The 144,179-nt window shown below is 38.1% G+C and overlaps 4 protein-coding genes, 1 long non-coding RNA gene and 1 pseudogene across 11 annotated transcripts in view; 2 read left to right on the forward strand and 4 right to left on the reverse strand.

The window, feature by feature from the left end:
* OSGIN2 (oxidative stress induced growth inhibitor family member 2) overlaps positions 1-15,015 on the forward strand; it is a 16,663-nt gene extending 1,648 nt beyond the window's left edge. The window contains exons 2-6 of the mRNA XM_024566523.3: positions 1,496-1,650; positions 7,690-7,826; positions 8,391-8,582; positions 11,319-11,410; positions 13,931-15,015. Of these exons, the coding sequence (XP_024422291.1) occupies positions 1,496-1,650; positions 7,690-7,826; positions 8,391-8,582; positions 11,319-11,410; positions 13,931-14,960 (1,606 nt within the window). The 3' untranslated portion in view covers positions 14,961-15,015. The remainder of the gene's footprint in view (positions 1-1,495; positions 1,651-7,689; positions 7,827-8,390; positions 8,583-11,318; positions 11,411-13,930) is intronic.
* A 2,791-nt stretch (positions 15,016-17,806) lies between these two features.
* LOC112310312 (tubulin alpha-1A chain-like) lies at positions 17,807-20,914 on the reverse strand (annotated as a pseudogene).
* Positions 20,915-34,801: 13,887 nt separating this feature from the next.
* NBN (nibrin) lies at positions 34,802-76,724 on the reverse strand. Of its 4 annotated transcripts, none has more exons than XM_024566522.4 (16): positions 76,583-76,724; positions 75,592-75,722; positions 74,740-74,888; positions 74,170-74,329; positions 71,685-71,788; positions 63,821-63,938; positions 63,054-63,244; positions 61,079-61,176; positions 57,517-57,646; positions 56,093-56,368; positions 53,998-54,439; positions 45,564-45,635; positions 43,994-44,149; positions 41,019-41,132; positions 36,318-36,367; positions 34,802-34,981 (listed from the first exon to the last, which is right to left on the reverse strand). In XM_024566522.4, the coding sequence occupies exons 1-16, from the start codon at positions 76,617-76,619 to the stop codon at positions 34,951-34,953; spliced, it is 2,259 nt and encodes a 752-aa protein (XP_024422290.1). In that variant the 5' UTR covers positions 76,620-76,724; the 3' UTR covers positions 34,802-34,950. The 4 variants fall into 4 exon arrangements, with proteins under 4 accessions (XP_024422290.1, XP_024422289.2, XP_045056395.1 ...); XM_024566521.4 differs by lacking the exon at positions 76,583-76,724 and adding an exon at positions 76,293-76,483; XM_045200460.2 differs by lacking the exon at positions 76,583-76,724 and adding an exon at positions 76,213-76,353.
* LOC139441121 (uncharacterized) lies at positions 64,662-71,678 on the reverse strand. Its single transcript, XR_011651535.1, has 2 exons — positions 69,490-71,678; positions 64,662-67,417 (listed from the first exon to the last, which is right to left on the reverse strand). It is a non-coding gene; the product is annotated as an uncharacterized lncRNA (long non-coding RNA).
* Positions 76,725-80,023: 3,299 nt separating the features above from the next.
* On the forward strand, positions 80,024-113,528 carry DECR1 (2,4-dienoyl-CoA reductase 1). Of its 3 annotated transcripts, XM_024566525.4 has the most exons (11): positions 80,149-80,262; positions 82,192-82,304; positions 99,167-99,369; positions 101,909-101,966; positions 102,086-102,172; positions 103,052-103,199; positions 106,617-106,716; positions 110,838-110,910; positions 112,650-112,796; positions 113,209-113,271; positions 113,370-113,528. In XM_024566525.4, exons 3-11 carry the CDS (start codon positions 99,248-99,250, stop codon positions 113,427-113,429), a joined length of 858 nt encoding a protein of 285 aa, XP_024422293.1. In that variant the 5' UTR covers positions 80,149-80,262; positions 82,192-82,304; positions 99,167-99,247; the 3' UTR covers positions 113,430-113,528. The 3 variants fall into 3 exon arrangements, with proteins under 3 accessions (XP_045056392.1, XP_053785966.1, XP_024422293.1); XM_045200457.2 differs by lacking the exon at positions 82,192-82,304 and having other exon boundaries at positions 80,024-80,262; XM_053929991.1 differs by lacking the exons at positions 82,192-82,304; positions 113,209-113,271 and having other exon boundaries at positions 80,111-80,262.
* Positions 113,529-125,127: 11,599 nt separating this feature from the next.
* CALB1 (calbindin 1) overlaps positions 125,128-144,179 on the reverse strand; it is a 19,258-nt gene continuing 206 nt past the window's right edge. The window contains exons 1-11 of one of the 2 annotated variants that reach the window (XM_024566529.3): positions 144,100-144,179; positions 143,616-143,692; positions 139,397-139,471; positions 132,388-132,471; positions 132,224-132,280; positions 129,232-129,309; positions 126,741-126,796; positions 126,612-126,651; positions 126,429-126,482; positions 125,552-125,623; positions 125,128-125,241 (exon numbers count right to left, since the gene is read on the reverse strand). The exon at positions 144,100-144,179 is cut by the window's right edge and continues 206 nt beyond it. In XM_024566529.3, the coding sequence (XP_024422297.1) occupies positions 125,128-125,241; positions 125,552-125,623; positions 126,429-126,482; positions 126,612-126,651; positions 126,741-126,796; positions 129,232-129,309; positions 132,224-132,280; positions 132,388-132,471; positions 139,397-139,471; positions 143,616-143,692; positions 144,100-144,178 (786 nt within the window). In that variant the 5' untranslated portion in view covers position 144,179. The remainder of the gene's footprint in view (positions 125,242-125,551; positions 125,624-126,428; positions 126,483-126,611; positions 126,652-126,740; positions 126,797-129,231; positions 129,310-132,223; positions 132,281-132,387; positions 132,472-139,396; positions 139,472-143,615; positions 143,693-144,099) is intronic. The other variant, XM_045200455.2, reaches the window with a different exon arrangement.

Here is a 144,179-nt window from a genome sequence, read left to right on the forward strand (position 1 = left end):
ATTCTTGTGTTATTATTTACTATTAATTTTATTATTTTCCATATGAACAACTGTAAGCCTACTTTTGCCCCAGCCTCTACTTTAGATGGCAGTATTTCTCAATTGATTTACAAAGTCAATGAAATCCTATCACAATCCTAGCTGCTTTTTTTTTTTTTTTTCAGAAAAGCATATAGAATTGCACAGAACCCAGAATAGCCAAGACAGTCTTGATAAACAAAAAGCTGGAGGATTTCAACTTCCAGATTTCAGATTTTACTACAAAGAAACAACAGTGTGGTGCTGGCATAAAGATAAACATATAATCAATGAAATACAATTGAGAGTCCAGAAATAAATCCTTACCCTTATGGTCACTCAGTTTTCCATGGTATTCTGAGACAAAGGAGAAATTACAGTATCTTCAACAACTGGTACCGGGACAAATATCCAGAGGTGAAATAATGAAATTTTATTCCTACCTCACACCACATACAAAAACTAACTCAAAATAAATGAAAAACCTAAATGTAAGAACTAGAACTATAAAACTTGTAAAAAAAAGCATTGGAGTAAATTTTTGTGACCTTGGATTAGGTATTAATATATCAGATATGACACCAAAAGCACAGCAAGAAAAGAAAAAATAAATTGGACTTGATCAAAATTTAAAACTCTTGGGATTAAAAAGACAACATAAAGTGAATAGGCAGCCCACAGAATGAAAGAAAATACTTGAAAATTGTATCTGAAAAGAGACTTGTATCCAGAATATATAAAGGATTTTTAAAGCTCAACAAATAAAAAGACAACCAATTTGAAAATGAGCAAAGAATTTGACTGTTTCTTCAAAGAAGGTATATAAATGGCCAATAAGCACGTGAAAAGATGTTTAACATTAGTCCATTTTTGTATGAGCGTGTCAGAATGCTAAAGCTAGTTTCTAGGAAGGCAATTGGGAAAGAAAGATTGGAAATCAACATTGAGATCTTTACATATTTCAGTATCTCTTTAAGAATTAATAAAATGTATAAATCTAATTTACCAAAATGAACAATTTATATTAGAGTAATTTAAGTACATTAAGTATTTAAGTACAATAACTTCCCCTTAAAGTATTATGTGCGACTTTTGTTTTAAATATACTGCCTCTAATGTATTTTCTATTAATGAGAGACAAGTAAAAGAGAAACTACCCATTCCTAGGAGATCTTAGAAAATTAAAAATTCCATACAGTACCGTGTCCTTGGTCATTAACGATAGCTTCTTATGTAGGACTTACCTTTAAAGTAGTAAAAAGACATTGGCCACTATTTAGGATTTCTGACATTCAAAGTGGTGTAGGTTAACAAGTAGCTTAGCTACTAATTTGAAAGCATGAATCAGGAGGATTTTCTTCTTTTATGAAACTTGAATATTTTTGGCCTAAATAAAATCTGACTAAAGATAGACTTTTATAAAGGCTATAATGACTATATATCTCATTTGTTTTCCATGTTTACTTTTTTAAAAAAGAAACTATGGTGACACTGAAACGGAAGGAGAAATTTATAATTCCTTAGTGCAATATTTTGGCGATAATTTGGGGCGAAAAGTTAAAGCAATGCCATTAGTTGAAGAAACTTCTTTACTTGAAGATTCATCAGTGACTTTGCCTGTGGTAGTAATTGGTGAGTTATTGCATTTTATCTCTTAAAATTATAGTTATGATCCTTGCTGCTACTCTAAACTTACAGTTACATAGAAAAAAGTTCTTAGGATTCTATTGAAAAGTATTATTAGGTTTGATATCCTAAGACAACCAATAGCCAAATCTTTCTCCAAAGATATTTATCTGATATTAGGTCCTGTGTTACAATGCAGCATTCATTCATTAAGGATTGATATTGCTCTATTTTAAAATACTATCACTTGTGTTGATTATATGACAGTGTCCTGTTAATGATGACAACCTTTATTTTGTTTCAAAATAAGTGGGAAGGAGAGAAAAGTCCTCTCCTCTGACTGGCATGTGGGAGATTAAGTAAAGGAATGAAGGAAAGGAAGAAAGCAAGATAGTTCTATACTAGATTCCCCTCTTAGGGAGAGGATAGAGAGGAGTTTTTACACTGGTTCTCATCCAGGATATCTTGGAGACCATACCTCATGTACCGTTTTCCAACATATGTCCACCCTAGTTTTTCGTCCTTGATATCTTAGAATAAATAAAGGAACCCTAATTTTGTGTTCTACCCTAGAGAGTCAGGAAAGCAAGAACCACCTCTGTCTTTACCTGTCCACTTCACTCCTCCCCGCCAATAGTCTATTCCTATTTGGCCTCAGCTAGCCAGTGAATGAAACTAATGTATACAGGGCCATTACTGTTGGCAGTAGTGCCACCAGCCTGAGCATAGATGAAGAGCTAATTTCCTTTATATATTGGTTTTATATAGTATGGATGTTTCACAATTTGTGTATCCATTCACTAATTGAATGACATCTTGATTGTTTCCAAGTTTTGACAGTTATGAGTAAAGTTGCTATAAATGTGCAGATTTTGGCATGGCCATTGTTTTTAACTCATTTGGGTAAATACCGAGGAATGTGATTGCTGAATCACCTGTTAAGACTATGTTTAGTTTTTTAATAAGTGTCAAACTGTCTTCCAAAGTGACTGTACCACTTTTGCTTCCTAGCAGGTATAAATGAGAGTTTCAGTTGTTCCACAGTCTTTTCAGCATTTGGTGGTGTCTGTATTGTGCATTTTAGTCATCTGATAGGTGTGTACTGGGCTCTTACTGTTTTAATTTGCAATTCCGTAATGATATATGATATTGAGTATCTTTTCGTGTGTTTATTTGCCATCTGTGAATCTTTGAGGTGTCTAGATCTTTTGCCTTTTTAATGGATTGGATTGTTAGTTTTCTTATGGTTGAGATTTAAGAGTTTTTTCAGATGCATGTTTTGCAAATATTTTCTCCCAGACTGTGATTTGTTTTTTCATTCTCTTACAATGTCTTTTGCAGAGCAGAAATATTTAAATTTTAATAAAGTCTTGCTTATCAGTTTTTTTCTTTCATGGATCCTTCTTTCAGTGTTCTAAAAATTCATTAGCAAACCAAAGATCACCTACATTTTCTCCTATGTTATCTTCTACAAGTTTTATAATTTTGTGTCTTATGTTTAGATCCATGACACATTTTGAGTTAATTTTTGTAAAAGCTGTAAGTTTGGTGTAAAGATTCATATTTTGGCATGTGGATGTACACTTATTCTAATACCATTTATTGAAAAGATTTAACTCCATTGGATTGCCTTTTTTTTTTTGCATTTTTTCAGTATATTTTATTGATTATGCTATTACAGTTTTCTCATTTCCCCCCCTTTATTCCCCCTCTGCCCTATACCGCCCCTCCAATCAGCATTGCCTGCCCCACCTTAGTTCATGTCCATGGGTCATACATAAAAGTTCTTTGGCTTCTACATTTCCTATACTATTCTTAACCTCCCCCTGTCTATTTTCTACCTACCATTTATGCTACTTAATCCATGTACCTTTTCTGCCATTTCCCGCCCCCCCCACCCTGCCCCGCTGATAACCCTTCATGTGATCTCCATTTCTGTAATTCTGTTCCTGTTCTAGTTTTTCACTTAGTTCGTTTTTGGTTTTGATTTTTTTAGGTTCAGTTGTTGCTAGTTGTAAGTTTGTTGACATTTTACAGTTCATATTTTTGATAATCTTCTTTTTCTTAGATAAGTCCCTTTAACATTTCATATCATAAGGGCTTGGTGGTGATGAGTTCCTTTAACTTGACCTTATCTGGGGAGCACTTTATCTGCCTTTCCATTCTAAATGACAGCTTTGCTGGATACAGTTATCTTGGATGTAGGTCTTTGCCTTTCATGACTTTGAATACTTCTTTCCAGCCCCTTCTTGCCTGCAAGGTCTCTTTTGAGAAATCAGCTGATAGTGTTATGGGAACTCCTTTGTAGATAACTGTCTCCTTTTCTCTTGGTGCTTTTAAGATTCTCTTCTCTTCAATTTTGGGTAAGGTAATTATGATGTGCCCTGTTGTGTGCTTCCTTGGGTCCAACTTCTTTGGGACTCTGAGCTTCCTGGACTTCCTGGAAGTCTGTTTCCTTTGCCAGATTAGGGAAGTTCTCCCTCATTATGTTTTCAGTAACTTTTCAATTTCTTGCTCTTCCTCTTCTCCTTCTGGCACCCCTGTGATTCTGATACTGGAATGTTTAAAGTTGTCCTGGAGGTTCCGAAGCCTCTCCTCATTTTTTTGAATTCTTGTTTCTTCGTTATGTTGTGGTCGAATGTTTATTTCTTACTTCTGGTCCAAACTGTTGATTTGAGTCCCGGTTTCCTTCCCTTCACTCTTCATTCCCTGTACATTTTCCTTTATTTCACTTTTCATGCCTTTACTTTTTCCTCTATTTTGTGACCATACTCAACCGTTTCTGTGAGCATCCTGTTTGCCAGTATTTTGAACTCTGCATCTGGTATGTTGGCTGTCTCTTCATCTCTTAATTGTATTTTTTCTGGAGCTTTGAGCAGTTCTTTCATTTGGGCTATATTTCTTTGTCTGGGTGAGCCTGTTATGTAGTGAGGGGCGGAGCCTTAGGTGTTCAATAGGGCAGGGCAACCCATGTTGCTACTTTATGATGCTGTATATGGGGGAGGGGTCAGAGAAGGAACAAGGCTGCTTGTTCAGCTGTCTGCTGGCTTTCAGTCACTTCCACTGCTACCCACAAGCAAATTGGGCCCTTCTGGTGCTGATTCCTGGGTGGGTACAGTCTACGACCCTGTGGATTTCTCCTGTAAGGCTGGGTGTTTCTCCTGCTACCACAACCCCCACAGATTTTTTCAGTCAGAGGTTTTGAGGCTTTATTTCCCTGCACTGGAACCCTGGGTTGCATGGTCTTTCTCATTCCCCAGTTGTTTCTCCTTGTTTATCTGCAGGCAAATGTGGGACGGCCTGGTCATTCAGCCACCGCCTTGCCATGAGTCCTGTCTGCCCCAGCTGCCTGTCTCCGCCCCTGCTACCAGTGTGGATGAATGTTTCTTCTTTAACTCCTTGGTTGTCAGGTTTCCATACAGTTCGATTTTCTGTCAGGTCTGGTTGTATTTGTTTTTAAATTTGTTATTGTCCTTCTTTTGGTTGTGCGAGGAGGCACAGTGTATATACCTATGCCTCCCTCTTGGCCAGAAGTGCCTTTGCTGCTTTTTTTTTTTTTTTTTTTGGTCAAAAATAAGTTGACTATACTTATGAGGATCTATCTCTGGGTTCTCTATTCTGTTACATTTGTTTGTCCTTTCATTATGTCCACAGTCTTATTGACTGTAGTTTTATAGTAAGACTTGAAGTTGGTTTCAATCTTGATTTTGTTCTATATTGTGTTGGTTATTCTGGTTCCAAGTTCCCATTTAAACTTTAGAATCAGTTTGCAAATATCCACAAAGTAACTTGCTGGGATTTTTATTTGGATGCATTAAATCTGTAAGTCAAGTTGGGAAAAACTGACATTTAACAAGATTGAGTCTTCCTATCCACAAACATGGAATGTCTTTCCATCTATTGACGTATGCCTTGAGTTCTTTTATCAGAGTTTTGTGGTTTTCCTTATACCAAAATGGTTTTCTTTTTTTGTGCACATACTATCAGTGTTGTGAATTGCATTTCAAGTTCCACTTATTCATTGCTGATATATAGGATAGCACTTGGCTTCTATATATTAACTTTGTATCTTGCAGCCTTGCCCTAATTGCCTGTTAGTACCAGGAGGTTGGCGGGGGGGTGTCAATTCTTTGGCATTTTCTACATAGATAATCATGGCACTGTGAACAAAGACAGTTTTATTTCTTCCTCCCCAATCAGTATACCTTATATTTCCTTTACTTACCCTAATAGGATTATCTTAGTGTTCCTTCAAGATGTCTGTTGAGTACGAATGGTATAAAGAGACATCCTTATTTTGTTCTTGATCTTAAAGGGAAAGCACCTAGTTTTTCTCCATTAAGATGATGTTAGTTGTAGGCTTTTTGTAGATACTCTTTTTCGAGCTGAGGCAGTTCCTCTCTATTTGTAGTTTGCTTAGAGTTTTTATCATGAATAGGTGTTGGATTTTTGTCAAATACTTTTTCTGTATCTGTTGATACTACGATTTTTCTTTAGTTTTGTCTTTTTTTGATTCAAGGACATTAGCTCTTTGCCTCATATCTTAACTCCCATTACTTACCATTAGTTGATAACTTTTATGAAGGCAAAAGGCTATTTTACTCTCTGTTTTTTATGGGGTTTTTTAAAGATTTTATTTATTTTTAGAGGGGAAGAGAGGGAGAAAGAGAAGGAGAAAAACATTGATAATGCAAGAGAAACATTAATCGGTTGCTTCTCACACGTTCCCAAGCAGGGACCTGGCCCAAAACCCCAGGCATGTGCCCTGCTCACAAATCAAACCAGTGACCTTTCAGTTTGTGGGATGGCACCCAACCCACTGAGGCATACCAGTCAGGGCTGCCTTTTGAGTTTATGTCATGCTCCAGCATTGTAAGTGTAAATCATATTACCCATTTTACTAACATTCTTATGATTTTACTTTTCATATTTATGTCTTTGAGCTTATTTGGGACAAAATATTAGGCAAAGGACAGGATTTTTTTTTCCCCGATGGCTAGCAGTTGTCCTAGTTGGATTAAATTTTTGATGGATGTAGATAATGGAGAATAGACAACCCAGACTAAAGGAACTGCAGAAATGGATGTAGCCCAATGAAAAATCTAGTTTGGTTTTAGTTAAAGCTTATAAAAATATAGGAAAGCAGTATTAAGAGATGGTTCTGTAAAGATGGTTGAGACTAGAACAGATAACACTGGGTAGTCAGAAACAAGCAGTTAAGGCCTTTAGAATAGAGGGGGTAACATGCTGAAGACCATGTGTTGCACAAACTCATCTGAATGTCAAATGATTTTGGAGCAGGTGAATCTAAGGATGAAAAATATGTCTTCTGAGTGAGAGTATAGGAGTGAGTATAGCAAAGACAATCGAATGGATATAGATGACAAAATAGGTTTAGAACCAGAACCTGATTAACTTAGAATTTTTTCAACTATCGTAGATTTTGTTTATTTATTTTTAGAGAGACGGAAGGGAGGAAGAAAGAAAGGGAGAGAAACACCAATGCATAGCTGCCCCTTGTGGGCTGCCCACTGGGGACCCAGCCCACAACCCAGGCATGTGCCCTCCCTGACTGGGAAATGAACAGGCGACCCCTTGGTTCACAGGCCAGTGCTCAGTCCATGAGCCATACCAGCCAGAGCTGATTAACTCAGGACTTTGCTAGTGCCATGTGTTGAGAAGGGATCTTGTTTAGAAGGAGAGGGTACCTAAATGAAGGAATACATGAATTTGCTTTTGAACACATTTTGATTAAGTTATTAGTGAGTCTATCCGGTGGAGTAAAATAGTAGCATATGGAAATGTAGGGTATATTTGAGGGAAGAGGTTGCCTAGAGATCTGATTTTGGGAGTCAGCATAAAGAGTTGAAGCTTTGAGTAGAAAGGACTCCCCAGAAAAACCAGGAGTAAAGACAAAAGTTACAATTCTTTTGAATGCTTGGTCTTCAGAGTTTAGAGAAGGCAGAATTGGTGAGGGAGGAAAGCCAAGGAATAGGAATATTGATGTGTGATACAGCCGCTTCACATTTTTCTTTTTTTAAATAGGAAATGGACCCTCAGGGATCTGCCTTTCTTATATGTTATCAGGCTACAGACCCTATTTATCATCAGAAGCAATACATCCAAATACAATCTTACATGGTAAATTACAAGAAGCAAGACATCTTTCCATTGTAGATCAGGTATTTTTTTTACATGTTTTTAATTTTTTATACTGCTTTAATTTTTTTTATACTGAACCAAGATTAGTTGTACTTATATAAGCATTGTGTTTCTTAATTGAAAATCTTTTCTTCTAATAACACTTTCTATCATTTTTATTTCAGATTTATAAATACATTCTGCTGAGTTACTTCTGTTTATTTTCCTGAATTGATAAGAGCAGAATTTCCCAAATGATTTCCTGATAAAGTTTTAATAGGTGCTCTGTGCTCAGATAAGTTTGGAAAGTGCTTTTATTTTGCAGTGTCACTATAGACATATTAAGGCATATTAGCATATTAAAGGCATCTTTAAATTTTGCAGTAAAATGATCTGATTAGATTTGTTGTAACCCAACCTTTTCCATGTTTATTTGATCAGAGAACCTGTTAAGATCTCCAGGAACATCAGTGTTTTATAGCACACTATCTGGGAAATGCTGGATTAGAGTAATGGCTTTCAATTTATGATAGCATTGGTTTGTATTTTTCTTTTTTCAAACTCTATCTGACTTTTTCTTTCTTTTTAAAAAAATTTCCATTCAGGACTTAGAATACTTGTCTGAGGGTCTTGAGGGCCGATCATCCAATCCAGTTGCAGTACTTTTTGACACACTTCTTCATCCAGATGCTGACTTTGGGTATGACTATCCATCCGTTTTGCATTGGAAATTAGAGCAACATCATTATATCCCTCACTTAGTGTTTGGTAAAGGTCCACCTGGTGGAGCTTGGCATGTGAGTATACTTTTCTTAGCATTCTAGTGTGTGTGAGTTATTATATATATCTTAATAAGACAATTTGGATTCTTAAACATGATATAATGTTATATATGATGTTCACTGAATTTTTTTCTGGAATTCTACTCCTGTTCAGTTAAATATGATTAGTTAAATTTGATTACTAATAGTCTTAGATTAAGCATTTCTGTATACTATTTTATAATTATATAGAAAATATTTTAATATTTCACATAGTAAATTTTTATTCATTTTAGAATAAAATTACAGTATTTCATATCTATCCATTATTCTTTTACATTTATTTTCAAGATCTTAAATGAAAACTGTATTGTAAAATAATGAAATTACATTAGTTGGCTTGGGCAGCTATAACAAACTACCATAGACCAAGTGGCTAAACAGCAGATACTTATTTCTCACAGTTTAGAAGCTGCAGTGTTCAGGATCAAGGTGCCAGTGTATTCAGTTCGTGGTGAGGGCTCTTTTCCGGTCTTGCAGACAGCCACTTTCTTGCTGTGTCCTCACATAGCAAAGAGAGCATGATCTCTGTCTTCCTACTTTTATAAAGCCACTAATCCTGTCATGAGGGCCCCACCCTCAAGAGACCTCATCTTGGGCCTAAAGACCTCCAAAGGACCCCACCTCCAGATACCATCACACTGGGAGTTAGGGTTTCCCCTAGAATTGGGAGGTGATACAGTTTAGTCCATAGCAGAAGTTTAACCAGAGTACTGATAACATTAAGATTCAGTGCATTTCTTCAGGAAGCAGCAACTAACAATTATTGTTCACTCTGTGTCTTTAGCAGTCAGTGTAGTATCTAGTGTGTAGAGAGTGCTCATTTGTTGTACAAATGTTTAAAAAATGTGCTATGTTGTAAAGTATATACTTAATAGAAATTTTAACATTGAATATCAAATTCCGAGTACAAACTTCAATTGGATATGACTATATTAGTGCAGAGCTATATGTCTAAAAACTGTTTACATTTCTTTATCACGTGACAGCCAATTAGGGATCCCCATCCATGCATTGGTGTCCAGGGATTTTCCGGGGACTCACCCCAGTCATAAAGGTCAGCAGCACCCATGTGACTGGCCTTTGTGACTGATCCCCGCTTCCCAGAGTAAATAGTCATGTTCACCATATCATACATGCATGGTCACACTGGTACAGCATGGCCCATGGCTTCTGGCATGCAGAAAAAACTCTTTATCAGGTAGAATATTCCAAGGATAGAGGGTGTCTCCTAGGAGGTGGCTAGGGGCCAGTTGTGAACACAGACCTTTCTTAGCAAAGTGCAGGGCTAACACTCCCTGAGTCTGTTAATACTTTTCTGCACAAGGCTAAACTTTTTATGAATGAACAGTCACATAACTTGTTTGTTCTGCCTCAAGTAGTCTCCCTTTCTAATATTGCACTTCTCAAAGTTCTTGTGTCCTTTAGAAAATACTCTCTTTCTCTATGCTTCTGTAATACTTCTCAGGTTTGCGTTTGCATCCCTTAATACACTGCATGTCCATGACAGCAGGTACTGAGAGCATATAGATTGTATTGGGAAAAAAAGAAAAGTCAATTGGGAGAAAAAATGAAGAGATCAAGGGACTAGGGCTCACAACCAACTGGAACAACTGGTGCAGTGGGTATAAAGTTTAGAGATTGTTGACAGAAAGTGGAATATTAATGCCTTAAGGGTTTTGAGTTCCAGATGAGATAATTATGTGGCTCCACATAATGTCTGACATATAATATTCTTAACAGCTCCTGTTCTGATGATCCCAGTTTTCCATCCTGCTTCTGATCCTAGTCCTAGGCCCAGCCTGCCTCAAAGCAGTGGCAGCTTGCTGCATTTGCTCTTTTTGGTGATCTGTGTTACAAATAATAATAGGCTTCATAAGGCCTGGCACATAGTAAGTGTTTGATAAATGTTGGCCAATAATAAGTCCCATTCCCAAAATGGGGCAGTGTAGACACAGGGCAAGAGAGTTAAGAGAAAAGAAGCCATAGCCGAAAGAGTTGGTTGAAAGAGACTGAAGCCATTGGGACAGGTTCTGTTGGCCCTTGGGCTTTTTTAGCTTTGTACTGAGCAAAGCAAAAGTAAGTAGGACATGCAAGCTTGAAGAGCTCATTTCCTTAAAGGTAGCATTAGCATTAACAATGAATCTGTTCTTAATCAGGCAACCACTGCTGCTTTTGCTAGTTCTAGAAAGAAATGCTGCTATATCCAAACCAGCTTAGACTTCACAATTAGAATTGATGGGGTGGTGAGGAGAGGGAGAAGGCTGTTGTATTGCCCATTTAAAAAAAATCTGTTAATAATATAAAATGAAAAGACATCTAAAGTGTGGAAATTAATGAACTCTTTTCCTTTTGTTTAAAAAGTGAAAATACTGATTTGTTTCTCCAATATGATATTCTATATCTGAATTATGTTGAATGTAAGCCAAAGCTATCAACATTGTATAATCATTGGGTAATTTTGTAAAAAATGTATAACTATAAGAAAGAAGGAATATAAATAACTACCAAGTGGTGAAAGTATTATTTGAAAGTTTATTGAAATAAACTTTGAGAGGTAATCTGTGTAGCCATTTAGGACTTATTTGAGTTCTCCTATCCAGACTCTTTCAGTAAATAGATGGCTTTAGTTTAAAAAAATGAACCAACAAACAAAAAAACCATGTTACTGCTTAAATGTGTTTTTGATTGTCCATTTTTTTCTTCAAATAGAGTATGGAAGGCTCCATGTTGACAATCAGCTTTGGAAATTGGATGGAACTACCTGGGCTTAAATTTAAAGATTGGGTAACCAGCAAACGAAGGTGAAGATCAAACTATTAAAATACTTTGGTGTACAATGGGAAGAGTGCGTCAGCAAACTTTAGAATATTTGTGATGCTGTCTTAGTTGAATAGTAAAAATATCTGTGTCTCTCAAGTAAAAATCCTGTTTGCAGCAGTGATGTGAGCTAGTTGCTACTTAGAGATGTTATAGACAGAGCACAGGGGTAAGAAATGGCTTATCTGTAGATTGGGTTCCTGACTTCTTTGCTAATCATGGATTTATCCAGTCCTGTTTAACCGCTGTGTTTAGTTACTTTCTAATTCACCCACATATCCTTTCCACACTTAGTTATTCTTATGAATGGATCTATAAATTCACATGTGCATATTTCATGTGTATATACCTACAGTGTTTGACTTGCAGACTAGAAGAGTGTGCACAACTATAAACTAGAATTGATGGTGTGATTGGCTACTTGGGTATAGAGTTAAATATTTAATAAGAAAGTCTGAATAACAGAAGAAATCTCAACTTGAAAGAATACAAGTTTATTTGGGGGAAGGAACCCAAAATTTAAAAAGATTTGAAAAGTTCTATGATTTTCAAGGATAGTAAACAATACATAGAAATTACTAATACGGAGGCTGTACTCTAATCTGACTTCTCACAAAACAGTAAATGAAAGCAGGAAGTTACTAAACCTTTGTTAGAACAGAGCTGTAACATTTGAGTGCTTAACTTCCTGCTAGACAGAAACCATTTTAATCCACAGAAATTATCCTTAATTTGACAAGATTTAAGGAGAGCAAATTTACACCAAGATGAGTAATAGAGATTAAACCTCTCAAATATTCCTTTTGGGGTTTTTAAAAAGGAATTGTATCTGGGTTTGAAATACAAAGTTGCAAATCAGGCAAGTTGTACAAGGTCTTGATTTTCCTAAGTCCACGAGTGAAACTGCTCAACTTTCTTCTCTTTATGATGTGGGTAAAAGAAAGGAAAGCTTCGTGGCTTATGTACAGAGTGTGTTTCCTTCTCAGGTTGGAGATCTTGTGTATAGAATAAATATGTGAGAATGAATCTTACGATAAATATCTTTAGTTCCTACCATTTCATCATGTTAAGAGAAGGAAGCCTCTTAGATCTCTAGAGATTGACTCAGTAACTTGTGTGACCCTGGTCACAAAACTTATACTAGCTGTCAATTTCCTAGTCTGTAAAATGGAGACAGAAGTAACTACTACATATGGTTTCTGTAAAAACTGAAAGTTAATACATTCTGCTATTATGGTCATTAAACTGGAAGTGATTTGGTTTGTTTTTCCTGCTACTTATCTCTGATTAGGGCACAATGTTTAGGGGTGTTAATGCCCATTGCTTTGGAAAATGAAAGATGTACTAATGTACTTTTTTTCATAAAGATATTTTATTTATCTATCTCTTTATGAGTAGGAAAACAGAAATGTCATAGTATTTACTTAGACATAAGATGATTTTGTTCCCAAAACACTGATCTGACTTACTTTTTGGTCATTAGGAAAATAGAAAGCAACTTACTAAAAATTGTTTCAGGGTGGTATATATTATCTTTATGAAGTATATATATTACAGTTAGATCTGGAATATCTCAACAATTGCAACCCAAATAATTTAGTCTATACACAGTAATTTTTAACCTTTTTCATCTAATGGCACACATAATTATTAAAATTTTGCAGCACACCAAAATATATTTTTTGCCACTCTGACAAAAAATAAGTATAATTTTAATTCATTCACACCAAATGGCTATTGTTGTGTTGGCTGTTTCCATTTTTGTATTTGACAGTCTAAGGAAGAAGAGGTCAGTTCCCCTGACTAAATAGTTAGGCACTGAATGTTTTAAGAATTCTTACAGCTCTGGTTGTTGTGGCTCAGTGGATTGAGCACCTGCCTGCAAGCCAAAAGGTTGCTGGTACGATTCCTATTTGGGGCACATGCCTGGGGTGTGGGCAAGGTCCCCAGTTGGGGGCATGCCAGGGGCAGCCGATTGATGTTTCTCTCACACACTGATGTTTCTCTCTCTCTCTCATTCTCCCTCCCTTCCCCTCTCTGAAAAAATAAATAATAAAATATTTTTTAAAAATTCTTACAGCACACTGGTTGAAAATCACTTACTTAAAAGTATAGACCATAGACTGAATAGGATAGTTATAGACTGAATTATTTAGATTACAGTTGTGACATAGACTGCAAAATAGTCTTATTTTCATATATCCACATTTTAATCCCTTCATTTATTTACTAAAAGTTTATTGATAAAGGCAGAATCCGAAAAAGCACTATGAAAGAAACTGGAGAAACAGACATGTATTAAATACAGTCTGTCCCCTCACAGAGCTTCCTCTTTTTAACTGAAAAGAAAAGGTTTTTTCCTAAGATATTAGGATAATTTATAGCTAAGTGCGTTCAGAGGAGTTAAAAAGATGGTATAGCTTACTAGATGGAGAAGTAATAATCATGGAAACTAAAAGTACTGTTCTCCTAGGATATTTTTCCTTTTCCTTTTCCTTTTCCAGAAACCTAAAAGAGGATCGAGTTATGCCAGAGGAAGTAGCTTGCTACTATAAGCACTATGTAAAAGTCATGGGTCTTGAGAAGAATTTCAGAGAGAATGCTTACATTACCTCTGTGTCAAGACTCTACAGAGATCAGGATGACAATGGTGGTCCCAACAGAGCTATTTCAGCACAGCATTTACAGATCGAGAACTCCAAGTTGATCAAGAGAAACTGGGAGGTCCGGGGTTATCAGCGAATAGCAGATGGTTCTCATGTTCCCTTCTGTCTATTTGCTGAGAATGTAGCTCTGGCAACTGGAACATTGGATTCTCCTGCCCATCTGGAGATTGAAGGGGAAGATTTTCCTTTTGTGTTTCATTCAGTGCCTGAATTTGGAGCAGCTGTAAGCAAAGGAAAGCTACATGGCAAAGAGGATCCAGTGTTAATTGTAGGTTCTGGACTTACTGCAGCTGATGCAGTACTGTGTGCTTACAACAACAACATCCCTGTGATTCATGTGTTTCGCAGACGAGTAACTGATCCAAGTTTAATTTTCAAACAGCTTCCTAAAAAGTTGTATCCAGAATACCATAAGGTCTATCATATGATGTGTACTCAGTCATATTCTGCAGCCTCAGATCTTCTATCTGATTATACCAGTTTTCCTGAGCACCATGTGCTCTCCTTTAAGTCAAATATGAAGTGTATCCTTCAAAGCATCTCAGGATTGAAGAAAATATTTAAACTTTCTGCAGCAGCAGTATTGATAGGTGCTCATCCCGATCTGTCTTTTCTGAAGGAGCAAGGCTGTTACCTGGGCCATAACTCAAGTCAGCCAATTACTTGTAAGGGTAATCCTGTGGAAATAGATGCATATACCTATGAATGTGTTAAAGAAGCCCATCTTTTTGCATTGGGTCCTTTAGTCGGAGATAATTTTGTTCGATTTTTAAAGGGAGGGGCCCTGGGTGTTACACGCTGCTTAGCAATAAGACAGAAGAAAAAGCAGCGTTTATTTGTTGAAAGAGGAGGAGATGGGATAGCTTAAAGCAGGTTTACGAGTAATTTATATGGACAGTTTATCATTAAAGTTTTTAACAGTGTTTTTGCAGTGTACTGGCTTGAATTTTCTGGACTTGAATTAACTGGAGGAGAGTCTCAAACTATAGTAATTATTTTTTAAAGTTACAAGAACTTGGTGTTCTGACATACTGTAATGAAGCAATTTTCAACCTTTTTCATCTCATGGCACATATAAACTGATTACTAAAATTCTGCAGCACACCAAAAATAGGTATTTTTTGCTGGTCTGACAAAAACTAGGTAAAACTTTGATTCATTTACAGAAAAAAAATAGTAGTCATTAACTACCCTTTTTGCTCCTAAGTGACATTTTAAATTACCAGGTGCCTTTTCTTGTATTTAAGAATTTCTGGTACTAAGAATTAACCAATCAGATGCAACCTTATTATGCAACGCGAACAATAAGATGCAACTGTTATATGACCTTAACATTTATGGTTCAAGACAGGGCATCCATACCAGACAACTATTGTTGCATTGGCTGTTGTCGGTTTTTTATTTGACAGTCTAAGGGGGAAAGATGCTCCTGACTTAGTCAGGTATTGCATGTTTTAAAAATTCTTGCTGCATACCAGTTGAAAATTGCTGCTGTAATATATCAAAGGTGTCACTGTCAGACAAATGGAAACACTGCCAATTTGGTATACTTTTAAGTTCTCACCTAACAAAATCATTCTTTTCTTCCAAGAAGTACTTTTTGTGATCATTTGGTTGCTATGATTGATTCCATAACATTACAGCCTGAATTTATAAAATCTTACAGTCATTAGGCCAAAAACTGCCCTCACTACATATTGGGTCATCTTGCTAATTAAAATGTAGTCCAAAACCCAGCGTCAGCTCCATCTGTAGCTTGTTAGAACTATAGACTTCAGATCCCATCACAGACAGCATCAAAAACTGCATCACAACGAGATCATCAAGGAATAAGTATGTTCATTAAAGGTTGAGACACAGTGGTCTAAAAGAAAATGGGATATGAGGTAGGTTGGGGATAGGTGGCATTTACAACTCAGGTTTTATTTCGAAATGACCAACTGTATAATTTATTAGCAAATATGCTAATCTTTTAAAAATATCTTTATTAAAAATTTGACATACTTAATATTAGCTTCTAATAATTTAAACAGTCCAATACTGTTGGCATACACTTAGACATCCAGCAACTTGCCAGATATATTTTTGGAGATTTATTCTCTACTTAACATATTCTGATTTGCAATTCAGTAAATTTTGAATGGAACTGTTTATCCCTGTGCAAACGATGGCTTAATTTGTTTACTTATACTATTTGGTATTGACAAAATTATTAAAGATTAAAGTTGAAAACAAGGTGAAATCTGTCTTCCATTCCCAAGATTACATTGAAGTTTTTTCACAGATGACGTGGTAGCTCATTTTATGGTTATTTATTGAGTTGTATGCTCCATCTTAATTTATATTTATTTAGGTGTGCTTAATGTTTGTATTTCCATACAAATCCCCACAATTTTAGTGTTAGACAAAAAAAGTCCTCTGAAGTTCTCCATGGCAAACTGAGCTGCTGTTTCTCTCTCTCCATAGAATTTATTTTATCTGGAATGTGTTTATTGGATGTCTAAATATTCTATTTTTTCTTAGTATTAAAAAAAACGGACTAAAGTGTCAGTATTTTTCTATCTCTTTGCAATGTTATGTATTCACAGGATCATAATTCACCTTAAAATACACTTGTGTAGAACAAACTTGCCTGTACAACTAGCTGTTTCAGATAAACTGGTAAACTATACTTTTGATAACTGTCATGTCTAATTAAGTGTAATAATTTTTAGAAATGATGTGATCCAGTTTAAGTTTATATAATGGTAACTATTTTCCAATTTAATTTCACCTCTATTGGATATATGATATATTATCCTCTGGCTGCACTTGACGGACTACTCTCTTGGTGGCCTTTTGAGCTCTGAATGAGCTGGATTGCATGTTTTTCTTAATGTCACTTCTAAATTGAAATGACATTGTTACAAAGATGGATTCTAGGGAAGGATAACTGTTGACATCCCCTTGTCTCAGTAGTTTACTCTTACCCATCCAGTAGTGCTTTTGTGATAAGATTATTCACAGTTTTTTCAGGGGAAAATAAGGCTTCCATGAGGCCCTAAATAAACCTGGTGAATAGTTTCATCTTTAGTTACCTCCCATTTCTCAATTCACACTCAGACCCAGCTGTCCTGTGTTGCATATAACATGAAAATTCTATGTACTTTGTGTTGTATTCTTATTTCTGTGATGTATTACACTCTTGTTCTCTTAGTTGATTGATTTTTGTCCCAGAATTATAATCTCCTTATTCTTCAGTATCATCTAGCTATTCAGGGAGAGGACACGGTACTAAATATTTGGTAAATCATTACCATTATGTGGGCATCTCTCCTTCATCCCTCAAAGTCTAGCTCTTGTTAGTGTTTAATACACAAAAATAAGATTATGTCACCTCTAAGTACTTTAGGCAGTCTGTATGAATTTCATTCAACAATTACTTTTTTGAAAATCTAAGAAGTTTTATCATGTGATAAGTTTCCATATAATCAAATTCTGGTTAACAGATTTTTAAAAATCAGACTGAAAGGTATTTTTAAATATTATGTAGTCAAAGGGAAATGGTGAAAAAATTATTCCAAATCCTGTTATTAAATAAAAGCACTTAAGTCCCTGCCTCTGTGACAGTTTGTGACACTTGAGACACAAAGAATGAAACAAAATTTAAACATTTTAAAAGTATAATTTGATTGCAGGGATGTTTACTGAATAAAGCGATTTTGATCAGATAAAATCAGTCTTTTAAACTATACTGTATACATTCCCAGAGGTGCAAAGGGGGCCAGGGTTGCTAAACCTAACCTGAAAAAGAGTATGTACAGTAAGGATTAGATACTTTGCTGATTTGGAATGCCCCCTGCCCCACTACCACCAGGCTAAGAAAAATGGTGTCTTTGGGAAAGCAGCAAGGCAAAAAATTAAACTGGTAAGGTGTTGGCTGGGTAGTTCATTTGGATAGAGCATCGTCCTGATACACCAAGGTTGTGAGTTTGATCCCCGGTCAGAGCACCTGTAAAGAACCAATGAATGCATAAATAAGTGGAACAACAAATTGATATTTCATTCCCTCTACCTCTAAAATCATTTTTTTTTCAAGTAGTGAACCATAAAAAGAACTAAAAGTAACCTTCAATACGAATTGGACTTGGTCTTTACTGTAATCAACTATTGCAAAGAAAAAAAACAAACATGGTTAGGAGCCCTGGACTGGATTTTTAAGAGAAGAAAGCGGGTGAGGTGTACAATCCAGACTCTGCCTGCAGCTAACTGCCGAACATTTGAAGGGCCGTGTCTAAGTTCCTGCTGGAATTTGATCAGCAGGGTGCCAGAGAGAAGAAGCTGTACCAAGTACCAAATTTATTTACAGAAATTTGCACTATTAATACCTTTCTTTAAATTCACTTATTTTTTAAATTAATTTTATTGATTATGCTATTACAGTTGTCCCAATTTTCCCCCTTTGCCCCACCTTCCACCTAGTTACCCCACTCCTTCAGTCAATCCTCACTCCATTATTCATGTTCATGCATCATGTGTAGGTTCTTGGGCTATTTCACTTCCTATACTGTATTTTACATCCCTGTGGCTATTCTGTGACCACCTATTTGTACTATTTTTTTTTTAAGACAGGGAATACTTTATTCAAACCCATCAGAAATGAACTGGTTGAGTCTGTAACAAAGCGTCATGTTTTAAAGCATAGGCCAGTAATTGTAATATGAGTATGCACCACTACATACAAATTAACTGACCAGACCACAGTTTTTCAATGTTTAAAACAAGTTTTCCTGTAAAAGCAACACAGTTGTGACATTTTAACTTAGTATTCCTCTTCTTCCTCATCCTCTCCTTCAACAGAATCCACACCAACCTCCTCATAATCCTCTAGGACAACCATGTCCTTACAGGCCTTAGAAAACTCTCCTTCCTCCATGCTCTCACCCACATACCAGTGGACAAAGGCACACTTGGTGTACATCAGGTCAAACTTGCCCAGGCGAGCCCAGGCTTCAGCAATAGCTGTGGTGTTGCTTAGCATGCACACAGCTCACTGTACTTTGGCCAGGTCTCCACCAGGCACCAAGGAGGAAGGCTGGTAATTAATGCCAACTTTGAAGCCAGTGGGGCACAGTCCACAAACTGGATGGTAAGTTTGGTCTTGGTGGCAATGGCAACACTGACATCTTCAGGAACCAAGTCACCACGGTACAACAGGCAGCAAGCCATATATTTACCATGGCAAGGGTCACATTTTGCCATCTGTTTTGTTGGCTCAAAGCATTCATTAGTGATCTCTGCTACAGAAAGCTGTTCATGGTAGGTTTTCTCAGCAGAGATGACAGGGGCATATGTGGCCAGAGGGAAGTGGATGTGGGGATAGGGCACCAGGTTGGTCTTGAATTCGGTCAAATCAGCATTCAGGGCTTTATCAAACCTGAGGGAAGCAGTGATGGAAGACACAATCTGGTCACAGATGGTCTCGCTGTCAACCATGAAGGCACAATCGGAGTGCTCCAGAGTGGTGGGTGGTGAGGATGGAGTTGTAGGGCTCCACTACAGCTATGGAAACCTGGGGGTGGGGTGGAGCTGGGTAAATGGAGAACTCCAGTTTGGACTTCCTGCCATAATCAACAGAGACTCCATCAGCAGGGAAGTGAACCCGGAACCAGTTCCCCCACCAGAGCTGTGGAAAACCAAGAAGCCCTGAAGACCTGTGCACTCTTCAGCCACTTTCCAAATTTGGTCCAGGATGAGGTCAATGATCTTGCCAGTAGTGTAGTATCCACAGGCATACTTATTGGCAGCATCTTCCTTTCCTGTGATCAGCTGCTCAGGGTGGAAGAGCTGGCAGTAGGTACCAGTTCGAACTTCATCAATGACTGTGGGTTCCAGGTCTACAAACACTGCCCTAGGCACATGCTTGCTAGAGGCTGTCTCACTGAAGGTGTTGAAGAAGTCATCTCCCCCTCCAATGGTCTTGTCACTTGGCATCTGGCTATCGAGCTGGATGCCATGTAACAGCAGGCATTTCCAATCTGGAAACATGTCCAACATGGATGGAGATACACTCATGTGTGGTTGCTGCTTTGAGCGGATGGCAGAGAGGAAGAAGGGAAGTTGTTGCTTCTTACAACCTGACTCAGTCAGTCAATGTAAGAGAACCTGCCCCTATTTGTATTTCTTAATCCCTTCACCTCTTCACCCATTCGCCGACAACCCCATCCCACTTGGCAACCATGAAAACACTCTTTATACATGATTCTCTCTGTTCTTGTTTTTATTATTATTCAATTGTTGGTCAATATGTATTTATTGCCATTTCATTGTTAATAGTTTGACCTATTAAATACATCCTTAAACATTTCATATAAGTGATTGGTGATGATGAACTCCTTTAGTTTTTTCATGTCTGGGAAGCTCTTTAACTGCTCTTCAATTCTAAATATCTTTGCTGAGTAGAGCAATCTTGACTGTAGGTCCTTGCTTTTCATCACTTTGAATATTTCTGGCCAATCCCTTCTAGCCTGCAAAGTTTCTTTTCAGAAATCAGCTGCCCCTTTCTTTAGCTCTGGCTGGTGTGGCTCAATGGATTGAGTACTGGCCTGCAAACCAAAGTGTCGCCAGCTTGATTCCCAGTCAGGGCACATGCCTGGGTTGCACGCCAGGTACCCCATAGGGGTTGCTCAAGCAGCAAGTACACACTGAGGTTTCCTTCCTTTCCCCTCTCTAAAAATAAATAAATTCTTTAAAAAAATGTTTTAAAGTAACTTTTTATTCCTACTTTGCTAAGTGCTTTTTAAATTTAAAAATTTTTTTCATCCAATTTTTTATTGTTGTTCAAGTAGAGTTGTCTCCATTTCCCCCCCATTCCCACCCACCCCAGCCATCTCCCTCCCCTGACCCCACCTCCTCATGGTTTTGTCCATGTGTCCTTTATACTTGTTCCTGCAAACCCTTCCCCTTTTTCCCACCATTATCCCCTTCCACTTCTCCTCTGGTTACTGTCAGTTTCTGCTTAATTTCAATGACTCTGGTTATATTTTCCTTGCTTGTTTGTTTTCTTGATTAGGTTCCACTTATAAATGAGGTCATATGATACTTGTCTTTTGCTGACTGAGTTATTTAACTTAGCATAATGCTCTCCAGTCCCATACATGCTGACATGAAGGGTAGGAGCTCCTTCTTTCTTTCTGCTGCATAGTATTCCATCGTGTAAAGGTACCATAGTTTTTTATCCACTCATTCACTGATGAGCATTTAGGTTGCTTCCAGCACTTGGCTATTATAAATTGTGCTTCTATGAACATTGGTGCATATGTGCATATGTTCTTTTGGACTGGTGTTTCAGGGCTCTTAGGATATAATCCTAGCAGTGGAACTGCCGGGCCAAAAGGCAGTTCCATTTTTAGTTTTCTGAGGAAATTCCATACTCTTTTCCACAGTGACTGACCAGTCTGCATTCCCACCAACAGTGAACTAGGTTTCCCTTTTCTCCACATCCTCTCCAACACTTGATGTTGATTTGTTTATGATGGCCAATCTGACCTGTGTGAACTGGTATCTCATTGTGGTTATAATTTGCATCTATGTGATGGCTACTGATACTGAGCATCCTTTCATATGTCTCTGAGCGCTCTGTATGTCCTCTATGGAGAAGTGTCTGTTCAAGTCCATTGCCCATTTCTTAATTGGATTATTTGTCTTCCTGGACTGGAGTCATGTGAGATATTTACATATTTTGGAGATCAAACTCTGAGGTATCATTAGCAAATATAATTTTCCATATGGTTGGTTCCCCTTTCGTTTTTCTGAGGTTTTCCTTAGTCATGCAGAAGCTTATTTTGATGAAGTCCCATTTATCTTATTCTTTCATTTATGTCCCTTGCTCTAGGGGACATATTGGTGAAAATATTCTGCATGGAGTATCTGAGGACTTTCCTATTTTCTCCTCTAGGACTTTTATGGTATCATGACTTATATTTATTTTATGCACCTTGAGCTTATTTCTGTGTATAGTTGGTGGTAGAGTTTCATATTTTGCATGTGGCTGTCCAGATCTCTCACCAGCACTTGTTGAACAGTATATTTTTTACTCTATTGTATACTTATGGTCCCCTTGTTGAATTGATCGTAGAACCTTGGGTTTACTTCTGGGCCCCCATTCTGTTTCATTGGTCTATACGTCTGTTCTGTTCTCACTCCAGTACCATACTGTTTTGATTACTCTGGCCTTGTAATATAGTTTGGTATCAGGTATTGTGATCCCTCCTACTTTGTTCCTCTCTTTCAAAATTGGTGTAGCTATTTGGGGTCGTTTATGGTCCCATATAAATTTTTGAAATGATTCTTCTGTATCTGTGAGATATGTCATTGGCATTTTAATTGGGATTGCACTGAATCTGTAAATTACATTGGGCAGTATGGACATTTTGATGATGTTAATTATTACAATCCATGCATGTGGTGTATGCTCCCATTTATTTGTGTCTTCCTTAATTTCTTTCTCCAGTGTTGTGTAGTTTTCTGAGTAAAGGTCTTTTGCCTCCTTGGTTAAGTTTATTTCTATATGCTTTATTTTTCTTCTTGCCATAGCAAATGGTTTTTTTTCTTTCCTGATTTCTGGTTCTGTTATTTAATTGTTGGTGTATAAAAAACCGTCAATTTCTGAATATTTAGCTTGTATCCCACTCTTTTGCTAAATTCACTTATTAGTTTTTTGGTGGAGTCTATAGTTTCCTATGTACACTATCATATCATCTACAAACAATGAGTTTTACTTCATCTTTTCCAAATTGGATGCCTTTTATTTTTCTTGTCTGATTGCTGTGGCTAGGACTTCCAATACTAAGTTTAATAGTAGTGGTGAAAGTGGACATCCTTGTGTAGTTCCTGATCTTAGTGGGAAAGCTTTTAGTTTTTGTTTCATGAGAATGATTTGGGCTGTAGGTGTCTCATATATGGCCTTTATTATGCTGAGGCCTTTATTATGCTGAGGTGTGCTCCCTCTACTCTCACTTCGCTGAGCATTTTTATCACAAATGGCTGCTGTACATTATCAAATGCTTTTTCTGCATCTATTGATATGATCATGTGATTTTTGTCTTTTTTTTGTTTATGTTATTTATTACATTTATTGACTTTTGATTGTTGTACCATCCTTGCATCCCTGGGATGACTCCTATTTGATCATAGTGTATGATCTTTTTGATATGTTTCTGAATGCTGTGTGCCAGCACTTTGTTGAGGATTTTAGCATTTATGTTCTTCAGCAAAATCAGCCTGTAGTTTTTTCTTTGTTCTGTCTTTATCTGCTTTGGGGATTAGTATGATGCTGGCTTCATAAAAAAGTGTCTGGGACTTTTCCCTTTTCTTGAATTTTTTTTGAATAGTCTTGAAGATAGGAGTTAGCTTTTTCTTAAATATTTTGTAAAATTCTCCTGTGAAACTGCTCGATCCAGGGCTTTTGTGTGCAGGGAGTTTGATTACCGCTTCGATTTCACTAGGTGTTATCGATTTGCTCAGGCTTTCTGCTTCTTCTTTATTCAATTTAGGAAGGTTGTTTATTTTCTAGAAATTTGGCCATTTCACCAAGGTTTTCAATTTCCTTGGCATATAGATTTTCATAGTAACTTCTTACAACCTTTGTATTTCTGTGGTACCAGTTGTAATCTTTCCTCTTTCATTTCTAATTTTGTTTATTTCCCCTTTTCTTGTTTTCTTGATGGGTCTGCTTAAAGGCTTGTTGATTTTATCTTTTCAAAGAAACAGCTCCTGGATTTACTGATCCTTAGAATTTTGCTTTTAGTCTCTATGTTGTTTAATTCTGCCGTGATCCTCCTTCCTTCTACTCGCTATGGACTTTGTTAGTTGTTCCTCCAGTTCTTGTAGATGTAGTGTTAGGTTGTTTACCTGAAATGTTTCTATCTTTTTGAGGTAGGCCTGTATCACTATGAACTTCCCTCAGGACTGCCTTTGCTGTGTCCCATGAATTTTGGACTGTTGTGTGCTCATTTGCATTTCCAGAAACTTTTTGATTCCTTCCTTGATCTCATTCTTAACCCATTCATTGTATAATGGCTTGCTACTCAATCTCCACGAATTTGAGTGGGTTTTTTTCCCTTGAGGTAGGTTTCTAGTTTCAGTCCCTTGTGGTTAGACAAAATGCTTGATAAGATTTCAATATTCTTGAATTTCTTGAGGCTTGTTTTGTGTCCTATCATGTGATCTTTCAAAATGTTCTGTATTTGAAAAGAATGTGTATTTTGCTTCTTTGGAGTGAAAGTTTGTGTGTATACACACATACATATATACATTCCATTTCATGTAGGGCATTGTTCAATGCCACAATATTTGTTAATATTTTGTTTGGCAGATATATCCATTTTTGACAGTGGGTTGTTAAAATCCCCTAGTATAAGTTTGTTTCTGTCTATATGATTACTTTTATGTCTTCTTGATGGATTCTTCCCTTGAGTGTTATGAAGTGTCCTTCTGGGTCTCTTTTTATGGCTGTTTGGAAGTCTGTTTTGTCTGATATAAGTATTGCTACACCAGCTTTTTTCTCCCTACCCATTTGCTTATATATTTTTTCAACCCTTTACTTTCAGTCTGTGTAGGTCTTTTGTTCTGAGGTGGGTCTCATGTAATCAGCGTATGTGCCTTATTTTCTTGTCCATTCAGCTACCCCATGTCTTTTGACTGGAGTACTTAATCCATTACATTTGATGTTATTATTGATAGGTACTTATTCATTCCTCCTGACTTTGTACCTGTGTTCCTCTCTCTCCCCCTCTCTTTCTTCCTCTTCTTAAAGGAGTTCCTTTAGCATATCTTGCAGTTCTGGTTTGGTGGAGTTATATTCTTCCAGCCTATTTCTGTCTGGGAAACTCCTTATTTCACCTTCCACTTTAATTCAGAGCCTTGATGGGGAGTCTTGGTTGCAGGCCTTTGCTTTTCATTACTTGTAATATTTCTTGCCATTCCCTTCTGGCTTGTAGTGTTTCTGTTGAGAAATCGGCTGCTGGCCTTATCTGAGTTCCCTTGTATATTATTGTTTCTCCCTTGCTGCTTTTAATATCCTCTTTGTCTTTATAATGTGGCATTTTAATTCTGATTTGTCTTGGAGTAGTCTTCTCTGTGGTCATCTTGATTGGGACCCTGTGTGCTTCCTGAACTTGCATGGCTTTTCCCTTCTCCAGGTTCTGGAAGTTTTCTGTCATTACTTTTTCAAACAGGGTTTCTGTCCCTTGTCCCTTTTCTTCTCCTTCTGCTAGTCCTATGATTCAAATGTTGCGTTTCATGTTGCCTTACAGTTCTCCTAAGCTATCCTGGTATTTTTTGTCTTTTTGTGCAGCTGCTCTATCTGGATGTTTATTCTTGTCTTCCAGCTCGCTAAATTGGTCCTCTGCTTCCTCCAGCCTGCTTGTGATTCCTTTTGGTGTATTTTTTAATTTCAGATGTTGTATTCTTTATTTCCTCCTGGTTCTTCATTAGAGTTTACATTTTCTTTTTCATACTGTTGTAGTTCCAACTCAGATCCTTGTAGTTTTCTGAGTTCCTTGAGCATCCTTATCACCATTCTTTTAATTCTATCTCTGATAGTCTGCTTGCCTCCATTTCATTTAGCTCTTTTTGGGGGAGGGATGTTCCATTTCTTTGGATTGTAAGTTGTCTCCCCATTTTAGGTGATTCTTTTTCTCTCTGCGATTCCTGATGCTCTGCTTTGCCAGCTGTCTTTGTAGGATGAACTCTGTGGTAGGAATTCTGTGGGACTCAGTGGTATGGGTCTCTTTGATCTCCTTGTCTGGGTGCTCCAGGGTTGCCCTTTCTCCTTTTGGGGGGGGGGCTCTCGTTGTACTTGGCCTTTACCTGTTGGTGGCTCCTTTGTTGGTGTGTTCCCTGTCCAGTGGGTTTACTGGTACTCACAAGTGCCACCTTGTCTTGTATGCGATCAGGGCCAGGACAAAGGCGAAATGGAGTAAGACAGCGAGAGAGTATTCTATGGGATTTAAAGTACTAACAAGTAGAGACAATATAGGAGGACTATTGGAGAAGTACAGCAATAACCATGATATTTCATCCAACCAACTAGCTACTCTTTATAAAAGGCAAAAAAATAGAGTTAAGACTCTTATTAGAAGGGAAAGAGAATATGAGCTGACTTTAGAAAGCAGAGTGCTTATGTGAGGTTAGATGGTGAGATATAGTGAGAGTAAAGGCTAGAAATTTGGTGTAGGAGTATAAAGTTAATCAGAACAGTAATAACCTCAAGAACAGTGATGCATTAGGACCAGGGTTGGGTGCTGTGTGGGATTTGGAATAACAAGAATATGATAAGAAATATATAATCTGAATTAAAAGACTAAAAAGTAAAAGATCGAGTGTGTTATTGAAAAACGAGTGAAGTGAAAGAAAAATTAAAATGCAATATGAAGGGGACAGTAAAGCAAACCAACCAACCAATGAAATCAAAGAAACAAAGAAAATCAAGAAAAAGCTAAATGGAAAGAGGAGAAATAAAATCAATCATAAAAATAATTTAAAAAATACAAGTTCTGAAGGATAACAAAGTGAAATTTAATTTTTTGTATTTTTTATTTATTTTACTATTAGTTTTTCCAATTTTTCCCTCTTTATCCCCCCTCCAACCCTCCAGCATTGCCCATTAGTTCATGTCCATGGGTTGTACATATAAGTTCTTTTGAGTCCTGTTTCCTATACCATTTTTTATCTTTCCCCATCAACTTTATGCCTACTGATTATGCTTCTTCTTCCCTGTACCTTTCCCCCCCATTCCTCCTTTCCCTCTCCCCACTGAAATCCCTCCATGTGATGTCCATTTCTCTGATTCTGTTCCTGTTCTGGTTGTTTGCTTGGTTTTTCTTTTCATTTTTTTTTTCTTTTAGGTTCATTTTCTGATAGTTATGAGTTTGTTGTCATTTTATTGTTCATATTTTTTATCTTTTTCTTAATAAATCCCTCTAATGTTCATATAGTAATGGCTTGGTGATGATGAACTCCTTGAACTTGACCTTATCTGGGAACACTTTATCTGCCCTTCTATTTTAAATGAAAGCGTTGCTGGATAGAGTAATCTTGGATGTTGGTCCTTGCCTTTCATGATATCAAATACTTCTTTCCAGCTATCTCCAGGGCGGGGCCTTGGGGACCATCCTGTCAGTCTACAAAATCTCCATACCATCTTCTTAAACACCTTTGTAACCTTTGCCTTCCCAACTTCTTAGCTGGAATTCTGTTGGCTGTTCACTCTGTTCCTCAGGACATAGGCTAGGTGTCTCAGTTGGGTGCAGAAGCAAATGGGTTTAGCTCCCACATACCTCATCGCCATTTTCTGCCCCCCCCAACCATTCTTTAAAACAGAATTGATAAAACTCTAGTTTAATGTGATCAAGAAAAACAGAACACAAATCTCTGAAAACAATAATAATAAAAGGGCTATCATCACTGCATATTATTCAGACATTAAAAGTTTTTAACACAGGAGTATTATGAACAACTTTATACCTACAGAATTTTTTTAAATCCTAAGGAACCTACAAAAAAATAATGTATACTCCACGAGTTTAGCATGTTCTTGCCTCTAAATTCAATATACAAAAAATAATCGCATTTCCATATACAAGCAATACCACCAGTGAAAGACAAAATTTTAAAAAGTACCACTTACAATAGTAGCAAAATATTAGATATTTTGAGATAAATTTCAAATAGCTGTGCCTCTATACTGAAACTATAAAATACTGAAGGAAATTAAACATAAAGAAATGAACAGGTGTGTTAGGCTCACAAATCAAAGGACTGAATATTTTTAAGATGTCCATTCTTCTCTAATCAAGTTCTAGATTTACTATATTCCAAGTAAAGTCCTAGCAGAGTTTTTAATAGAAATTCACATTCTTCAAGGTCTTACGGTATCTGATTTGAAGATGTACTCATCAACTTTATAAGTGTTAAGGATGGACAAACAGATTTATAACAAAGTCTAGAAAAAGACACACCTTCATATAAGTTAACTAATGTTTTTACAAAGTTGCCAAGGTAATTTATTGAAGAAACAACAGTTCTTTCAACAAATGGTGTTAGCCTGGTTACCCATAAGAATAAAAAATGAACCCTGACCCAGATTTCATACCATCTTAAAAAATTAATCCCCAATGAATCAGACATAAATATGAAAATATAGTTTATAGACTAAAACAGAGTATTTTTAAAATCTTGATATTCGAGCAAATATTTTAGGATACTAAAATATCAAGAAATGAAAAAACTGACAATTTCGACCTTATCAAAATTTAAAGTACCTGTTCATTCAAAGATATCATACTGAAAAAGTGAAATGTGAAAATTAAAAACATCAAGCTAGCAGGAATATTCCTAATACATATATATTACAAAAGAACTGCATTGTAGTATATAAATAACCTTTATAACTCAATTATAGTTATCAGGATAATGCAAATTAAACCAAAATGAGACATCACTACACACCCAATGGGTAAAAACGAAAACCTTTGACAATACCAATGTTTGCAGACTGGAGAAATCATACTGATGTAGGAAGGAAGGGGCTGTGGACATGATAGGGACCAATATTAATCTGTTCATTATATTTCTCACCTGAGAAAGAGAGAGCATATATTTAGTCCATCAGCTTTACTGGCTCATTATACAGCAAGACCCATTATGAGAGTCAAATGACTCCACTTCACCTATCAGTAAGTTGTGTCCATGTTCCCTCCAGTGTCACCACTACTGTCATAATATAAGTGTTTATAACCCTTTATACTATTTTATCAAATTTTCATTAATGATATTTTAATGTCTCAGTTTTGATGCCTATACTAGAAACTGTAGATTGTCTCATTCCCTTACTAGACAGGCTGAGAATCTTAAAAAACTGTGTTTTCTGACTCCTTTCAGCTACAGTCCCACCTGCCAGGTAGATGCATTCTACTGAGTGTTGGAACGTGAGGGTGAGGTCTACGCTAACTTCCCATTGAATCTGATGTTCCTGTTTACAAGAGAAGTCATAGGAAGATGTTTCCCCTGCACTACTGCTCCATTCCCCCCTCCAGACAACTGAGCAGCTGTGGAAGGTATTTCTTGACTGAATCTAGGAGGCACAGATGGATTCTTGAACACATGGCCCCCAGTGACCTGAAAGTTCTGCTTTAACTAGTCCTGGGAGTTTTCCTTAAAGGCCCAGATGAGAATCTGCTTCTAATCTAGGCATTTTAAGCATCTAATTCCCTGTATTAAATCCTTTCCCTTTTTTAAAAGACACATAGTATTCTATTGTGTAAGTGTACAACAGCTTTTTATACAGTCATCTACTGATGGGCACTTGGGCTCTTTCCAGATCTTTGCTGTTGTAAATACCGTTATTTTGCCATGTATAATGCATGCCCATGTTTTTGGCCCAAACTTTCAGGGAAAAAGTCTTTCATTTTAATTTTTTAATATTTAGATATTTATTTTTTGTATTACAAAGGTATTTTAACATTTATTTTTTACTTGATCTTAGCCAAAAGGCTGAGAAGTGATATATTTTTGAGCATATTATGGTACAAGAAATTTTATATAACAAATAATTACAAGACACAAGAACAGATAGATATAAGGTACAAGAAATTTTATGTACTGGTAATGAATTTACAATATTTATGCATCATAGAAGGCCAAGAACTCTGTCACTGTCAATATCAGAAATATCATCATCTTCAATTTCTACATTACCGGTGTCTTAAGAGTCATTTTCCTCATCCTGGTAAATTTCATCATTCTCAGTTCCATCCACAGCATTGCTGATGACGCATTTTTAAAATCATTTCACAATCACTTCCTTCTTGACACTGTTCCACGATCTTAGGATCCGTTCACAAACCTGAGTGATGGATGCTTTCTTGATCCTGCCTGTAGGTGTTAAATCATTACCAGCTGACTGCATCCATGATGTCCATTCTTTGGTCGTTAGGGCCTTAAAGGGCTTGTTTACGGACACATCAAGAGGTTGCAGTTGGCTGGTTAGCCTACCAGGTATCATAATAGCAAGTTGGGTTTTCAGGTCCGCTGTGATTGTTTTTGCACTTCATGTAACCAGAACTTGGAAGTGATCAAAAACAATCAATACTGGTTTTTAAAGTAATCCTCCAGACATTCATGACCAGACTTTGTTAAACCAAATTTTCATGCCTTCTTCATTCATCCATCCTTTTTCATGCACGTGGACAATAAATCCACTTGAAATCTCTTGTTTTGGAAACATTTTCCTTTTAAAGATGATCATAGGTGGTAGCTTTGTCCCATCTGCACAACAGGCTAGAACAACAGTGAAACGTGTTTTCTTATTGCCACTAGTTTTAACAGCCACAGTCTTTGCTCCTTGTGATGTCCACAGTTCTGTTAGATGGCACATCAAATGTGAGTGGGACCTCATCCATATTGGCAATTTGGGACAGTTCAAAGTTGTCTTTTGAAGAATGATAACATTAAGAATGAAATAGCAAAAACTTGATTATCATAGGTTGCTAGAAGCTTGGGAGCAAGCTCATTCATGTCCTCGTGCTCAAACTTTCTGTCTTCATAAAGTTAAAGCACCATTTAGGTGTCCCTGAGAAATAATCAATGTTTTTTTCTTGTGTAATCCTTTTACCTTCTTCTTCTATCACCTTGGTTGAAACAGAGACCCCAGTTTGATGGTGCTCCAGAATCCAGGCTTTATTTCCTGCTCCACCTCCAGCCACTTTGGAGGTTTCCCTTACATTGCCTTCTTCTGTCTTGGCATCTGAAGCAGCTTTTCTTCCTGCTGCCTCCACAATCTGATGATACTTGCTGTGAGAGGAGATTCAAAGTGTCTCTCGGCAGCTCTGTGCCATGCTTTTATTTAATAACTTAGCTTAAAGCTTGCAGTGTATACAAACTGTTTTGACATCTTACACGGGATTTTCCAAAAATTTATCCCTCCTAAAGTGTACAAAGATAATATGGTAATAAAGTCAGCATTACCTTTCTTATCAAGTGGATAACAATTGGTATCATCTATCTTACTCTGTGGATAAGAGTACATCATTCTTCATTTTATTTCACTGAATTGTTGGCTAAAACTTCTTTCATTGCAAGTTTGTTGTAAGTACAACAATACCAATTACTGTATTCCAGGGTATTATTTTGCATACAGATCATTACTGCTTTCTAGAGTTACACTAAAAACATTACACTAATTCTGTATGTATACATACAGAATTAGTACTACCCATGTATAATACACATCCTTACTTTTCTCTCAAAAATTTGGGCAAAGAAGTGCACATTATACATGGCAAATATGGTAACACTGCTATGAACATAGGGGAAGGAAATCTAACCTTTTGCAACAACATGGATGGACCCTAGAGATTATTATGCTAAGTGAAATAAGCCAGTCAGAGAAAAAACAAATACTGTATTTCACTTATATGTGAAATACAATGAACACAATAAACTGACAAACAAAACAGAAACAGAGGCATGGACACATGGAAGACCAACAGATGTCAGAAGGGAGCTGGAGAGTGGAGAGTGGAGACTGGGTGAAAGAAGGTAAAGAGATTAGCCAAGAACATATATATGGGACACACAGTCACAGACAATGGTCACAGTCACAGATGGCCAGAGGGAAGGGGAGATGGGAGCTGGTGGAGGTAGGCAAAGGGAAGGCAGGACTAGGGTCATCTATAACAGAGTCAACAATAAAAACAAAGTTAAAAAAATCCTTTCCTGTTTAAATCAAAGTGATTTCTGTTTACTTCAACTAGAGTTCAGTATGGAAATGTCAACTTGTTTGTTAATATAGCTTACACATAATTACCATGATGACTTAGAAGTCCCCATTCAAAAATTTTCCACAGCTTCCTCACTCCCTGATAAATAAAATCCAGCCCTCCCAGCCAACTTTTAACTTGCAATTTACTAATAAAACTGACTCCAGAAGTGTGCTCCTAGTTTGTGAGGGTAGCCTGTACAGTGACAAAGAGTGACATTCAATTCCATGGCTTGGAGCAGTAAAATGCCTTTCACTATGTCTTCTAGGACGTGGTGACTCAATAGTATTATTTTGCTTATAAACTCACAGTCGACAGCCTGACAAAAAGGGCGATAATGTTACACAGCAAGTTATACAGGCAACCATGTTACACTGGAGGGAGAATACTGCCCAAGGCTCATCTTGCTTTAATCTCTTAAGAAGGAATTTGGATCACCATTCAAGCAAGCAGATGGAGGTTCCCACTAGTGTGACCAACCAAGGCTTCAGTTACGAACTAGGACGAAGTCTAGAAAGAAGATATTCCTTTCCTGAGTACAGCTATGCTGAAAAAGGGAAGAGGGGTAGGGACTCCAAAAGTGCTTCTGGAGAATGGACGATTGTTCAGATTGTGGCCCAAGGATAGGCCACCTTCTCCCTACCATCAGGAAGCTGAGCTGAACCCACTTCCTAAAGCCCCAGGCTAGAAATGGAGGTACAGTTCCCATTCATCTAATGAAGAAAGGGAGGTGGTAACCTATACTCCTTTCTCCTAAAACACTTAAAAGACCTAGAAGAAAGTATCCTCAAGAGAGCCAGGGGAAAGGTGTACAGCTTCCCAAGCAGGGCTGGCTTGAGATGTGCAGGGCAGAGCTAACAGCCTTGGGAAACTGTTCAGCACTGCAGGGCCTATGCAAAGCAGTGGGAGACTCCTTCCATCTGTTTACAAATAATTCCTATGGTAAACAGCCTTAAATGAATTATAAAGACTGAGACTATCACTTCCCAGAGAGTAGAAACCACTGCTCAAGAATCCAAAGATTCAGTGTGTGGAGGGCATATTTTTCATATAATATGTATTTAATAAGTTTCCTAAACAAAAAACTTGAAGGGCTAACGAAACAAAGAAACAAGAAAAAGTTAAAACATTTAGAAACTATCTCCTGAAAGGAAATGATGTATGTTTAGAGGGCTGGTCTAGTTATCTTAGCCAGATACTTAAATGTGACTTCCCTTGACCCCCAATAGAGGAACACTGCATCTTCCAAGAAGACCCAGCAAGAGCACAAATTACATTATGTGCTATTTTTCATGCTATGCTCTAACAATCTACATAGGTAGTCTTGTCAGGGTAACAGAACCTATTTCACACCAGGAAGCTTTCAGTGAGTATAAAAATGTTGTTCTGCTTCCTAAGATATAATGTACCAGTCTTCAGAATGATAAAAAGACTATACCGTAATTCTAATGTACAGCTAAGTTGTTACATTACAAAACTTGAAAAAGACATCTTTTTCTTAACATCTCCTTTTAAGATGGAGAGAAGTCAATCTTGCTATTTGTACTTTACAGATACAAAACCTAGGTCTCTCAAAACAGAGGGACACTCAGCTCAGTAAGACCACCATAAAGTCATCCATATTATCTCTAGTTGAGGCAGGATATAGCACAGGAAGAACTCTGAGCACTGCTGTTGCTGGCCAGCGTCTATCATCCTGATTGCCAGGAAATGCCTTTTAGCACGTAGGATGAATAGTAAACCAAGGCAGGGAGTAGGAGGTAGACATGTCTCACCCACTAACTCAGCAATCCTGAGCCTGGTCCAATAATATCGCCAGGTGTTCCAACATCACAGGAAACACTATGTTAGCACGGGAGGAGGGAAGTCCTTGAAACTTTACATTCATCCCAAGGCCTAGAAGAGGGAAAAGGAGGGGGTCCAGATTACCCAAAGAAGCAGCCCATAAAACAACTTTGGCTAATTACCTACATCTGGTCATTATTTTACAAGGGAGTTCCTAATGCTTACAGAAAGAGCCCATAAATAACTTTGGGTAACTTCAATTAACTGCCTCCTGTCACTTGCCTATTTTACAACAAGATGACCAAATGCAGTCTGTAGCAAGCTAAGGATTCATGCTAACAGACCCCCACACATACCTAAGTTTGGATAGTCAAGGGACCCCAGGAAAGCTGACATCACCTTTACCAGTCAGTCAATATGTAACTTCTTCACCCCCATCCTGCCAACTATGTAAGTTCCTGATGCTCTTGCCACCCTTACACCTTGCCATGGTCTGACCCTATGCATTTCACCCTCACAGTAGCAAGACCCATTTCTCTTCCATGAAAATATATCACTAATAAACTCTGCTTGCATGCTAATAGACTTGCTGATCTGTAATTCTTTACTACATTGCCAAGAAGAACCAGGTTTTTCCTGTAACAGTTTCCAGTACCAGAATATGTGGTGACATCTTCAACACTGAAATCTATTTCATTCGGGTCATTTCAGGTCAGGGAAGACTACTTGCATAATGGAAAAGAAACAAAATTAAAAGAAAAAAATTATCTTCCAATCTATGCAGTGAAAAAGAACAAGGTGCAGAAATCTGTATATGTTATGCTATCATTTTGTAGGAAATTACTGAAAGACGATATTCACAGAAATTTGAATAAGCACTGAAAATCTTTGGAAAGATTCATAGAAATGAGTACCCATGGGTATTTTTCTGAAGACGGGCACCAACAGCTAAGACAGTAGTGGAAGGGAGACTTTTTAATCCTTACTCTTTTATACTTTTAGACTATATTAACTACTCACTAATAAATAAAAAACAAATTTAAAAATAAAAAGATTACCATAAGAGGTAAGATGACAAGGACTGAAAACAACAAACCATACTACTTGTCACACACAAAAGAAGTGGAGTTTTGTGCATTTTATTTAACAAATTCAGGCCACAGGATCTTTGTAACTTAAATCCTTTGTATCTACTATATGCATGTATCCCAAAGGAAACAGGATGCAATGCTTGACAGGAAACGTTTTTCCACAGCTTTATAAAATCCTCAGTTACCGTCTCCTTTTTCCATTAGGATTGTATCTGCAAAGCAGGAAATAGGTTAAATAATATCTAGGTAAATAATGGCATTTCTTTCACTTTTAAAGTTAAAGGGCTTTCAGCAAAAAGGGAAACAGACTCATGGACATGGACAACAGTGTGGTTGGTGATTGCTGAGGGGACAGGGGTATAAGGGGACTAAATAATAATGGGAAGAAATACAATAAAGTTTAAATTAAAAAAAAATAGCTAAAGGGCTTTCAAAGTATAGTCACACGTTAGCAAACAGAATGAGAATGCCAATTTTATCCTTAGCATCAGATATTAATCACTGACATTTTTACTTTCATCTATCCTTTTGATAAATATTTGAAAAAAATAAAGCATCGACAAAAAAATCTATAAAAGCATGAAAATAATTAACAACTTTTTTAAATTAAACATATGTTTATAACTTCTTCCAGCATGGCTTCAAACATTTTTCCACTCCCCTTCCCCCAAATTAAAGTATATTACTTGCACAAAACAGCAATAATGAACCTAAAATATAATTACCTCACAAATGTTCTCCTATAGCAATTAAACAAATGTAGCTGGGCAACCAGATTGTCTTATTTGAGTACTTATGAAAAATCAGCCCTGTTTGTCAACGTTTTGACCTTTGATTTATATGGTCAATAATGAAATTAAAGAATCAAATTGGCTGCAAAACAGACTCAAAAATCTATTACCATCTTTATTTTGCCTTTAAGTAAGTTTGGAAAAATGTTATTCTCCCCTAACCAGTATCTACCTATGATAGAATATTTTATGAGTATTTGAGAGTGAATTATTATAAGGTTTGTTGGGCCTGTAAGAATGCTGAAAATATGTTAAATCAGAATTAAATTATAATCACCCGTTATAACTCTGCTACCACAAGAACCTGCTTTGAAACTCTAATCCTGCCTCTTGTTTTTATACATGTGCAATTAAAACTCAACAAATGGTCTGGTATTTTACTTGTCTTAATTCAAAACCCATTCATTCATAGCTCTACTTAGAGTTGAAAATATCACAAATTTATCAGCCAAATTCACCTGGCTCAGGAACCTTTGTTACCTGAATGCCCCCATACAAATTTTACTGAATAAATTCCAAACTTCAAAGCTATATCCAGTAAACCCAACAAAGAGGTGCTCAAATAGTAAAAAGAAATACATATGTTAAAAACAAAACATTCTTTAGGTGAAGGGAGTAAGTCTTTATTTCTAAGAACAGAAGAAAAACAAGTATTTAATCTATATGAATAGAACTGAATTATATATATATATATATATATATATATATATATATATATATATAAAAAATTCATGAGAAAGATTAAACTCAACTTTACCTAAAGAGATCATCAGCAAGAGACTCTTCTTTTGCATGTTGATTTTGTACCTGTGAAAATTAACATACCTTCATTTACTTGATGACGCATGCAGAGTTAATGAATTGCTGTAATGGGAGGCCAGTCAGCTTTGAGATTTCCAAATCCAAGAAGGCGCCAGGTCTAGAGTCTTGACTTACATCCGTCTCAGTTAATAGATCTGTCCATTTTTGCTTCACGCCATGATTACTGCAAAGTCCTCTAATTAAATAACCTTTACCAACCAATCTCCTCACAAAGGCAACCAATGTGTATACAGCTAGCCTCTGAATTTTTAAACATTTTTTCCAACAGAACCATTTTACTCAATGAAAACTCAATGTTTTGAGGTCATACTACTGATGTAGGAGTTGAATGGGCAATATTTACCCCATCTTCAACCAGAGCAGCTCTCCAGGTGAAGTGGTTCCCCTTCCTCACCATCCCAAATCAGGACCCAGAAGCTGCTGCTGAATTACCTCACCCACAAGCAATTTCAAACTCAGACTCCCCAAACTACTAAAGCACATTCTAGGGTTAGGACTGGAAAAACCCTGTGCTGAGGTCATTTCCTTAAAGTCCAGCTATGACCCTATTTGGTGCTAACCAAAACCCTTCAATGCCTTCTTCCACTGAACAAAGAAAACACAAACTCTCCATAGGCTGGTTCTTTTCTACTTCTTTCTTTCCTTTTTATTGAATTTATTGGGGTGACACTGGTTAAAAAAATTATATAGGCTTCAGGTGCACAATTCTACAACCCATCATCTGTACACTGTATTGTGTTCACCACCCCAAGTCAAGTCTGTGTGCATCACCATTTCATGAACCATGTATGCCAGTCAAAACTGAATCACAAAAAAAGAAAAAAGACAATAACAAAACAAACAAAAAGCCAGACTCACCACCTAATAAATAACCTGTGACTCACTCTGCTTTTCTTCATGTTCCTCCCTCTGCCCTCAAAATTACTTCTTACTCTTCCCATATTTATCATGTTTCAAAGCTCATTCATTCATTATAAATGTCCTTCACCTCTTCATGACTTTGTGCCCCTCTTCATTTAAAAGTAACATCTACTGTGAGGAACTCCAATGGAACTTCAGCTGCACAGCTCCTAGATGCTCATCCATCTACACACATCTTCTCCAAAGACCGGAAGTTCCTTAAATGCACATACTGTTTACTATCACTGTGAAGAGTTTACATTTGTATATTTCCAGATACTATCTTAAAAGTCTTTTTAAAAAATCTCATTTCCTCTTCATATAACTTCATTACTATTTTTACACTATTATCCACATTTTAACCAATAAGGCAAAAGAAATGATCAAAGGCTGTCATCTCGAAGAGCTGAAACTTGACCACGTCCAGTAAACAAGAGTACCACCTCTCAATCAGGGTCTTATGCTGCTGCTGTCTTTGCAAAGGGCCTGCAGGATAACTTGTAGGGATTCAAACTTAAAGCATGATTTTCCGTTCATACACTGAAATGTTAAATGAAATTACACCATTTCTTTTCACATTCTCTCGCAAGTATAGCAGAACACATATGAGAAGACACATGATACTCACAAAGCATCTGTCAAAAAAGATGCTGTTATGATTACCCTAAATATTCTTATAGCCTTCCTAGCAGGAGATAGTAATTTTAAAGTTACAATATAGTAAAGAAAAATCAGATAAGAAAAATCAGCCTTATTTTATATATCTCATTAAAAACATTAAGTAAAATAGTATTAAGAAATAGAAATACTCCTATTTCTGGGTTTGGGAGAACTATATCTCACAATCTTTCAAAATTCAAATCAGGTTGGATAGAGTTCAAAGAATTACTATGTTTAGTGCACAGAATAAAATATACTAAATTCAAGAAAACTTCAGGAAGGGACTCACAACTAGCCTGCAGCAGTAGAGAAAGAAAAGCTGAAAAGAACAAGAGGCAGGGAATATGAAAGAGTAGCTGAACAAGCCCAGTGAGATGAGACATTACATATAGAAGTTGTAGCCACACAGGAGAAGAAAGTCAAGTCTAGTATCGTAAGAGTAAATCCTCCTAGCACACCCAAAACTCCTCTAGCAAAAACTAGGAGAGATTTGGTGAAATAAATGTAGAACACAGGCTCTCCCTCTTTCAATTCTAAAGAAATAAACAAAAAAAAAGAAAAAAGTCAGCAGCTGCACCATCATTCTTCCAACAGCCACAATCAGGCTTCTAGTTCGAATACACATTATCTACCTGGGTGATCCAAAAAAGTCACAGGAGAGATTAATGTGGTCTCATATTGGTAGAACAAGACTGGCAGACACAAACACATCTTCTCTGGAGGAAATAAGCCTGAACTCAGGACACAAGGAATTCCCACAGATCAAGTTTCAAGAAAAATAAGGGTGCACAATCAAACCACAAAAAATATACTGGGAAACAAGGCACCATGGGAGAGAACTAGCAGAAACAAAACACAAACACTTTAGGAACTGGTATCACCAGGCAAAGAATACAAAATACAGGAGCTTAAAAACAGTAGCAGGGAACAAAGAAGATTTAGAAATGAATGGAACAGACTCCCAGAAATGAAAAAATATAAATATGTTAAGTGAAAACATGACAAATGGATGAAATAAGGTAAATACCGTACTGTAAGACAATGTGAAGAAATTACCAAGAGAAAAAGTAAATATGCAACATTACAGAACTCTAAAGCAATTTCAAGTATCAAAATCATGCTACTGGTCCTACCTGTAGGGTTTAAAATAATATGAATTGATTATACAAGTATAAAGTACATAGAAGAGCATGTATTTGATCAGGAATCTGTATGCTTGCATTAAGCATATAAAAAATATGAGCAAGATGATAAAATGATTGGGATTTGCCTGAAAATACTCCAGAAAAAAAAGAAGTTTGGTTGCGGATCATTCATACATGTTCTTTGTCTAGTTCCTTCCTCTTCTTTCTACCATTGTCCTCCTACCCCCTCCCCTCTGGTCACTTTCAGTCTGGCTCTATGTTTCCATGCCTGTGGTTCTACTTTGCTCATTAGTTTATTTTGCTTATTAGATTCTGTGGGAATTGACTGTGGGAGTGGCAATGTGGGATGGGCGGAGGAGGGCAAAGGTGGGAAAATTGAGGCAACTGTAATTGAATAACAATAAAAATGATTAAAATAATACAAAAATTTAAAAAATTTAAAAAAAGTTTGGAAAGGGAGCAGATAAAGCAAGATGGGCACAGGGCTGATGTTGTTGAAGCTCTGTGCTGGGGGTGTGTTTTACTATTATCTTTACTTGGTGTATCTTTGAAAACTTTTCATAATAAAATGTTTAAGAACTTAAACTAAATACTACAAATCACTACTCCTCAACTATTAATATTATCTAACGATTTCTTTTACCTTTTCAAAAGTTAGAAATGAGTCTTTGGGGAAAAATGAGATAGATTACTGCCCATGGAAAAAGGTATTAAGGCAAGTTTCCCTCAGCAAGCAGCTGTCAACAGTATAACTGACTTTAAAGCCCTCCCCACCTTCAACATGCTGTGCTCAAGTATCATTAAACCAAAGTATAAAAGTGTAACAACAGAGAATGAAATTAGACCTGCCCTAACACTAAACATAAAAATTAACTCAAAATGGATCAAGGATCTCAATGTAAGAACTATAACTAAAAAACTCTTGTTAGAAAACACAGGAGGAAAGCTTCCTAACATTGGATTTGGCAATAATTGCTTGAATATAACACTAAAAACACAGGTAACAACAGAAAAAAAAGGTAAATTGGACTATATCAAAATTTAAGACTTCCATGTACCAAAGTACACAATGAACAGAGAAAAGGCAACCCAGATAAGAAGAAAGTATTTGCAAGTCATGTATCTGAAAAGGGGTGAATATTCAGAATATATAAAAAAAAACTCCTAGAATTTAGTAACAAAATATAAATAATAATCTGATTAAAAATGGGAAAGATTTGAATAGACATTTCTCAAAAGATGAGTACAAATGTCCAACAAGCGTACAAGAATATGCTCAACATCATTAATCCTTAGGGAAATGTATAATCAAATTAGATACTACCTCATACCCATTAAGAAGGTTACTAGCAAAAACCCAGAAAATAACAAGTGTTGAAGAGGATGTGCAGAAATTAGAACCCTTGTGCACTGTTGATGGGTATGTAAAATGCTACAGCCACTACTGAAAAGAGCAGGAAGATTCCTTTAAGAAACACAGAACAAAATCTACTATTAGAGAAAACAGGAAAAAGGTAGTATTCAAGAAAAGAGAAATTCTCAGAACTGCTAAAAGACAATTCATAGATTTAATAAGCCCAGTCCTTCCCACTATATTGATATATTTCTAATATCTATCCCTCCATATGACTATATGATCATTATTTTAATTGATATCCTTTAGTTTTCTTTTAAATTTTTGTGGGTTAAGTCTCTTTTCCTTTACATGAGAATATAAACTTAAGTCATTGTTTAGGTCTCATTTTCTGAACAAATAAATCTAGAAGTCCCTTAAAGCAGTTATAGAAAGTTATCAATTAATCTTAATGCTCAGTAAGTCAGGAATTTTCCTGAATAACCAACCTCAGTTTTAAGAATTTATTCTATCTAAGGAAACCAGAAAGGGTCAAAATGCAAATCAAACATTTTACCAGGCCTCACTTTCTACTAACCTCCATTTCCTGTCTTAACCACTCTTCTAATTCTGTATTCTTTCGAGCATGATGAGCTATTAGATCTGATCCTCCAATGATTTGTGGAAATTTTCCTGCTCCAGGAAATGTGACCTGTTAAATAGTAAGATTAAATACATTATCAAATTAAGACAATCATTTTTTAAAGGCTTAAAAAAAAGGATTGTAAATCATGTGTAACAATTTTAAATCATGCGTAAATCAAAGATGTATATATCCTATAAATGACAGTGCATGAAACATAGTGGTAACTGTGTTAGTCATATGTTTTTGCCCATTATTTTGACTATTATTATACTCAGATTCGGGTATGTAACTAGGATTTATGTACTAAGAGAATTTAAGATTTTGAATTTGGAGGTTTTATTCAAAAATGACCTTAGCTCACCTTCCACAAATTAAAGCAACCCAAGGTGAATACACACACTATAATTTGAAGTATTCTTTTTAAATTTATTTTTTGTTGTTCAATTAGTTGTCCCAGTATTATTCCCTGTTGCTCTCCCCTGCCCTGCCCACACCTCCACTCCTTTAGTCAATCCCCACTCTGTTCCCATTCCCATGGGTCCTTTATACATGTTCCTTGACTAGAACCTTCCCCTTCTTTCCCCCAGTTATCCTTCTCCCCTATTCCCTCTGGTCAGTGTCAGTTTGTTCCTATTTCCATTTCTCGGGTTCTATTTTGCTTGTTTGTTTTGTTCATTAGATTCCACTTACAGGTGAGATTATATAGTATTTCTCTTTTGCCAGTTGGCTTACTTCACTTAGCATAATGCTCTCCAGTTCCATCCATGCTGTTGTGAAAGATAGGAGTTCCTTCCTTCTTTGTGCTGCATACTATTCCACTGTGTAAATGTTCCAGTTTTTTGATCCACTCATTTACTGCTGAGCACCTAGGCTGTTTCCAGCACTTGGCTATTGTAAATAATGCTGCTATGTATACTGGGGTGCATAGGTCCTTCTGAGTTGGTGTTTCAGTATTCTTAGGGTATAATCCCAGCAGTGGGATCACTGGATCAAAAGGTGGTTCCATCTTTAGTTTTTGAGGAAATTCCATACTGTTTTCCAAAGTGGTTGCCCCAGTCTACTTTCCCACCAAGAGTATACTAGGGTTCCCTTTTCTCCACATCCTCGCCAGCACTTTTTGTTTGTTGTATTCTGTGTTCTAAAGGTATCAAAGCCTATGTTGTTTCTAGGACTTGTGAATAACAAAGTATCCAAACTTCCTAATTTATACATGCCTAGCAAGATATCTGAAATGTCAACAGTTTATACTTTTAATTGAAATTTCATTGCTTACAAATAAAAAAAGTGCTTAAAAATATGTGAAAATACATAATAAGCAAACTGGTAATATTGTATTTAGGGAGTAAGTAATGCATCCTTAATATTTGTGTAACACACTTTTAAAATAGAAACTGGACAGGGAATGTTAAATCTGTTTCATCATTAAGCAGTATTTTAAAAGTACAAATATAGCCATATCATTCATTTGGATATATACTAAAAAACTCAAATTCTTTCATTAGAGGTAATCAACCTTTTCCCTACAAATTTTGGGTTGAATTTCTTTTTTCCTTTCAAAAAAATTCCTTGTCATGATATTAATATTTTTAAGCGTTTTAAGCTTTTCCAAACCAGTTTACAGCAGTTTGTACTGCTTTATATCTCTTCACCACTCCTGTGCCAACAGTGAATATTTTTGTTTTACCTTTCGTAAATTAATAAAAAAGGTATGCATTTTGGATTTTGAGTTAACAATGAGATTTTGTAATAGGATACTGAACATGAAGTAATAAACATGAGATAAGAATGCCCCTGTGCTCTTCATGAGCCACAGCTGGGGGTGGGGAAGGGGAAGTGAACCATGTGATAGAGATACTTCCATCTTCTACTCTAGGTAGAAGAGCTTCTTCCTCTTAAATGGAGTTTAGAGCCTTGTAGAGCCTCTAGGTAGTAGTTTTCTGCCATAGTAGGTAGAAAACTAATTTAACTGAGAAATGTTAATAGTAGCTAACATTAAGAGAGAAAAAGCTCCAACACCTCATGGTTATAACAAGAATCATACAGATCATATTCTAGAGAAAAGCTGTGCCCACAGAAACTGCTTTCAAAAATATTACTACTGTGTTCTCATCAAATGCATAAGCAAAAGCTAAGTCAGTAATAGGTTTATAGAAGGAAGAATAGACAAAAGACATTTTGTCCGAGAATAGACAAAAGAATATAGACTAGGTCAGAAATATTCTTTTAAGAACAGTGATAAAATAATGATCTTATCAGTTCCTAAAGATGAGGGACTCTGGTCTGATGGTGGTACTCAGTGTACAAATTCATATTTTATTTCATATTATACAGGTAATAGTAAAATGCCTAGTTTTCTTATTGAATGTGCTCAGTTATTTTCAACAAATCTGTTATCTTTTCTTTTTTTTTTTTATTTTATTTATTCTTTCAGAGAGAGGGGAAGGGAGGGAGAGAGGGAGAGAAATATCAATGTGTGGTTGCCCCTCACGTGCCCCCAACTGGGTACCTGGCCCCCAACCCAGGCAATGTGCCCTGACTGGGAATCAAACCCGCAACCCTTTGTTTTGTACGTTCGTGCTGGATCCACTGAGATACACCAGCCAGGGCAACAAATCTTGTTATCTTCATAAAGTCCTGAGTTAAAGTGCCCCTTTAGGTAGTCACAGATCAATATTAGAACTCAGAAGACCCTATCAATATGCTGATTACAGTGGGAAAACCAGGTAAACACACACTAAAGAATTCAGTCTTAATGAAGTTTGTTTCATTCTAGGTGTTCCATATATTAACTGTTAGTTCATGTTTTAACTGTTTTAAGCAGAAGAAACAGCATCAGGTTTCAACATGAACTGTTTTTATTACTGGTTAGCATCAGTGGTATTTCAAACACTGCCTTTTTATGATATTTTAATTAAAGGAATACATACCTTTCTGAATTTTTTGAAATTCTTTAGTTGACCATAATCATCATTTACAATGGATACATTTCTGGAGGCAGAGTTACTAACCACCAGTGATCTAAATTCAGTCAGTAACATCTTCCTTGGAGGCATCTCATCCTCATTCTGAAGCCTGTCATTGTTCTTCATGGGGGTAAGATGGATGGGTAAGAAGAAATAAGAAGAAAAAGCAAAATTACTTGTCATTTAGGGGTCTACAGAAACAGAGTCAAGATATCTGAAAAATAAAGTTAAAAAGGTTTATTTTGGGCATCAGAACTTTGTATTTGGAATCAAATCATATCTATTTCAAAATCAGAAAAAATGTTTATGCAAGTACTCAATAACTTTAGAAACATTTACAATACACTAACCTATGACAGGCTAAAATCATATTAAATTATTTTTAATTTAGTAGATACTTTAATAAATATCTCAATAAAAAATTTATCTTCTTGTATATATTTTCTTGGCAAGAAATGTCAGAACTGTCTGCTTCTCATTAAAACTGTAGTCCAGCCCTGGCTGGGTAGCTCAGTTGGTTGGAGCATCATCACATACACCAAAAGGTTGTGAGTTTGATTTCCCGTCAGAGCACATACCTAGGTTGTAGGTTAGAACCCTGATGGGAGCACATACAGAAGACAACCTGATTGATGTTTCCCTTTCACATTGATATTTCTCTCTCTCTCCCTCCCTTCCTCGCTCTTTAAAAATCAGTAAACATATCCATGGGCAAGGATAAAAAAGTACTCCAAGATTATTATACAATTCATTCCACACATTCTTATATATAAGCTTTCTTGGATTTTAAATAATTTGTATTTTTAAATTATTTTTGACACCTCAGAAAAATCAGTAATTAATTCTGGACACACTAATTTTTTTACTGAAAGCTACATTTCATTCTGGATAGTTATTAAATCAGCCTGAAGATTCCTTTCTGTGACAGATTGAGATTCTTTGTATCATTTGTTATTAACTAACAGTTACACATCAACATTATTATAGCTGCTCAAGCTGATCAATCATCTTAGTTTTTCAAGTTGCTTTGGATGTTTTCAGAGGGACGTTGCTAACGGGACTAAGACAAAGACAGGGAGAGAAGAAAAAAGTCAAAAGAAAAGGTTCATCAGATAGTGACAGACTGTAATCGGAAATTCTAATAAAATTACAATGGCGTCATGCTTTTGTACTGTTTTAGAGTTTAGAAAATTTTCACATCCATTACTCTACTTGATAGAAACAACAACCGTGTTGGAAAAGTGTCAACTTTATTTTATAAACAAAAGACTTGAGGCTCATAAATGTGAAAATGACTTGTTCAAGGTCACTTATCTATGGAGTAGAAGGCAGGGAATTATACTTGGGCTTTTCACTCTATTCTTTTTGCTCTATCATGGTTATATGACCTATCCAATTCCAGAGAAAGCAAAATTATGAGACCAAAATATAGAAAGAGAAATAATTAATTCTCAGTAAGAACACTGACAGAAACTGACGAGATGATGGTTTATAACTCAAACCTTTATAAAAATTAAATAAAAAATTTCCTCACCAATGGTTCTTCTCTAGTTGACCACAGTAATTCTTTCTCAATCTCGTATTTCTTCCCAATTTCATTTTTTTCCTAAAGAAAAAATATCGTTCAAAGGAGTTATAAAATAGTAACTTTCTGAAAATCTCACAGATGTTCACGCTCTTGGTGAGTTATTTGATTTTCAAGTGTCTTTCCTAGAGGACTTCCAGTCAAGATGGAGGTGGAGGTGAACACGCTTCACCTCCTGGCAAAACTACAGAAAAAAAATTCAACTAGACCTCAAAACAAGTAACACCCAGAACCATCAGAAAATCAAGCTGTATAGAAGTCTAACAACCAAGGATTTAAAGAAGCCACATTCATTTACATGGGCAGGAGAGGCAGAGATGCAGAGAAGAAAGAAAGGCGTGGAGATGCAGTGTGGCACGGAGAGGAGGTGGAACGGGAGGTCCCACATTCATGTATGATGGATAAAAATTGGGAGGGATACCTCAGGAGAGAGGGATCCCAGTCCAGGTCAGATCACTCAGCCCAGTGTTCCAGTGACAGAAGATAAATCCCCATAACTTCTTACTATAAAAACCAGTGAGGGTTGGTGCCAGAAGAAACTACCGGATTTTCAGGAGATTGTGCTTAAAGGGCCTTCATAGACTTAGGACTTGAAACTTACACAGACCCACCCCCTGTGGGATTCAGCACTAGGGCAACAGCAAGAAGGGTCCAGTCACATACAGGGAATAAAATGAAGTGACTGGAAACAGGGCAGGTGCCAGGCAAACCTCCAGAAGCCAGGCAGCAGCACTGTCCCCTCTCTGAGCCATCCCCAACAGAGCCTCAAAGCGGTAAAGTGGGTTGCTCTGCACTGGCAATTACCTAAAGCTCCGTCCCACACAAGTTACAGGTGCCTTCTCCACAAGAGGCCACACTATCAAGACAGGGAGTCAAAGCAGCTTTACCTAATACACAGAAATAAATACAAAGAAGCTGCCAAATTGAGGAGTCAAAGAAATATGGCCCAAATGAAAGAACAGAACAAAACCCCAGAAAAATAACTAAACAAAATGGAGATAACCAACCTATCGGATGCAGAGTTCGAAACATTGGTTATTAGGATGCTCAAAGAACTCAATGGGTACAGCAACAGCATAAAAAAGATCCAGGCAGAAATGAAAGTTACATTAAGTGAAATAAAGAAAAATCTGCAGGAATCCAACAGTAGAGGGAATGAAGATGAGATTTAAATCAACAACCTGGAACATAAGGAAGAAATAGCATTCAACCAGAATAGCAAGAAAAAACAATTAAAAAAAATGAGAGTATAAGGAGCCTCTGGGACACCTCCAAACATATGAATATCTGAATCACAGGGATGCCAGAAAGAGAAGAGGAAGCAAGAAATTGAAAACTTATTTGAAAAAATAATGAAAGAAAACTTCCCTTATTTGGTGAAAGAAATAGACATACAAGTCCAGGAAGTACAGAGAGTCCCAAACAAGATGGACCCAAACAGGACCTCACCAAGACACACCAGAATTAATATGTCAAAGGTTAAAGATAAGAAGAGAATCTTAAAAGCAGTAAGAGAAAAGTAGATAGTTACCTACAAAGGAGTCCCCATAAGAGTAGCAGCTGATTTCTCAAAAGAAACTTTGCAGGCTAGAAGGGACTGGCAAGAATATTCAAAGTGATAAAAACCAAGGACCTACAACCTAGATTATTCTATATAGGAAAGCTATCATTTAGAAGGGAAGGGTAGATAAAGTGCTTCCCAGATAAAGTAAAGCCAAAGGAATTCACCATTACCAAACCGTTGTTATATGAAATGTTAAAGGGACTTATTTAAGAAAAAGAAGTAGATCAAAACTATGAACACTGAAATGGTAACCAATTCACAACTATTAACAACTGAATCTAAAAACCAAACTAAGCAAACAATGAGAGCAGGAACAGAATCATAGATATGGGCATCATTTGGAGGGTTATCAGCTGGGAGGAAGAAGGAGGAGAATGGGGGAAAACGTTCAGTGATTAAGAAGCATAAATGGCAGGTACCAAACAGAGGGATGTTAAGGGTAGTATAGAAAATAGAGAAGCCAAAGATTTAATATGCATGACCCATGTACATGAACTAATTAGAGGGGATTGCCGGAGGGAATGGGGGTATTGGGCAGAGGGGGGCAAAGGGGCAAAAATTGGGACAACTGTAATAGCATAATCAATAAAATATATTTTTAAAAAAGTATCTTTCCTGGAGAAACTGTAAGATGAGAATAGAAATATATGTAGAATATATACTGTAGTAAGAGTCCTAAGACCAAAGAGCTGGAAGCAATCTAAGTTCATGTAAGTTATATAAATAAGGAACATTTAATAGAAGAAATGATCATAAAATAAGTGCATAAAATGACTACAAAATTACATTAGCAATGGATTCCAAGTTTGCAAAATATGATTTAAAAAAGGAAACACCAAAATATTAACTACAGTTACCTACAGTCAGGAGGATTATCAACAAATTTTCACTGTCTTTTAATTTTCCATATTTCTCCATTATTATGCATTACTTTTACAATTAAATATAAAAACAAACACTTTTAAGGGATTCTATCTAAATTTACATTTAAAATAGCACTTTAAAGCACCCTGAATCCAAAAAGAGTTACCTTAATTATTTGTGATGTTTATCTGTAATAAACTGGAGACTGCCTATACATAATCATACTCTCCTTCACATTCACATATCCAGACCATGTTCTAGACAAAAGTGAACTACACAGATGGCTTTCTAATATTTTGGGTGAAAACTACAGTCCCTTTGGATACAATAGAGGGGCATATTATCTCATTGATTCAGTAATAAAAATACAAAAAAATTTTAGTAAGTTGGACAGAAAAGGGCAGAAAGACAAATGTACTTTGTGCTTGCTTAGGGACTAAAGTGTATAAATGTCTATCAATAGTGAGATTAAGATTTATATTCCAACCCTACCATGTGCCCTTTTCCTGAGTATTCTCACATGTATTTCCCATTGGAAACTGTTTTCATAAGCAGAACAAATCACTCCCCCACACCTTCTCCCCCATCCTGCCTCACTCCTTCAAATTTGCTCATTCTCTTAAACAAGTTTTTATTTCCTATCTCAGAGAATCATACTATATCCTACCCAGACACTTGTTATCCCAGCAGGGTAGAGCTGTGTTATATACCGTTATCAAAACCTAGCTAAATGTCCTTGGCAAGTTACTTAACACATCCTACTGTCAGTTTCCTAATCTCTTTAACGCACAGAGTGTGCTTCATTACAGGGCTGCTGTAAACAAATGATGGTGTCCAGTGAGTGGTAGCTATTGCACTGGGCTTTGGGCTATAGTTATTAGAGAGAAAAAAAGTTTAATTTAGAACTAGAGGTGGAATGAGGTTAAGGAGAGATGTGTAGACAGTAGGTGCTGTTAGGAGGAATAATGTTTACAAGGATGCCAAATCATGTTTGTGTTTTAAGGAGGCTGGAAGACTGAAAGTAAGGCCCAGACTCAGGCACAGCTACCACTTATTGCAGGATAAACTGTTAGCAGGAGTATCTGGCCAATAGCTTTCTAGTTCAGCTTACAGAAACTCAAACAGGCATGCTAGAATCTCTGTTTAAATCCCCAAATAGGAAAATGGCAGTTCTTCCATCAACATATTTTAGAAATTGTCTTTCTGAAATGTAACTAAAGAATCCAATGTCAATGAGAAGTATAACATTTTTTGCCTTCTTAAAACTGCAGTGTTTTTTAAATGAAAGGATTAATATATAATTTGTCTGATAATCACTTCTGTAGCTAGAAATATTAGGTGCAATTCCTTTAATCCATGAGCACTCACAAGGACTTTCGGACATTTTAAATTCTTGAAAATGACAAAAGTGAAAGAATTCAAAATGACTTCACATTGTCTGAGTAAGGTTGATGAATTGTAAACTGCATGATGTTACAGTTAAAGAAACAGGGTAAAAAGTATATGGGATCTCTGTATATAATCCTTTACAACGGCATATGTATAAACAACTACCTCAAAATAAAAAGCTTTTAAAAATTACAAAAGTATTTTTACTTTCAGTGTAAGGTAACAAAATTTTCACTAAAAAATTACACTGCTGCAATACAGTAATTTAACTTTTAGAATAGCCAAAGGTGTGGCTTAAATTGCTATTCACTCTCCAAAAGTCTATACAACCTATTTATTTTGTATTGTATTTTTATTCCGAATGTCATGAATTCTGAAATAGACAAGGGCAAAGGAAATTATGCTACAGAATCACAGAGCAAAATAAAATAATATCCCCTGATAACATTACATAGCATGTAAATCTCAGCATTTAGATGAAAGATCTTTTCAGGCCCACAAAAGCCTTGTCTAAGGGGCCCCGTATCACTGTGGTGTGGTGTGTACTTCTTGTCTCTCTAAGCCTGGGCTCTAATGCCCACTTCCTTAGTGACACGAGTCTTGGGACAATGTGCAGAGCAGATATTTAGGAAGATTAATTAGCAGCCACACAAGATGGACCAAAGAATTCTGTGACTAAAACCAGGACCATTTCCGGACAGAGCTGTGGCCACTGTGAGCAGTGGACCAATCTAGGAGAGAACTGAAGGAAAAGAAAAAAAAAAAAGGCTACTAAAAAAAGACTGACACATGCAATAGGACAAGATGATGAGAAAAAGAAAATAAAAACATACAAGAGAAAATCAGAAATAAATACAGGAGGAAAGGGTACCATGAGGCAAACACATTTTCAAATGTGTGGCCACATTAATGTAACTGGGGCCTAACTTTCTAAAGACCAAACACTTATTGACATTGAGCATCTTTTCATATGTCTACTGGCCATCAGTATGTCTTCTTTGAAGAACTGTCTATTCAGGTCCTTTGCCCATTTTTTAATTGGACTGCATTTTTTTTGGTGTTGAGTTTTATAAATTCTTTATAAATGTTAGAGATTAAACTCTTATCAGATGTATCTGTGAATATGTCCTCCCATTCAGCAGATTGTCTTTTTATTTTGTTGTTGGTTTCCTCTGCCATGCAAAAACTTTTAGTTTGTGTAGTCCCATTTGTTTATTTTTTCTTTTGTCTCCCTTGCCTGAGGAGATATGTCATAAAAAATATTGTTACGAGCAACGTCACTAAGAGAAATGCAAATTAAAACCACAATGAGATACCAACCCATCCTGGTCAGAAATGGCTATCATCAATAAATCAACAAACCATTGCTGGTGAGGATGTAGAGAAAGGGGAACCCTTTTGTACTGTTGGTGGGAATGCAGATCGGTGCAGTGGAAAGCAGTATGGAGATCAATCAAAAAATTAAAAATGGAACTGCCTTATGACTCTGTGATTCCACTTCTGGGAATTTATCCAAAGAAACCCGAAACACTAACTCAAAAGAATATAAGCACCCCTATGTTCATTGCAGCATTATTTACAGTCGCCAAGATATGGAAGCAGGCCAACTGTTAGTAGATGAGTGGCTCAAACAACTATGGGACATTTACACAATGGAATACTTCTTGGTCATAAAAAAGAAGAAAATTTTTACCCTTTGTAACAGCATGAATGTACCTGGAAAACATTATGCTAAGTGAAATAAGCCAGTCAGAGAAAGACAAACACCATATGATATCACTCATATGTAGAATCTAACTGAACTAACAAGCAAAATAGAGACAGACTCATAGTTAGAGAGCAGGCTGATAGCTTGGTTGGAGGGGTCAGTTAGGAGGTAGAGGGACTGAGCAAAAAGGCAAAAGGAATCATGGACATGGACAACAGTGTGGGCACAGGGACACAGTGTGGGGAATAAGGGGGATAAATGTTAATGAAAAACTACTATAAAAAAAAAATGACTGAACATTTACATTAAGAGGCCTGGACACAGGTTCTGGAACAGGCTGGAGCTAACATGACAATGTAAATTCACAACTGATATAGAGTAAGCATATCTTTATTATAGGAGAACGTTCTGCGTGTCGTGGGCCTACCTCCCACTCAGAAAGGCCAGTGGAAAGTGAGGTCTGGCACACAGGACCCATACACATGCATAGGTTCTCCTGTGGGGAATCAGGCCTGCATTGTACCTAGGCCTCTTTTAGACTTGCTTTTTGCTACAACTCCCTCACCCTGAGTTGAGGCAGCAAATGTTTACTGCATATCTTTAAAGTAACTTCCTAAAATCTGTGCTAAACCTTCCAAGGAGGACTATAACCAATTCAACCACTTTTCCCTTTACACTTGTAAATATCCTTCCTTTTTGATGTAATTAACAATGCCCTCTCCTTTGTTTTCTGTAAAAGGTAATCACCTAAAGCAAACCTGTGCATAGTAAATGAGGACCATGCTTAATGTAATGTGCCCAGAAAAGAAAGAAAAGCCTGCGAAGGCAAGGGTCCGTGTACTTTCCCTTTGAGAGATTGGCCGTGCTGTCCCTTTTCCTCCACAGGACTCAGTAGTCCATGTGAATTTGTCTGTCTCAGCCACAACGCCATGGACACTGCTTACAGATGACCGAGTCACTTTATGGAGATGTAATTTTATTAAACTTGGTTAGGTAATCATTCCCTGGATTTTAGCACACACCGCATTAAGCTAACTTACGTAGCTCTACACTGTAGTGGCATTTGCTCCACAAGTGACCTACAGATATTTAAACTACTTGGTTTAATTAGTTCCTTGGTAAACTGACACCTAATCTGCAATCTTTGATAATAAAAGAGCCCTCTGTCTCTGAAGTTCTCAATCCAACTATAGGGTATCATAGTATCCATTCTCTTTCTCCCTTACAATGATGAGTACATTAGGGACAGCAATGTGCCAAGCTTAAAGCATCTCCTAGGAGGAGAGTGGTACAGACCATGACTAAACTCCAGCCAATAAACCAAATGATCAAGTTGAGTTTCTGAGGAAGCTCCTTAGAAGGTGGGGAGAACCTCAAGTGGAAAGGCCTTCACCTTTCCTCTCTGCACCATGCTTTCCTCTGTGGAAAGTCACTGTGACACCGGAGGTGCCATCTCGCAGGGAAAGAAGGCAGACTGCCAGCAAATTAAAGGCATGGGACTGCCAAGCACCTTTGCTTACCTACTCTGGGCTTCTTTTATAGGAAAAAATTAACTATCTTATTTAAGCCACTGATTTTAGAATTTTAAAGATCACAAAGGAATTCTAATACAATAATACTTTTTCTAATACTAATTCTATAACTTTTTCTGGGAAGAAAACTGGGTGTATTGAGTCAGAATCTGTGCGGCTATAGTACACAAAGCCACATTTAGAAGCTCACCAGGTGAATCTGATCTACCCAAGGACATCTGGGATTTAATCCTAGGAAATACATAATGAGGACTGTCTCCCTCATGTGAAGATGCCAAAATATAGCCTAAATAGGACATACATTTTTCTTTCAATAGTAGTTATTCATTTTATAGCTCTTGATAAACACCAGGTTCTCAACAAGCACTGTACCTCACAATCACTAAATCCTTATCCTTTTATTAAGTCCTGTCCTTACCCAGCAGTGGTTTACAGGAGGGGATAACCACACATGACCATGAAGGAGAGCGGAACAGACCTAGGTGGGAGGCCAGATATTAAATTTTTATTTCATAAGGTCTGTGCTCTCACCTAATGAACTAAATTGTCTACAGATAGTAGGCTACTTACTGATGTATAAAATAGGAAGTAATATGAAGAGTTTCTTAGACCTAAGTGGGCAAACAATCATCAACATGCATGAAAATAAGATTGGACATTAAAGGTCAAAAGTGAAAAAACTTCCTGCTGGTGTTATACATGATTTATCCTAAAGATTTATTTAGTAGATACTTAGTTTCACTAACTTTCTCTATTTTTTGTGTCTTTATTTCCTCTATTAAGGCATCTCCTATACTTACATTTATGAACAAATGTGTGATAACAATAGTGCAGCCTGCAAATCTATTAAACAATCATGAATAACAGTTTTATTTCCTGTCATTTATTATATACTGTCAAGAATCATTTTATTTTTAACATTTACCTTATCGACCCACAAATTCTTATACTTAATATTGGGTGTTAAAGATACTAATTTTATTTCAAGGAAACAACAGATGCTCATACTGTCAGTACAAATATCTAAATACTTTTTAATCTTCTAAGTTTCTCTTGGCAATACTTTTCATTAAAAAATGTTACTTTACAGTCCTGGCTGGTAGGGCTCAGTGGACTGAGTGCTGGCTTGCAATCTGAAAGGTTGCCAGTTTGACTCCAGAGTCAGGGCACATGCCTGGGTTTCAGGGCAGGCCCCCAGTGTAGGGTGTGCGAGGGGCAATCAATAGATGTATCTCTCACACATCGATGTTTCTCTCCCTCTCTTTCTCCTTTCCTTCCCCTCTCTCTAAAAATAAATAAATAAAATCTTTAAAAAATGTTACTTACAGATATTTTGTTACTTTCTGGTATTGTTTCATCATTAAAAGAGCCATTTGTTTCTACGTCCAATCTTGGCATTTTTCTAATTTTGACATCTTCCTTTTGTTTTTGAGTTTTCACTTCAATTTCTAACTCTGATTTTGTATTCTTGAACACCTCTTCAAATACTTCATTTTCTACAGCTACATCATCAATTTTCCTTTTTTCTGATCTTCGTTTTTCTGTAGAAAGAGATTTATTGGCAGACTTTTTCACAGTGGATTTTGAATCCACATCTGTAAATAAGTTATCTGTTCTTTCCCCCACTGGCTCATTCTGAGATAGATGCTGCTCCTCATTTCTCCGCACTGAGGGTGTAGCAGGTTGTGTTTGTTCTAGAAGAGCACAAGACATTTCCATTTTTGCTGATTTAGATGGCATTTCTTTATTTTCTCCATCCTCCCTTTCCCTTAGACATAAAAAAGAAGAGGAAAAAACAAAAACAGACAATGAACACAGCTAAGTAATTTAATAGTTTGGCAATATTCACCCCTCTTACATTTAATTCACCATGTTCTTGGTTTTATTAATTAATAGTATCACTGGAAATTAAAAAAGACATCTGAAAACAGTACATAATTCATATATACTCTACTGTTTTGAGAGGACTGACCAGCTCTACAGCTCAAACAACATGGAGATGTCTATCTTTGCTGAAGTAGCAATAGTTGACAAATCAATGTGGAGAAAAATATAAAAAGACAAAGGACTTACTGCCAGGAAACAATAGCTTACTCTATAATGTAGGGAACTTGTGGGCAAGAATAAAACCTGATGGGTTAATGAGCTGGATTCAAAATAGTAAATCAGAGGGGCTAATCCAAAATAAACTACAGGCTACATATGGCAAGTGATGTGTGACTACAGAAAGTGACTAAGTGTTTTCTAGACAACACTGTGTTGCTCGTTCAATAAATAATGAACACTATTCATTTAAATTGTACTAAGGCCCACAGAGGAAACGAAAGCTCAGGTCTCTATTCTTCAGGAGTTAACTGGGTTCACATTGAACTAGAAGTCAGGTGACATTTTAATAATTCTAACCTAATTCAGGGTACTGGAAAGACTGATCAAGGGGTTTTTGTAGTAAGTGAGGTAGTCAGAGTCTGAACCAGAGGGGTAGTAACACAAACAGATGGAAAGGGAGGAATTTATAAGACACTCAAAATAAGAATAAAGCTGCTGGTTTTACTGGGGCGCAGAGAAGAAAGAGTAAAAGATTTTGACAAAGTGAACTCCTAACAAAAAAGAATTACTCATTCAGTCACAGGGGACAAAAAGTTTCAGGACTATCATTTGGAAAAAGAGCAGGAAATTCCTGTGGAAAAGTAAAGCTTGAAGGATGAGTTAGGGCCAAAGGTATTTTCCATCTGTAATAATGTCATGAAATCCTGCAGGTAGATTATACAGATAATAAAAAGGAGTGGTAGGAGGAAAGAAGCCTCAGAAAAGGAGCCAAGGGCCAGTCAGAGATGGAAAGAGCTGGGACAGACCACTGCCACACAACTGAGAAGGAATGTGAGGAGAATGCCTCAGGAGCTGCATGCCACCAACAGGCCACTCACATTGGCGATGTGTCAGTGGTTACTTTCAAGAGTGTCATGTCAAGACGAAATACTGATGGTTTAGAAATATCTCATACGGAAATGGGAGCACTAACTAATCATCTCCTTTTCTGAGAATTTTAACAGTGTTTGTAAAAGACAAAAGGCAGTAGCAATAGGAAAAAACTGAGCCAAGGGAGGGTTTTAGGAAATGAGATAAAGCTCTTGAATGTGGAAGAAGACCCAGAAGACGTTAACAGTTCTAGAAACTGAGAAACATTTATGCCGCAGGTCCTACCTCATGAAAGTGAAAGAAGTTGAAACAGGCAAGATGAAAGACAAGTGCAGCCAAGGAAACAACATATGAGCAAAGGCAGAGAAGGAAAAAATGAGTGTCCATTGAGTGACCATAGTGAGGGAGCAAGGTCAAAGGCCACAGCTTTCCACAGACTGAACACCATTCTACAATCACATAAACATTAGTTTCTCAGGGACATGGAGGTGCTGTGAAGATGTACCTTTTTTTGGTGGATGGCTGGAAGTAGCTTCGGATGGAGTTGGTCTGTGGCTGCTGGGAAGCTTGATCTCTACTTCTATTTACACCTGGGAGCTTCACTGGTGAGAGCTGATAGTTTGGAATTTTCATCCTCACTAGAGTATTTGATACTACAGTATTATGATCAGAGCTTATTTTGGGGGATTCCTTTACAGCGGATGTTTCTTGTGAAGACATTCTGAATTTTTGTTCCATTCTGGAGATTTTGATTTCTTTTGCTCTTTCACTCAAATCCATACTGTAGCAAAAGAAAAGAATGCAAGTCAACCAAGTGTACAGCAATTCTTATCCAAAACAAAATCCTTTCGGTAGTACAAATGTAATGTAGTTTTAGAACATAATTATACTTAGATGGTAATTCAGCAATGTGTTTTATTCCCCCAAGGAAGTAGCTGTTGTGTCATCGACACTCCCTGAGTATGAGTGACATCTTTCTTCTACACCCCTACAGCACATACTGTCAGACAGACTCTGCCAGGAAACACTGCCAAGCACACATGGAGTATCAACCTCATGTCCTATTATAAATTAAAGGAGGTGAGAATCCTAGGTAAATTTTGCTTGGTTTAAGATTACAAATTATTTCCATGCAAAAAATTAATTAAAAATGGGAACAACTCTAGACTGCCAGAAAAATATTTTAAGCACATGTACACACACACAGAGTTCTGCAATGCATGGTTGAATATATACGGCCTTTGCTACTCCTATTTCACAGAAAAACAAGTAAAGCTGTTGTTCAAGGGACTTTCAAAACATTAAAAGTTTCTCTTTAAAAAGTTGTATCTGGCCTCAATATAAAACATGGCACAGGAAAACTGAAATGTGGTCATATATAGTGATATCCCAAGTATCTTTCAATATGAACAGATCATTATGGATTATTTAAAATAAAATACACTCTGTTAATTATTCAGATTAGCCAGGTGGGCACATATAAAGTATCTCGAAAATTACAAGTAATGTTCAAATACAGGCAATATCATATAATACACACAAATTAATTTGAAACATTTCATTAATCACAAATAAAGCATGTAATTCTTAATAGTCTTCTGTGTACATTTGCAAGTAACAAAAAAAAGCTTTATCACAGGACAGGCTGGCAAATGACAGCTTGCCACATGTTCTGTACATTAAGTGTTTTGGAGCACAGCCATTCTCATTCATTCACATGTGGTTGTGGCTGCTCCTGTGGTATAATGGCAGAGTTCAGCAGCTGTGACAAGGCCAAAAATATTTAGTTTGGTCCTTTATAGAAAGTCTGCTGATCTCTGTCCTAAAATATTATTTTCTCTGGCAGCCCTCTCTCCCATGCTTCATCTCCCAAGACAATGACTTAATTTACAGAATTATAATGATAGTTTGTTAACAGTAAAACTTCACCATGTAGCTGCTTGCTCCGACTCTGTGTTGGCTACGTATGTCATAGTGTTCACTGGGGCAGTTGGCACGAGCTTCTCTTTGACTGACAAGCCTTGGGAAAAGTTTGGCCCTGGAGTCACTGTCCTGGATCCTGTAAATTGCACAAATGAGAGAAAGAACAAAACTGCTGGACACAAGAAGGACACTTGGTCACTCACCATTGTTAGACTGTTTCATGCTGAGGGAATTAACCAGGTAAGACAGCACATGATTGTCTCCATTCAGTGGCACCAACAAATACTTAACAAAATGGCCTATCAGAGCAGCCTGTTGGTATCTGTGATGAGCTTATCTGAACTAAATCATTTTATAGGAACATCAAATCCTTCACAGTATTGTCAACCTAAATAAAAATAATCAACTTAAACTCTAATTCAAATAATGCTTTAAGTCAATGGGCCAAAAAACTACATTTCTTCCCCATCGAAAGTATATCTACCCTACCATTTACATAAATCAAAATCAATGTTTTATTTTTTTTATTCCTTACCCGAGGATATGTTTATTGATTTTAGAGAGAGAGGAAAGGAGAAAAAGTGAGGGAAGAAGCGGGGGGGAGAAAAAGAGACACACACACACACACACACATGCACATAGCAATGTGAGAGAAAAACGCTGATCAGCTGCCCTCTGTATGCACCCCACCTGGGAATGAACCTGCAACCTAGGTATGTGCCCTGACCAGGAACCGAACCCGTAACTTTTTTGGTGTATGAGATGATACTCCAACCAAGTGAGCCACCTGGCCAGGGCAATGTAAGTTTTATTTTTAAAATGAATACATTATTTGAAAAAATACATAGATTTAGACATAAGTTTTTTGGCTAATATAGAAAACCATGATTGCTTCATAATTTTATTTACTAGTATAACAACTTAACTCAAGTGCCCCTTTCCTGGCATACTTTTGCTGAACACCCTGCACTGAAGCAGGTGCCTCTCATTTCAGCTCCTGTGCCACCCTGTACATCATTACTCTATTAACTTTAACATACTTATCTCCAGCTATGTGACCTGCATTATTTAACCCCTCTATGCCCTACTTTCCTTATTCATAAAATGGGTGACTTATCATACTTTTCCTCAAAAGTTGTTTTGAGGGCAAAATGAACTGACATACAGACAGCACTGAGAATAATGCTTGGATCGGTAAGCACTGTGCAATTGTGTGTGTTATCAGTGCCTCACTGTATAATGCACTGTTCACCTGTTACTCTCCCTTTTGACTGGGAGCGGCGACAGAGTCTGCTCATTTCTCAATCTCTAGTCCTTAAGCAATGGTTGGTATATAGTAAATGTAAGTACATTAATGGAATTAAATTGTTAACTGAAAAATGTTTTAAATTGGCATTTACTAAGTATGTAAACTAAATTATTACTGTTAGGTCCTCATGACATAGGATGTGTTTAATAAATGTTTAGTACTGATTCCAAATTCAAATATTTAAAGACTTCTGACTCTCTTCTTATGTGACCACCTTAGAAGCTCACTGGCATTTCCTTAAACACACATAACCCTAAAACTCATTTTTGCTTGCACAGACATTTGGAAAAAATATAATTATGGGTGCTTATACCATCACTAAAAGAAAAATTTATAAATGGAATCTAATAGTCCAGGATAAGTGATGTTTGTCAACAATAAGGTTATTTGCAATTATTATTGTTCTCCTTGCTAAAAATGCCAGAAGGCAGGTATTTGTTCTGATCTGCGTACCCCTTTATTCCAAGTGTTTAGAATAATTATAAGTATATAACAAATGTGCAATAAATACTTCGTAAATAAGTAAATGAATGAATACAAAAGAAAAGGAGCAAAGAATGTGGGCGGTAAGAGAGGGAAGGAAACATGCATATTCTGTAACATCAAAACTTCCTTCTAAAATTTTAAGTCAGATGTCTATGGCTTGGAACCCACACAGACCTATACCTATGAATAGGTACAAGAAGTAATACTACTAATTGCAATGTAGATTTTTACCAATTCCTTCTGACCTTGTTTCTACCTGAAATGATGGTTTAGAAATATCTCATACAGAAATGGGAGCACTAACTAATCATCTCCTTTTCTGAGAATTTTAACAGTGTTTGTAAAAGACAAAAGGCAGTAGCAATAGGAAGAAACTGAGCCAAGGGAGGGTTTTAAGAAATGAGATAGAGCTCTTGAATGTAGAAGAGGACCCAGAAGACATTAACAGTTCTAGAAATTTGCCTTCGAAGGGCCGAATGTAATTTCAACTCCTTAACAGTTGTTACATTTATACAGTCCTAAAATTATGTTGGCCCTCTGAAGGCAACTGCGAAGTTGATGTGGCCCCCGGTGAAAATGAGTTTGACACCCCTGCTGTAATGGCTCACTCCTTCCAAAATCTCGCTTAGCCAATTCCTAACCTGTCTGAGCCAGGTGGCAGAGTATAAGACACTCAGGAGGGACACTGTTCAACTCCACAGGTGGGCCACAATGTGAACAATACCCCTGGGTGCATGAAGAGGTAGTGCTGTCTCCTTTAGCCAAAGTCCAATAATTGCTAACAAGTAACTATAGAAAAATAAATGTATACAGCAATATAGAATGGATGTTCTCACAGGCAGGTAAAGAGGAGAAGAGAGAGTTCCTAGGGAGAAAAAACATAAAAATATCTAGGGTACAAAAGCAAGCAGAAAAGAATAAATCAATCATCATGATGACATCAGTTATTTTTAAAAGCAGGGTAATATATTTTAAATAACAAAGGGGCAAGTGCTGCTGCCTCCCAGTACACCACTGTGAGAGTCAACACTGAGCTGACTACAGTCTGAATCTCTCATCTCAGTAATAGCACCACCACCAACCACCAGTGACTTGTGCCAAAAACTACAAGCTGTTTCCAAAATATACCCTGAATCTGTTCTTCTGCTTCTCCACAGCTGCCACTGCAGTCTAACGCCCCTGGCTCTCCCACCATGAGAGCTTTCCACTCATATCCCCACTCCCATTCTGGATCCTGGAATCTATTCTCCACACAGGCGCCATTGTGATCAGGTCCTCCTCCCTGGTACTCTGTTCCCTAGATCCCCCCAGTGGCCTTTTCTCCTACGCAGAATGCCTGAGGTCCCAATGTTACATCCTCAGTAAGACCCTCCTGACCACCACCTACAACAGTCCGCTCCAAATCACTACCATCTCACCTCACCGTGTTTTAGCTTTATCTTTGTACTTGGCCCTAAAAGAACTTATCAGAAGTGTCTGTTTGCTTTCCTGTTAACTTTCTGAATCCTGACATTTAGAATATAAAGTTCACAATAAGAGGTAACCAGTTTACTTTGTTCGCTACTGTATCTTCAGGACTTAGAATAGTGCCCAGTATGCAGTAGACACAAATATTTATCAAATGAGTAAGCGACTGAATGGAAAAGTGAGTTTTAAAAGATGTTGAAAATGGTCACCCCCAGCAAGTATATAGTAATGTGCATACAGCCTATTTATCAATTTACATAATAAATAAAGTTGCTAAAGAATCAGTAAAATAATGCTTTAAATTACCTGTACTGGGCTGGCCCTGAGGATTACAGTAATTCTCTGTAGTCATGAAAATAACTGCCAATCCAATTTCTGCTTCAGGAATAGGTCTAAGACCTTGCCTAAAAGAATAAAATGCTTTAGGTATGATAATATACTCCAACTAACAAATTTATTAAGATGTCAAGCTGAATCTATCCCCCCCCCCACCTCCCCGACACTACTAAGAGGCACAATTTTATGGTATGGAGAGAATTTCAAATATAGATTAATGAGCAATGTTACACTGGGCAAGTCCACCATGTTTTACTAACTCAGTTATTTCATCTATGAAGGTCTAGAGTAAAGGCTACAGATCCTTCAGTTCTAAAATTCTGTAATTTTGTGAATAAAAAGGAAACAATAATACCCACATGAAGCAACAGATTTTTATAAGAAACCTATGATTACTAAAATCCTAAGAGAAAATTTAAAAGAGAGAAAGAAGAAGCCGGAAGAAGGAGGAGGGAAGGAAGTACAAAAAATATGTATAAGCTGAATCTGTATGTGTTATGATTTAAAGTTCAGTGATTATTTTACCATATTTACATGTGTTAAGGAATCTTATGGTGAATCTATCTTCTGTTATTCTATAATGTGGATAATGACTGAATTTATAAAACAAAAATAATTTAATATAATGCTATATAGAAACTATATTTCAACTTTTAAGAACTACAAAACTCTTTTTTAGTACCTATTATAAGACATTTTAAGTGGCTACAGTAATTTAAAACATCTTTTTCAGGTGCTTTAACATTTGTTTTTTGAATGTACTGACTGGGTTAACTTCGAGTTCAACTGTATGTGTCATTATAATAGTATTATACTAAAAAAAGAGATTTTACAAAGTATTATACACAAGTGACCACATATACCCACTTATAATTAAGGCAATTTAAAATGGATATTTTACTGTCCTACTAATGTTTTTGAAACTGTAAATATACCATGAAAATTAGTTACAAAGATTGGCTGTATAAAATGAAATTGAAACATTTTAAATACATATTTAACAATAATGTTATACAGACATTTTGTCATCTTAGATGGGCAAACGGTGTAAACATATGTGGCTACTATAACCACTCTCTTTCAACACTGCTCTGGAGATCCCAGTGGACACACAACATAGAGAGAGAAAGCAGGAAGTATTAGAGGCATAAGAATTAAAAATAAAAATGTCATTATTTACAGATATGGTTTATATAAAAAAAGACTACTGATTAACTACTAGAATTACAAGGGGAGCCCAGCAAGGTGGCAGGATATAAGAACAATATCTAAATTTCAGCTGAATTCCTATCCATCAATAGTAAACAACTAGAAAATATATTTAAAGAAATATCATACACTTATATTACACATACCACAGATTCAATATCTACCAGAAAATATGTAGTATGTAGGAATACCTAAAAAAAGGTATTTAAGATCTCTACAGAGAAATTATAAAAATCATTAATGCTCCCCAAATTGATTTGTGGATTCAATGAAATTCCTAATCCAATTCCCAACAAGGATTCTGAGAAAAATGACTCTAAAATGCATACAGAAAAATAGAGAGTCAAGAATAAACAGGCTGCTTCTGAAGAAGAGCAGAACAGAGATCTTGTTCTGCTGGACATGAGGGTGTTAATGTGGGTGTTGATCAATGAATGAGGATAAAGCCAAACTGTGCCCATGCGTTGTTGACCTATAGTATAAACAGAATCCATTCTGGGTAGATTAAAAACAAATTTCAAAATAAAATATCAAAATACTAGTAAAAATATAGGTGAATAATATGATCTATGAATAGAAAAAGATTCCTTAAACAAAGTACAAGTACCATACATAATAAAACCTTTGTAATAATTACTGTATTTACTTTTTCTTTGTTATGTAGAGTAAAACAGAAGTCACCTATAAAACCGCCTACTTGCATATTTTTTTTTACTAATAAAGAATAATAAAGTACCTTTGGAGCATATCTGTAATTGAATGAATCCATTTTTTCTGAGAGTCAGAAATTAAGGTCTGTGAATTTGTTATTCCTACATCAACAACACAAGTTCCAGGAGCCAAAAAGAAACTCTCTTCTTCATTTTCTTCTGTAATCAACTTAGTATCTCCTCCTCCAAAAACAACTGCTGAACTTAATTTTTTATGCTAAAAATGGAAAAAAGAAAAAAAGTAATAAAACAGCCACAATTAATTTATTGAGCACAATCTAAAAATTGTAAGAATTTGATTTGACAGTAAAATAAAAATTTGACATAGAATTGGCCCTGCCACTTGAGAGGACAATCTGAACCTCCATTCCAAGAAAATCCCTGCTTCACAGGCACCTCTGCAGCCCTGGAACATCATACTGTCTGCAGGGCCAATTGGCAAAATTTCCCACCTGCTACAGAAACTTCTAGAACCCCCACTTCAGAACACGAAATACATTCAACACCTGTTTACTAACCCAGCAAGTTAGAATTTAAACCAGTTCCTTCCCCTGCCAACTTACACATTTATATAAACTTACTAGGCCAACTGACAGATGTTAAGGAATATTATATCTACGTATATGATTATATAATATAAAGGACAGACACTAGTGCCAGGGCAGTTTTTTATTCCATGTCAAACCTCTACACAAAAACCTCAAAAGAAAATGCATTAACAACTACTGAAGACAGTAGTAATTTGTCCTAGTATGTAATGTTTTCTTGAGGAAAATTTAGCTTAGAACATTACCTGCTTGGCATTTAGAAATACAAATGTTTTCCCTTTGAAGATCTGTTTTCTTTCCTGCCGTCCTGACAGATCAATATTTTTACTTCCAATGGCTGGTTCATCAACAGGTGGGTAAAAACTGTTAAAAAGAAAAAAATTAAAGTATGTTCTAATTATAAACTACTCAGTATACATGTCATTAAATTTGTAAATGGAGCATTTCTAGACACTAGAAAGGCTTAATTTTCATAATACCATTATTTTAAAAAAGTTTTTTATCTGAGACAAAATGACAAAAAGTATCCAAATGCTCTTTCCAGAAATATGGTAACACTTGCCACAGAGAACAGCAGAAATGTTCTTTATTTCCTGAAAATATATAATCCAAGAGTAGACAATCATAACAAGATACAATTGTGTGTGTATGTGTGTGTGTGTGTGTACACACACACACACACACACGAGACTCAAGTTAAATGAATTACAAAAGGTTGGGAGAAATATCATCCATGAAGATCAAATTCTACCAGCATTTTGTGTTTGCTTGGGAACCAATACGTATCAATAATGTTTGTACTCCGATTCTGTGAACTTCTACTATGAGTGTTTTGTTACAGATCTCTTTAGAGAAGCTCAGGAAATTAAGACTTACAGTATTTGTCAGTTTTTTTGTAAGTTTAAATAAAATTTCCAAAGTGAGATTTAAAAGTATAATCTTTTAACTCTTTAATGCTATAAAAACAGCTTAATCATCCATGGAAATGAGGGAAAGAAGAAAATAGGGAAGAAAATTCAATAGATTTTCAGCCTCTCATCAGTCCAGTTTCAACTTTCTATATATTCAGACCTTTTGCTATAGCTATTCATAAGTGACCAACCTTTCAGCTTATCTCTGCCTTCTAGTAAAAATTACTAATGTCTGTAGATAGTGGAAGGCTTAATATCATTGAGCTGTCAGTTGTTTCCAACTTGATCTATAAATTCAGTGCCATCCCAATAAAACTACCAACAACTTATTTCATGGATACTGACAGATTCTAAAGTTCATATGGAAAAGCAAAAGACTCAGAATAGCCAACAATACTGAAAAACAAAGTTAAAGAGTATTAACACTACCTGAACTCAAGACTCACTATAAAGCTACAGTAATCAAGAGAGTGTAATACTGATGAAAAAACAAACAGATTAATGGAAGGGAACAAAGAAGTCAGACATAGACCCACATAAATATAACTGATCTTTGACAAAGGAGCAAAGGCAGCTCCTGGAGCTGTAGAGCTTAGACAGTCTTTTCAACAAATGGTGCTGGGACAACTGGACATCCATGTGCAGAAAAATAAGTCTAGACTCAGCCTTCGTGACTGTCAGAAAAATTAACTCAAAACGGATCAGAGACCTAAATATAAAACACAACACTGTAAAACTCCTATGTGATAACATAAGAGAAAACCTGAAAGACCTTAACAATGGAGATAACTTTTTAGATACACCACCAAAGACATGACATATTAAAAAACAATTAATAAGCTGGACTCCATGAAAATTAAAAAATTTCTGTTCTGTGAAAAACAGTATCCAGAGAGTAAGAAAAGCTACAGACTAAAAAATACTTGTAAAAGGACCGTTATCCAAAATATACAAAGAACTCTTAAAAATCAGTTTAAAAAAAAAAGGCCAATCATATACTTTATACAAAGTGATCCCCCCGATATTTCAAGTACCCACCTGTCACCAGTTATTATAACACTGACTATATTCCCTATGCTGTATTTTTACTTCCCCAAATGCAGTAAAAATTTTACATGAAAAATTGTTTAAAAAAAAAAAAGGGGGCTAAAGACTTCAACAGGCATCTCACCAAAGAAATATACAAATGGCAAATAAGGACATCCATCACATGTCATAAGAGAAATGGAAACTAAACCATCAATGAGATACCACACAGCACCTATCAGACTTGCTAAAATCCAGACACTGACAACACAAAGAGCTGACAAGGATGTGGAGCAATAGGAACACTCATTCACTACTAGTGAGAATACAAAATGGTGCAGCCACTCTGGAAGACAGTTTGATGGTTTCTCACAAAACACATTCTTATCATCTGGACAGCTATTTACTTCATTAGTCCTTTTTCCAGAACTACTTATTATATTGGTTTTTGGTGGTATCTAAAAGGCTTGAATTATACTGACACCCAAACTTGTAAATATGAGGTCTATCTCCAAGAAAAATTCCTAGTATGTGTTATATTTCTTTGCCTTGAATTTTGATTGGGTAAGGTTAGCTCTATAAGCCTTCCTAAACTTTCATTTACTGAGACTGTTTCAGTCTAATGGTCTCTTGGATCTGAGATTTAATTACGAGCTACTAAGTTAACCTGTTGCTGGTTCATGGATGCTGGCAGAAGATACAGACCCCTGGGTCAGAGACAAAGCAAGCAGCGAGGCTCAGCATGGTTGCAGCAGGTCCCCTTCCCAAACAAATCCCAGGGGGATGCCTTCAAAGGGACTACACAATGGGTGTGTTACAATGAACATGGGAATGCACCAGTTTTATAACAGATGATAAGCAGGCCTGCTTTTTGTCCTGAGAGGGAGATATTATTACCTCATCCCTCAAGGTTTCTCACTGCAGACATCCCACAGAAATGGCCTGCCTGGGTAAAGAGAGGTTGGGACCTCACACTGTTGGCATACATAGCAGGTTTTGGAAGAATGCAAGGACTCTTCTAAAACAAAGCGTGCTGTTTCAAAGAGTTAAGAAATCCCTCCACAATATAAGACTTTGTAAAAAATTCAAGTAAGTGGTAAGTCCCTCTCATTTCTAAAGGATCATTTCTTTACATTCAAGCATATACTTTAAAAAATAATAATTTATTATTTTTGAGAGAGAGAGGGAAGGAGGGAAGAAGGCAAGTGGGAGGGGAGAGAGAGAGGGGCACATTTATTTGTTGTTCCACTTACTTATGCATTCATTGGTTGATTCTTGTGTGTGCCCTAACCCACAATCAAACTGGTAACCTTGGCTTATCAAGACAACGCTCTAACCAACTGTGGGGTCAATGGACGTGGCTCTTCCCCCTCCCACGGCTGAGGACTGGTCAGGGGGCCCCTAGCCAGGAGGAATGTGCATTGTTTTGAAAATCGATTGTAACTTCCTCATCACCTTTGAAGTGGCTTTCTGTCCTGTGACTGCTTCTTGATCTTTTCTTTACACTAAAGTAATGTAGTTTAATAGGATGCGTGCCTCCTTTGTCTGGGACCCCTTAAAAAGAGACATACTGGGGTGTGGTCCTGCTTGCCAACCCACCACTCTTGAAGTTCACTGTAATGTAAATAATAAAGGCAATGTCTATTCCACCCAGTCCTTGTGGATTTTTCAGCTTATCTGAACCAACAGTCGAGATCCACGGACTCAACCTCCTGTGTTACAACTAATGTGGTTGGTAGGATTTGGATACCCTGAAAAATCCCTCAGTTAAGTCGACCGCAGACAACAACTTGCTGGGTAGAAAATTTGCGGGAAATCCCCAAAATGAATAATGGCGGGGATAAACCTAGAATGGTGCACCAGCATTGGTGGGATGCCCTCAAAGCTCCGGGCCCTGCAGAGGACCTGTGCGGAAAAAAAGGAAAAATCAGCTGAAGCAAAAGTAAGACAGTTAGAGGATAAATTTAAGTTAAAAAGAAAAATGAGGAAATAAACCCTCCTTGAAACTTTGTCTTTGCTTTAAATATTATTCTTGTTTCTCTTTTGGCCAAAGGTCTAATAAATGAGAAGCATAATTCATTTGGAAATTAGAAGCTTCTAAAAAAAAAAGCACAGGTAAAATTTTTTTTAAAGTTAATTAAAAATTTTAAAGACTGTCTCTAAACTAAAGAAGGCTACTGAAGGCTTAGAATGGGGCCAACACCCCATTCTAAACTCCAAAACTGAAGTCTGTCTTTGAAATGCAAATATGTGGTCTCAATCTCTTAATATACAATTTCTTAATCTGGACTATCTCTTAATGTGCAAATTTTTTAGAAAATAAATCTTATAAAAATATTGGAACAAAACCCTTAATATATCCAATCCAATCAATTTATTTCAGCTATTCCTTTCTAAATTAGTGAATTTTGATTAAAGTTATTGAATATCTCCACATTTTAAAATGCTAAAACACTGATTGCTAGACAAGTCTTGGGTCCAACAGCTTTTGGCCTTTGTTGCAAAAAGGCTGTGAAGTGAATTTGGAGCTGTTAATAAGTGTCTTATTAATAAATGTCTTTGTTGGCGGTATGTCTCTTGAAAATAAGTGTACTTGTCAATTTAAAAAACCTATGTTTCTACAGGTTATGAAATATGTTCATAAAAGTCAATCTAGGGAACACTGCTTATTTCTGGTTATCATTGGGAATTACAGTTTCTAAAAGTTAAAACTTTAATTGAAAATGGTTATATGATTTTGGTACTAAAATATGTAAATTATGACAATATATTAAAAAAATAAAAGTTAATTGTTCTAATTCCTGAGTATGTTAAAGAGGCAAACTAAAAGGAACTAGAAAAACTGCAGGTCTGTATAAGTTAAAAAAATTATATAAAAAAGAAAACAAAAAGACTAATAAGAAAATCTTGTGCTTTACACAGATAGTCTTTACGTGTGTAATATGTGTTTGTGTATTACATGTGGTACATTTTCTGCCTCCGAATAACATTACTACAAAGTAATATATTATTAGCCTAAAAAAATCAAATACTTATATAAATTAAGCAGGATCCTGTGGTCTGGACAAATTATTTGACGTGAAAACTGGTCTTACATTTAATTAATATTGTCTGAAGCTATCACCATAAAAACGTGCTGTCATACAAAAAGTTATACTCTTTTAGTTAAGTTTATTTGTCAGCCTTCCCAAGGTTTAAATTTTAAAAGACTTTTTAAATGAAAAATAATTTTGAGTTATTCCAGTGGGTCCCTGGAATAACTCAAGGATTTATTCTCCCCTTTTATAAAATAGAAGTTTTTGAACTAATTAGGCCTATTTACTATGCTTAAAGTACACAGGAAGCTTTGTCAAATAAAAAAGTAAGTATGCTGTATTTCTATACACATATTATTATTCAAGTAAATATTCTAATAATTGTATGAGTTCTAATATACTTTCATTTATACTTTTAGTTATCTTAAAATGTTACAGGACAGCAAATTCCTTTGTCAGCTCTATTATGCTCAACTCTGTAACCATGTCATTTTAAGTTTTGTCAGTTACAATCATTGTTTTTAGTGTAACATTTGCAAAAATATATATTATGTCTTGGGAAGGGTTCATAGAGAGGACTCTGACTTGTTTTAAATTGCATATTTCTAAGAATGAATTTTCATTTTTTTAAATTTTTTTATTTTTATTCAGTTACAATTGTCTGCATTTTCTCCCCATCCCCCACCCCACCCCAGCCAGTCCCACCTCCCTCCCTCACCTCTACCCTCCCCCTTGATTTTGTCCTTGTGTCCTTTATAGTAGCTCCTATAGACCCCTCTACCCACTATCCCCTCCCCACTCCCCTCTGGCTACTGTTACAGTGTTCTTAATTTCAATGTCTCTGGTTATATTTTGTTTCCTTTTTTCTTTTGTGGATTATGTTCCAGTTAAAGGTGAGATCATATGATATCTGTCCCTCACCATGTGGCTTATTTCACTTACCATAATGCTCTCCAGTTTCATCCACGCCATTGCAAAGGGTATAAGCTCCTTCTCTCTCTCTACTGCGTAGAATTCCATTGTGTAAATGTACCATAGTTTTTGGATCCACTCATTTGCTGATGGGCACTTAGGTTGCTTCCAGTACTTGGCTATTGCAAATTATGCTGCTATGAACACTGGGGTGCATAGGTTCTTTTGGATTGCTGTTTCAGGGTTCTTAGGGTATACTCCCAGCAGCAGAATTGCTAGGCCAAAGGGCAGTTCCATTTTTAGTTTTCTGAGGAGATTCCATACCGTTTTCCACAGTGGCCTCACCAGTCTGCATTCCCACCAACAGTGCACAAGGGTTCCCTTTTCTCCGCATCCTCTCCAACATTTGTTTGTGGATTTGTTTCTGTTGGGCACTCTGACTGGTGTGAGATGGTACCTCATTGTGGTTTTAATTTGCATCTCTCTGTTGGCTAGTGATGCTGAGCATCTTTTCATATATGTCTCTGGGCCCTCTGTATGTCTTCCTTGGAGAAGTGTCTGTTCAAGTCCTTTGCCCATTTTTTATTTGGGTTGTTTGTCTTCCTGGAGTGGAGTCCTGTGAGTTCTTTATATATTTTGGAGATCAGGCCCTTGTCTGAGGTATCCTTGGCAAATATGTTTTCCCATACTGTTGGTTCTCTTTGTAATTTGGTGCTGTTTTCTTTAGCCATGCAGAAGCTTTTTATTTTGATGAGGTCCCATTTGTTTATTCTTTCCTTTATGTCCCTTGCTTTAGGGGATCTGTCTGTCAGGATGTTGCTGCGTGGAATGTCTGAGATTTTCCTGCCAATGTTTTCCTCTAGGACTTCCATGATGTTACGACTTATATTTAAGTCTTTTACCCACCTTGAATTTATTTTTGTGTTAAGAATGAATTTTCAAATCACACCTTTGAGTTAAGTGAAGATTTCTAAAGCTCTATGAAATGACTGAGTTTATAGAGATGCTTACAAATAATCACAATCAAAATTAATTGACACATAAAATAATTGTTGCTTTAATAACCTCTTTACTAAAAAATGTTGCTAATTTTAATTTGTTTTTCAAACAAGAAAATTGTTTCTTAAAACAAATAAAATATAATTTTATAGACAATATTAAGACATTTACATTTTCCTCCTTATCTAATCCCTCTGAAATTTGGAAAGTCTTTTTTTAATTTTTATTGTTATTCAATTACAGTTGTACGCCTTTTCTCCCCATCCCTCCACCCCACCCCAGCTGAACCCGCCTCCCTCCCTCACCTCCAGCCTCCCCCTTGATTTTGTCTTGATAAATAACTATTAGTCTTTCCATAACAATATATTTGTTTGCATAAATCCAATAGAAATCTGATTTCTTTATAACAGGATGCACTAAGCCACTTTCCTATTATCATTTTATTAAGACTTTGACTGAAATGTCATGCCTAATGCAGGCATGCCTGGACTCTGGTGGTTACCAGAAAGCCTTAAGGAGCTGAAATTAACTTTTAAAGCCAATAAAAGCCCACTAAAAAAATGGACTGGTACTGTGTTTTGTCATGTAGTTCATGACAGTCTTTCCAAATAAGAAATGAAGGTTACTTTCCTAAAAAAATAAGTGACAAAAGGGAACCTCAAAACACAATTAAGAACCTCAAGGAGTTGAGGAATATGGGTGCTGCAGGCAAAGCCTAATGACAGGTGTGTGGGGCTTGGTTTCTGTGGCCTCGAGCTGACTGAAATTCAATCTAAAGGTTCCTTGTGTAAATTCAAGCAACACAGTATGTATTAGTCTCAGTAGAAACAAGCTCCATCCCCAGGCCCTGGTGCTATTACTATTTCCTCTGGGACCACGTGTCTATGGAACAGGCTGCTGCTGCACCACATAGTCCAGGCAGTGTCCGTGTGCAGGACACCTGTCACTGGTACATGTGCTCTGCTAATGGCCCTCTGTGCTATCACTGTCCTTCAGTGTGTTTCTCTCAATATTGGCACATATGTAACACTGTTTCACTAAGATGAGAAATAACCGACAAAGAATCTAGGGACCCTTTCTTAACATTTTAACAAAAATCTCCACTAATAAAATTGAACTATAATGTTACATTCTCAAACACTCATTAATGAGGAAATTAACCTATATAAAATTAGTGCTATCATACTTCATGTCATATTTTATTATATTTAAGGTACACAACATACCTTTCAATTTGTGGAAGCTGTTTCTTGGACTGAACTGCTTTAAGAAATTCAGTAAAATATTCTGGCTTTACAATCGGACATCCACAGATGAGTGCACATATTGTCTAAAAAGAAGAAAACATACATGCATATAATATGCATGCTAGCTTATTTTAAAGAAAAGTTTTAAGTTATAGACTTCAAAGGGGCTATTCTATTCTTCTCCTCTCATCTCTCTATAAAGAAGCCACAATCTATAAGTCAGTTCAGTCACTGCTTAATTTAGTATACAAATCCCTACATAATGACCAAGTTATAAAACCTACCAATTATAGTATTAATTTACAATCTTATTTGGGGAGGTCAAACAACATAAAGTAAGTCGTTTAAAATGTATTATAATTTTAAAAACATTAAAATGCTAAAAAGTATAAGTTAGGATTGAGGCAATGCAACACCTGCCCTAGAGAAGACAGTATTAAGAGATAAAATGAGAGAAGACCTTTTCAGCCTAAATGCCTTTCCAACAGATTGTGACTATGGAACACAATCTTTCTAAGAAAGTAAACAAAGGTGTAACTATTTGGGTTTGGGTAAAAGCTCAAAGTAAGAATATACAAATGGGGTGGGGGCTTTAGGTAGCAAGTGAACTAAGCTATCAGCCTCAAATAAGATATATCCACAAAATTTGAGGAAGGTTAGAAAATACTGTTGCTGACAATGAAAATGAAAAAGATTCAGCATAATTCTAGGAATTAATCCAGCTAAAGAATTTAAGTATGCTTTTAATAACATGGGGTTTTACCTAAATATGAGTGAGCAATTTAGGATGTCTCTCAAGAACAGAATCTGAAAGACACCAATGAAAATGAAATAACTGACTTCTTGTATGACGCAAACATTGGACTGAGTAAGCTTCAAAACATGTAATCCTGAGCAAAGGATTTATTGCTCCGTGCCTCAATTTACTCTTCAGGAAATTAAAACTGAATTAAATGTCCTTTACGTTCTATTTTTTCTAACATTCGATGATTTTAAAAACAAGCTAACCCGTACTTTTGGAAAATTTACCAAAAAAGTAATAAAGTTTTCTGTTTTGGCATGATTGATCAGAAATAGTGAAAAGGACAGCTCTGCAAGCCTTTGTTGATGTATATCCAGGACTCTAAAGGGGAGAGCCATATGGTAGCTGTCAGGCCCCAGTCACTAGAATAGTGTGTGCTCTGGTGAATGGGTGCTAGTTTCCACGTTTGTCACAGACTCAGCTTGTATTATATCCCCACCACGCAAGGGCACAATTACCTCTTCTGTTTCTCAGGTACCTTGATATCTTAAGAGTTCACACATAAATATTCTGATCACTGTAAGGGTGCATCCCCACTGTAAACTAATAAGTGAACATTTTGATTTATTATCTGTGGGCGTAACAGCATTAATAAATCAATTTCATAAACTTGCAAAGATGACATGATCCTTGGTCAGAGATAACCCCACCAAGGTACAACAAGTTTGACATGAGGTCCAATCTGAGCAGCAAGCCCTCCTCTATGATACCTCAGTAGCTATAATACACACACTGATTTTTTTTTCACATACTCTGATTTAATTGTTAAATATTAAAAGATTTTTCTATTATCTAATAAAGGAATCTAAATTATTTGTTGCTTTTCACTATAGATATTAACCTAAAACAATCCTACATATCTATTAGCCTATTTAAAAGAAGATGAACCATCTCCCCATTTCTTCGATTAGCTCTGGATAAAATTACCCTATTTTGCTGTATATAATGCACACCTCCGTTTTTGTGCACATTATACATGGGATTCTGTAATCATTATACCCATATATAACATGAATCCTTATTTTTCCCTAAGAAATTTAGGCAAAACAGTGCTTATTATACATGGCAAAATACGGTAAACCTGATGAAGATACAAGAATCTGAAAACATGCCAAAATATATTGCTGTTTTAATGAATACTCAACATCTTCTAAAGGCACATACCTGAAATCTGTAGATTGTCAAGAGTATATTAGGGTAATAGTAAACTACAGGAACTTCTAAGAAGTATTTGTGATTATGGTCTTAAACCAAATAAAAGAGCATGAGATGACAGAGACTTGAGGAAGACAACTTGATGAGACAGGAGATACTAATTCTGAAGACAGGCAGTTGCTATTTAATCACTTTGCTCCTAGGTTGAAAACACAAGCTATACACTGTTAATCCTGGTGAACAGATAACATAAATCATTTTTAAAAATGCTAAGTCAAAATCTGAAATATAATTTTATGTGCTTCTGTTGTATCACATAATAAAACACATTATCAAAAAGATATGCCAGCCTGAATGTTATACAAAGACATGGGGATGGCATATATAAATTTATAATAGTACTGATGGGTTTAAATTAAACGACTTTAAAAACAACTGTGTATAGTAGGTGAGTAAGCTTAAATTCACAGAACTCACTTTAACATAACAACAAGGCATTTAACCTACTTTAATGGTAACTTTAACTGCTACCATGACAAGATGAGTGCATTCTTCTGTCCAATTGTTTACAGTAAATCCTCCAAGCTGTAATATGGCTTGATTTAAAGCAGTTTTCCCAGAGACATCTAAACAAGACGAACATGCAACCAAAGGCTCATACTCCACTCTGTGAATGAAAATGAGTTACATGAAGTTGTTATGGATACAGAGATGGCAACTTAAAGAACTTTAAATTTGAGGGTCACATCACATGTGTTATTTTAATTTTTTATGTGTAACTAAACTTTCTAACTAATAAAAATCATCGTTCCCTCTATCTGGAGTTGCAATTAAGAAAAAACAACAATCACAGTTAACATTATACTTTCACCTATGTGAAATCAAGGTTCCCCAGGGCTCACTCAAACTCTTTCTCTGTCTGGTCACTTCCTATGACTGACAAGACCCACTGACCCATGAGGTATAAAGTACACCACTGTGCTAAGTAGGAACTAAATTAGATTTCCATGTCATTTAGAATTTGATTAATGCAAAATAAAGTGCTCCATTTTTAACATCAATTTTTAAAATTCTTACCTGAATTTACTTTCAAATACTCCAAAAGTAACTCTATCCCCTGTCTGCAATGTTCGGGAAAGGCCATTCTGCATTTTTTCCTCATTAACAAAAGTACCATACTTAGAATTATCTTTTATTGTCAATATAGTGATTTGATGTGTGTGACTCTAAGAAAAAACAACAAATAATTTAAAGTGTTTTACCAGTCAGTAATATTCAACAATGTTTTTCTATATTCATTAAGAATAGACACAAAACCTAAGTATTACTGAACAGATTCAGCATCTGCTAATATGCAGTACTTGCTAAAAATAAAGGTTTTTTTTCCTCATTACCACCAGCACAGCTGTTTGTAGATATTTTTAGTACTTTTATCAACCGAAGCTGTAATTAAAACCGACCAACCCAAACAAACTCAAAGCCATTTAAAGAAGTTGTGGCGCATAAGCATCAGTTATTTTTGCAAATAAAACACATCAGTTTCTACTGTGCACTTTGTTTGGGGAAATACCTGCATTCACAGAGCTGCACAAACCCTTTAAAGCAGACCTGAGCACCTATTCACTGCTTCCCCAAGCTTGGCACGCTGCAAACACTCAATGTTAAGTAAATAAATCTAAACATATTCTTCTTCCTCTGAGTTTCTGAATCATTAAAATAAATTGTAAAATACTGAAACAAAAACCTCAAGTATCAAAGTAGGCAAATACTACCAGTACCAATGCAAAAACGTACTTAATTTTTTAACATTAAAAAAACCTAACAGCTTTTTGAAGTGAAAGGTCCTGCAGATTCTCCCACATGCAGCATGGCAATTTTTTGTGATCCGACCCCTGACTATGAGTCAGTGAAGTACAACCAGTAACATACCAGGCCGGTTGCAGAAAAGCCAGTGGTTAAGGTGGCGTGTCTGCGACTGATGGACTGATCGTTTTCGATGAGAATGTCACAGTTTTTCCTTCCAACCACGTACTCCACACCCGTCAGAAGTCGGTATGGTTCTGGAATTAAAGAGAAAACTGATAAATGCACACGTGTACACACACGTACATGAAACAAGTACTTCAATGAAATATTTTTATTTTGCTATTTGAATGTTAACAATGCATTTATAAATGAAAGGTATTTTTCCAGTAAAGCTTCACTGAAGGGCACAGAAGACTGATTAAATGGAGAATCACACTGAGGAGCCTGAAAGACCTCTGGTTCACATCTAAATTTTAAAGCATTAACAATCCTCCTGTAGCAACCCATGCACACGAGAATTGCCTCGCCGCAGTTTAAGGTCCATGTGCTCCCTTTGGAACTTGAAGGACGGACCCGACAGTCCCTCGGGAAAATGCAAAGTGAAACAACGGCTATGAGAAATGTTGAGTAACATGGGAATTGGAGGTGGCAAGAAGATGAAACACAGTGTGGGACAAGGGGGAACCCAGAGCAGTAGTGACCAGGGAGCGTCCCGTCCTCATCACCGGAACGCGCACAACACACCCACGTCCCGCGAACACAGACGTCCTGTCGCCCCAGCTTCTCAAAGTGAGCGCCTGTGGTCTCCTCACGGCTGAACCCACCACAGGCGAAGCCAGACACTTGTTCGGCGGGCCGCCAATCTGCAGGAGCCGCGGTCACCGGAGCGGCCGGGCCACCTTCCGGAACCTCGCTGTGGATCCTCAGGATCGCCCTGCCCCGCACAAAGCACAGCACCCCCAAGCAAAATTCTACCCCAACCCCCGACGCTCCGCCTCCCGCCATCGCCGGAAGACGGCAAGGTGGTCGGGGCCAAACCGGAAGCGTTCCTCAGACTCTCTCCCGCGGTGTGTTCTTGGGAAATTGGCCTTCGATCACCTCTTTCCTTCCTCACCTCGGGCTGGGCCCGCCTCGGGCAGCAGCTTCCACATTGATCCTGTCTCAACGTCCCCGCAACCTGCGTCAGCGAAACTTCAGCCTACAGACCTGCGCAGCCGCTAGGCCTGCAAACTCGCGGGCTCCGTCACGTGCGCACTCCTAGGACCGCGCGTGCGTAGGAAACGTAGGCGGGGGCGATATGGCGCCACGTCGCCACCTTGTGGCTAAGAGGGAATAACGCAATTTCTATGGAAGTGTATTTAAGGGCTTGGGAGTATGGATCCCATTTTGAGGTGTTCGCCAATATTAGATTATCTGCTTTTTTTTCTGATTGGGAATGGAAATAGCTTTAAAAATTAAATCCAAAACAACATAAGGAAACTTAGTACTCCTTAGTACACTAACACACTAACCACTTAAGTAATTCCATGTGTTAGCAATTTCCTTAAATTGCAGTCATTCCTTTGTATGGATCCTAACGATGGTGATGATGATTACTTTGAAGATAAGATGATTAGTTTGAAGATTAGTTTTTCAGCCCGTCAACTCATTATTTTCCCTCTTCTCTGAATTCAAATAAGCCTCCTCTGTTTCATAATGTTATACTTTAGTCACTAGCTGAATTCTTTCCATTTTCACTTGGATCTAATTGGTGCAGGCTCTGCTCCACCTCCAAGAGCCCCTAATCCTTCAACAGATATATTCCATGTCCTGCACATAACAAAATGAACACCCTAGAACAAACTCGTAATCGTAGAAGTTCTGTTTTTCTTTTTAAATATTTTATTTATTTATTTGAGGGGAGGGAGAAAGAGAGGAGAGAAATATCGGTGTGAGAAATGTTGATTGGATGCCTTTCAAACGCCCTCAACTGGAGACCTGGCCTGAAACCCAGGCATATACCTTGCCTGGTAATTGAATGGGTGACCTTTTTGGTTCACACCTGGCACTCAGTCCACTGAACACCACCAGTTAGGACAGAAGTTCTGGTTTTCAAAAACATTCTGTACTGTAATGAGAAGAAAATCTCTGTTGTGAACATAGATGCAAAAATCCTAAATACAAAATTAGCAAATTGAGTCAGGTGACACATAAAACAGATAAGCATGACTAAGTGGAGTTTATGCCAGAAATGGAAGGGTGGGTCTTATCACCAAAATAACGGAGAGAGCGAGAGAGAGAGATCTATGATTGCATAGGTAGTTGCAGAAAAAGCATTTGATAAAATTCAGCATCCATTCATGAAGGAAAAAAGTGACTCTCAGCAAAGTAAGAATAGAGGGAACATCCTTGATCCAATAAAGGGCATTTATGAAAAGACTGTACCTTAACGTTATACTTAGGGTGAATTATTGAACATTTGCCCTAGCATTTGGAATGAAACAAGGACATATTTGCTGTTGCTACTTATTTTCAACATGGCATTAGATGCTCTACCAATGAAGTAAAGGATAAAAAGAAAAGGCATATGGATGAAAAAGGAAGAAACACACTAATCTCATTTTAAAAATATATGATTTTGTATACTGAAAATCTAAAAGAATCTACTGGAAAACTATTTGAATTAAGTGAATTTAATAAGATTACTGGATACAAAGTCTATATGTAGAATTTAATTGTATCCTTTACTCCAGAAAAATAAATAGAAAATTACATATATAAAATAGGTAATAGCACCAAAGTCATTAGTACTCAATAATAAATCTATTAAAAGATGTGATACAAAATACTACTATTATACATTATTGACAAAAATTAAGTCCTAAATAAATATACCACATTCATGGATTATTAAGATGTCATTTCTCCAAAAATTTGATTCAATGAAATTTCAATGTCTCAGAAGATTTTTTAAGTGGAAATTAATAGATTCTAAAATATATATGGAGATGCATAGGCTGAGAATAATCAAAGCAATTTTGAAGAACAAAGCTGAAGTGCCTACACTACCAGATAATGAAATATATTATACAGTTACAGTTTTAAGTCTGTGTTCTATTGGCACAAGGAAACAAAATGGGCAAATGGATCAAAATAGAAGGACCGAAAAGAGACCCACACATATTGGTAATTTAATTTTCAAAAGTAACGGTACAGACAGAGCAATGATGGAAAGGTTGTTTTTCCAGTAAGGATCCTGGGGATATTGGTAAACACTGCAGAAGAAATGAAGACTGACCCTATAGCTCACACACATACAAAAAACAAAAAAACTCCATATGGATCGTAGATCTAAATGTGAACATAAAATAAACATTTTAAAAGAAAACATAATCAAGAAATAAGTAAATTTTTCTTAAACAGAACACAAAAAAGCATGTCCTGGACAGCAGAATCCCTAAATTTCACTGATATGAGGACCCAGAACAATTAGCAGAGGTTTGCTTGTTGCTTTTCTGGAGGATATACATGCTCACAGGGCCTTCAATACACTTAAAGATTCTTGTGAACCCAACCTGTGGCAGAATACAAATGGCAGGAGGGGTTTCAAGTCCTGCACCCAAGCTAAAACCAAAGTCTGTAGGAGACATCAACACAGCACCCTGTCACCATGTGTTCGCGATATAGTCTTTCTTGTAAGTCAGTCAGGCAACTGCTCTGCTAACTGCCTGCTAAGCAACCCAGCACCAAGGAATAGACAAGAGCTACACTAGGTAACTATGCTATTCACTTAGCTTTTGTTGAATGCAGGATCACTCAAAGTAAAACAGCAACATATATTAATAGCCTACTTACACACTAACAATCTAAGAGACATAAATGGGCGCACACACACAGCAGTTAATGGCGAAAAATGAACCCAGGTCCTAGAGTCTCAGTCAGCAGGTCCGGGAAACAGCATGGTGGACAAGGGAGTTGTCAGCGTCTTGCAAGGAAGGACTTCCGGAGCCAGCGGTGCAGAGCCCCTGGCAGCCCATGCCAAGGGAGATCAACATGGCGTGGAGCAGCACTCTGATGTGTGGAGCTCAGCTGTCTCAGCAGTGGCCTGAAGACTGCTTCAGTTATACCATTGAAAGTGGTAAACTCCATCCTTTTGAGTTTTTTGATAAGGGCCTTGGCACTACGGATGGCAAGCGGGGAATTTCCCCAGGAGCCTATTTATGGGTGATTCCGCTTTGCAGACAAGGATATTTTTGGACACGTGTGCTGATATCTTGGGTGTGTCTTCTTGCCAGATGTCTCTAACGTGACTTACGTAGTTTCCCTTTTGAACAAGAGTCATGACTGATTGGCAGTCATATTGGTTGACACGAGTGACTCCATTTTGTTTTATATATTGTACGCCATTTTGACCAGACCAATGCCATTTCATTGGTCTTGCTCTCCACATACGCAACTAGGACACACAACTGAGAGAGAACAGGAGCCTCTGCGAGCCTAGCCCTGAAGCGTCCAGCTCAGAGTAATGGGCGCAATTATCTGGCAGCCAGGTCCACTAAAGATTCCTAATGCTCACCCCAGAAGGCACCAAGTCACGCCCAGGCTCCGACCCCGCTCCCCCATCCCGCGGCCGCCCTGGCTAAACTCCTACTCCGTGCCCCGACTCCGCCCACTGGTGTCAGACACGCCTCCCGCCACCAGCCGGTGCAATCCAAGCCCGGTGGCTGGCTGCGGACTGTTTCTGTGTCGCGTCCTGCTCCCTCCATGGCGCTGTTGGGCAAGGTTTTCTTGGCTCCGCGTCGTGATCCTCGGCGGGTAAGGAGTTGCTGGGGGGCCTGCTTAGGTCCCACCGAGCACCTTGCTTCTGCTCGCTTGGGGGCGGTTTCCGGGGCGCTGGGCAACTGGAATCCCTTGCGCAGGGTGTGTCGCTTACGCGGTTCTCAGGGTCGTCAGGCTCCTGACCCAGTCAAAGAGGACTTTGCGCAGGCGGCCTTGTTACAGGCTAGGAACAGGGCCGGTCACACTGGCCTTAATTGTGGTCCTTTTTATGACGGAAACACTTCATGTACTATCTGTGCGATTACACATTAATACAAATAAATTCACATAAAAGGGAAAGAAAGAATAGAAACCCACTGTCCAGACGTTCTATCTGGAGGTGGTGCTGGGTGGCACTCACGTGTGCTCAACCCCCACACACCATCTCAGCATCCACCCAGGAAGAGAATGTGCACAATAGCCCCTCCCCCAACTAAAAAAAAAAATCCCAATAGTCTCAACTAAGCCAAGGAGCACAGTTTCGGTAGCTAGGTACAAAAAAATAACCTGCGAAATGTGAGAACACTTTTGACAGCCTGATAGGATGGGTGCCCTGGTGTTCTTTTCTTCAAAACTCTGGACAAATTCCAAATAAGATAAACACAAGGATATGGTGAGTCTCCCAAGTAACAAAACTTTCTTTTAAAAAGTTAGATTTTCTCAAGGCTGTGGTTTTGCTGATAATGTTTCTTTTTCCTGTGAAGATTTGGGCTATAGGTCCCTGTTGGAAAAACTAATGGTTTCTGGGTTTCTGATTCATTCTCACAGGCCTTTCTCATTTCAATCCCACAACAGCCCTGGGGTAGAAAAGTCTCCAGAATCTTTTAGAGCACAAATCATTAGGATTATGGTAATAAGGTCACAGGTCTTCAGACACCTTTAGATAGTAGAGGTTGAGAGAGAGAAAATGAACACATTTAAAAATTAATTGTAACCAGACAATTTTGAAATTACTTTGTTTAAGAAAAATTTTGAAAATGGAGGTTTGGAGGCAGAGAGACCCTATTGCTGTTGGTGGTGGTTCCCCTGGGTTTGAATTCCCAGAAGAAGACAAGTCTACATATCTGAAGCAGTGTGATTTTGTGTGCAAATACAACATTTTGTGTTACACAGTTAAGACCCCTCATGTTTATTTTGTTACACATCCTATTTAAGACGTGACGTAAAAATTGTGTGATTAGCTACAAAACATTTATTCAGAACTTGGGTGAGGAATTTGAGCTCTAATTTTTGTAATTTTTACAAACTGTTGTCATTAGTGAATGGGACAGTTCCTCATTCTGTGGGACTGGGTGATGCAGATCTCGTCCCGCAAGATCTGCTGTTGAGGTTTCAGTATTCAAACACACATATACACGGACTATAGAAATCCGGTGGGGGAAAAGGGGCTACGTGGCCACTCTCCAAGTTAGAGAGAGACCCCTTCACCCCCACCTGGACAGGCTTTATTGTTTTTCTAGGCCTCCTACATCAAAGATGGTCCTCATTTATTATTCATAGGTTTGTTTGGGATGGTTATCTTTGCAGACACAGGAGAGGAAGTCACTGAGTACATCAAAGGGGGATATCTGCAATGTAAAAGGAGAAATGGTCGAAAAGGCTTTGTCCCATACCTGGGGGGTCTAGCCCAGATTCTGGGAAGACAAAGATACTCAGTAAACATTTGCTTCCTCAATTCAGGGTGAGGGAGTTTTTTAGCAAGAGCAAGTCTCATAGCAGTCTAAGTACAATGCAGGCCTGATTTCCCACTGGAGAACTTATCCATGGACGTGGGTCCTGCCCGCCTACTTCGCTCCCCACTGGTTTTCCAAGTGGGGGGCTGAGCCACATTTCCCACGCTTGGAACGGTTCCCCACAACTGGGTACTGTCCTTTTCTGCAATGCAGCATCAATACTGTCTCCTCTAGCTACCCCTTTTATTTCCAGATGCCTCCAGTTGTACATCATGTCTATTGTGCTGGCAGTGGTCTGGGCATTGAAAAGAATGCATGCATGGCACAGATGGTGGCTTCTAGCAACTGGACAACATTAATCTGGAGGTAGTTATTGGAGGCTTACTATATGCCCGGACTATACGAGTTGCTTTGGGAATACCAAGATGTGCATTTTTCAGAGTCATCCTTTGAAAAAATAAGATTGTCCACTGTCTAGTCTTTACCAAGCTGACATGTTTATATTACAGCTAAGGCACAGGTTGCAAAGCACTTGTTAGTGGGCATTTGAGTTGGGGTAAATTTGATCTGAAAAATACTCATTTTGACCTAAACCAACAGATAGTTAGAAACTCTTAAAGAGTGGATATGGACCTGCCTGGTGTGGCTCAGTGGCTGAGTGCTGGCGGGATTGAAGTGTCGCTGGTTCCATTCCCAGTCTAGGGCACATGCCTGGGTTGTGTGCTGTGTTCCCAGTATGGGGAGGGTGACAGTCAACCACACATTGGTGTTTCTCTCCCTCTCTTTCTCCCTACATTCTCCTCTCTAATAAATAAATAAATAAAATCTTTAAAAAAATGGATATGGTAATATTCCATTGTCTTTATAAACGTAGCTCACATTTTTTTGTGGAATAGAGAGTAATGACATTGATTCTATGCTAATTTTCTTCTTGCTATAATGTTTTGCTTTATATCCTTTCTTTTTTTAAAAAAGATTTTATTTATTTATTTCTAGACAGAAGGGAAGGGAGGGAGAAAAAGAGGGAGACAAACATCAATATGTGTTTGCCTCTTGTGCGACCCCACTGGGGACCTGGCCTGCAACCCAAGCATGTACTCTGACTGGGAATCAAACCAGTGACCCTTTGTTTTGCAGGCTGTTGCTCAATCCACACGGAGCCACACGAGCCAGGGCACATCCTTTCTATGTTGTATGCTTACATATGTGATTTGATTTTGTTAACTTTTAAATGAAAAATTTACAAACATATCGAACATTCAACAGTACAAAAGCATAGGCAGTGACAATACTCTTAAGTCCCTCTCCCAAGAGATTACCGCTATGAATAATAGTTTCTTATGGTCCTTCCAACAACTTCTGTGTATATATCAACATATGTATGAAGATACCCTCATATAAGAAGACCAAACAAATGGAGCATTTTCCTTAACACAATTTCCTCTACAAATATTTGTTCAATGAATGAATAAGCAATATAGATGTAGCAATGTTTACATTAAGCATGTGAGCTCTAGCTCTTAATAAATGCACCGTATTTTGTTATATGCACTGATTGATTGGTTTTATCACCTAAGGAAATGCAGATGTGTTTCCTAGTCTTTTCTATTACAAGCAATGCTTTTTGGGGGCTATTTTGAGTTCTTTCCATTTCTGAGTACTTAAAAAATAATAATAAAAATGAATTTTAGGATAAGCATGTCAACTTTTGAAAAAGCCCACGGGGATTTTGATAAAAATGGAATCAGTAGATTAATTGGAGAGTTTTCCCATGTTAACAAAATTAAGTTTTCCAATCCATGAACACAGGGTGTGTTTATAATCTTGCACTGTTTGTATTAAATTTATTAGTATTTTATACTATTTTTTTCAATTGTTGTTCAAGTACAGTTGTCTCCATTTTCACCCCACCATGGGCCTGCATCCCACCCATCACCACCTCCCACCCTCAGACCTACCCCATTTGGCTTTGTCCATGTGTCCTTTATACATGATCCTTGATGGACCTTCCCCTATTGCTCCCATTATCTCCATCCCCACTACCCTCTGGTTACTGTCAGTTTGTTCTTTATTTCAATGATTTGGTTATATTTTGCTTGCTTGTTTGTTTTGTGGATTAGGTTCCACTTATAGGTGAGATCATATGGTATTTTTCTTTCACCACCTGGCTTGTTTCACTTAGCGTAATGCTCTCCAGTTCCATCCATGCTGTCACAAAGGGTAGGAGCTCCTTCTTTCTTTCTGCTGCATAGCATTCTATTCTGTAAATGTATCATAGTTTTTTGATCCACTCATTTACTGATGGGCGCTTAGGTTGCTTCCAGCACTTGACTATTGTACATTGTGCTGCTATGAACATTGGGGTGCATAGGTTCTTTTGAACTGGTGTTTCAGGATTCCTAGGGTATAATCCCAGGAGTGGTATTGCTGTGTCAAAAGGCATTTCCATTTTTTAGTTTTCTGAGGAAATTCCATACTGTTTTCCACAATGACTGAACCAGTCTGCATTCCCACCAACAGTGCACTAGGGTTCCCTTTTCTTCACAGCCTTGCCACCTCTTATTTGTTGGTTTGTTAATGATGGCCATTCTGACTAGTGTAAAGTGATATCTCATTGTGGTTTTAATTTGCATCTCTGATGGCTGGTGATGCTAAGCATCCTTTCATATGTCTCTGAGCCCTCTGAATGTCCTCTGAGAAGTGTCTGTTCAAGCCCTTTGCCCATTTTTTCATTGGGTTGTTTGTCTTCTTGGAGTGGAGTCGTGTGAGTTCTTTATATATTTTGGAGATCAAACCCTGAGGTGTCATTGGCAGATATATTTTCCCATACATTTGGTTCCCTTTTCATTTTAATGCTGTTTTCTTTAGCCGTGCAGAAACTTTTAAATTTGATGAGGTCCCATTTGTTTATTCTTTCCTTGATGTACCTTGCTCTAGGGTACATGTCTGTGAGGATGTTGCTGAGTGGGATGTCTGAGGTTTTCCTGTCTATGTTCTCCTCTAGGACTTTTATGGTGTCATAACTTATTTAAGCCTTTTATCCACCTTAGTTTTTTTTGTGTATGGTGTAAGTTGGTGATCAAGTTTCATTTTTTTGCATGTAGCTGTCCAGGTCTCCCAACACCATTTGTCGAAGAGGCTGTTTTTACTAAATTTAATGCTTCTGCCCCCTTTGTCAAATATTAATTGACCATAGAGACTTGGGTTTTTTTCTGGGCCCTCTATTCAATTTCATTGGTCTACAAGTCTGTTCTTATGCCAGTACCATAATTTTTGATTACAGTGCCCTTCTAGTATAGTTTTATATCAGGTATTGTGATCCCACCTACTTTGTTCTTCTCTCTCAAAATTGCTGTGGTTATTCGGGGTCATTTATGGTTCCACATAAATTTTTGAAGTGTTTGTTCTATAGCTATGAAATATGTCATTGGTATTTATTAAGGATTGCGCTGAGTCTATAAATTGCTTTGGGTAATATGGACATTTTGATGAGGTTAATTCCTCCAACCCATTAACACAGTATATTTTTCCATTTATTTGGGTCTTCCTTAATTTCTTTCTTTAGTGTTGTGCTTCATAAGGTTTATTCCTAGGTACTTTATTTTTCTTGTTACTATAGCAAATGGGATTTTTTTTCTGATTTCTGATTCAGATATTTCATTGTTGATGTATAAAAATACCTTTGATTTCTGAATATTGACTTTGAATCCTGCTGTTTTGCCAAATTTACATATTAGCTGGAGTAGTTTTTTGGTGGAATCTGTAGGGTTTTCTATATACACTATCATATCATCTGCAAACAGTGACGGTTTTACTTCCTCCTTTCCAATTTGGATTCCTTTTATTTATTTTTCTTGTCTGATTGCTGTGGCTAGGACTTCCAATACTTTTTAATGGAAGAGGTGAAAGCTAACATCCTTGTCTTGTTCCTGATCTTAGTGGGAAAGCTTTTAGTTTTTGCCTGTTCAGTATTGCCTGTAGGTCTCTCGTATATGTCCTTTATTATGTTGAGGTATGCTCCCTCTACTCCCACTTTGCTGAGTGCTTTTATCATAAATGGGTGTTGTACATTTTCAAATGCTTTTTCTGAATCTATTGATATGATCATGTGATTTTTGTTTTTCCTTTTGTTTATGTGACGTATTACATTTATTGATTTGCAAATATTGTAATCATCCTTGTATCCTTGGGATGAATCCCACTTGGTCAAGGTGTATGATCTTTTTAATGTATTGCTGGATGCGGTTTGCCAATATTTTGTTGAGAATTTTTGCATCTATGTTCATCAGCGATATTGGTCTGAAGTTTTCTTTCTTCATTGTGTCTTTATCTGGTTTTGGGATTAGGATGATGCTGGCTTCATAAAAGGAGTTTGAGAGTCTTCGCACTTCTTGGATTTTTAAAAATAGTCTGAGAAGGATAGGGGTTAGCTCTTCCTTAAATGTTTTGTAAAATTCTCCTGTGAAACCATCTGGTCAGGGGTTTTGTGTGCTGGGAGTTTTTTGATTACTGCTTTGATTACACTAACTGTTATCGCTCTGTTCAGGCTTTGTGCTTCTTCTTCATTCAGTCTTGAGAGATTATATTTTTCTAGAAATTTGTCCATTTCACTCTGGTTTTCAAATTTCCTGGCATATAGTTGCTCATAATAACTTCTTATAACCCTTTGTATTTCTGTGGTATCAGTTGTAATCTCTTCTCTTTCATTTCTGATTTTGTTTTGGGTCCTCTCTCTTTTTTTCTTGGTGAGTCTGCTTAAAAGGCTTGTCGATTTTGTTTATCTTTTCAAAGAACTAGCTCCTGGATTTATTGATACTTAAAATTGTTCTTTTAGTCTCTATGTTGTTTAATTCTACTGTGATCTTTGTTATTTCCTTCCTTCTACTCGTTCTGGGCTTTGTTTGTTGTTGTTCCTCCAGTTCTTGAAGATGTAGGGTTAGGTTGTTTAGTTGAAATGTTTCTATCTTTTTCAGGTAGACCTGTATTGCTATGAACTTCCTTCTCAGGACAGCCTTTGCTGTGTCCCATAGGTTTTGGACTGTTCTGTGTTCATTTTCATTTGTTTCCAGAAACTTTATTATTTCTTCCTTGATGTCATTCTTGACCCATTCATGTTTAATAGCATTCTATTCAATCTCCATGAGTTTGAGTGTTTTTGTGTTTTTTTCCTTGAGGTTGATAAACTTTCTTGTTTCTAGGTGCTTGATATGATTTCAATTTTCTTGAATTTGTTGAGACTTGTTTTGTGTCCTATTATGTGGTCTATCTTTGAAAATATTCCATGTGCATTTGGGAAGAATGTTTATTTTACTTCTTTGGGATGAAAAGTTCTACATGTATCATTTAAGTCTATGTGATCTAGTTTCTAGTTTCAGTCCCTTGTGGTCTGAGAGAATGCTTGATATGATTTCAATTTTCTTGAATTTCTTGAGACTTGTTTTGTGTCCCGTCATGTGATCTGTCTTTGAAAATGTTCCATGTGCATTTTAAAGAATGTGTATTTTGCTTCTTTGAGTAGAAAGGTTTGATATATGTCTGTTAAGTCCATTTGATGTTATTCATCATTCAGTGCCACAATATCCTTGTTGGTAATTTGGAAGATCTATCCATTGTTTACAGTGGGGTGTTAAAATCTGCTAGTATAAGTGTGTTGCTGTCTATATCTTTCTTGAAGTCCTCCAAGATTTTCCATATATATTTGGGTGCTCCTATATTGGGTGCATATATGTTTTGTTTTGTTTTGTTTTAAATATATTTTATTGATTATGCTATTAGAGTTGTCCCATTTCCCCCACCCACTTCCCTTCTCCCTGCACACCCCCTTCCGCTCATATTCCCCCCATATAGTTCATGTCCATGTGTCATACATATAAGTTCTTTGGCTTCTACATTTCCTATACTATTCTTACCCTCCCCCTGTCTATTTTCTGCCTACCATTTATGCTACTTATTCTCTGTACCTTTTCCCCCTCTCTGCCCCTCCCACTCCCCTGTTGATAACCCTCCATGTGATCTCCATTTCTATGATTCTCTTCCTGTTTTAGTCGTTTGCTTAGTTTGCTTTTGTTTTTGTTTTAGGTGTGGTTATTAACTGTGAGTTTGCTGTCATTTTTACTGTTCATATTTTTTATCTTCTTTTTCTTAGATAAATCCCTTTACATTTCGTATAATAAGGGCTTGGTGATGATGAACTCCTTTAATTGACCTTATCTGAGAAGCACTTTTTTTTAATCTGCCCTTCCATTCTAAATGAAAGCTTTGCTGGATAGAGTAATCTTGGATGTAGGTCCTTGGCTTTCATGACTTGGAATACTTCTTTCCAGCCCCTTCTTGCCTGTAAGGTCTCTTTGGAGAAATCAGCTGACAGTCTTATGGGAACTCCTTTGTAGGTAACTGTGTCTTTTTCTCCTGCTGCTTGTAAGATCCTCTCCTTATCTTTAATCTTGGATAATGTAATTATGATGTTCCTTGGGTTCAACTTTTTTGGGACTCTCTGAGCTTCCTGGACTTCCTGGAAGTCTATTTCCTTTGCCAGCTGAGGGAAGTTCTCCTTCATTATGTTTTCAAATAAAATTTCAATTTTTGTTCTTCCTATTCTCCTTCTGGTACTTTTGTAATTCCGATGTTGGAACATTTGAAGTTGTCCTGGAGGTTCTTAAGCCTCTCCTCATTTTTTCGAATTCTTGTTTCTTCATCATGTTCTGGTTGAATGTTTATTTCCTACCTCTGGTCCATACCATTGATTTGAGTCCCAGTGTCCTTCCCATCGTTATTGGTTCCCTGTACATTTTCCTTTATTTCACTTCGCATAGCCTTCATTTTCACATCTAATTTGCATCCAAATTCAACCAATTCTGTGAGCATCCTAATTACTAGTGTTTTGAACTGTGTATCTGATGGGTTGGCTATCTCTTTGTCGCTTAGTTGTATTTTTTCTGGAGCTTTGATCTGTTCTTTCATTTGGGCCATTTTTTTTTCTCTTGGCGCGCCTATTACATAAAGGGGCGGAGTGTCAGTATTCACCTGGGCTGGGCAACCCATGGCGCTGTGCCGTGATGAAGTATGTGGAGAAGGAGTCGGAGAGAAAACAATGGCGCTTGCTCCACTCTCTGCCGTCTTTCAGTCACTTCCCCCTCTACCCACAAGGAAAGCAGGCCCTTCTGGTGCTGATTCCCATGTGGTTGGGTTTGTGTATGTTCTGGGACCCTGTGGGTCTCTCCAACGAACTCTCCAGTGAGGCTGGGAGTTTCTCCCCCCAAGGGGTTTTTAATCAGTGGTTTAAGGGTTTATTTCCCCATGCTGGAGCCCTGAGGTTGCATGGTCTGTTTCGCTCCCCTTTTGTTCCTCCTGGTTTATTTGAGCGCGAATGTGGGACCGCAGAGTCCACCAGCCACTGTTTTGCCTGGAGTCCTTACCACCCAGCTGCGTGTCTCCCTACCTCCTATTGGTCTGAATGAATGTGTCTTCGTTAACTCCTTGATTGTCAGACTTCCATACAGTTCGATGTTCTATGAGTTCTGGTTGTTTTTTGTTTCTAAATTGCTGTTGTCCTTCTTTTGGTTGTGCGAGGAGGCACAGTGTGTCTACCTACATCTCCATCTTGGCTGGAACAGATGCAGATTTGTTTATGTCTTTTTGATGCATTTTTCCCTTGAGTATTATGAAATGTCCTACTGGGTCACTTTTTATGGCTTTTGTTTTGAAGTCTGTTTTGTCTGATATGAGTATTGCTACTCTGGCCTTTTTTTTCCTGTATGTTTGCTTGAACTGTTTTTTTCTAACCCTTCACTTACAGTCTGTGTACGTCTTTTGTTCTGAGGTGGATCTCTTGTAGGCAGCATGTTTGTGGGTCCGGTTTTCTTATCCATTCAGCTACTCTATGTCTTTTGACTGGTGCATTTAATCCATTTCCATAAGGTTATTTTTATAGGTTAATAAGATTACTTATTCATTTTTGCCCCTTCGTACCTGTGTCCCTCTGCCTCTCACTCTTTTTCTTCTTCTTCTTATAGTAGTCCCTTTAGCATATCTTGTAGTGCTGGTTTGGTGGAGGTGTATTCTTTCAGCCTTCTTTTGTCTTGGAAACTCCTTATTTTGCCTTCCATTTTAATTGAGAGCCTTGCTGGGTTGCAGGCATTTGCTTTTCATTATTGCTGTATTTCTTGCCATTTTCTCCTGGCTTGCAGTGTTTCTGTTTCTGCAGTGTTTCTGTTGCAAAATCAGCTGCTAGTCTTATTGGAGCTTCTTTGTATGTTACTTCTTGTTTCTCACTTGCTGCTTTAAAGATTCTCTTTGTCTGTAAAACTTGGTATTTTAATTATGGTGTGTCTTGCAGTAGGCCTCTTTGGGTTCATCTTGATTGGGACCCTCTGCACTTCCTGAACTTGCATGGTTTTTCCTCTCTCCAAGTTCAGAAAGTTTTCTGTCAGGATTTTTTCAAACAGGGTTTCTATCCCTTGCTCCTTTTCTTCCCCGTCTGGTAGTCCTATGATTCAAATGTTGCGGCATTTAATGTTGTCTTGCAGTTCCCTTAAGGTATCTTCATACTTTTTTAGTCCTTTTTCATGCAGCTGCTGTGCCTGGGTATTTCTACTCTGTCTTCCAGCTCACTAATTTGGTCCTCTGCTTCATCCAGCCAGTGTGTAATTCCTTCTAGTGTGTTTTTTATTTCAGAAATTGTATTCTTCATTTGTTTCTGGTTCTTGTTTATAGTTTCTGTTTCCTTTTTCATACTGTTGTAGTTCTCACTCAGTTCTTTGTGATGTTCTCTAAGTTCCTTGAGTATCCTTATAACCATCCTTTTGAATTCCATATCTGATAGTTTGATTGCCTCCATTTCATTTACTTCTTTTAGTGGGGAGTCTTCCATTCCTTTTGATTGCAGATTCTTTCTTTGTCTCCCCATTTTAGGTGACTCTTTTTGTTTGTTTCTGCGATTCCCAATAATCTGCTTTGCTCTCTATCTTCGTAGGGGTTAACTTCTGTGGTAGGAGTTCTGTGGGACTCAGTGTTGCTATCTCTTTGATCTCCTTGTCTGTATGTTCTAGGGTTGCCCTTTTTCCCTTTAAGTGGGCTCTCTTATTGTATTTGGGTTTTACCCATTGGTGGCTCCTTTGTTGGTCAGTCCTCTCCTCCAGTGAGTTTACTGGTATTGACAACTCCCACCTTATCTTGGATGTGATCTGGGGCAAGGTGAAGGTGGAGTGGATTATGACAGAGGTAGAATATTCTAGGGGATTTAAAGTATGAACATGTAGAGAACAGATAGGAGGTGCTTTGGAGAAGTACAACAATAACTATGATATTTCACCCAACTAACCACACTTCTTTTTAAAGGTGAAAAAGAAATAAGACTTTTGTTAAAGGGGAAAAAGAATGTGAGCTGACTCCAGAAAGCGTAGCGCTTATGCTTAGTTAGATGGTGAGATATACTGAGAGTAAGGGATAGAAACTTGGCATAGTGTGCAAGGAATGAAGTTAATCACAATAGTAATAAAGCTCAAGAAGATAGTAAAATGTACTAAGACCAGGAAGGGTGCTGTGTGGAATGGGAACAACAATAATATGAAAAGATATATATGATCTGAATAAAAAGTGAAAGACCAAGAGTAGGGTGTTATAAGAATGTGAGTGAAGGAAGAGAAATTAAAATGCAATATAAAGGTAGAACAAAGAAAAATAGTCAAACAATGAAACCAAACCAAACAAAGAAAACTACACAGAAATAAAGGAAATAAAAAATAAAATAATGAAAAAACAATAACAATAATAAAAGAGCATAAATAAATTTAAAAGGCATAAAATAAAATGCAAGTTCTTTAGGATAGTGAAGTGAATTTTGTTTCAATTGTTGGTGTTAGCCTTCTGATCTCTCTTCTGGATCTGTCTTTGATCCTTTCACAGCTCGAGGTCTCATTGACTTACACTTGGAAGAAAAAAGAAAAAGAAAAAGCAGCCTCCTGCTGACTTTAAACCCACCAGTTGGGTTCTGCTTGTCTTCCTGGATGCTGCAGTCAGAGGGGGACTGTGCTCCATTTTTTTTCCCTTTCCTGTAGCTCTCAATTGGGGGCTTAGTCTGGGTTCCAATATGCACAGGTGTCCATCCTCCAGTCCAAGCCCCCGGAGCACTGCACAGCCCCCACTGTCCATATGCCTCAGGCCAGTGCCTTTAATCCACCTCGTTGTGCCACACTTTGATTAGTCCCTGAGGCACACTGAGTGGGAGCAACTCTCACCCCTCCTTCCTTTTGCTGGTCTGGGTGCTGCACACATGCAAAGTCCCTTCATGGCAGTTTTGTTCCCCTATTAAATTAAGTCTCTCTGGGGACTGCTACCCCTCTGAGCCCCTGCTGCCCCACTTTGATCAGTCCATGATGTGCCTTGACTTGGAACAAATTGCACCCCTCTTCCTCCTCTTCACTGGCCTGGCCGAGGAGCACGACAGTTCCTTAAACAGGGGCTGAGAGCCTGTTTTTGAGCAAATTCCCCTAGTTTGTGCCAGCCATTCTTCCTAAGCACCTGGCTTTTCACACAGCCCAGCTCTGACCAGTCCTGAGACTATCTGGGTCAGGGTCCATCATGGCTCAACTCCTCCCATCTCCAGGCCTCACTTGGCTCCCCAATTTCTCTGGTACTGTCCCAGCTGGCAAGCACAGTCCCAGCAGCGGAACACTGCCTCTCTGTGTCTCCCACTGTGTCTTTATCTCCCCAGAGACTTCAAGCATCAAGATCGCCCCTGGTGTGGGACTGGCATCCCTGCTGTGAGAGGGGAGGGAGCTGCAAAGTTACAATCGGTGATCTAGCTCTCCTCCAAATTTCCTGTTGCAGCCACCTTCCCTGGCACCAGACTGCCTCGCAATCTCCTTTTTGCATCTGTTTTTCAATGTCCTCTGCAGTCTTTGGCTTCCAAACTTCTTATAAGCTGGGATCCCTCTGGCTGTTCACTCTGTTCTTCAGAAGATCGGCTAGATGTCCCAGTTGGGTGCTTGAGCAAGTGGATTCAGCTCCCACCTACTTTTATGCCATCTTCCAGTCTTTTATTCTTTTTGATGTGATTGTAAATAGAGTTGCTATTATAATTTCATTTTCATCCTAATGTATACCTTTGAACATAACTTCTTTTCTCTCCCAAGTATGTGAGGACATCTGCAAAAATTCCCAAATGTGGAGTCACTGGCTTAAAGGGTATTTATAGTTAACATTTTGATAAATATTGCCAAATTGGCCTCCAAAGAAGTTTTCCCAATTCAGATCAGCAGACTGTAATGATGAGTTTAATAAGCTGTTTCTTGTATCATGTATTACTAAATTTTGAACCTCAGTAATTTGGTAAGGGAAAAAGTATATTTTCTTTTGTTTAAATACATGATATTCAGCTCTAAGTATGTTTGTATATATTTTCCTTGTATGGACTACCTTTTAATTTTAAAGCTCTTTGCCTAGTTTTTCTATTTGCAAATAACTTCTTAATACTCATGTCCATAACTTGGATTTTCTTTTCTTAGATGTAAACTAACTACCAGGTGTCATTATTTGAAGTCATTGGAAATAACTTGTTAAAGCAAGTGGCAGAGAGCTGTATTTGTATCATATGCCTGCATAAAATAAAACTCTATTAATTTGCTCTCCTGCAACTAAGATGGCATTGGAGCCTGGCATCAGTATTACAGGTAGTCAAACAAGCATATGCAGAATGCTTTGGTGCCAGAAACCTCATCCCAGTGGGGATTGAGAGAGCTTTGCCTTTTTGGTACCACAGTCTACTGTAGAAGCCTGTCACCCTGGTGCAGGGAGGGGGTCATTTGGCTCATTTTTAAAGAGGCACTGATTTTTAAGTATCAACAGAGTTTTTGGCACTCTTGCTTATTCGTTTTGAAGGCTGATTCTGCTGGGTTGAGAAATAAATTGGGTGGTTAAAGATGAAGAAAAAGCAAGAGCAAAGACCAGAAGGTGAAAGTGCCTGGCAAGCCTCAGAGATGCTGAGTGGTTGGTACACACAAATTACTCCTGTACCCAGCACCCGGGGGACGGAGGTCTGTAAAGAGTCCATGCTGCACTACAGCTCAAATGCCTTGCCAACAGAGCTTAATTTTTGCATTTTTGACTCTGGAGGACATTAATGTTTTTGAGAGATGGGATTTTAATGTGGATAATAGTAACCTGACAGTGATGAAGAAATAGCTAAGCTATGTGTTATTTAAATATTGACTTAGATCCACAACTTCCATCTGAGGGTCTGTTATTATGTGGTTTTTACAGAATTGAAACTGGATTTTCTCAATAATATACCTAGCATACTAAACAGTGATGTTTACAGAAATTTCTTTTGCATGAAAGTTCAGAAATTTCTCTATGGTGTAAAGAGATACGATGCTTTTTCCCCTTTTTGAATTGGCTCTTTGGGTTTTATTTAGACAAGTAGTCACATTCTCACATGCATCAGGTCCCTGAAAGACCTGCATGGAAAGAGGCCATGGAGAAACAAGGGTTTTACTCTGCAGGGGAACTCAGCCAGGGTAGAGCTTCTGCTTTTTATGTGAATTCTCCCAGTTTTGACATATTGGCCAAATTTTTAAAAAAACACTGGGGAAGCCTAAGAAAAGACATTTGGTCTAGTACCACCCATCTACCTCTATTTTAGATGTTTATTCTAGACATCTTAGATGAACAAAAATACTTAGGTAATTAGGAATACATTTCATCGACCTCAGTCCTCATCCTTCAGGGAAGAGACAGTCAAGACTCTCAGAATTGGATTTTGAGGGTGAGAAGTAAGATCTCTTTCCAAGATGCTGTAATGTAAGGATGCATGAAAAAGGGGGTATTGTTTATATGATGTGGGCAAGTGATGAGTGTAGATGGGGAGGCAGATGATGGCTAACTTTTTTTTCTGGGACATTTTAGAACTTCTAACTCTAAAAAGTAAAATTGTTTTGACAAAATTGGAAGACTTGTTATAAGAATTTTAGAGATTTAAAGAGCTCCAGAAGACTCAATCTTGATAGGAAAGGTGTTAATTTCCTTTCTGAAAAACAACTTATATCCAGAAAAACCAGAGGGAGATTTGAAAATCTGTGAAAGAATATTTTCTGTTCATGTTTTATGACTCATGTGAAATGGCCAAATGCTATTTCACTTTATTCAGAAATAGGAGCTTGAATACAATAAGATCTTGTGAGGTCTGTTTACTTCTATGGATCTTAATGTTGAAATCAACTTGTTTTCAGTCAAACAGCTCAAATTTAATCTTCAACAGCATGTATGCTGTGAATTATCAGAAGGTAATGTAAATTAAAGTAGCATATCAATTTCTTCACTTTTCACTGTGGGGAAGGGGAGTCATGATCAGTATTGATCAGATCAAATCAGATACAGTGGGTGAGACAGTGCTGGGTCATAATCTGTTACAGTATAGACACTTGTTAGAAATTGTTATTATCAAATGTGATTATTTTTACCTGTATAGCCTTTCACCTGCCTATTAGGAAATTGAGAAATATTTTTAAATAAATCAAAATAGAAAGTTTGTATGCAATTATCTTGCTTAATTTATCTTTCATAAAGCACCACATCAAATTCCCCATACAAATCAACACTAAATAAATAAAACTTCATTGTAGAGCCTGTAGAAAATGACAACACATTTTTTGCATTATTACTTGGTAATGACAAACTCACCAGCCTACTCATGGAAATTTCCAGATTCATCATCCTAATGGAATAGCTCTGGAGGCAGTGGCAACCTTAAGCAAAGCTGCCATGTAGGTGGCGAAAGATTACTGTGGGCTGTGTGGATTTCATACTTTGGCAAAAGGCTATAAAAAGAAAATGCTTTGTCAACAGGAAGCCAAAGGAAATAAAATGACCAGTATGGAGCATAACCAGATTTGCAAATATATTTTCACCAATTATTTTTTATGCCTTCTCAAATTTTGTCTTTCAGTAACATATTTTTCTGTTTATAAAATCAAATTGTACATATGGAATAGATTTTGAAAATACTAAAAACAAACCAACCAACCAAACAGAGCAAGTAATCATCCATAATCTTATCATCTAGAGATGACAGTTATGTAAGGTAATGGGGGACTCAGAAGTCACATACATCTTAGATTTGAATCAGGTCTTTACTAGTTACTATTATTTGTAAAAGTTATTGACTTCACCTTTCTGTGCTTCAGTTTTCTCATCTATAATATGGGGGTAATGACAGAATATACCTTCTGGGGTTGTTGTGAGATACTGTATTGAAAGTCTAGTATACCTTGGCATGTGGTAAATAGTGAATCACTACTTTTAAACATATATTTTTATTTACAGTTAAGAATATCTTGTGTATTTCTTTCTTCACTTATCAGCATAGTGTAACTGTGCAGCACGGGGTTCAGCTGCTTGTCACTTTATTATATGACCCAAAGATTTGTGCTGAAGGAAACAGGTTTTTATTAACAGGGTTCCAATTTTGGGGGGCTAAGAGCACTCCTGCTCTGAGCCCTTCTCTTCCATGAGACTCATAAGTTTTCTTGCTCCCCAAAAGATTACAAGCCAAAACCATCCCCAGAAGTCCCCCATTTCCTTATCTGTCCTTGTGGAGTTTAAGCCAGTCATGCAAACAGATCTCCATCCTCTCTGGAATGTGCACTCCTCTCTGGAGTGTTTCAGAGTCGCTATCTTCTTGCAGCAGCTCTCTCTTTCAGAGTCTAGGGTGCATTGTTCTCAGTCTCCATGTAACCATCCAGGACCCATGTGCCATGTAGCACTGGATCATAGTGTCCCAGAGGCTGGAGCCCAGCGAGGCATGCTCCCAGAGTGGGACCCTGCCTCCAGGAGTGGGCTTCCAACCATATGGAGACTAAACCCCTGGTGAGCATGGCATCTGCCTGGTCTCACAAGTGTTCCCATCCGTGTGGGAAGCAAGGGCCAAGACCCAGAGTGTCCAAGTGCACCTGTGACCAAAAATCACAAGCCAAAGAGCCACAAACCAAGAGCCCAGAGCCTACACCAAGTGCCAAAACAAGATAGCCAGTGGCCAAGAGCCAAAAGCAAGCCCAGAGAGTGAGCTTCTCCCCATCTTCTGTTTGAAAAGTCCTCTCTCCTGGAATTCTATGGGCTCCAGAAGCCAGGGGCAGTGCCCAGCTTTCCAGCCAATGAGGGCCAATGTTGGCCATATTTGCCTTTGCTCCTCCTCCTACAAAGCTGCTAGTAAAGAGTCTTCTCTGGCAGCCCTTCCCTGTTGGGAAGGTGTGAGCTGCCAGGTTGTCAGAGTTAGTAGGCTGGTTCCTTTACAGCTGATAGCTAGCTGCCTTTGTTATGCAACTGTTCCTTAAGCACTGTGCCTTCTGTTCCACTCTGCCTTGGAGAAGGTGTGGGGAGCTTTTAATCTGCAGCTTCTTCAGCTCTCTCCACCCCCTCCCTTTCTTGGCAAGAAGGGGAGAAGTCTCATACCAGATTTGGGGTTCCCCTGCCGGAGTTGGGGTTCCTTGCTTTCCAGGGATCTTTGCTCTGACACACCCCATTACAAAATCATAAGCATTTTCTCATGCAGTTTCCTGTTGATGAACAGCCTTATTCTAAGCCAATGACTAGTTTCTAATAGTTTTCTTAGGGTAAATTTCTAGATATCTGGGCTCAAGAGTGGTGGCCCACTTGGCTTGCAAGAAGACTCAAGCAGGAGATATCACATGCCTTTGGTGTGATTATTGAATGCAGTAGTGTCGCAGGTGGGCACAGGTAACAAGGTTCTTGGTGATCAAGGACAAAGAATTGAACCAAACACACAGAGTTTGAGAGAGCAGATTTATTAAGTGGCAGTACACTCCACAGAACATGGGAGTGGGCCAACTCTGAGCAGAGATTGACCTCATGGGCTGGAGGGATTCTATTCTTATAGGGCGGATCCTTCCTGGCTAGTTTTGGTGGGCTTTTATTGCGCATGTACAAGTAGTTGTATTTTAAAGCTACTGCGTATGTCGTCTCTCATGATTTTCCTTGATTGGCCAGCAGAGAAGGAAGTCGCACAATGTTAATTTATTATAATGAAGCAGGGGTCATGTAGTGTCTTCTGCACAGGTGCATTCATGAGTCACCATGATTGAGCGCTTTTCCAGAAAGCAGGAACAACCTGTCTTACAGGGTCTCTGTCTTATGTGTGTGTCCTTTATCTTAGCCCTGGGGCACCTCCGGAGTTTACTCTTTCCTGACTGTCTCCTGCCTCAGTAGGAGCTCAGGGAGTGGACAGGGGTGGCATATAAGGCAATTGGATACAGCTCATGTTGGAATCTTGGTTCTGCAACCCTGGCAATTGGTTTAATTTTCTGGGCCCTTCCTGTACAATGGGTAAAAATACTGCCTACTTCATGGGGTAGGGAATATTAGTCAGGTAGATATCTAATCCTGACACATGGTAACCTCGATGAGTGCTGGCTCTTTATTGTTTGTTATTGTGCTCACTATTTAAAGTTTGTTTTTATAATAAAATGTGAGAGAATGGCAGTGGTTTTCACAAGTAATGTGAGAGTGCAAGCTGTAAAATACAAGACAGGGCAATGCAAATATTTTTTTGTTCAAAATGGTTTGATTTCCCCTATCCCACTTTAAATATAACAGAAATAATTTATCTAAATTTATCATCCAGAAGGTGACATGGGAAGAGACATTTGACTTAATAAATCTTATACAGAACTTTTTATGATCTCCTTCAGTGATTCAATGAGAGTATGTGATTTTCATCCAACATATTTTTGTTAAAAGACAAATAAGCTTTATGTTACTTTTTTAAAATTAAATTTCAGTAAAATATCTGCAAATAATGCTAGCATTTATGCAGTGCTCAGTATGTGCTAAACAGTGTCTTATTTTACAGTGTAAGTATTTTATTTATATCAACTCATGAAATCCTCACAGCATCCTGTGGGGAAGGTTCTGTTATTGTCTCCGTTTATAGAAGTGAAAGCACAAAGAAATTAAATAACTTGCTGAAGGTTATATGACTGGAGAAAAAATTCTCTGCTATGTTATCTTGCTCCAAAGCCCATGCTTTTAGACACCCCACTATGTCACTTAACATTCCAATAAAAAACTTAATAATTGATTAAATACAATACCAGTATGTTTACAGGAATTTGTGTTAATCCAAGAATTTAAATAATATTAAAGAATAAGTTTTTTTGAAATTCATCTCTTGTGGAAATACATGTGTGCAAATTTTAATTCATTTTTTCTCTTTTTAGTTTTTCAGTTGTGGAACAAAAATATTGTATCAAAACAGTAACTCTTTCCAGTCTAAATTCTTTCCATCTGTTCAAAAAGTGATGCTACCACCTAACAGTTTTCAGGGAAAAGTGGCTTTCATTACTGGGGGAGGCACTGGCCTTGGCAGAGGAATGACCAGTCTCCTGTCCAGCCTCGGTGCATACTGTGTGATAGCCAGCCGGTGAGTCCCTTGACAAGTTGCCTGGAGAGAGCCTGTTAGAAGATGGTTCTCTGCCTCAAGATTGAAAACACATTGCCAAGCAGAGTTGTTTAACTTGCATCTTAATCTTCTATGAATATCCTTTGGATTATTTAAGTAAATCTCCTTTGGAAAACCTGTTATAACTTGTGATGACAGAAATAATGATTGATTATGGAATGGTTAATGAGTACATTTCCCAAACACAGTGGTAGAATTTTTTTTCTGTACATGGAAATGAAGTTAAAAAGTACTATGTTGAGGCTGCTTTATTCTCAGTGGTAGTGATTATAACTGTTCAGTAGACAGCCATGTATAAGGATAATGGATATAATCCTTCCATTTTCTGTAAGATGGGTAGATATTTTGAAACATCTGTGGTCGTGTAGGAAGGTTGCGACCATATGGAAGGAATTCTTACTGAAGTAGGTCCTGGTCCCTATAACTGTAAGTCTAGAGCTTCAGAGACTGGTCAAAAATCTACCCTTTCTACTTTGAATAGTGTATACATTTTAAGTCGGTCAGTAGTAATCTGATTGACAGTCACTATGTAATTTACAAGGAGCCAAAGAAATTTCCTTTATTTCCTTTAGTGCAAATTGGCCAGAACATTTTTTTGTTTTTATGTTGTAATAATTTCAAGTGTTAAAATATTTTTGTAACATTACATAATTTATACTCATGGTTTACTTTTTATGATTCTTTCAAGAATTTAAGGTTCTGAATGCATATGCAATGGGGTCTGTCCAGAAAAAGTCCAGCCATCGTTAATATAATGAGAATGGTTTGTGTGGCATCCATGTAACCTGGCAGCCATGGAGAGTGGACTGGAGTGCGCATGTGTGAACAATGATGACTTCATTCTACTTGTCAGTGGGGGTGGTTGACACCATTGAGAGAGTATGTGTACTGTGTGGCCATTGCATTCAAAATGACTGAGCAAGTAGAGCAATGAGTCTGCATCAAATTTTGCATTAAGCTTGAATATTTTTCTGCAGAAACTATTCAGATGATTCAGAAACCTTTTGGGGACCATGGAATAAGTGCACTGCAAATAAAAGTGTGGCACAGATGCTTCAAAGACGGTCGAGAATCTGTTGAAAGTGATCCAGATTCTGGAAGGACTGTAACAAGCAGAACACCTGAGAATATTGAACGTGTACGGGCTGCAACCAAAGATCAGCAACTGAAAGTGAAGGAACCAGAAGCTGATCTGGGGATTACAAAAACTACTGTATCTGCGATTCTGATGCAGGATCGTGGGGTGAAACGTGTCATGTTAAAATTCCTTCAGCAGCTTTTGCTACCAGAATAAAAGGTACTTGTGCTGCAGTTGCTAATGACATGATTCAAACTGCTACCAATGAACCAGATTTCCTCAAGAAGGTCATAACTGGAGATGAATCATGGGTCTATGGCTATGATCCGGAAACAAAGGCCCAGTCATTGCAATGAAAGTTCCCTGATTCTCCACACCTGCACAAGGTGTGGCAAAGTTGCAGCAAGATTAAGACCATGTTAACTGGTTTTTGATTAGGAAGGTGTAGTCCATCACAAGTACACCCCTCCAGGCCAAACAATTAATAAGGAGTACTACCTCTATGTTTTTCATCAGTTGAGAGATGCAATATGCTGAAGACAGCCACAGCTATGGGCAAATGGTGATTGGCCGCTTCATCATGACAATGCTCCTGCTTAGACATCACATTGTGTGCAGAGTTTTTTGGCAAAACATCACATCACCCAGGTGATTCAATCCCCCACCCATAGCCCAGATTTGGTGCCCTGCGACTTCTGGTTTTTCCCAAATCTAAAATCACCTTTGAAAGGGAAGAGATTTCTGACTGACAGTGAGACTCAGGGAAATATGATGGGACAGCTGATGGCAATTCCAAAAATCCAAAAAAGATTTTGCAGAGTGTTTTGAACAATGGAAGAGACACTGGGAGAACTCTGTGAGGGCTCAAGGTGTCTACTTTGAAGGGGACTGAGGTGACATTGTCCTATGTACAGTGTTTCTTGTATGTTGTATCTTTTTCAACAAATGTCTCTATTTTTCGTATTGCATGGCTGGATACTTTATGGACAGACCCCGTAATGCATTTATATACATAAATTTGGTCTAAAATCTATTATCATAGATTTTATGCACAGCATAGATTTTTATATAGTATAATATAAGCTTACATTATACCATGAATGTGTTTTCTTTCTAAAGCAGGTTTAGGGACAGATATAAATGATTGTAATAAAGGGAAAAAATTTAAATCTATGAATAGATATAAAATAAATGATTTAAATGTAAGTAATTCAATACATTAGTTTCATAAAGATTGTTTGAATCAAACTTTTAAAAAATGCATTCATTCAAACTGATTTATTTGTAGCTTTTGTATTTTCTCAAAAATACATCTCTTCAAGCTATAGATTCTTTTTGGTTTTTTAATTTATGGAATTAAAAAGAAAAAATATATTAAATCATCTCAGAACTCATGCAAAAATACCATGTGTTTATTTATAGAAAGTTTGATGTTTTGAAAGCCACTGCAGAACAAATTTCTTCTCAAACTGGAAATAAGGTACATTAAAAACAGTTATTTAATTCAAATTGAGGAATGATAAAATAAATAATCTACTCATGGTTTTATTTTCAGAAGTCTGAAAAATGTAGGATTGCTTTGTCTTTGTTACTTTGCAGGTTCATGTGATTCAGTGTGATGTGCGGGATCCTGACATGGTACAAAACACGGTGTCGGAGTTAATCAGACTGGCAGGCCACCCTGATGTGAGTCGTGGTGATGGGGCCCTGGTGCTGGTATTGCCCATTGAGATCATTGCGATGCTGTGTGAAGCACCTGTCTTGTTCCATCAAGAAGCCAGCTCTGCTTAAAGCAGGGACCAGATTAGAATAGACAGTGGCTCCATGACCCTTCAGGAATACCCAAAAAATGCATCTACAATCCTGCAGAAAATACTGGATTTCACTTTATTTAATAAGATTGTGAACTAAGAACAAGAGTTATCCAAGAGCACAGTATCTAGCTTAAAGGATTAATCCTCTTCGGCTTTCATAATAACCTTGACTATCTCTGTAGGTGAGAATAACACAAACAAGGAACCTACAAGAAGGTCCAGGTTTCTCCTTTTAAGACCTGCCATATGCGTGGACACGGTGCTGTTATTAAGCTCACATATTGGGAGGAAGCCATTTCCTCCAGTAATTTCAAAGAGAGCTCTTTTTTTGTTGTTGTTAAAGATATAGCCAGACAGCAATAATATCAACTCTGCTGTAGAACTAAGCGGGATCTTTATTGATAGTGAAGAAACAGGTCATCAGCCTGGAGTTTCATTGGGTGACTTACGCCAAAATTAAAGGCATTTTAATCAAGATTCCTTGAAATAATGTATAGTTACATGTTAGGTGTTTCATTTGTATTTATGTTCTTAATAATAGACTCTACTTTGATTTTGACAATGAATTAGGATTCTGAAATTTGGTAAAACAACAGGAGATATTCACAGGCTCAAATCTCATGGTGATTCACAGCAGACTGTAGGTTTCATCATGCTAGTTGAGTTAATAAGTTTTAGAAATTGAAGCCCTTGAGGAAGAATGTTCCTCCTCATCTAAAAGTTTCTCTAACTAGATATATTCTCTTATTAGGTTGTGATAAACAATGCAGCAGGCAATTTCATTTCGCCCACTGAAAGACTGTCCCCTAATGCGTGGAAGACCATCACTGACATAGTTCTGAATGGCACGGCCTTCGTGACCCTGGAAATTGGGAAGCAACTAATTAAAGCACAGAAGGGTAAGACTGTGTGTTCTTCCATGTTCACTGGACTCCATTGTGTTCAGGTTCCATGCGCAGCCCTGGGATCCTGACAGAAGTCAGTGGGGCAGCATCAACACTTGGACGGTTGTAGTCTCATGGAGAGGAAAGATCCTTCAGTCATTACCATGTGCTGTGATGAGCTATGATCTCTATGTTTTGAAAGCATTGGAATCCAGAGAAGGAGTGAACAACTCTCCCTTGGATGATTGTCAGGTTGAGCCGGATTTTCAGAGGTGGTTGGAGTTGTGAGGGAGAGTGGTAGGAAATGGGGTGGGAGGCAGTCTAGGTGTAATTGGGAACACTCCCAGTGGGAAATTTGGTGTTGAATCTGAAGGAAACTGTTATTTCCTTAGGATCTCTAGAAGTTGCCTGATAAAGGATGTGACCGGTTGGGAAGGTTATGGCAATACTGTGGGGGGTGGCGAAGATGAGGGGACCAGTCAGGAATGGCTGCTTTCTTCTGGCATGTGGATGGATGGCATGAGGAATAAAACAGGATGTTTAGAAGATAAGGCTTTACTGGTCAGATGAGGGGTTTTACATGGTGAGTCATCTGGGTGAGGAAGACCACAGGGAGGGTGAGGACACTGGAGGGATGATCTGTTTATAGGGAGTTATGAGGAGGACATTTGTATTTAGTCCTGTGAACAAACTTCTGGATAAAAGTCCATGTGTATGAAAGTAGGTACAGGTGTACATATGCTTCTAGAACAGTGTGTATGTATTCATCTAGCATACTTACTGGTGCTCATGCACCAGGCCCTGGTAACACAGGAAGACAAGACACTGTTCCTGATTACTGTTGGGGGGATTGAAAGAAAGAGTATTTTCTCAGAGAGGTGGGGAGTATTTTGAGATGCTCCATAAGGAATGGTCCTTATGTTCCTGGAGGGACATCCTTCAAGGCTCAAGGAAGCCTAGGGCTAGCCAGTTTCCTTCCTCTGGGCAGCATGGTTCGTTCTCAGAACAGCTTGGGGAAGGGTATCAAGACAGACAGAAGGCGGTCAGGCACCAGCTTTGTGTGGGTGGTGAGAACTCCCTCCCTTTATCTAGGCTGTCACTGAAATTCAAACCCAGACCACTCATTCCCACCACACAAAGGGAATCTGACCTAGGTTGGAGTTTGAGTGGTTTTTTTTTTATTTTGATTTTTCAGAAGGGGTAGATGACAGAGAAGGGAGACAGAAGCATGGGCTGACCCCTCTCTGTCCCTTTTGCCCCAGGACCCTGGTCTCTGTATCTCTTCTCCCTCCATCTGACTTTCTCCACATCTCACTCATCTCTCTCTCTGCCAACTCTTCCCTGGTTCTCAGTTTCTCTCTCCATCTCTGTGTCTCATCACTGTTTCTTGTCTCACTGTTTCTCTTATTTTTCCCTGGCCCATCCCTGTGGCCCTGCTTTTTCTCTGACTCTCCCTTCTTCTCTCATTATTGTCTTTCATTTTAACACGGACTTGGATCTATTTTTACTCCTCACATTGGATTAAAATTCTATGTGTGTCATTAAAAATATATCTGCTAAGACTTTTCAACCACAATGAGGTACCATCTCACACCAGTCAGAGTGGCCAACATAAACAAATCCACAAATAAATGTTGGAGAGGATGCGGAGAAAAGAGAACCCTAGTGCACTGTTGGTGGGAATGCAGACTGGTGAGGCCACTGTGGAAAACAGTATGGGATTTCCTCAGAAAACTAAAAATGGAACTGCCCTTTGACCCAGCAATTTCGCTGCTGGGATTATACCCCAAGAACCCTGAAACACCAATCCAAAAGAACCTGTGCACCCCAATGTTCATAGCAGCACAATTGACAATAGCCAAATACTGGAAGCAACCTAAGTGCCCATCAGCAAACGAGTGGATCCAAAACCTATGGTATATTTACACAATGGAATTGTACACAGCAGAGAGAAAGAAGGAGCTTATACCCTTTGCAACAGCATGGATGGAACTGGAGAGCATTATGTTAAGTGAAATAAGCCAGGCGGTGAGGGACAAATACCATATGATCTCACCTTTAACCAGAACATAACAAGTAGAAGAAAAAAGGAAACAAAATATAACCAGAGACATGGAAGTTAAGAACAATCTAACAATGGGCAGGGGGGAGTGGGGAGGGGACAGTGAGGAGAGGGGATAAAGGACACATGGACAAAATCAAGGGGGAGGGTAGAGGTGGGGGAGGGAGGGGGGTTCAGCTGGGGTGGGGTAGAGGGATGGGGAGAAAAGGTACACAACTGTAATTGAATAACAATACAAAATTAAAATTAAAAAAAAAAAGACTTTTCAAAGGAGGGAAACCAGTTTTCACTCTTCCAAGATTCCTGTCAGCTATCAGTGCTGTGACCTGACAGTGTTTTAAGGCTTGGTTCTGCTGGCCCGTGGAGTTCAGCTCCTGGTGTATGCCCCAGACCAAAACAATAGCCCAGGAACTTGGTATGGTGATGTCTGAAGTATGTCAGAGGCTGCAGGCTGTGGTGACCAGATCAGATCAGCCAAAAATATATTTTTTAGGTGTGTTGCAGAATTTAGTAATTAGTTTATGTGTGCCATGGGATTAAAAGATTGAAAATCGCTTCTCTGTCCATGTTGTTGTAAGATTTTATTCTTTTTTATTGCTGATTAATATTCCATTGTATATATATACCCCATTTTCTTTATCCAGTTGTCTATTAACATAGGTTGCTTCCATATCTTGACTATTATAATGCTACAATGAACATAGGGGTGCTATGGGGAGCATATGCCTTTTTGAATTAGTGTTTTTGTTTTCTTCAGATATATTCCCAGAAGTGGAATTTCTGGGTCATATGGTAATTCTATTTTTATTTTTTTGAGGAACCTCCATACTGTTTTCCATAGTGGCCGCACCAGTCTGCTTTCCCACCAACAGTGCACGAGGATTTCCTTCTTTCCACATACTTGTTGTTTGTTGTTTTATTGATGGTGGCCATTCTGACAGGTGTGAGGTGATATCTCATTGTGGTTTTAATTTGCATTTCCCAGATGATTAGTGATGTTGAACATCTTTTCATGTGTCTACTAGCCATCTGTATGTCCTCTTTGGACAAATGTCTATGTAGGTTTTCTGCCCATTTTTAAATTGGATTGTTTGGGGGGGGTGGTATTAAGTTATGAGTTCTTTATATATTTTAGATATTAACCCCATTTTGGATATATCATTTGTGAATATGTTCTCCAATTCAGTAGGTTGTCTTTGTTTTGTTGATGGTTTCCTTTGCTCTGCAGAAGATTTTTAGTTTGATGTAGTCCCATTTGTTTATTTTTGCTTTTGTTTCCCTAGCCCAAGGAGATATATCCAAAAAGATATTGCTAAGAGAGATGTCAGATTTAGGTGTCATGTTAATTCTATGTCCTTTTAAAATTCCAGGAGCAGCATTTCTTGCTATCACCACTATCTATGCTGGGACTGGGTCAGGCTTTGTGGTGCCCAGTGCTTCTGCCAAAGCCGGAGTGGAAGCCCTTAACAAGTGAGTACACATATGTTATTCCTGTAGCGAATGATAAATACTGTAATTTTGTAGCATGTGGGACTAAATTCCTGCTGTGGTCTCCATCTGGAGAAAAGCAAAACAGAGATTAATTTGGATCCACCAGGAGACAGACATCCTATCACCTGCTGTCCACAGCAGTACTGTCTAATAAATTTCTCAGTCCTTCTGCATTACCCAAGAGCCACATGTGAACTGTGGCTACTTTGACTAATAAACTGAATTTTATTTAACTTTAATTACCTTAAAATTAAAATTACAAAGCCTTGTGTGTCTAGTGACTACTGTATTAGACAGCACAGGACTACAGCCTTCTTGTTCCCAATGTACCTTCCCTGGCGCCCTCCCTGCCCCTGAAATATACCTTCACCCTTTCATTGTGAGATTAACAGGACTAACACAGACCGGTAACCATGTGCCAGGTTCTGTGGTCATTTCTTAGCAGCACATGTGCTTACTGAGTCTTCACCACCAACCTTTTCCACTTTGTTGAGATACAGGTTCTTACTGGTGCTCATCTGGCTCACTGTAACTCTGTAGTATGTTTCTCTGTGACCAATCTCCTCCCTCTCTGTTTTATTTACATTTTCCCACCAGAGTCATCTTCTAAAAATATGTGTCTGCTTATGGTACTCCCTTGCTAAAACCTTACATCATTTTCCCATTACTTTTTGGAATTAAAGCCAAAAATCAATATGGCATTCTCAACAGACTTGTTCCTGGTCCTGTTTATTTGTTGATTTACTAGATAAATGCTGACTGTGTGCCAGGCACTGTGCTGGGTACTGACGATATGATGGTGATGGGGGCAGAACCAGCCACATCCTCATCTGAGCCCATGTTCTCACATCATAGTCATCCTGGGCTCTCATTTCCCTTCCCCTGCTCCACACCCACTTAAACACACCACATAGTGTCTCACTTCTGTGCCTGGTTCTGCTCCTATTGGAATTTGCTGTGATACTTTGCATTGCATCGCCCCCTCTGGGATGTTTTCTCTCAGTTCCCTGGAACAGAATTAATTGTTTTCTATTCTGTGTACCCTGAAAACCATTCCAATCTAGTGGGAAGACTAACAATCTAAGAAATAAATGCCATCTAGTGTTGTTGATTCTGAGATGCAGGCCATGGACCAAGCCAGTGGGGGCACAGAGAGGGGCATCAGGGACAACTTTACCCATGTCATTAGAGCACTGGCTTCCCATAGCCATGTTTGGTCATTCACCTTGGCACATACATTGTGGCGGGATGTGGAACACAGTTCTCAGTGCTACGTTCACACACTCATCAAGAGGGATCTGTAACACAGGTTCAGGGTCACCTTTGCACATTCATCACAGCAGTCTGGAACACAGCCAGGCTCAGTGCCACCTTTGCACACTCATCACAGTGGGATCTGGAACACAGTCAGATTCTGTGTCACCTTGGTACACTCATGGCAGCAGGATCCAGAACATAGTGGGGCTCACTGTCATTTTTTCACACTCATTGTGGTGAGATCCGGGACACAGCAGGACTCCGCGTCATCTTTCACACTCATTACAGTGGGATCTGGAACATAGCCAGGCTCAATGCCACCTTCACACACACAACACGGTGGGATCTAGAACACAGCCAGACCCAGGGTCACCACTGCACACCCACTGCAGCAAGATCCAGAACATAGCAGGGCAGTGCTCATTTTTGCAGCTCATTATTGTGGGATATGGATCACAGCTGGGCTCAGTGTTTTTTGGGGCTGCATGATTTCTCTTTTTTCCTGTATTCTCAATGTACTTTTTAACATTTAAATATCATACACATTTGTTTCAGATAAAGAGAAGAATTAATTTAGTCAGAAATTGAATCTTTGTCTGAATAGAGATAATTACCTTTTTTAAGGCAGATGCTATTGGAAATGAGGGATTAGAACTTGACTACTTCAGCACTGTTTGTACAAATATCAAACTTGTTTTGTTTGGATCTTTCAATCTTGTTTGAAGTTTCAATTTTGTGTCCTTTCAGGACCTTGATTCTGGGCAGCATTTTTTGTATCACTGCCTAGTGATTTTCCATAATGGGTGCTCAGCAAATGTGTGCCTCCCTCTGCAGCCAAGTCCCTGGCAGCCCTCTTCTCCTAACTTGTGCTACACAGTCATCCTGGATAGGGCTGGCAGCCCCCAATCCTGCATGCTGTCTGGCCTTTGTCCTTTACTCCTACTGGCTCAGTGCCTGGTTATCCTCTTCTCCAACCACCTTCTGTTGACTCCCATCCTCTCCTTTCCCCTGGCCTCACACAGACCTCTGTTCCTCTCAAGTGTCAGCTCAAGTGTCACCTCTTCAGGGAAGCCCTCCGATCACTCCGGTAGACTTAGGCACTTCTTCCTTGAAGCAGCCATGACACACATTACTTACTTCTCAGGATAGTAACTGGTTCATCATACAGTCAAGAGAGAGGGACTGCACTCCTGACAGAACATCTGTGGGTTGAACAACAGTAATGGTGACATCTCTTGAACATGTTATGCTTATTGACATCCTGACATGCAGCACAAGCAGACATGGTGGGTTCCATCATGTCTGCATCTGTCACAACAATTCCTCAGATGCAGCTCATTGTCAAGAGCCAGGGTGGACTTAACCTGGGCACCTATGACCAGAGAGAACACCTCTCCTCCTTACTGCATTACTTAGCATTTCACAGGATGCTACACACTCTGCTTAGCTCAGGAATTCTGCTTAGAGTGAAGGTACTACATCCCCAGCAGTTTGGAGTAGGTACAGGGGACTTACCCAGCGAAGGCGTGGTCATGAACTCTGTCAGAGCACCACACAGAAAAGCAACTTTTATATATGATTTGCCTGAAAGACACACAGTCCACCCATCGCTCTAAGTGCTTCTGAGGATTAAGTCAGACAAGACTGTTTGGCACACATACCCCTCCTTCTAGAACTGACCACTGAAGGGCTACTGTCAGGACAAATGAGTGGGTATGTTACAGTTGCATAAAACATATCCCCTTGTATCTATTGCAAGGGGACATTGCCTTAAAGACAGTATTTTATTACACAATTTTTCTTTTATATGTTCTTCTTGGAAGAAATGCTTTTTTAAAAAATCATTTATCACAAACACCATGCTTTCCCTGAGAAATTGTCTTTTTTTTTTTTTTTCCTTATGGGCACTGTTCATCGTGTAACTGACTGGACTCACCTTTCTTTATAGCATCATGGAAAGAGTGATACAAATTTGTAACCCTCCTGTTGTTAATTATGTGGACTCTCACATTGTGTTTGGGTACTAGTTCTATCCCTTGCTCCTTTATATTTCCTTATTGTTGGTCCTTTTTCTTTCTTACTTTCAAATGACCTTATCTTCCTCATTTGCATCAAATATATATATTCTTATAAGTTACTTTAAGCCAGTTTTTGAAACTAGATTAAGTGTACACGCATGAATATAGTCCTAAAATAAGTTAGATAATAAAGTTAGACCTTTCCGTCCAGTAGGCTTTTCACACAGGTTGTTTTCAGGTTCCATGTTTGCTATTGGTGTTATATTTGCTTCAGGGCACTTAGCAAGATTTGATTAGATTCCTGTTTCCTTTCGAGCGCAGTCCAACAATGATATTAAAGCCTAGTTAATCGTGTACTTGGTCAATATTTTACATCTTTCTAACCCATCCTTTACTTAATCGAAGCACTTGTGAGGTTGGAAACATAATCCAATGTACTGTCATGATTATACTGAACCTGAAAGTACAAGACTGACTTCAGAACATGAGGGGACATGCTTCTTTCATGGTTTTATGCCCAGTGTTGATACCTGTTTGAGACATGAGTGTTGATACTTTACTTGGTTCTAAAATCTGAATAGCAGAGTGATTATGGACATAACAGTGTAAGTGACAGTGCAACAGTGACCAAGGGCATGAACTCTGAAGCAAGGCCACTGAGATGACTCACTAGTCATAGTGATTTATGATTGAACACTTGTGCCTTAGCTTTCTTGTCTGTAACATGGAGATAATAATAGTATTTGTCAGCTGGGGTCATACTCTCTGGTGTGGTTACTATTATTTTTAACATATAGTCTAAATTTTGTGTGTTTTAATTTTTAGGTCTTTGGCTGCTGAATGGGGTAAATACGGAATGCGATTCAATGTGATTCAACCAGGGCCCATAAAAACCAAAGTAAGTCATATTTTTGCTTGTTATCACCTTTTGAGTAGTTAAGGAATGAAACGTGGGTGGATATATTCAGATTGTGAGTGAAGGACTTTCAGGAAGGCCTGAGTTTGGAGTGTTGGTAGTAAGAAGGGTTTTGCATCATCCAATCTGAGAAATAGGAGGGGCAGGCATTCAGCATTGTGACTCTCCATCATGTCAGTCTCAGTGTCTTCATCTGCTGGGATCTTTTATGCCATTATTTGGTATTTTGTCTGATTTGTTTCAGTGATCTGTTTTTATCTTATAGTTCTTCATTTTTACCATGTTTTAAAGATTCTGACTATGACATGCTTTTAAAAAAATAATGGAAATGTTTATTATAGTTTAAGAAGTGTATAAAAATTTATCCTAGAGGACTAGTCTCACTCTAGGTATCATTTCTTTGATCCTTGTCTGCACCTGTTCACTTTTAATACTCACTGTGCAAGTCATGTGACTCCCATCTGATTAAACCTTTCTGACAGCATGCACTTCTCCCGTATCAGTAATCCCGCAGACAGTTCTGCAGCTTGAGATCCTCACAACCACCATTACAGATGGTGCTCTGCTCCCTTACCTTACCCCAAATGACGTCACTCTCACACTTTTTGTTTTTATGTAAATCAGGAATTTATAATCCCAGTCCAGATATAGTTTGAAGGCTGAAGTGAAGTTTGGTAACTTGTTCCAGGTGTAGAAATACACTGGAAGATAACGCTAAGGAGCATTTGGGTTGTAGGTAGTTCTGGGGTATTCAATATTAACATAGAAGTTTATTTAGCTGTTTAAAGGATGGAAAGAGTGAAATGTCATTGAATAGCTTGTTTGGCACTGTGGTAATAAAGAGTCTAATAAAGGTAGTGGAAAATAACTCAAAAGCTTATGTCCAAACACATGATCAGGGTGGCACTGTGCTAAGCACTCTCTGAAAAGAAACTTCATCTATGATCTCAGTCTAGGAAGGATCCCCTGCATTTTACTAATTATTTACCATTTATTGAGTGCCTACTGTGTGCAGAGGTGCTGAGAAAGATAGAAAAACATCTGTGACAATGTTTGTAGTAGAGGTATGAATAACAAGCATATAGTTTAAAAGAGATTAAAGAAAACCAAAGTATAGAAACTCCTAGAGTGACAGTGGAACTCAGGGACAGCGGCCTGCTCAGGGGTCATTCGTGTCACGGAGGGCAGCTGTCACCTCCAGGCTCTAGTCCACATCCTTACGCCACCCTGGTCTGCTCCTCATCATCACTGGAAGCAGAATTTGTTTTCTTCCTTTCCTATTACTTGAGGAGAAAGGAAAAGAAAAGGAATTTGCCCTTAAATATTTCCTACTTGAGTCATTTTCTGTGTTTGCTAAGCCACACAAGAGTGGCCCCCTAGCTCCCACACACTAAGCTTTTGCACATCAGAGTACTGTTATAACTTTTTCTCATCTGATGCTTATAGCAATTGTGTGAGGTAGCTGATATAGGTATCCTGATTTTACAGATGAAGAAACTAAGGTTAAAAAGGTTACACTTTCTCGTGATTATTTTTACGTCAATATTATATGATAACCTGTTTTGAGCTAAAGTTATGTGGAAGAATTTGGCAAAATTCTCTGCTGCTTACAAAGCCTAAAGTATGAACATAGTAACATTCCATTTTATGCACATTCTTTCTTAAATGAAAAAGGGGTTACATTTAAAAAATGCAATCTAACTATTTTCTTAATTTTTAAGGGTGCCTTTAGCCGCCTGGACCCCACTGGAGCATTTGAGAAAGAAATGGTCGACAGAATCCCCTGTGGTCGGCTGGGGACTGTGGAAGAGCTTGCCAATCTTGCTGCTTTTCTGTGCAGCGATTATGCTTCTTGGATTAACGGGGCTGTAAACATTGTTTTCTCTTCAGTGTGGGGAGGTGGATGTGGGGAGGCATATTGTGTAACTAATCTTGATGATGTTGAATTCAAAAATGACTTAAAATATTTACTCAGCTTTCAATAATAATATTAATATACATTGTTTAGCCTGTGGAATTGATTCATTGATAAATTAATTTTATTAAATGAAAATGACTCTGGTAGGTGTATCTTTAAGATAATCTTTAAGGTTGGGTATAATTTGAAATTGTAGAGATGGTGGAAAGAAGATTCTAAAGAAAATAAATCAATTTAGGTTTAATCATCAGTTTTGCCTTTAAAACCTGGGATGTGATTGAAAATGCCAAGGATGGGAAAGTGTCTCATGATTCAGAAACTTTAAAAAGGAGTTAGTTTCAGTTTTTATTTTTTATTTTCAGATTATTAGATTTGATGGTGGAGAGGAAGTATTTATTTCAGGGGAATTCAATAGCCTGAGGAAGGTAATCCATTTTGTGAATATAATATATTAGAAGCCAGGATACTAAGCTTTAAAAACATGCAAAAACTACATTAAGATGACCTTTTTTTTTTGTTTCAGGTCACCAAGGAACAGTGGGATACCATAGAAGGACTAATAAGGAAGACAAAAGGCTCCTAAGAGGCTCTGGCCTGGCATCTTAGTTGCCATGGAAATGACACAAACTGCCTATAATCTTTTGAATATTTTCAAGTCTAATAAATCATTAACTCACATTCATTGAGTGTGTGTTGTGTGCCAGGCCAGTGGTAGGTAGACATCGTATATTCAAAGATAATATGAGATGAGATCTCATCCCTTTAAAATTATTTTTAAAATAAAAAAGAAGAGAAGCAAGTGAAGGCTTAGATAGAGGTAAAAAGTAATTGGAAGTGCAAGGAAAGTGACCTGAGAAAGTGATGAGACTCTTAGTGGTAGAAGTAGCATTTGAGCTACATATTGCATCATGCCCATGGTGATGAGGCCCAAAAGGAAGAAAGTTGAGGTTCTAGGGTGGATTTAGTGGACTCTGCCTTTCCTGTATTGTTTCTTCTCACTAGACCTGTGAGTTATCCTCTTTGGATAGCTCAATATTAATTCAAACAAATCTTACCAGGACCTAATTTGTAGCCAGGAATTCCATTTGGTACTAAGAAAAAAATATGACTAATCTACAGCATTTGCCCTCTAGAAACTCACTATCAGGACAGACAGGTTGGTAAATAATTATTTATGATGCATTGTGATAAATTACCACCAGTAGTTATGTGTGCAGGAGGAAGTAACTCATACTGTTTCCAGAGTTCAGAGAAGGTGGCACCAAGGAGGTCAAATTCCATCTCAGATTCAAAAGAAAAATAGATTCTCTTTGTAGAGAAGATGCACAAAGCTTATAAAATATTTTTGTGTATCATTTCGTTTCAGTTTATTTATTGTTTATTTATTAGTTATTGAATTCTACTCATTTAACCTATTGGGGCTTTAATGTGGTACTGTAAATTTTGATTTGTCTGAGTTTGTATATAATTTTTTCTTGTATTAATCATCTCTTAGCATTTGCTTTATTATTTGTTATTACAAATGATGAATGACTTAGCAAAGCTTACAAGCATGGAGAAAGGACAGAAAAGAGATCATGGGATATCAATTGACTGAAAGTTGTCCCTAAAAAAGAAATTTCTTCAGAGTCTGAAAGAGAAACATTTTTTAAAAATTTTTATTGTTATTCAATTACAGTTGTATGCCTTTTCTCCCCATCCCTCCACCCCACCCCAGCTGAACCCACCTCCCTCCTCCACCTGCACCCTCCCCCTTGGTTATGTCCATGTGTCCATTATAGTAGTTCCTGTAATCCCCTCTTCCCACTGTCCCCCCCCCACTATTGTTAGATTGTTCTTAACTTCAATGTCTCTGGTTATATTTTGTTTCCTTTTTTCTTCTATTGATTATGTTCCAGTTAAAGGTGAGATCATATGGTATTTATCCCTCACCACCTGGCTTATTTCACTTAGCATAATGCTCTCCAGTTCCATCCATGCTGTTGCAAAAGGTATAAGCTCCTTCTTTCTCTCTGCTGTGTACAATTCCATTGTGTAAATATACCATAGTTTTTGGATCCACTCGTTTGCTGATGGGCACTTAGGTTGCTTCCAGTATTTGGCTATTGTCAATTGTGCTGCTATGAACATTGGGGTGCACAGGTTCTTTTGGATTGGTGTTTCAGGGTTCTTGGGGTATAATCCCAGCAGCGAAATTGCTGGGTCAAAGGGCAGTTCCATTTTTAGTTTTCTGAGGAAATTCCATATTGTTTTCCACAGTGGCCTCACCAGCCTGCATTCCCACCAACAGTGCACTAGGGTTCCCTCTTCTCCGCATCCTCTCCAACATTTGTTTGTGGATTTGTTTCTGTTGGGCACTCTGACTGGTGTGAGATGGTACCTCATTGTGGTTTTAATTTGCATCTCTCTGATGGCTAGTGATGCTGAGCATCTTTTCATATGTCTCTGGGCCCTCTGTATGTCTTCCTTGGAGAAGTGTCTGTTCAAGTCCTTTGCCCACTTTTTAATTGGGTTGTTTGTCTTTCTGAAGTGTGGTCATGTGAGTTCTTTATATATTTTGGAGATCAGTCCCTTGTCTGAGGTATCATTGGCAAATATGTTTTCCCATACTGTTGGTTCTCTTTTCATTTTAATGCTGTTTTCTTTAGCCATGCAGAAGCCTTTTATTTTGATGAGGTCCCATTTGTTTATTCTTTCCTTTATGTCCCTTGCTTTAGGGGACATGTCTGTAAGGATGTTGCTGCGTGGAATGTCTGAGATTTTCCTGCCAATGTTTTCCTCAAGGACTTTTATGGTATTACAACTTATATTTATGTCTTTTATCCATCTTGAGTTTATTTTTGTGTTTGGCGTAAGTTGGAGATCGAGTTTCATTTTTTTGCACGTAGCTGTCCAGATCTTCCAACACCATCTGTTGAAGAGGCTGTTTTGCTCCATTTTATGCTTCTGCCTCCTTTGTCAAATATTAACTGACCGTATAGACTTGAGTTTATTTCTGGGCTCTCTGTTCTGTTCCATTGGTCTATGTCCTGTTTTTGTGCCAGTACCAGGCTGTTTTGATTACAGTGGCCTTGTAATACAGTTTGATATCAGGTATTGTGTTCCCTCCTGCTTTGTTCTTCTTTCTCAAAATTGCTGTAGCTATTCGGGGTCATTATGGTTCCATATGAATTTCTGAAGCGTTTTTTCTATATCTGTGAAATATGTCATGGGTACTCTAATAGGGATTGCATTGAATCTATAAATTGCTATGGGTAGTATGGCCATTTTGATGATGTTAATTCTTCCAATCCATGAGCATGATACATGCTTCCATTTGTTTGTGTCTTACTTAATTTCTTTCTTCAGTGTTGTGTAGTTTTCTGAGTACAGGTTTTTTACCTCCTTGGTTAGGTTTATTCCTAGGTACTTTATTTGTCTTGTTGCTATATCAAAGGGGATTTTTTCCCTGATTTCTGTTTCTGCAGTTTCGTTGTTGGTGTACAGGAATGCCTTTGATTTCTGACTATTGACTTTGTATCCAGCTGTTTTGCCAAATTCATTTATAAGGTCGAGTAGTTTTTTTGGTGGAGTCTATAGGATTTTCCATGTACACTATCATGTCATCTGCAAACAGTGACAGTTTCATTTCCTCCTTTCCAATTTGGATGGCTTTTATTGCTTTTTCATGTCTGATTGCTGTGGCTAGGACTTCCAATACTATGTTGAATAGGAGTGGTGAGAGAGGGCATCCTTGTCTTGTTCCAGATCTTACTGGGAAAGCTCTACGTCTTTGTCCATTGAGTATGATGTTGGCTGTAGGTCTCTCATATATATGGCCTTTATTATGTTGAGGAATGCTCCCTCTATTCCCACATTGCTGAGTGTTTTTATCAGAAATGGGTGCTGTATCTTATCAAATGCTTTTTCCACATCTATTGATATGATCATGTGATTTTTGTCTTTGCTGTTGTTGATGTGATGTATTATGTTTATTGACTTGGGAATATTGTACCACCCTCGCATCCCTGGGATGAATGCCACTTGGTCATGGTGGTTGATATTTTTAATGTATTGCTGGATGCAGTTTGCTAATATTTTGTTGAGAATTTTAGTATCTATGTTCATCAGCGATATTGGCCTGAAGTTTTCTTTCTTCCTTGTGTCTTTGTCTGGTTTTGGGATTAGGATGATGCTGGCTTCATAAAAAGAGTTTGGGAGTCTTCCATCAGTTTGATATTTTTGAATAGTCTGTGAAGGATAGGGGTTAGCTCTTCCTTAAATGCTTTGTAGAATTCTCCTGTGAAACCATCTGGTCCAGGGATTTTGTGTTGTGGGAGTTTTTTGATGACTGCTTCAATTTAGTCTGCTGTTATTGGTCTGTTCAGGTTTTCTGCTTCTTCTTCATTCAGTTTTGGAAGATTATATTTTTCTAGAAATGTGTCCATTTCATCTAGGTTTTCAAATTTCTTAGCATACAGTTCTTCCTAGTAATTTCTTACAATCCTTTGTATTTCTGTGGTATCAGTTGTAATCTTTCCTCTTTCATTTTTAATTGTGTTTATTTGGATCCTCTCCCTTTTCTTCTTGATGAGCCTACTTAAAGGCTTGTCGATTTTGTTTATCTTTTCAAAGAACCAGCTCCTGGATTCATTGATCCTTAGAATTGTGCTTTTAGTCTCTATGTCATTTAACTCTGCTCTGATCTTGGTTATTTCCTTCCTTCTGCTTGCTCTGAGCTGTCTTTGTTGTTGTTCCTCCAGTTCTTGTAGGCGTAGGGTTAGGTTTTTTGTTTGAAATATTTCTATCTTCTTAAGGTAGGCCTGTATTGCTACGAACTTCCCTCTCAGGACTGCCTTGGCTGTGTCCCATAGGTTTTGGATTGTTGTGAGTTCCTTTTCCTTTGTTTCCAGAAAGGTTTTGATTTCTTCCCTAATCTCCTTCTTGACCCATTCATTGTTTAATACCATGCTATTCAGTCTCCATGATTTTGAGTGTTTTGTGTTTTTTCCTTTGGGGTTGGTTTCTAGTTTCAGTCCCTTGTGGTCAGAGAAAATGCTTGATATGATTTCAATTTTCTTGAATTTGTTGAGGCTTGCTTTGTGTCCTATCATGTGGTCTATCTTTGAGAAAGTTCCATGGACACTCGAAAAGAATGTGTATTTTGCTTCTTTGGGATGAAAAGCTCTATATATATCAGTTAAGTCCACTTCCTCTAGGGTATTGTTAAGTGACACAATATCCTTGTTGATATTTTGTTTGGAAGACCTGTAGTAGGGGTGTTAACGTCCCCTACTATAATTGTGTTGCTGTCAATATCTTTCTTGAAGTCCTCCAAGATTTTCTTTATGTATTTGGGTGCTCCTATGTTGGGTGCATATGTATTTACAATGTTTATATCTTCTGGTGGATTCTTCCTTTGGGTATTATGAAGTGACCTTCTGGGTCTCTCTTTATGGCCTTTCTTTGGAAGTCTATTTTGTCTGATATGAGTATTGCTACCCCTGGGTTTTTTTTCCTGTCCGTTTGCTTGGAAAATTTGTTTCCAGCCCTTCACTTTCAGTCTGTGTAGGTCTTTTGTGCTTAGGTGGGTCTCTTGTAGGCAGCATATGTGTGGGTCATATTTTCTTATCCATTCAGCTATTCTATGTCTTTTCATTGGAGCATTTAATCCATTTACATTTAAGGTTATTATCGATAGGTAGTTAGTCATTGCCATTTTTTCCTACCTGTGTTCCTCTGTCTTTCTCTTTTCCTTCCTTTCCTTAAAGCAGTCCCTTTAGCATCTCTTGCAGAACTGGTTTGGGGGAAGTGTATTCTTTTAGACTGCTTTTGTCTCGGAAACTCTTTATTTGGCCTTCTATCTTGATTGAGAGCCTTGCTGGGTAAAGTAGTCTTGGTTGCAGGCCTCTGGTTCTCATTACTTGGAATAGTTTTTGCCATTCTCTTCTGTCTTGGAGCGTTTCCATTGAGAAGTCAGTTGCTAACCTTATTGGGGCTCCCTTGTATATTACTTCCTTCTTCTCCCTTGCTGCCTTTAAGATCCTCTCCTTGTCTTGGAGATTTGACATTTTAATTATGATGTTTTTTGCAGTGGGTCTCTTTGGGTTCCTCTTGCTTGGGACTCTCTGTGTTTCCTGAATTTGGGTGCCTTTTTCTCTCCTCAGATTAGGGAAATTTTCCATCATTACTTTTTCAAACAGGTTTTCTATCCCTTGCTCTTCTTCTTCTCCTTCTGGTATTCCTATTGTATGGATATTGTTACGTTTCATGTTGTCCTGCATTTCCCATATTGCCTCTTCATTCTTTCTGAGCTTCTTTTCCTTTTCTTGCTCTTTCTGGGTGTTTTTTTCTACTTTGTCCTACAGCTCACTGATCTGATCCTCTGCTTCATCAAGTCTGCTTTTCATTCCTTGTAGTGTGTTCTTCAATTCAGAAATTGTATTCTTCATTTCCTCTTGGCTCTTGTTGATAGTTTCTATTTCCTTTTTCATGTTGATATAGTTTGCAGTGAATTCATTGTAGTTTCCCTGTAGTTTCTGGTAGTTCTCTTTGAGCTCAGAGAGCTCAGTGAGCTTCCTGATGACCATTGCTTTGAACTCAGTATCTGATAGTTGACTTGTCTCTTTTTCAGTTAGCATTCTTTCTGAGGCTTCCTCCTTTCCTTTTATTTGGGGATTGTTTCTTTGTCTTTCCATTGTTTGTGAGACTCTTCTTGTTAGCCTCTGCTTCTTAAATTGATCTATTCTGACTCCCTGAGTTTATGGTATGAACTTCTATGGTAGAATGCCAATGGGATTCAGTGGTGCTGTCTCCTTAATCTCCTGTGCTCACTGGTCTTGAGCTGACGTTTATGGGTGTTACACGGTCTAACTCTGGTCTTTTCAGCACTCCAGGTTTTGTTGTCTCACCTGTGGGAAAAAGAGGAATGGGGGGAAAAAAAAAGAGAGAGAGAGAAGAAGGGAAGGTGGGAAAAAGGGAATAGAAAAGGAAAGGAGGGAAGGGAGTAGGAATAAAGAAAGATTGGAGGCAACATAAGAAGGAATTTTAACAAAATTAAAACAGCCTAATAAAAGAAGGCAGGAAGAAGGAATAAAAAAGTTAAAGGATTGAAGGAAGAAGGAATAAATAAAGAAAGAAGGACAGAAATGAAGAAGGAAATCAGGGGGAAAGGAGGAAAGGGAAAAAAAAAATTCTTCTGCTGGCTTTAAACCGGTCAGGTTAGTTCTTCTGGTCGTCCTGTCTGTGGAACGGGAGGGGGTAGTTGGAAGGATTGGTTTCACCTTTTTGCCTTCCTGAGCCACACTCTTCCCTGTTGTTCAGCCTTCAGTCTAGTTCCTCTGCGTCCTTCTGCTCCCTATTAGGCCTTTAGTTCACCAGCTGTGCTGTCCTTGAGTTGCACCAATTAGGGGCAACTCACATTCCACCTTCTTGCTCTTTGCTGTCTTAGATGCTAGGGACTCTCAGTGCTGCTATGGGGTAGTTCAGCCCCCTACTGGGTCGAGTCTTTCCGGGGAATGCAGTCTCCCCTAGCCCTGCACCTCCCCTCTGCTGGGTGTTCTGCCTTCCTCCTAGAGAGCTAGTAGGCCCTGCAGAGTTCTGTGAGAAGGGGCTATGTAGGAGTTTTTCAGAACTGGTGCTTTTGGGCGTGGTCGCCTCCAGGCAGCCAGGCCTTTGATTGGGTTGTGTGGCTGATCTCTGCTTTGGACTTTGGTTGGTTGCAGATCCCCCGCTTTGGGTCTGTGGGCAAGGGCAGCAAGCCAATGATCCGGTTGTGTGCCCACCCAGGAGCTTTTTGTCTCTGTGCCCAGGCAAGTGGGCGCTTATCAGGGCGCCCGCCCACCTGGGGTTTCAGGTGTGGGCCCCTAGTCCGCTAATTTGAGTGCGCGCCAGCTGGGCTTCAGGCGAGCACAGGGGCTGCTTTTCCTTGTTCACAGTCCAGGGGCTGAGGGGGGAGGGGCGCCAGAGGCTGCAGCTGCTGTGGAGAGTTCGCTAACTAGCTACTATGTGCCTCTATTTTCTTTTCCTTTTTGAGAAATTCTTCCTATTCAATCCCCCCTGGTCCAAACAAGCGCCTGGCTGCTCACACAGCCCAGCCTGGCTCTCTCCCAAGAATCCTAAAGCAGCCCCTGCATCCGGGCTGGGGCTTCTGCTGCCCTGGTCCCCGCGCGGGTCCCAGGGACCTTATTGTCCTTAAGCACTTTTCTTACCGTCAGATCTTTCAATGTCCTCTATCTTCGGTCTCTGATCTTCATATATGCTGGAATACTGTTGGCTGTTCGCTCTGCTCCTCAGATCAGCTAGGTATTTCACTGGTGTTGAGGGGAAGTGGACTCCGCTCCCACCTATCTCACCGCCATCATCTGATCTTTCAATGTCCTCTATCTTTGGTCTCCGATCTTCATATATGCTGGAATACCGTTGGCTGTTCGCTCTGCTCCTCCGAGAAACATTTTTTACAGTCACTGTATTTTGTGACATACCACCTTTGGGATGTAACCATATCAATGTTCACCTTAAGAATCATAACTTTGTCACTCCAGTTAGTACTTTTGCTAAGAGTCCTGCTTTTACTGCACTGATGGAACAGTTAATACTTAGAAAATTGCAGTAAGGATTGTTGTAACAATATCACTCATCTGACAATTAATGTATGAAAACACCTCCAGGAAATGTTTCTGGTATTGAGTCACAGGTATTTCACTATGTTTCTTGTTGAAAACTAAGTCAATGGGAATTTAAGTGATTTTGAATAATAGAATTCTAGAGCTGGGAAGGCCTAGGAGACACTATGATCAACCCCTTGGTTGTATAGTTGAGTGAACTGAGGCCACCACAGGCATGACTGCCCAAAGTCACAGTTAGTCAAGCTCATGTCTGCTGCCCATTTAGACCAATTTCTTGGGGTCCTGATTTAAATCAACCAACAATAAGTAACAGGGTCTTCATGAAATGCAGTTCTATTACAAATGTCTTTCCAGGGGGAAAACCCATTATTTTTCTTTCAGATCAATGTTATTTTATTCCTTAAGTGTAAAAATGATTATACTTTCATAGATTCATTCTCAACCTCAGTCCCTTAATTTGCTCTAAGATCTTACATTTCTCCACTGTGAGGTAAATAATTGTTGGGTTAAAGACAGAACATGTGGAATATATGGCTTCGAGGAAGATCCTGACAGCTCTGCTCCTGGCACACTGTCCTCTCCTTGCAGGTCACATACCGTGAATGGTTTAGCCTTTTACTTGATGTGGGAAAACAAAAGGACATAATCATGAATTACTACAAGATGAATACACATGAGTAGCCACTGCCCAGGGAAGAAATGCCACCAGGAGTCAAAGCCTTGCTGTGTCCCAACAAGACCCTTCTGTCCCTGAAATTAAGCAGTGTCGTTTCTGACAGCAGGGCCAGCTGCTTTCAACACGATGTCAGTGGAATCACACTGCATTCTCCATTTCTGCCTTTTCTCTGCGTAGCAGTTCATTTTGCATCCTCTTTGTTACAAACTCCCGGTGTGAGTGAAGGATATAGTCACCTTGTCCATTGGGCTGATGACCTGTAGGGAAGTTGGTGTGAGGGATATGTTTTCACATTAAGGGGATTCTGCTGCCTGGTCCAGTGTCTTCTCCATCTAATGTCCCCTGGAGCAGGCTGTGTCATTGTGCCCCAAGTGCACCATCCTCAGTATCCAAACCCCAATCTTGGCCTTTGTGATGGATGCAGAATTGGTTTCTCCTGGTCCCTGTTAACCTCAGTGACTTCCATTGTTTGTGAACACTAGGACATCCTTTTATTGTGGGGAGCCAGCTTTCTTAACCACTTCTCCTTTAGGTCGCATTTTGGTCATTTGTGGAGTGATGTGCACATGCTTTGGACATGAGCTTTTGTCAGGTGTATATGCTCTAGGTTGTTGGATATCACAAGGAGGGAGTGACCCTCAGTGAACTGGAGCTTCACTAGCACAATGGGCACCCTGCAGGCTCCCAGCTGTGGAATGTGGGTGCTGCCCAGGTTTCCACAGCCGGAGTGGTTTTCAAGGGCACAGCCTCGGGAGCTGAAGGTGTGAAAGTAAAAGGACTGCATGGCAGATGCGATACAGCCTCTGCACAGATGCTCTTGTCATGGCTCTGGTTCCCTGGTTGGACCCGAACCTGCCTCCCCCATGTGGGACACAGGGAGACTCACCTCACACAGCACCTTCTCCTCACATGGTCATATCTCACCTCGCACTGCCTCTGCAGACTGTGCTCCAGGTGTGAACCTGTCTGGCTTCTCCACATATCTCTGTCACTGTCAGTGAGTGGCTGTCTGTGAGGTCACTGCCAGCTCTGTCCAGGAGTGACAGTCACTGCAGTCAGCCCAACACCTTGGCCCAGGAATGATGGTCACTGGTCACTGCACTGGCTCAGGAGTGACAGTCACTGCAGTCACTGTGCTGGCTCAGCCTGGGAGTGATGGTCACAGTGGTCACTGTGCTGGTTCAGCTATGCAGCAATGATCACTGTGGTCACCTTGCAGACTTAGTCCAGGAGTGACAGTCACCTCGGCCAGAGACAACTGGTGACAGGGGCCTTGGGCACAGCCACCCCACCTGTGGTCCCTCTGCTGTGACAGAGCCTCCTAGTGACAGTTCCAGGCCCTTGTGATGAGATGGAGGAAGCTGTGCGTCCCTCCTGTTCCCGTAAAAACCCTTCATGAAGAAACATTTCAGGTTAGTTGGATAAAAATATCCAAATATTTGGACATTTGATGTTTCTGTGTATGACCCTCCCTGTTGGAGGCTCCTATCCCCTTCCATGAAGCACTAGCAGCTCACAGTTGCAGGTGTTACCATAGTGGATGAGTGCCATGGCATTTTCAACATAAATATAAGAGATTAGCTTCACTTTTCTCCTTATTCATTGTTAGTGCTCACTCACCCGCAGTGAAGCTCCTGCCACCCACATGGTTTCATAAATTCCATTTTTGGGTAGATGTCCTGTCTCTTCATTCAGGAAAAAGAGACACATCACTTTTTTACTGTTACTTCTATGAATTAAGAAGGTTGGCACTGAATTCTTGTACTGAGTCACTGAAGCTGACTCAGAACCATGGACTGCGGACTCCTGGATGTGATGACTTTCACAGCAGGAGAGTCACAACCTCCACTTGGACTCACCCAGAGCAGGACCATCCAGCAACAGACACACAGCCTGTGAGTTGGAGGTCAAAGGATGTATTACATTTTCCTTTATAAACAAGATGAATGGTTACACTAGCATTTCTCTTCCCATGTTACTTTTAACTTATCTGAAACTATTTGAAGATAGAAATACAATTATTTTGAATGCTCATGTCAACATGAAGTAGAGAATTCACAGAATACACAGTTATTGATGTCACACTCATCAATCAGGGTGCTATGGGTTTTACATTAAGATTGAGTGATGTAGTAAAAAGTAGAGTCATTAGCACTAGAAAGTAATTTTGGAGGCAGCAGAGATGCTTGGTGGGAATGAACACTTCTGCATGGAAAGAAAATCCAGGAAGGACACAAACTAGACACCAGGATACTCAGCACATATATTTTAATTAGAGATGATGCAGAACATGACATAAAACCACATTTTACTAGAATAATTATCATCTGCAACACATGAAAACAGTTTTGAAATGGATTGAGGCCACACTCTTCGACAGTGGGCTTGTTGGAAATGCAGACACAGACACATTTATGCATCGTCTAGCACTGTCCTGTCACCAAATCACCTTGTATCAGTAGATGGGTGTGGGTGCAAGCAGGAGTTCTGTTGTTGATAAACTAAATGTTGTTGTCACAGAGCCACAATTAACTAACTATGGGTAGATATTTAGGTATTTTAGATGCAAAAGCACTTCCTCCTAATAATTAGAAATATAGCTTAGAACGGTTTTGTGACATAGACCTATGATTGTCTGAAATAAGAATGCTTCAGTGAAAAATTTGCATGAACACATCAGAGACTAGAATTTTAGAGATTAATCCTGGTGGAATTTTTAGGGAAATCTCCGGGTCTATGTATGAAAGCAAGAATATTATTTTTTAAATGGTTGTATTGACTGGCCTATGCATAGACAATCTCCTTTTCAGTGTGGTTACAAAATCTGTACATTTCAAACGGTATAGAAACAAGCAGAAAAGATTGTGCCACACACCCAGGGTAAGTTATCTATATGCAGTTAAATTTACATATATAAAAGGAAATACAGACTACTCCCTTATAGTGCACAGTTATTTTTAGATACAGTGTATCACTAGTGAGTGGTTGTGGTCACAACCCTAGTTGTCCTCAGCACAGAGAATGAGGGCAAGGTCAGTCCGGTACAGCTTCCCTCCATCCGACAAGGCCATGATGCTCTTCTTATAGGTGGGGATATTGTTACTGTCCAGATCCTGTACAGAACACAGACGGCATGTGGTCCAGTTACATTTGGAAGTGAGGTAACCATGCCCAGTGAAAAAATGTGACACGGAAACTGTTCCTTACATCCATCTATTGAGAGCAGCTGGATTATATTCTTATGCAAATGTGGTTAATCACAGGTTGTTTTAAAATCTTCTGATCAAATTACCAAATCAGGGTAAGCATTGAAATCTACTTCTGCTCCTCTGTAAATGTTAAGAGTGCCAAAAGTGGTGTGTGGTTGTGTCTGGATGGATCTGTAAAGTCTACCTGGGAAGTAAGTGCATAGTAACTAATTACCTGTTTGTTCTTCTCACACAGATCCCTCAATAAAGCATCCAGTTCATTTTCATCTATATATCCATTGCCATCCTGAGGAAGGAGAAATAGAGCAGGTTCCCCAACACCATCGCAATGAGAGGCAGTGCAAACTACTGAAATGCTCAGAAAACCCCCTCCTGCATCCTGGGCAGTGTTGTAAACCTTCTGTCAGACCCCCACATTTCTGATTGCTCTGAAGTTCCAGAATAGATCTGAGGTGCCTCGCATTCAACACCTTACATTTGCAACATACTTTGAACTTTTCAAAGAACTTCATATTTAGTGTTTCACTTAATGTTCACATCACCTCCTGTTGAAGTAAGTGATCACCATGTGTTCATATGAGTGAGGACACGGAGGCCTGGGGAAGCCATGTGACTGGCCTGATGTCACAGTGGTTTAGTCCAGAGTACAGACTTTAGAGCAAATAACAGAGGTTAACTAGTGGCCTTGCAAACAGCCTTTACACACACACACACATGTGCAGACACATGCATAAACATTGTGGTGCCTTCCACTAGGTGAGGGGAATCCACTGGATATTTTCATCCAGATTAATCCTCATCCCACCTGCAGAGTTGAATGTTACTGTCTCTTGTTTACAAGTAAGGAAACTGAGGCTCAGAGGAGTTTGGTATCTAACTCAAAGCCTCACAGCAGGTAGGTCATAGCATGGGATTAGCCTCAAGACTTGCCTAATTTGGGACATACCACAATACATTTCCTATGAAGAGAATGAATCGGCTGGGTGATTTTAATAGATCATGTTGCTTTTAATATGAATCTTGAATTTGAGGCTTTTTCCCTCAGTCAACATTTTGCAAATTCTAAATAATTATAGATAATAAACTTTTACCTGATCATATAACTCAAAAGCTTTATTGAACTCCTTCCCACACATTTTGACTCCCTGGAAGATAGAGAAGAAAGCAAAGGTTAAAATGCTGCTAGTAGATTTTATTGTGTTTTTCTCAGCGACTCTCCCACATTCTAACTGTTCAAGAAAAATACTATTTATGATAGAAGAAATGAGAAATACCTGAAATTTAAGGAGAAAATTCTCCTGCACTGGTAGTAATCTTTTGAGAGAAAAACATAACGTTAATAGATTAGATTTTTTGACAAGGACAGATTATAATGATAATATTTGCTCAGTTCCTAAACTCACCTGGCCATCTCAGTTAATTCCAGCTTCCCATCATTATTTGTATCAAATAATTTCAGCTGAAAGACAGTGTCATTATTATAGCCATTGAAGAATAGTTTATTGCATGAAAGAGAAGAAAATACAAAATAAAGCAGTTTGAGTTACCAATTACATAGATTGCAAAGTTGTAGAAAATAGCATTTATTAAACTTTCAGTGCAAATTTTCAATTCTATAACTTGTGTAATTACCAAAGTTTCTCAGAACAATTTAGAATAGTCAAAATGAGTAGATCTTAACTAGGCTTCAGAGTAATGTTATTTATTTTTCTTGCAAATACGTGCGTATACAGGGGTGGGAAAAAGTAGGTTTACTGTTGTAATAAATAAAAACCATAAATAATGCAAGAATAAATAATAATACAAGAATAAATTCTGTGTTTTACATACTCATACTGTAAAGCTACTTTTACCCACTCCTGTATGTATCAAGATGTGGGGGAGTTGCTGTCTAACACTGCACAGCATCCTGACTCTCTAAACAATGGTATGAAAATAAATACTTGTTTTTCTCTTTTAGAGCATAATAGGGTACACACAGAAGCAGTAGGCACATACTATGAACAAATTCTTGGAGAATAGAAGTTTTGAGTAATGTGGAATTGTTTTAGTTTCCCTTGGATGCTGGACTCTGTAAAGCCCTCAACCTGCCCACGGCACATATACACACCAGACACACCTGATGTAAACACCCACACGCCCTCACTGGGAGGCAGGTAGAAATACTCCTGTGCTATATTGGATAGGAGAACTATGTATGAAATGTGTCAAATATGTATACTAAATATACGAAAAAGTGCATTACTTTTGTTCATAAAAGAATATGATCATGGTCAGAATGGGGCCTCTTTAGGCGTGCTGTGGTGGGAGGCAGATTTGTTCGTGGTCTTATGCCGACATGTTTTACAAGTCATTGATCATCAGTTCTAACATTGTTACACTAATATCAGTACTAAGACACTGGACACCAGATCACACATTTAGTGTCCGTAGGGAAATATTTTCCCACATATATATTTAAATTTTAATTAGTTCTTGATTAATTTGCTTCCCAGATTTGAACTGGTTTATGACATTTAATCAGATATGCCAGGCCAATCCAACAGGGGAATACTCCCATCTGAGTGGTTTTAAAAAGGTTGCTTCAAATTTCTACCTGGAAAGGAATTGTTACTTTAAATAGATATCCCTTAAGATTGGTGCAATACAGAAAATTGGTAAATGTAGGTTATTGTCCTTTTCCCAAAAGTTATCACTTAGCTCTGCCCTCTGTGACACAGTTGTATGCTGATGATTTGATGAGGACACTTTCTTACCACTTTATAATAAATATCACTGTATAATGAATAAGGTAACAATTAGGTTCTAGAGGTTTTTTCCCCACATGAAATAGGCTACAGGCTGAAAGTGAACCTCAGTTAAGTCAAATGTAATCAAATCTTTCATAAGATTACTTCTCAGGGTGACCGATCAATCTAATATAACACAGTTTTTACAATAAGCACTTGTGTTTTCTGCGTCATTTGTTTAAATCCATGAAGTAAGAATTCACTGTAACTTTACAGTCCTTAAAAAACAAGGACATATAAACACATGCTGATCTGAATAATAAAACTTTGAATATCAAAAGGTAAACAAAATAATGTTGCCAAAATACTGTCTTAATCAGTTTAGGAAAAATCCTCTTAGTCCTAATGCTATCGTGAGTCAAAATTAGCAAACTTTACCCACTTGAAGTTAATTAACAAATTTTACCCACCTGAAACTAATTAACTTAAGAGCATGGGATGATTTTACCTGGGACTTCATAAATTTATTTGATGTTCATTCCTAAAACATTAAGTGCTTGTGTATAAAGCAGTTTTCTTGGCTCTATTTTCAACATTCTACAATAGCTCTTACTTATACTGTTCACCATAACATCAGAATAAATCTACATTTGAATTTCCTCACCCAAAGCACCAAGATAATATTCCAAAATAACAAAAATCAAAAGTAAGGGGTAGAAATACCTGTTTTAAGTCTCTCAGTGGGTAAGGTAGCTATAAGTTCTCTTTAACAAAATCTCTGATTTCCCAAGTAATGATAAAATTGATTCAGAACTTCTATAATAGACGAGTTTTTAGTGATATAATTTATATATCTAAAATGTAACACATATGTGTAAGTTATAGAATTGAGTGACATAATTACACTGGTTTTTAAGAAAAACAAGTGATTTTTGGATAGATAAAATTACCAACTCTACAGGAAGGGAAGTGCTCTTCTGCTGAGTCTGTAGCACTGAACCTTAAGGAACCTGTAAGGGAGCCTTGGCATCCTTACATATTTAGCTTTTCAAGTGAAATTAGAACTATGTGATGTGGTGCCCACACCACAGGTTATTTATTTCATTCTCTGCAGCCTGGGAATAAACAAGGCTCTTGGCCACAGTCTTTTCAGGATCAGTCTTACCATTAGGTCTGTATACTCGGCCAGTTTTGTATCATCAACAGTCTTGTTTGCTTTTTCCAGCAGGTCCTTCAGAAAGCTCTGTTAAGACAGAGAACACTCAGGTAAAGTTCATCAATAACAAACAGTGGGCTTCTGTTTCACATACTATGAAGCATAACATCTGCAGAGTGCAAAGAAAGTCTCTTTTTAAGGGTAGAAGAACTACGTGAAGAGGTTAGAAAGGAGATGAGACCATGTGGTCCTCAAGGCATTCCGGCAGAGATGCTGCCCTTGACAGGTACGGTGTCTGCCTTTCCCTGAGCTTCTCTGTCCTAGTCTGTGCGACACTCTGCTTTTATGGTTTCAGTGAATGGAGTATCTGAATTGTACACCACATAGGAATCTGAGTAAGTAATTGTGAACCCAGCCACCTCCATGGATGCATTTCTAGGTATGGATACCCTCACCAATACTCGAGTGACTCTGCAGGAACACGAGACCCCCATCTGTACTTCAGACCTTGTGTGAGAGCCTGTCAGTGAACCCTAATTTCAAGTGTATCATTTCCAGCCAGCGTGAAGCTCCTTTCCTCAGAGGATAACCATTAGCTTCAGGATGCAGTCACAGCACCAGGACTTTCTAGCACAGTTGGGGACCAGAGATATTCTGTCTTCTCTGAAGGATATGTGATCATATTAACATGGAGAGGAATGTGGAGAGGATGAAAAAGATGACTGTTAATTTGACAGCTGGAGGTTAAGAGTGAATGTAATATTTTGAAACAGACATAAAAGCTTTACAAAAGCTTCCCATAGAAATGACAGTGTAACAACAAAAGCAAATACCAGTCTTTCATTTTTGTCTAGTGCAGTTCATTCTTGCCTCCTTATCTTCTTGGAAAATGATTAATGCTGTTGTGGAAAATAAGCATATCTGTACGTGGACCTTATGGAAGGATAGGATGTCTTTGGTTCTGCAGAGGTTTTTGTCCCTCCCAAATGTACCAGCTCTTCAGGGCTGATGTAACTTCATTTTTTTTGCAAGAGGAGACATTTGGGAGTGGGGGTTGTTAAATTTATTTTCACCTCAAACATTCTACTTCAAATCCAAAGTGAAGCATGGAAAACTTAAAACTATCTGTTAGCAGTGAATTTTATGAGAGGCTTTTGTCAGAGATTAATTGGGCTAAAAATCCTCACCAGAGACAAAAATGGTGGTCACAAAAATAGCCTGGGAGAAACCTCGGGACTGAAGTTCGAAGTTGTGTCTGAGAGCAAGCGATGTTTTACTCTATTATAGATCTTAAAATTAGCTTTCTTGAAAGGTCCATTAAAAGAGAATGCCTACTTATCTTCAAAATTCCCCAGAGAGGAGGGCTTCTATTTAGAATATCTTTCTGAGACCAAAATTTAGAACAAAGAAGGAGACTTTCAGAATATTTTGAGGTCAGTGTTGGAAATGAGCTAAACTTTTCATTATAAACTTGAAGTAATTTTGAAAAGAATTTTTTTTGGTTCAATGGGATAAAAACACAATAGCTTAGCTGTCACCTTGTGGGCTTTCCATTGCTGAATTGCAAGTTTATCAAAGACCTTGTTTTTGGTTATTTCACATTAAAATGTTTACATTTTCAAGAAGCTATAGGTGAATATGTCTTAGCAATCTTGAAATGGTCCAAGTTCCAGGTGTCACTTGAACCATGTCCAACATGACCAAGAATGTGCATTTATATTCCCATTTCCCTATAGCTGAAGAGGAGGCAGCTTTCAGGAGGGAGGTGAGGCCCTCAATGGTGGTAAAAATATTGTGACATCATTTCATATTCTGTCTGGGTCCACATGTGGTTCTTTTCCCAGTCAGCTGTGTAATCTTGAAAATTATCCAATATCCCCAAACTTCAGTTTGTATAATGGGAATGATGACACCTGCTATGCAAATTTTCTGTAAGGATTAAATGTTAAAATACACTTCAAGCACTTCATACTGTTCCTGTCACAGAGTAGGTGCTCAGTAAATATAAATGTGTTTCCCTTTGATCGCCATATTTTGGGGATAATGAAAATAGGGTCTCCTGGACTGAGAAGTCTTGGAATTAGTATAAGGAAATAAAAAACAGATGCTTCTGTATTTCTGAAAAGCTAGTAAATTATTGAGGTCATGAGTAATAGAATTTATTTTACCTTGAATTTCACAAAATCTTTCACGTGCAACATGTTGAATTTTACAATAAATCTGAGAAAAAGGTACCTTTTTCTCCATAGTAAAGGTGTAAAAATCAGACAGAATGGTACAAATATTTGTCCATGGGACAATGATTTCAGATCTGGCCTTTCTGTGATATACCCCTGCCCCTCCCCAGCTCCTCTATAGTCTGCAGATATGAACAGACATGTTCATTTTCAAAGTAGCATTTTTCAACACTCTGATCAATTACATATGTTATACAGATAAGGACTTTATTGTCGAGAGGTGGCCAGGTGTATGGATGTTCAGGCTGTGAGGTCAATGAAGCTGGGTCTACGCACTGGTCCTGCCTCTGATTTCTGGAGGCCATCAGGAGCTCACTCCACAACTTACCTTTTCTTCATGGGGGTAAACTGATCTCACAGAGCTCACTCAGACATTAGACACACTAATATGTAATGTACCTGGCAGATAGTAGGCGTCCAAAAATTGTTAATTTTTATTTCTCTTGAAAGAGAAATCTATTTATAAAGTTGTTTAATTTATAAAACAAACTATCAAATTTCAATGAAAAGGAGTGTCATATTCTGCTTAGTATTTGTTATATCTATTTTATATTACAATTTGTGTTTTATAAATTACTAATTTCTTGCATTGTTAAACAGAATTTCAAGAAGTGCTTGAATACTCTTTTTTGATCTGGCTCTTCATTAACAATGTGGAAATGTGGGTGAAAATGTGTCATTGCGCAACACCAATTTCTTTTGTGGGAGGTTTATAAAAAGCTGCAAAGTTCATAATTGCATTTGAAAGGGAAGAACTTGCTTACCTTCAGCTCCTCTGTTTCTATGAAGCCACTGTGGTCAGTGTCGTACTTTCTCCATGTCTGTAAGTAATTGTGGACAAGGAAAACCAAGATGTTTCAACAAAGCCCACACTCTGCCTAACATGAGCAGCATTCTGAGCCTCCGCCCAGTGACAGCTGTCTCTTACCTTCATGAACTCCTCACAGGACTTCAGCTGCTGGCATCTGAACAGAAGCAGAAAGTTCTCTTCTGTGGGTAACACATGAGCCAGCTGCAAAAGATTTAGAAAGTGTGTGAGGAGCCGAAAGCAAGTCTATGGAATTTGCTGCTGCTCAATTTTTCTTTAACATATGCTTTGGGGGCAGTTTCATTGCCTAGAAACAGGAGAGGAAACACTTCAGACTCAACTTCCCCTTCCTCATACTTTGTTCCTAGAGAGCCATGGTTTTCGCAGCCTGGCTGCCCTGTTGGACTGTTCCCTGGTGAGGGTGGTGGCTGCAGCTGGCCACTCCACTTTTCCAACATCATACAGTCCTGCCAGTGGCTTTTACCTTCCCTCTCTTCTGTGTTCAGGCTCCTTTCAGGCACAAAGAACAGGACATGTGGGCCATGCACTTCATGTGGCAGGAAAGAAACAGTAGTGTGAATGTAGGGGAAAGGGTCCTAAGAAGAAGCACATCCTCAAGTCCAAGGAGGAAGATGAGCCCAAGACAATTGTTAGGCTCGGGAAAGAGGTGGAGAAGACAACTCTGATCAACAGTAGGAACTGAGGAGTGATAGGGATATCTGTTGCTTGAATTCAGGACTTGGGCTTACTTTATATTCCTTTTTGTGACCCTGTAACATTTCTCCTTAGATCTCATTTCATAACTTCAATGTCTCCTTTATTTTTTGAGTAAAAAAGGGCTCCAGCTCCCATTCTAAGATGAATATAATTTATGTCTTGTGTGCATGGAGGGAGGGAGCTGGATTGATGGCCTCACTGCAGCCCGGGTTCTATTCCTGGCTCGGCAGCTAATTAGCTGTGGTCCTGGCAACTCCCCAGGCTATTTCTACCCTTACCACTAAAAAGAGTTGACATAAAATCCAATGTCTCTTAAATGTAAGTGGGTGCAAAAAGACTGTGAGAATCTATTAGAATGGCTACATCATCACCATTAAAGAATGTACTCACACCACATCTGTAACTTGCAGAAGTTGAAAAACCCTGAACTTTAGGCATGGACCCTGGTCACTGGATGTCAGACTGAGAACATGGGGTATAGATTAACTTCAAGGACAGTGTATGTTCAAAATTTCTACTAAGTTACCAAAAAGACCGTCACACTTTATTTTTCAATTTTTATCCATTTAGGTCCACTAAAAAAATAAAAATTTAATGTAAAATGTATCAGTGTACCTTATATGCAAGTAATTTCAGCTCTTTTATGCCTGTATAAAAGGTCCTTTAACTTACCTTGTTTTTAGATCTTTAAAATAACATCTCAAATTAGAACCATTCCATTTATTGGCACTACAAAGGGGATTGAAACTAAGGGGATTGAACAAACGTCTATAAGGATGTTTAGTGTGGCTCAGTCAGAACATATTTGTTTATTTATTCTGAACAAAGGCCAGTGGTTGGCTGAGCATTAACATAAGCATTCATTTAGGAAATGGGAACTAGCCAAAGCCAACTCTTCCTGTATTTGTTGGTACAGGACTTGTTAGATATATTTTGCAAGGTTTTGGTGGACGTCCCCATAGACTGTCCACTTCAGGAGGGCAGATGTCATTCTTGGTCTCCATGCCCTAAGTGTCCCATGGGGCACTAAGCACCTTATGTGCCTGACATAGATGCTGTGGATTGGTTGATACTTTTACTTTATGAAGATACCTATTTAACATGATTTATAGTGAATAAATTTTTTCCTATGCTCATTGTAGTTTTCTATGCTGGATTTTCACAATTATTGTGCTTTGTTTTGAACAAAAAAGAATACTTTTTCTTAAATTCTAATTATCAAGATCCACCAAATACATGAAAATAGAAAAAATAAAAGAATAAGTTAGTAAGCAATAACCTAAGGTAAATTGGGAAAATTTTAACCATCTTTATTTCAAAAATTAAAATTAATATAACTCACATGAAGTTCAGAGATCTTCAGAATGTCAGACCTAGAGATGGCAAAATTGCTTTTAATTTTTGTGTAAATGTACATTTTTTTGCCCATGCCATTTGGTCCTACTTGTTTTAATTATTTAGAATAAACAGATTATATCTACATGCAACATATTCCATCTTTTAATTTCACTGAACTCTTCATGTTAAACTGAGTACAGTACCATCCTATTTTGTAGACATTAGGAATTATAAACACGTAGAAGGTAATAAAAGCCACAAGCCATTGAGAGAGAAGCAGTGACTGTGTGGATAGCATGGCGCTGCAGTGACAATGAGCACCACCTTTTCCAGATGTGCTGCTCAGCGTGGTGGCCCCATGCCTCAGAACATGTCTGCGAAGTGCCGGGTCTCTCAGTACAGGTGTTAGGCAATGTTGCCTTGTCTCAGATTTGCTAGGTTACTGCAGACCAGGGAAGTGTCCTGTTGCCTGTACCAAGATTACCAGTGATTTCTTAATCCTTAGGCTGCTTGTCCACTCTTGTATGAACTCAAATGTTTTCATGGGCTGGAGACAAGGTGAACGATGTGAAGGTAACAAGTGGAAGGCAGATGGATGTGGCCACACAGAAACTCATCTGTGAGCATGGGTGTGGGGAAGCAAATAACTCCTGTCACTGAGTGTGGGGAAGCAAATAACTTCCCACTTGCCTGACTGCCCTACTAGTCTGTGCAAGCCTGGAGGACAGGGTCCGTTCCTTGCTTACTGTTTCTTTGCCAAGCACCTTCTAACCTTTCAGTCAACATTTTACTGACCAAGTGAGGGAAGGCTACTGACTCCTTTTACAGTTAGCATAAGTGAAGTACAGTTCCTTTGCAGACATTACTGAACTGTGGGTGGGGCAGGGTGCACATTGTGACATGCCATCCAGAGCTGCTTTCAGGGGCTGGGAGCACTGCTGTGGTCTCGTCTCAGCTTTCAGGTTTCTAGGAGGTGACCTGGGCTGAAAAGAGCTGTGTCTCCAAGGACACAAGGACAAAAAAGGCCCAACCCTCTCACTTAAAACTTGGGGACATGTTTGAAGGGTCTTCCCAGCTTGAGCACACTGTGGGGTCTGTTGAAGCCTCTGTGGGGCTGTATCACAGCCCAGTGTCTCCCTCTGCCCAGTCCTGCTCTTTCCTTTCCCCTTTGACAGGTACTGATCCCAAGAGCACTTCTAATAAAACTCCTTATTTCTCATCTTCAAACCAGGCTTGCTTCCCAGGGAGCTGACCCTGCAGTGAGTCTCTACTTCCCTCTTCTGTGGCTGTCATACACCAGAGCCTTTGCTTTATGTTTGGAGTGAACTGAAATCCCTGCTGTGACATGGAGCTGTACCGTGAGCATGTGTTGGGGTCTGGGTACCCAGTTACCCTAGGAAGAATCTTACAAGGAGGCAGACAAGTTCAAAGCAAGAAGTAGATAGAGCAAGAGAGCTAAGTACCAGGAGAAAGACAATTTCACTAGAAACAGTGACCGAACGAGACACAGCAAAGCACACACAGAGCGTAACCCTAACGTTTAAGACAATCCTGGTGTGTGTTGACCTCCTTCCATAAGTATTAGCAAAGCATTCAATTTTCATTTGGGAACCAGAGAAATGGATTTTCCTAGCCAATGAAAAGGGGATCCAGGAAATTTGGGAGAAAACCCAGCTCATATACTATAAGTCTAGTTGAATTTAGTAGTTTGAATTTGACAAGTTATATAAGAAATAGGGAAAAGGCTTGGCATTCAGAAGAGTGTAGTAGATTTTCCAAATGAATTATTTTTATTTTAAATAATAATAGCAGATACATTTATTGAGTTTTGCAGTGTGTCAGAGTTTATCTATTTGCTTGGCATGTATTGTCACATTTGATGTTGATACTCAGTTGTCACCCTTGTTCACAGCCAAGGAGACAGAGGCTCTGAGGACAGATGGGCTACTACCACATAGCTTTTAGTTTGAGCCAGATTTGAAGTTAGACAGCCTGACTTTCTTAATTTTGAGACCCTGATTCTTTACCACTATGACCTTCAGTTAAAACTTTCAATCAAAAAAGTTTTCCTAATCTACCATTTAAAAAAATCTTTTCCGAGTGCAGTTTTAAATCAAATTTCATTGTCTGTCATTTCTCCAAGTCTCAGCTGAAAAACTAGTCTGCCAGAAAATTATATTCACTGTGTCCGAATTCACATGGCCACATCCTACTATGGAAGGAGGGAATGGCTAGGGAAATGCCTGTTTCTCTAGGAAGGCTGTTACTGTTTTGAAATTAAAATCACTTTTAGGTCGATCTCTTGAGTGGACTCAGTGACCTGGACAAATAGACACAATGAGAGCAGAGAGGTGGGTGGATTTCCTACTCATGCCCTGGGGTCAGGTGAAAGCTTATGGATTCTATATCCCACCAAAGGAAGTACCTACACTTAATGTGAACCTGGAGAGAATTTCCACTACCTGCTAAATCATTCATCTTCCTCTTTAATTACTTTAATCGGCTTTCTCTGAAATAGACCCATTAGTCTCCATCAATTTAGAGCATTTTTAACTGTCATGGTATTTGTCAAATTATCTCTGAATTTAAATACTCCTGTTTTGAATTCATATTAACAATCTCTTCATTACTTAACCGTGTGTGAATTTTAAAATTTATTTAAATGTATGAAATTAAAAACTTCAGAAGAAAGCACTCTTTTTATGTGTTTTGAAATATGAAAAGCACGTTGTTGGAGAGTGTCAAGTCACCTTCACTGGAACAGAACTTTGAAAATTAACCACTATCATTCCTGATCTTTTCCATAACGTATTTCAGTTAGAGCTAATCAATCTGGCCTGTTCCCACCAGGAGAGCAGACTGCTGCATGAATGTCATTTGGTTTATTTGGATTTGATATTTTAAATATTTTATTTATTTATTTTTAGAGAGAGGGAAGGGAGAAACAGAGGGAGAGAAACACTGATGTGTGAGAGAGACATTGTTCTGTTGCCTACACTCACACCCCAACTGGGAACCAGGCCCACAACTCAGGCATGTACCCTGACCAGGAATCAAATTGGCAACCTTTTGCTTTGTCAGATGATGCTCAACCAACTCAGCCACACTGGTCAGGGCTTCAGATTAGGTTTTGATGAGCCACAAGTCACCTAATTAAGTGGGCATAACATTTAGACAAATCCAACTTTTTCTCTATGAACACCAGATCATGGTGCAAGATGTGAGTGGGTAGATAAGTACTAATTTTGGATGACATAGATTTTCCTTTCCTTCATAGCTGGCTGGGATATCTGTGTTTGTGTCCCATGCTATATATTGGATTATTTGGCAAGTGACACTTTATGACAGGTTGAAAAACAGAAGAGATGAACTTGATTCCATACTACTCCCCTGTGACACCAGAAGGTATTTTGTAAGTGCAGGTGCTCCCGCTCTCCGGCCCACTTTCTACCTGTGCTTTGGTGGTTTCAGTCTCTTTTTCCCAGTCTCCCTTTTCTCTTCACCCTGATTTAACTGCCCTGGATGAACCGACATTCACAGTTACCACTGCAGTAATCTCTCTCTCCTGCGTCCTCCCATCCTCCCCTCCTACTGTCCTGCCTCCCCACCACCAGGTCCCTGATTCTCTCCTCTCTACCTGTCACCCAACCCCCACCTCCTGAGCCTGGGCTGATGGACTCAGATTGATGAAAAGCATTCTGGGGTCAGAGTCAGATCTAGGTTTTCTCACTCCACATCAGTGGGGACTTGGATGTGTCATTCAACCTTTCTGGCTTCAATTATCTCATCATTAAAATGAGGAATTTTGGCTAGTTTTCCCCAAATATCCCATCTAGCAAAAGTTCCATGTGATGGAATACCTAAGCCTTCCAATCCATCCTATGTGTCTCACTTCTCTCCCTTTAACTTTTCTGTTTCAGCTGATCTGAAAGTCATCTTGTTACATACCATGATTCCATATCTGGATCAGTTGGCCTCTTTCTTAATCTGTAAGTCCCATTATTATAAATTTATCTCTGTATATAGCAATGAGCTATACATAAGCAAAGGGAAAGTGCATACTCCAGAGAAATACTTTAATTACAAAGATAATAATAGTATGTCCTTTAACTCTATTTGTAGTAGCTCTTTAAAAGTATGTGTAATTTCATATTAATATCACAGCTGTCCTATTAGATCAATTATTTGAAAACCAGGTAAATCTCTAAATTAAAGGTAAATTGTGACCACATGTTGTTAATATCCTGAATATGTCACAATCTAATATACTAATACAATGTATAAAACATACATTATATAAAGAACATAATTATATTTGTGACAGCATATTTTAAAATAGGAGTTTATTCATTTTTCTGAAAGCTGTCCACTCAATTTCCCTAATAAAAATGGAGATAAAAATAGGTGGAGAGATTTTAAGGAGTAGCTGAGACACCAGCATCTGAAAGACTGGAAGTGAGGGAATGCAGAAGCACTAATATGTGATCATGGTTTTGGCCTTTGATTCATGGACAAAAGTCATAGTCAAGAGATAAGATTTGACATTCACATTTTGAACTTTTAGAGATCTTAAACAGACCATAACATACTCACTCGCTAAGGCTCACAGCCAAATTAAAATTAGAATTCCAGAAAGTAGGACTCAGGTTTTTGCTCTAATGTTCTCACAGGGACTGCAAACATTTCATTTTATATTTAACAGAAAAGTCTATTCTATTGAATGATAAGAAACACCTGTGAAACATGCTCATGGCTGGTGTTGTACTGAGAGAGGCAGGTGAGGTCATGGGATGGGTGTGCACCTGGGAGCTGGACACCTGGCTTGCACAGGCAAAGCCCTTCACTCACCCAGGTGTCAGGTGTCTCATGCCACACTTCGGCTGGACTCTGCAAACTCTTGGATCCCTTTAATTTCCCAACAATTTTTTATTTTATGTTTATAAACAGAATGTAACCTGTTACTTAAGCAAAAATAAGACTCTCCAAATGAGTCTTGCCATATCATGTTTGAGTTGAGTTTAATAAAATGAAGCTCATTTATAAAAACTATGTCTGAAAAATACATGTTTCTTACCTCTACAATTCCTATTTTTCCATCATCTCTCTGTGCATACTGATCCACGAAAGTTTTCATCTCAGGTGATAACTCCTAAAATTATAAAAAAATAAGTAAAAAGTTTGTAAAAATAAAACCCAAACCCAATTATGCTTGTGATGGTGTTAATACCTTATTGCAAAGAAAAACCAGAGTTAGAACCCTTTAGAATTATACATATTGATTAACTATTTTCATGAAAATTAAAGACAACTGATATATAGTATTTGCTGGTTTCAAATGAAGGAGTTATAATTATCATGATCGTTTCTGAATCAATAATTATGATTTATCTTGTTATTAGTTTTTAGAATATACTATCTTGAAAATATCAGAATTATTCAGTTTACAACCTTTAGTGAATTTAAATATAATAATCATTGTTAATGTACTTTTAAACATTGCTTCAGAAGAAATTCTTCCCATTTCTATACTAATTGTCCTATAACACTGTCCTTGTTTAACACATTTCACCTATGGAAGGTAATAATATATGTTTTCAGTTTGGACAAGCAAAAAAAGTGAGCGTTAAGTGTGACTGACTTTGTAAACAAAGAATGTTCAAACACAAAAGTGGCATTAATTAATTCAATAAGTAAAAAAATTAAACATCAGAAAATATGTCGAAAAAACCCAACTTGTACTTTTATTAGAGACAGATAACATTGATGATTTTATTTTAGGGCACTGAATATGTGTACAGTGTTCCAATGTTTCCTTGTTTCCATTTTTTTCTGAGATGTTCTCTCTCCCGTGAATTTTAGTTCAATGAGACATGCTTAAGAGTGACAAAGTGAATTCTTTGATCACTTGGTTTTACCTCCCCAAAATGTTCTGTTTCATATATAATATCTCCCCATTTTGACAGGTTAGGGATCTATGAACTGTGAAGTGGTGATCTGAACATAGGGCAAAATCTCCATTCAGGAGGTTGAATGTAGACTTGTGGTGTCCGGCACATCCCGTTTAAAACAACCCTTTTGCATTCACTGAAGGCTGTTTAAAGTAGGTCAGCCTTTATTAATATCCTGTTCTATGTCCTAGCAGAGTAAATTAAGGTCTCAGTTATTGTCATAAGTAAAATAAAGTGGCATTTACCAGCCATTTGATCCAGAGATAGACTGATTAGTATAATTTAAGGGCTATATTGAGGTTGAATATCATTATTACAAGTTTTATGAAAGCCTTTATGAACCAAAGTAAATATTGTGCACAGAACTGAGGTAGCACATAGTAGTTAAGCAATTTAATTATAACACAATCTTTAAAAAAAACATTTCTAGTATCAATTAATTTCAACTTGCATTTATTAAATTTTACTATAGCAACAATTGTAAGAAAGTGAAAGTGGCAATAGTGGGACTGGAAGTTCTACTATAAACTATTATTTATTAGAGTGAACAGAAGGCAAGGCATTTGTTCTTAAATCTTAAAATCCTGTATTACCACTAGCAGAAATGACACTTAGTTTTTGAACTTTGTGGATGATAACAATGTCAAAATCAATGTTTTAAATAGTGCAAAACATAATGAAAATAATAATAAAAATAAATTAAAGCCTTTAAAACTGAATGCAAATGTAAGGATTAAATACCATGGGTAGTATAAAAGAGTAGAAGATACATTGGGTTGTTATACTTCACAAATATTATATTCAATTATAGTTAATATTAGTGAAATTTTTGAAATTTCACATTATTCATATGATGAGCTAAACAACATTTCCATTAATACAGCAAAATCTGTTACCCTAAGGCCAAAAATGCAAAGAAACCTTATACATAAGGTCAATCTTTATGTTCTAAGGTAAAAAAGGAAGAAATATGTAAAAATAGGTTTATTGCAATGAGGCCAGTAGCACAATGAACTGTTTTTCTGGTACATGAACCTCTCATTTCATAACATTATTTAGACTTTAACTATCCAAAGACTATACTAATAATCCAGAAAATGGTCAATAATCAAGCTACTAGGCAACTTGATATAATACTGTGTCTGTGCTCCAATTTGGTATTGTTGGATTATGATCTAATAATTAGAGTTTCCAATATTCTAAAATTGGAGTCTAAGCAATAGAAAAAATAATTAAGGTCTATAATCTTTAAACCCTAACATAACGTCATTATTTACAAAAAAGTACAAATACTAAAATGGGAAGAGGAAAAGAAAAACTTGAAAAACGTGTAGTTTCAAAATATTTGATTTTCTAAGGTGTAAATAAATCTCAATATTAAAATTACTTCTAAAAATTAAATATAATCATTTAGCTGCTGGAAACATCTTACAAGGTTTCACTTTGAAATTTTTTAACAAGTAAGAGTTTTTCAACCAGATATTTTAAATGACAAAGAGACTTGTTTTTGTTTTATTAGTCAAAGATACATAGAGCTGTAATGATAGTACTGCATGAATTTATTTACATGGTAATATGTAAGATGGGGGAGGGTGTAAAGAGGAAGAATGTATAAAACATTTTCTACTTTATTTCATCTCATTCGATTATACTTTCAGATTTATATAATATTAAATCTGGGTAAAACAATCCCCAGAGCATTGTCTGGTAATATTGATTCAGTCAATGATTTTAGCAACTGATACTTCTGTAATGCATTGTATTTTCAAGTCCTCTGGGAGTCTTTTGAGTATGTTAGACAGAGAGATGTATCAAATATAGAGCAAAATGTACCTCTAGTAGTAAGTTGTGTGTACGTATATATATATATGTATATATATATACATATATACATATATATATACATATACACATATATATACACACACACACCTACATATATATATGATTTTATAATTATATATAACTCAATGTGATGATTGCCTAAAGGTCACACACACCTATATTTTCTTCCAAATGTATGTGTGTGTATACATGTACACACACACGCACACACACACACAGGGTGGGGCAAACGGAGATTTACAGTTGCAAGTATGTGAAACACAGAGTTTATTTTTGTATTATTATTAATTATTTTATTATTTCCCATATGAACAACTATAAATCTACTTTTGCCACACTCTCTATATATAATTTGTTATGTAAAATCTCTTTCTAATGATAGTCAAAAGAACCAAAGATTAACATCTAACTAGCCCAAATCCATCACTGCTTCTGAAATGCAGTCTAGCCCAATAGATTAGTAAAATTCTTAACCTATTTTCCTTTATACACCTCATCTATGATAAAAGTTGGGTATATTTTATTTTTATGTTGACATCTTTTCTTAACAGGCTAATTTATGACCAAAGGAAGTCATTCAGAATTAGTAAGAATTGTCATTTGTTTAATTAACTAATGACTTAAATTACAAATATAGGTTATCTTCAAAATGCCATTAAATGCTTATTATCAAAGTACCACTTTTTAAAAACATATTGAATTGTTACAATTGCTTTACATTTTACATTTCTAACTTTTGGGTTTCTCCCTTTTGATAGAAATGAATACCTTTCTTGCTAAATTCTTGCTTATTATCATGGTTCAAGTTGTCCGGCTTTCCCCCAGTGAAGAAGGTCAAGACGGGTATTTTCCAGTCTCTCCAACCACATCAACATCACAACACCAATAAACAGCAATAGAAAAAGATCCATAATCTGTAGATCTGCTTCCTGACCACCAAGTGGCAGAGATGTATTTCTACCCCCTTGTTTCTCACACAGTTAAAGAGAAGTTAAAAATTACCTAATCTGACACAGCCCCAGGGGTGCTGACCTGCTAGGTCTCCAGCACACACATTTTCCTCTTATGCACCATGAAAGCAGTGCGAGTATAGAAGTTGTACTGTCAAATGCTCTGGTTTCAGATTGCAAGGTTTTTCTCTTTAGGGAATCTCACTCTCTTTAACACACACACATTCTCTCTCTCTCTCTCTCTCTCTCTCTCTCTCTCTCTCTCTTTCTCTCTCTTTCCTTTTGTGTCTCTGTATGTCTGTCTCTCTCTCTGTCTTTCTATGTCTCTGTATCTCCCTCTCTGTGTCTCTCCCCCTCTGTTTCCCTCTCTCTTTCTCTTTGTCTCCCTGTCTCTCCCTGTCTGTCTCTCCTTCTCTTTCCCCTATCCAATTTGGAAAGTCACTTTCTCAGTCAATAGATGTTTACATGCCCTGGAAACCACTGGACCCTCCCTGGCTCTTTATGAGAGGGTAGAATATCTATATATTCTTCCTTTGCAACTTGAACCTACCAGCCCGGCCTTCTTCCGTGCCTGCTGCAACTCCTGGATCAAGTTCTGCAGCTCCTTCCCTTCCAGGTACCCACTTCCTGCAAAGACAGAGGCCCCAGTTGTCAGACATCCCAGTCCCTTCCCCGTTCTGTGACCAGGACAGGTGTCTTCCTGGCCACCACAGAGGTTTTTTCCTGCTGGGACCTGAATTACCCAGATGTGGGGATGCTGAGCAGGGCCACAGGACCCAATTTGGAGAGCAGTGTTTCCTAATCCCTGCTCCCTTCGACTTTCTTAGAGAGAAAGAAGTTTAAGGTTTAGAGTAACGTAGAAGCAATATATAAACTTCAAAGTTGACAGTCCCGCCAGCCGCCAGTCGGGAGATAAGACTGGGGAGCTGAGGGGTGGGGGAGAAGTAAAGAAAAGAAGCAGAGGAATGGGATCAGTGGCTGGCAGAGAAGGGGACAAAGGGGTGGGGGTGTTAGGTAAGAGAGGAGATAGTCACCGTCAGCGTCGAAGTGAAGCCAGATCTCGAAAAACTGTGAGGCTGAGATGAGGGACGACTGCAGGTGGGACTCTGCCATT

Source organism: Desmodus rotundus, chromosome 8 (genome assembly GCF_022682495.2).
Source record: "Desmodus rotundus isolate HL8 chromosome 8, HLdesRot8A.1, whole genome shotgun sequence".
Classification (NCBI taxonomy): Eukaryota; Metazoa; Chordata; class Mammalia; order Chiroptera; family Phyllostomidae; genus Desmodus; species Desmodus rotundus.

Bases quoted from the DNA above. Each gene is read 5' to 3' on its own strand.
- NBN (XM_024566521.4), bottom strand. From the start codon at position 76,473: ATGGCGGGAGGCGGAGCGTCGGGGGTTGGGGTAGAATTTTGCTTGGGG. The intron at 74,889-75,591 runs GTATGTTACTGG...GTTTTTTCTTAG, and splicing joins GCTTTTCTGCAACCGGCCTG to AGTCACACACATCAAATCAC. The intron at 54,440-56,092 runs GTACATCTTCAC...TTTATGTCTAAG, and splicing joins CAGCCATCCACCAAAAAAAG to GGAAAGGGAGGATGGAGAAA.
- DECR1 (XM_045200457.2), top strand. From the start codon at position 80,212: ATGGCGCTGTTGGGCAAGGTTTTCTTGGCTCCGCGTCGTGATCCTCGG. The intron at 110,911-112,649 runs GTAAGTCATATT...TTAATTTTTAAG, and splicing joins CAGGGCCCATAAAAACCAAA to GGTGCCTTTAGCCGCCTGGA. The intron at 112,797-113,208 runs GTAAACATTGTT...TTTTATTTTCAG, and splicing joins CTTCTTGGATTAACGGGGCT to ATTATTAGATTTGATGGTGG.